Source organism: Mesoplodon mirus, assembly GCF_964341445.2.
Source record: "Mesoplodon mirus genome assembly, chromosome: 16".
In the NCBI taxonomy this organism is placed as follows: domain Eukaryota; kingdom Metazoa; phylum Chordata; class Mammalia; order Artiodactyla; family Ziphiidae; genus Mesoplodon; species Mesoplodon mirus.
In genome coordinates this window covers 10,956,278-11,100,456 of record NC_138992.1, presented here as the reverse complement: position 1 = coordinate 11,100,456, position 144,179 = coordinate 10,956,278, and the positions used below count along the sequence as shown (strand labels likewise).

Genomic DNA, 144,179 nt, shown 5'->3' with positions numbered 1-144,179 from the left:
ACAAAAATTAACTCAAAATGGACTAAAGCTGTAAACCATAAAACTCCTGAAGCCAAACAAACTCCTAAAGAAAACATGGGGAAAAACTTCCTTGACATTGGTATTGGTAATTTCTTTTTGCATTTGACACCAAAAGCAAAGGCAACAAAAGCAAAACTAAACAAGTGGAAGTACATCAAACTAAAAAGCTTCTGCATAGCAAAGAAAACCATCAATAAAATGAAAAGGCAGCCTATGGAATGGGAGAATGTATTTCCAAGCCACATATCCAGTAGAGGTTAATATCTAAAATATACAAGGTACTCATACAACTCAAAAGCAAAAAATCCCAAATAACTCAATTTTTAAAATTGGCAAAGGATCTTAATAGACATTTTTCCAAAAAAGACACACAAATGGCCAACAGGTACATGAAAAGCTGATCAAAATGGCTGATCATGAGAGAAATGCAAATCAAAACCACAATGACATATCCCCTCACATCTATAAGCTGGTCTATTATCAAAAAGAAAATAGATAAAAATGCTGATGAGGATGTAGAGAAAAGGGAACACTTGTACACAGTTGGCAGGATTGTAAACTGGTACAGCCACTATGAAAAACAGTATGGAATATCCTCAAGAAATTAAAAATAGAACTACTACATGATCCAGCAATCTCACTGCTGGGTACATATCCAAAGGAAATAAAAGCACTATCTCAAAGAGATATATACATTCCCTTGTTTATTGCAGTATTATTCACAACAGCCAAGGTGTGGAAACAACCTAAGTGCACGTCAATGGATGAATCAGTGAAGAAAATGTGTTGTATATATATATATACAATGGAATATTATTCAGCCTTAACAGAAAAGGAAGCCCTGCCATTTGCAATAACATGGATGAACCTGGAGGGCATTATGCTGAATGAAATAAGCCAGACTACAGGGGTGGGAGAAATGGAGAGGGGTTTGTAAAAGGGATCAAACTTTTATTTATAAGATGAATAAGGTCCAAAGACCTAATGTATAACATGGCGACTATAGTTAATTACATTTTACTGTATAACTGAAATTTGCTAAGAAAGTAGAACTTAAGTGTTCTCACACACATACACAAAAGGTAAATATGGGCTGTTAGGGATATGTTAATTAACTTGATGGAGGAATCGTTTCACAATGTATACATATATCAATGCTGTGTACTCTAAATAAATTACAATTTTATCTGTCAATTATATTTCAATAAAGCTGAAGGAAAGAGTACAAACAAATCTTGCTGGCCTGGGGAATACCCATTCTGTGGCTACATCCCATAATTGTCCAAATATCGTAGAGGAGAGAAAGTTCCACATTCATCTTTCATGATATTAGCTCCAGACCTTCTACCTAGGTGTGGTTTTAGGAGGGTCGGGGTGCACTGGAGCCAGCTCGTATTGGGAACTTTGCTAGTCAGAGATTTTGCTAGCTAATTGTTAAATACAGCTATCCTTGAAATCAGCCATAATGGGAGTATTCACATGACAAAGATCAACAAACACTACAAAGCAGGGTTACTTTTGCTTTCTGAGAGCGGGTTCATACCACCTGAGTGGAAAATTGATTAGAAGCTGCATTTTCATAGAAAACCTACTGTTCTCCCTTTGAGTATATGCTTTTCTGGGCAACATGTGAAGAGTAGTAGTGAAGAACATGAAGAATTCCCAAAGCTATCCCTTGATTTCACGACTTCACTTGGTTGACCAGCTGAACCACTGCAACTCCACTGGGGATTGAATACCGTTTTTCCCACTAAAGGAGATGCAAAGGGGATCCAAAGGGTAGACTCCTCAAATCTTCTTTAAGTACATATGGTTAAGTTGTAACACACAGGGTATTATATTACTGATGAAAATGTTCTAGGATCAATTGATCCAAGTCTGTAAAATTATAAAAATGGTGCTATATCAACCAAAATTTGTTTTCCATTATGAATGAAGTTATGTTCTGCATTATGAATTGTGGTCCTGCACAGTGTTCAGTCCTGGAGAAGATGAAAGATGGTGTTACATGTCTTCCCAACTCCCACAGCTCCTCTCTTAATCAGATAAACCTTTCTAGCAATTATAAAAAGCTATTCAGTTATAGCAAGAGTTTGTGAAACTCTTCAATGCTCCCAAATCTGCCTTACATCTTGAGCATCACCCAGCCCTCCTGGATCCTCTCATGTTGCTACAACCCCCTTTCATGCTTAGCCACATTTCCAGAGTACTTTACAATCATTTTGTTCCGTATTTTTTGGCTCATCCCCAGGCAGAGAGAAAAGAGAAGCCAGCTGCAGAATGTGGCTTACTTAGAGGAATCCCTGCAGGAAAAATTGCCTTTGACTTTGAGGAAGCAAAGGATCCATAGCAAGTTTTGTTATATGAATTTACGTATGACTGTTCATTGAGATTTAGGCATTAGACTTGCCAAGTTGAAGTCAGTTAGTCTTGGGTTTAGACCTGAGTGGACTCTGCCATATCTCACCCTTGAGATCTTGACTAAGCTATTCAACCTTTCCCCTCCTCAATGTCCTCACCTGGAATATGGAGATGAGAATAAATGCAGCATAGGCTTGTGAGTGTTGGCTAAACTAAGTGGTGTATGTACAGTGCCTGGCATAAAATAAGAGCTTGATAAGTGCTTTTTGGTTTATTTCTTAATGCCATAAATCCTTAGCTCAAGGGAAATTTATGCCACATACAGTGTGCTCTGTAGATTACAGTACAGGATGCTATGGTTATTTATAAAACAAGCATCACAATGTCTGTGTGACAGTGAAGGTCAACAATACAGTTACATAAACACTAATAACAACAGACACTAACATAGACTTAACAGCAGTTACCAATTTCCAGGAGCTATTCTAAGAGCTTTACCTATGCTAAATCATTTAATCAACAAAAGAACTCCATGAAGTAGGAACTATCTTTACCATTTCCAATGTACAGATCAAAGGAACTGAGGCAAAGTTTAACTTACCCAAGGTCACCCACCCAGAAAGCTGCGGAGCTGAGATTTAAATTCAGGGAGTTTAGAATCTTTGCCCCAAACCACTAAAGTATCTCGCCCTTTACAATAAAGAAAACATTTTTATGTACATTTTCTCACTGGCTTCACGTAACCCTGGGAAATGAGCCACTTCAGAAATTCCCTGGCATTCTTGCCTCTGGGCTCTAGCTTGATTTGCTCTCCCTGAATCTTAGTCTCAGCTCTGCCCAGGGTTTACAGCATTCAGTTGTGCTGCCTTGAAGCTAGAGACTGAACTTCCTGGTTGATTGGCTTTCTAGAACTGTATAACACGTGGTCATCCCTGGAACAGCCTCTGCTGGCTTCCACGTGGTTGACAGCCTGGGTTTTAAGGCTCTTTTGGTAGCAAGTGAAACAAAAAACAACAAACAGCTGCATAAATGAGCTTAAGCAGAAAAACTAGGAAAGGTGCAATCTATGAAAAGGAGATAGGGATATTCCATGGAACCCAAAGAAAGGAAATACAGTCAGAAAAGATTAAAACCTAGAAAGTGAGATCTGTCAGAAAAATCAAGTCCAACATCCCTCAGTCCCTCCATCTATGACATCATGCTCCAGCCCATGTTTTGTTTACATTTCCTTTATTCTTTTCTTTCTACAAACTGGCTTCCTCTCCTTTTCTGGGTGTCTGACAAAAGATGGTCATCCTATACCTCCAAAGTTCACATGCTTCTTCATATGTGACTAGTGGAATCTAACATCTCTGAATTCCAATTTTAAATCCTGAGTTGGGAGAATATGTTTGACCTCTGGAGGGAACATGTGCCCACTCTTGGTTCTGTACCCACATGGAAGGGCAGTGCTGGGAAAATAGGGTCACAGAGTAAAATTCTGGTGGTCAAAGCCCACACTTGTTGGAAGATGGCATTTGTTAGAAAATAATGTATGGTTTATTGGCTGGGCAGAGACCCAGGAAAACATATACTATATAAGGGTCTGCCTGACTCAAATCTTCCTTCACTAAGGAATTAGTGACATTCCTCAGCTCTGTCCTCCTCTCTGCCATTAAGGTCCCAATGACTATGCTATTCACTGGGATTCTTGCAAATAGTTTTTTTTTTTTAATCATAGTAATGAAGAATCCTCTTCAACATAAAATTCTCTATCAGAACACAGCTCAATATGGGCAGTGTAACCTAACATACGCTGTAATAAATGGAGAACATTCTTAAAACTGTGAACTATGTTTTTCAAGATGTCAGGATGAAAGTTTAAAATGTTCTCCTATTTTAAAATTCAGATTTTTCAAGTGCACATTTACTTATCACATGGAATCTTTGCCACTCTTAGAAAGAAAAAAAGTCTGCAGATTCTAGCTTCAAATCAGAACATTTTTTTATACTCAGCAAACATTCTCTGCTTGCAGAAATATTACTGAGAGCAAGAGATAACTCTTTCTGCTGCTCAAAGCTGACTCTTTGCCAGGTGATTTTTAAAAGCCATTAGTTATATTCCAAAAGTACATATTTAAACATAATTTTTTTCCTTAAACAATATCAGGATTACTTTTTTAAACCCTGAAGAACAGAGGGCTTGAAAAATAATTTAAAGCTGAGTGTAAAACGTGGGTTTCTACTCTGCTCTTCTTTCTGGTAGTGGGTTGGTGGGCTTAACATATGCAGGTATTAGACATCCCAGCTCTTCCCTTCCTTACTCTGAGACCTTGAGCAAGTGATTTCATCTCTCAGGGCCTCATTTTCCCCATTTTTAAATAAGGATAACTATGCCTAAGGACAAGGTAATGTGTAAGATTCTTACCAGAGTCTCCGCATTTACAGCATAGGTTCAGTAAATGTTTGTTCTCTATTTATCCAACCATTTCTCTTCCTGTCACTGAGCCCATTTTATTTTATGCTGGTCCATTTCATGAGAGGAGTTAATACCTTACTAACCTGAGATTTACATGACATTTTACTAATTGGCTCTTGACCCAGACATCTGCCATGTGCCAAGTAACACAAGAGAAAAGAAGGTACAAATAAATTCTTCATATCTATCTTGACCTATACATATTTCTGATAAGAAATTGCTCCTATTATTTGTCTGAGGCCAAACACAAGGTAGTACATTATAGTAAGAAAGAGAGCTTAGATGATATGAGAGAACCTGTGTCAAGCTACCAATCTTCCTCTACCTCAAATTCTACCTCTACTGCCCCAAACACCATTAAGCTACCATCTCATAACTCTATGTCTATGTGGTCCCCAGATCAAAAATCATTGATGTGTGTTATGGCTGTGTTCACTTAAATTTCTTTGACTACTAGTGAGTCTTCTCAAGTTTTCTTCGTTCATTTGCTAGTTTTATTTTCTTTTTGTAATTACTAGTTCATGTCTCATCTATTATTATACTGTTCATTGATAACCTTCCTTTCATTAATTTGTAAGAGACCTTCATTTTTTAATATCTTTATTGGAGTATAATTGCTTTACAATGTTATGTTAGTTTCTGCTGTACAACAAAGTGAATCAGCTATATCTATACATATATCCGCAAATCCCCTCCCTCTTGAGCCTCCCTCCCACCCTCCCTATCACACTCCTCTAGGTCGTCACAAAGCATAGAGCTGATCTCCCTGTGCTATGCAGCAGCTTCCCACTAGCCATCCATTTTACATTTGGTAGTGTACATATGTCACTGCTACTCTCTCACTTCGTCCCAGCTTCCCCTTCCCACACCCCCGCCCCGTGTCCTCAAGTCCATTCTCTACGTCTGCATCTTTATTCCTGCCCTGCCACTAGGTTCATCAGTACCGTTTTTTTAGATTCCATATACGTGCGTTAGCATACGGTATTTGTTTTTCTCCTTCTGACTTACTTCACTCTCTATGACAGATTCTAGGTCCATCCACCTCACTACAAATAACTCAATTTCATTTCTTTTTATGGATGAGTAATATTCCATTGTATATATGTGCCACGTCTTCTTTATCCATTCATCTGTCGATGGACATTTAGGTTGCTTCCATGTCCTGGTTATTGTAAATAGTGCTGCAATGAACACTGCAGTACATGTATCTTTTTGAATTGTGGTTTTCTCAGGATATATGCCCAGTAGTGGGATTGCTGGGTCATACGGTAGTTCTATTTTTAGTTTTTTAATGAACCTCCATACCATTCTCCATAGTGGCTACAATAGACATTTCTCCAAAGAAGATATACAGATTGCCAACAAACACATGAAAAGATGTTCAACATCACTAATCTTTAGAGAAATGCAAATCAAAACCACAGTGAGGTATCACCTCACACCGGTCAGAATGGCCATCATCAAAAAATCTAGAAACAATAAATGCTGGAGAGGGTGTGGAGAAAAGGGAACCCTCCTGCATGGTTGGTGGGAATGTAAATTGAGACCTTCATTTATGATGCTGTCTACCAAATATGTCACAGTGTTCCCAGTTAATCATTTGATTCATTTATGTTCCTTATTATAAACATAGTGTTTAGAATTATAGATATTCAAAACCAGATATCTGGTTTCAAATTTTATGTGTTTTTAAAATTTTCTATTCATTTCATTTTTAGAAAACTGTTATAGTTAAACAACTATCACAGATTACTGTAGGGTAGCTTAGGGCAGAAGAATTTATTGAATGAAATACAAGTAAACAAATTTGGGTTAATGAGCAAAATTCAACCCAAATGATGCCCAGAAGCAGAGAATCTGTCCCAAAGTATAAATTTAGACTTAATGATGAACAGGACTCAGTATTCAAAATTCTGAATCTGAGGCCATTTAACACTCTGCCCTTTGCAATATGCTGCCCATGGTCTTTCAAATGAACAGAATCCAGATGTAGAGGGGTAGGGACCCTTTTACAAGGATTGGAACAAATGGTGAAGGCTTAATCAGAGCAGGAATAGATGCCAGAAGAAATAGATTCATGGCCCTGAGCTGCTAGCCTAGGACACTTTTAATTGCCCTGTCTAGAGAATGGACTAGGTTTGCTTTCAAGTCTCTTCCTGATAAACAGTGTGCCCAAGGTAATGCTGCAGTAATGCAGCCAACGAAAATCCCTGTAGCCCCGTCAGAATCCACTAATCATTGGGAGGAAAGGACCTCACATGTCCTGAGCACCTGTTATGTGACAGGCATCTTATCTTCCTTATCATATAATTTTCACAGTAACACTTTGTGATGCGACTCCTTATTCCCATTTCACAAACTAGGAAAACAAGGCTCAGAGAGATTAACTGTTGTACTTAATGTTAAACAGCTAATAACTGGTGGGGGGAAAATGGGACTCAGGTCTGATTATCAAATATATTTTTCTATTTATTGTATCATAGAACTTCTTGTGTCCAAAGGCTCCCCAAAAAAGCCAAATTATTTTTAGTCAAAATATACCTCTCATTGTCTGGTGATGAATATCATCTCTCTAGAAACCATGGCTTTCTTTCACTTGGAATATCTGCACGTATTTGCAGCCAGAACACCCATCCATCTCTGAGATTGCTGTGGAAAGTCCCAGGACTGCCTAAAATAGGCTACAGTTCTTTGAGCTGAGCTAAAAATAAGAGTCAATCTCCTTGAGTGACTTGATCTCCCACTGTAACTGTTATTTCATTAGTGGAAAACACTGTATTGCCCTTTCCCTGACCTCCTTTGCAAAGGAGGAAATGTTTCTCTACACCAAGACTCCCAAGTCTAAAACAGAACTAATGAGTTCATATGGTCCAGACCCCTGCCTCGAGGCAACATGGTATATCCTCTTCAGGAGAGGGACACAGTCAAAGAAATAAATGTGATTTAATTATAGGAATAGAGATGAATATATACAATAGCATAATAACAAAAATAACAATAGTGAACATTAACTGCATGCCTACTGTGTACCAGACCACAACTCAATATCAAGCCTGAAAAAATTTTGTGCTTTCAGCCAAACTTAGGTAGGTTGTATTATCTTCCTTATATTAAATAAGAAGAAACAGAAGTGTGTAAGGATTAACTGAGTTCCCCAATATCTCGCAGCTAGCATAAATAAAGCTAGGATTTGGCCCCAGATCTGTTTGATTTCAGTTCCATTGCTATTGTATGGAATTGGCAATGGATGAGGAGAAGGATGGAGAACAAAAAGGGAAAAGTTGGTTTCAAAGCAAAGTATTGAATTCAGTTGATTGATTTGGGGTTGCCAGAGTATTTGGAGACGTCTAAGGACTGAGAAACCAGCAGTAAATGGTTGTGGGGAAACACAAGGAAGAATGACATGATCCAAGCGGGTATGCAGAGTGAGAAGAGTGGAGTACTGGGATGGAATCCTAGAGAAAAACTGAGATCTAGAGGTGAGATATAATGTAGACAATACTTTAAAAAAAAAAAAGAGGGAAAAGAGGGAAACATCCAGAGCATAACAACAACAATAGTCAATATTCACTGAGCACATACTAGGTATAAGCATTCTTAATGCTTCAACTGAGTAATGTAGTTCTCACAACCACTTAGGAAACAGGTACTATTATAATTTTCCTTTTGCAAATGAGGACATTGGAACATAGTTATGTAACTTAGCCAAGGTCCTACAACTAGAGAGTAATAGAGCTAAGATTTGTACCCAATCTAGTACGAGAGCACATGTTCCTTTTTTTCCCTAAAATCTTTTTTTTTGGGGGGGAGGAAGAATAACCTATAGAGAAAAAGTTCACAAATCACAAGCATAAAATACAATAAATTTTCACAAATTGACACATTTATATAACCACCATTTGGTCAAAAAGTAGGTTACTGCCAGCAATCCAGAAGCCCCTTTCTCACCTACTTTGAATCACTATTCACTCTCCTCCCAGCTATGTAAAAATCATATGATTTCTAACACCATATATCAGTTTTGAAATTTATATAAATTGAACTATATAGCTTATATCTTCTAGCCTTTTGTATTCAGCCGTGTTTTGTGAGATTTATCCACTTATTGCTTTAGCCATTATGAGTACATTCCATCTCTGTGCAGTTCAATTTTATGAACATAGCAAAATGCATTTATCTACCCTACTGATGGACACTTGCACTGTTCCCATTTTGGATATAACACAAATAGTTCAGTCACAAACATATTTCCCTTCTTTTGGTCCATATGTGCACACATATCTGTTGCATATATAACTAGGGGTAGGATTGCTAGATGACATGAGATATATGAATAGATTCAAATTTACCAGATAATACCAAACAGGTTTTTTAAAAGTGTAACTAAGTTATACATATATATTTGCAAATAATATATCTGATAAATTATGTTTATCCATAATATATAGAAAACTCCTACCACTCAAAAATAATTAGACAAACATCGCAAATTTTTTAAAAGGTAAAATATATGAATAGGTACTTCACTAAAGATGTCATACAAATGGACGTGAGCACATGGAAAGATACTAAACATCATTCTTCAATAAGAAATACAAATTAAAACCACAATAAAAATACTTCTGCATATCCACAGAAGAATGGCTATAATCAAAACACTGACAATACTAAGTGTTGACAGGAAGTGGAGAAATTGAAGCTCTCATACATTCCTGGTAAGAATGTAACATGGGACAGCCTCTTTGGAAAACAAATTGGCAGTTTCTTAAAAAGCTAACTTTAAAATTCACTTAATTGTATACTTGAAAAGGGTAAATTTTAGGATATATGAATTAAAGCTCCACTTAGCTGTTTAAAAATTACTAAATGATCCAGCAATTCCTTCTACTCTTAGGTAACTACCCAACAGAAGTTAAAAGCCTATGTCCTCCCAAAGACTTGTACCCAAATGTGCATAGCAGTATTATCCATAATAGCCCCAAAATGAAAGAATCTAAATGTCCATCAACTTGTGAATGAATAAACAAAATGTGGTAAAATCATACAGTGGAATATTATTCAGCAATAAAAGTAACAAACTACTGTTGTATTCTACAACACAGATGTACGTCAAAAACATTATGCTAAACGAAAGAACCTAGACTTACACAAAAAAACTATGTATTGTGTGATTCCATTTATATGAGATGCTCATAAAATGCAATTCTGTAGAGACAGAAAGCAGATGACTTGGGGCTGGAGTGGAGATTGCCTACCACCACCAAAGCATCAGGGAAATGGAAATATTCTAAAACTGGATTGTGGTCATGGCTGTACTACTCAATAAATTTGCAAAACAGCATTGAATTATACATTTACAATGGGTAATTTCATTAGTTGTAAATTATACCTCAATAAAACAAAACACAATAAGTCAAAAAGTTATCTTCCACAATGACTTCAGGACCCACAAACCCAAATGGTATTAGTTGTTCCCCACAAACATGTCAAAAGCAGTACTTTTCCCATCAGGATTCCTATGCTTTCTTTATTAGCCTCTTCTCCCAATTAGAATGTGAGTGTGTTAAAGTCACAAATTTGTCTTACCATGTGTTTTAATGTATGTTTATGCATGTGTCTCCTCTTACTATAAGTACTCTGAGGAGAGTATGAGTATTCTAAACATCTACCACAGTACCTGGAAGAATGTACCTGTTCAATAAATGTTTACTGAAGAATAAGTGAACTGAATTTATAATACAGAAGAAAACCAGAAATTTGGTATATCTGTATGACTTGTAATTAATAATACCTTTGCATCAAATCTTATGATTTGATTTTATAGAGTTCTCTGAGATACAAGAAAATTATATATGCATACACATATGCATGCACACACATGCACACACACACATATGCATGGGTTTGTCTTTTGGTTTTTTTTTTACATGTGAGGAAGAACAGGTATGTCTAAGAAAAAAGTTTATAAAGCTAGGAGTAAAGCTCAGAACTGAAACTCCCATTAAGTATTCTCCCACACTGAAGAAAATTAAATCATACTATTCAGGCTAAAAAGAGGTACATTCCTTGGAAAAAAAAAATTGGAGGAACTTTGAATAATCACCAAGTGCTTTTATTTGGCACTTTGTCAATACAGCCTACCATATATCATACTTAAATGTTACTTCAAAAAGAAACGTGTGACTCCTCTTGCTGTAAACTCACATGTCTTATGGAAACTAAGATATTCAGTCTTTCCTAACTCATGTCTCCCACTCCACCATCAAAACTTATATTCGGACACAGATGCAAATACACATACAAATTCACACATATTCAACAGGAGTTCTTAGATACGTTAGTCACATGTTCATACACAGACATGTTCACACATGAATGCTATCTTAACCACACACACATCAATATTCATTCAGGTATATGAACACACATTGCACAACTCCAGAGGATGTTACTCACATCACAGACCATGCAAATGGTGTCTCCTATAGTTGTGCAGTATTCAACCTATACAGTTGAACATGGCAACCTTGTTCACTCACCCATTCAAAAATTCACAAATCTATGTTTTTTTTCTCTCTAAAGTCGCCTTTCACCAAGGATAGCAAATCAAAATGGAAAGAAAAATAAAAAGCAAGGGGAATTTTAAGAAGTGAGACAGTGACATAGACAAGTGAAATTAGAGAATAATATCAATAATATGAATTGCCCACAGCTTGCTGACCAAGACCATCATCAGATGGAGATAAATGAATATATTTTACACCTTCCAAATGCACAGCCAAACAGGCTGCAGCCAGAAACTATGACTGTTTTTCCCTCAAAAAATATAAAAATCAGATGAAGACAAAGGCTGATCAGAACATGGGTACTCAATCAAAGCCAGTTTTATAGTTGTCTAGTTTTAGCTATTGTCTGAAACTGCAAATTTTCCTATTCTTACTTCTAATCAAATATGAAAAACTGTAGAAAACCATTACATTTCAAATTACAGATTCTTTAAGTTAGTATTTACTTACAGGTTATGAAGGTCATAAATCGTAACCCGTATTTGAAGCTTGACCTCTAAAAAGACTCTATGATGGTTATGTCAGAGGATCCCAGAATCAGACTGCCTGTACTGAATCTCATCACCATTATTTCCTAGTCATGTGATGCTGGGCAAGTATGTTAATAACGTTCACTCTACTTGCCTCATCTATAACATGAAAAGTATAATATTATATATTTCATGGAGTTTGATGAGAATTAAATGAGTTAACATGTATAAAAGTCTTAGAAAGTTCCTGGCAGATAGTTAAGTGCTCACTAGATGTTATCTGCATTAATTAAAACATCCGTGACTAGCAATTTCAGGTTTACTGCTTGAGCTGAATTTCTCAGCCACACACATACCTGAATTTAAAGCCCACCTTTGTCACTTGGGAGCTGGGGAAATCTTGTACAAATAAAATCTCTGAGCCTAGGTTTCCTCATTTGTAAATGTGTCTAGTGGTGGAGGACTATGGTGGTGATAATGAAGGCTATAGCGCAAAGTAAATGTTCAAATGTCAACTCCCTGCTTCACCAGGCCATACTGAGAGCATTGCTGTTTCTGAAATTTCACTTCGCAAAAGGCCTCGGCACCTGTTACCCCAGGCACTCCTCACTAACAGCCATTCACGTCATCATTGGGTCAGGAGTGTGTTTCACGACACCAATGTTCTCTTGGTCCCCATGCCCCCAGATTTCTTCCCCCAGACCATTCATGCAATTCCCCAGATGCAAAACCTAAAAATAATGTGTCTTCTCTCCAGGGAGATGCAAGCGTTGCAAGAGGTAACATTTGTGAAAATTGTTTTACAGTCTCCACATACTTTAAATATAGATACTTTTAAAAAATAATTTCAAGTCCATCCCAGAAACTCGATTAGTGATTTACACAAATGATTTCATGGGATACTCATAGTAAGCCTGTGACACAGGTGTGTTATCCCCATTTTAGAAAAAAGTGAACTGAGTCTGAGAGAGATTAACTAGCTCAAGTTCATGCAACTGGTAAGAGGCAGAACTTGACTTTGAATCCCAAATGTTCTAAGCCCAAAATTTTTTCTGTAGTCTGCTGCTAATTGATGGGTGTCAAAAAGTAGTAACTGGTATAATACCTCCAAAATATGTGGTAAAAGAATGAATATAAGTGAGTAAATAATTTAATGAAAGAAGTACACTGAGCAAAAGCTCAGGAAGCTGATAATACTATGGTGGCATAGAGGTTTGATAATCTTACATCCCACAATTTCTAGGAAAGACCAGAAGTTCAATAATTTGTTGAGATGTATCAATCTAAGAACAGTTCTGGTCAATAAACATATATGAAGAGCCTACCACATACCAGGTACCATTTTAGGTAGTAGAGCTATCATAAGGCTCTGAGGATTTCAGAGACTAGTTTGTCAAATCATATGTTTGGATTTAATTTGCATAGAGAAAATATAGACATTAAGCCTATAATGTAAAGGCAAAATCTATCTCTTAAGAGAGGCATTATAGAATGATGCCTAATAAGAATGCGACAAGGTCCCATTCTGGAGCTATTTTTGCAGATATTGTTTTTGTATAATCCTTTGGAGAGGCAGATGGGTCATACTGTAGAGATCACTAGGGTATCTACAAGGCCACTATTCATCAACAGTGTTACCTTCCATACTGGTACCAAAAAGGGACTCTTGGAGAGGAGATACTGGGAAAGATTTTCTGATTTTGACCTTAGTATCTCCAAAACAGGGCTGTTCATTTTTCAAAGTAATGTTGTTACTTGAAACAGTTTCTAAAATGGATCCAAGATTCTCTTTCCTGCTACTGACCTTGGAGACAGGTAGTGTTCCAAAAATATGTTAAATAAGAGAAGCTTCCTGAACTTCAGGGTATGACATTTGGGGCACTATGGGGATTTCATAGTAGAAAGACTTAGATATTTGGGGGCGGGGGGGGTCAATTTTACAGCTGGTTACCATTTGTAAAATAAACACATAGAATGAGAGAAACCAGAACTGAAAAGATGTGTTGTAGGGAGGAGAGAAAAAATGTTAAGCTTAAGTTTTTTTGGTCAGAGGGCTCATCACAGAGAATTAGAAGTGGTTAAGCGAAATTCATTCCAACGATTTTCATCACCTTTTATAGATGAGGAACTGGAACCCAGGGGGATGATGAGATTTTCCCAGTCAGCTTAGAAATCCAACACAAGAAGGCTGTTCTCCCAGCTTCTCTTCCAGTAAGCTACCCCATCACTTAGCTGCCTTCAGATGTCCCTCTCTTTAGCCATTTCTGTCTCCATTCTCACCCAAAGCCAGAGAGGGAGATCATATGTGTGTAGAGGGAAGAGAAGGTATGGGGAAGGGTTCCTAGCTAGAGTTATAGCGCTTGTGAGAAAGTGAACAAGGTTCAATATTTTCTATGTTTCTGTTTGCTTGCTTATAGACCTAGTGTACACTCCTTGTGGGAAAAATTGTAAAACTCATCAAAACAGAAGGAAAAAATTAATCACTCAAGATTCTGCTATTGAGATACTGCTACACTTTATCACATTTCCTTCCAGTCTTTCATTGCACCTTTCATAGTTTGTTTAATATTGAATATACAATTTTGTTTCCTATGCTTTTTGCTTAACATTGTATCAAACAATTTCCCACATCATCAAAAATTTTCCCGTGCATAAATTTTAGTGGCAACATAATATTTCATTATAAATAGATAGCATAGTTTGCCTGTCCAATAATTCTCGACTTTAAGGTATTTCCAGTTATTAATTTGTGTCCCAAAATGGTAATGAACATCTTGATGCCTAAATCTCAGAATGCATTTCCAAATGTTTCCTGATGGCTGATTCCTGGAAGTAAGATTCTTATGTCAAACAGTAGGTATGAACATTCTTAAAGTTCTTAGTAACTTTTTAAGAAGGGTTTTTAGTTTCCTCCAAAGCACTTAACGCAATTCATAATTTTACATCCATGCCTTTACATTTGTATTGTCTCTTTTCTCCAATATCCTGTATGATTCCCATTGGAGAAATATTCCTATTACATTCACCAATACATCCACAGTTTGAACACTTAACAGACACTCAATAAGTGTGTGTTGAGTAAATGAATGAATGGACAGGATTAGTGATAAACTATTGTTTTGGGGTTTTTGGTTTTGTTTTGTTGAGCTGCACTGTGCGGCTTGTGGGATCTTAGCTCCCCGCCCAGGGATTGAACCCATGCCCTCGGCAGTGAAAGCACAGAGTCCTAACCCCTGGACCACCAGGAAATCCCAAACTATGGGGCTTTTAATAAATGTTTATCGAAAACATGAGTTGGTTTATGGATAAGTGAATGAATGACCTATTCCAAGAAATAAGTGTTGATAGACTGGTATTGATATTTTATTCTACTCAGAGCCTGGTACACTAGCTCTCCAGCAATTAATCCCATAATCTATGCTAAGTAGTATTTCCAAGATATAAGTACATACATTGGTGATGTTGACAGAAATCTCTCAGTGATTCATTCTACCAGGTGTGTTAGAATTACAGAGTTATTGAATATTGAAGGTGATAATAACTCTTCTCCCCAAGTTGTCCATGGTTCATTGGAGAAGATAGGCTTGTCTACAAACTGCGCTAAACTGTGAAGCAGTGAGCTGAGGTAGCACAGGGTCATAAGGGAACACTGTGGAGGGACCCCTAAACCCATTGTTATGATCAGGGGAGGCCAAGGCCTGAGCTGATTCCTGAGGAAAGAGTAGGAGTTACTCTGTTGAGGTGCCTGGGTGGTGGCACCAGGCAGGCAGAGGTAAGAGTGTAGATACCTAGGAGGAACAGAGGCTGGAGCAGCCACAGCCTCCTGGGTCCATTCAAAAGGAAACCCCAGGGCTTCCCTGGTGGTGCGGTGGTTGAGAGTCCGCCTGCCGATGCAGGGGATGCAGGTTCGTGCCCCAGTCTGGGAAGATCCCACATGCCGCGGAGCGGCTGGGCCTGCGAGCCACGGCCACTGAGCCTGCAAGTCCAGAGCCTGTGCTCCGCAATGGGAGAGGCCACAACACTGAGAGGCCCACGTACTGCAAAAAAAAAAAAAGGAAAGCCCAGCCTCTTGCCTTCTTCTTCCCCTTTGCTGTTTCTCGTTTCTGACCAACTTGTACCTTCTCCTTTTTATTCTGAAAAAGTTACTACTTCCTCTTGTCCTCACTGTTCTTATTTTTTGTCCTCTTTGTTTCTTTTTTTTTTTTTTTAATTTTTGGCTGCGTTGGGTCTTCGTTGCTACGCGCAGGCTTTCTCTAGCTGCGGTGAGCAGGGGCTACTCTTCGTTGTGGTGTGTGGACTTCTCATCGTGGTGGCTTCTCTTGTTGAGGAGCACGGGCTCTAGGCGTGCAGGCTTCAGTAGTTGTGGCACGCAGGCTCAGTAGTTGTGGCACGCGGGCTCAGTAGTTGTGGCTCATGGGCTCTAGAGCACAGGCTCAGTAGTTATGGCACACGGGCTTAGCTGCTCCGTGGCATGTGGGATCTTCCCAGACCAGGGCTCAAACCCATGTCCCCTGCATTGGCAGGTGGATTCTTAACCACTACACCACCAGGGAAGCCCTTCATTGTTTCTTGATATCTCTGCTCTCCCCAGGTAGCCTGGGAAAGGGCACAGAGCAATGACAGGCAGCTCTTGTCTACACACTAAGAAATGTTCCTGAATTTCTAAAGAGACAAGTAAGACGTGGAGCAGAGACTAGGAAAGGCAGTAGAGATAGTCCATAACCACAGGTCTGCCATGCCTTTGACCCATGGACATTCCTGAAGTCTGTTGGGGCCAAAAGAACCATGGGCACAGAAATGCCATCAGCTTTTTCTAGCTTGTCCCTCAAACTGAAACAAATCCTGCTGCTTACACAGTCCTGTAACAAGTCTTAGTTCTATTTTTCCGAAGGCAGCATTACCATCAGGCTTTAAATTGTGACTCTGGTCTTTGCTTGCCAAAGAAACCAAAGTGAAGGAAAAGTCAAGCCATGCACTAGCCACTCACAGTATGTGTTTTCTAAGAGCAGTGATTGTCACTCTCTCCACCATGCATTCAGCTTTCAGTGAGAACCTCTAAAGTGCCTGATACCATACTAGTGCTGTGGCCATGAGCTGACATAGTAATGAGGGAAACTGCCTGATGTTACAACACACCAAGGCTCTGAATCAAGTTTCTCCTCACTCAGAGGAAGATAAGGTAATTATTAAATGACTAGCTTAACAGGTGCTTCTATATTTATTTATTTTCTTACCTAATTTTTTATAATAACCACAATGTAAAGTAGGTATTGTAGTCCCATATCTGGTGCTCAGAGGAATAAGGACATTTTTCCTATGTCACAAGCTAGTAAGTGACCCAGGTCTGTCTGCCCCCAAAGCTGTTGTTCTCTGTGCTATAGTTCTGAGCTGCTCTCAATGTGATCCTTGAACCCTGTCCATACAACTTTGGAAAAGTTGCTTAATCTCTCCATACCTCAGTTTCCATTTCTGAAAAATGGGGATAAGAACATCACCTACCTCACTGAGCTGTTGAGATAATTGGATGAGTTAATGTGTAACAGTGCCTCGCATGTAGTAAGAACCTTAAACGAGTTAGCTTTCACTGCTAAGGAAGATAGAGCGCTACAAATACAACTGTACAAAGGCAAGGAACTACCTGACATACTCAGGTAAGAAGAAGTCACTTGACGTGACTGGATCCCTATGTCGAGAGGTGACAAAAGAGCATGAAAAGAAAAGTGGATTTGGGCCAGACCGCATAGAGCCTTCAACTAGTTGGTGCCCGCAGGCTATTAAATAATCAATCAAGCAATGGAAGAGATTGTATTCACCTTCAATTGCCCAGAATTGTTCAGAATTCTGTAGAAAAATGATAGAATTATTAGACACCATTCTCATATTAATATAGAGGACAAGCTGGCCAAACTGTCTGATGTAAGCAGCCAACCTAGGAATGAGTGTATAATTCAAGAACTGACTTACACAAATGAAACAAAGACAAATCCTAGAATGTCATCACAATACTGGTTACAAAACTCAATAGTGAAACACCTGAGCCAATCTTTCTCAAGTCCTGGAACCACAGAATATCAAGGACAAAAGGAACATTAGGAGAGGAACACCAAATCCCATTTTTCACTTTATAGAGGATAGAATTAAAATGCAGAGAGAAGCTTGCCTGAGGTCTCAAAAATTCTAATGGCCCAGCTGGGATCAGAATGCAGATGTCTTAATCACTGTAAGGTAAAGCTTATGAATAGAGAAAAGAATTAAATGAAGCCGAAGTCTTTATGGAGCAACATTCTGTGTTGGATTCCCTATGCTAGATGTGATGTCATCATTATTACTTAAATATTTTAGCAAAACATTTAACACTTCAAAGGACCACAAAAATAATAAATTTATCTATATACGTGAATATGTAAATACTATATTTATTGAATGATGAAAATGTTCACCCCCTCCCCCTACACGTTAGGACCACTATGTTCGAAATGTGTGCCAATAATGTTATAGCTACCGAGATTTAGCGTGGATAGTGCAAATGTATGCCTACCCCCAGGCAAAGACCCCAAAGTCTTTGTAATGTGTTTTGTGGTATTCTAAAAGAAGCCTTCAACTAAGAATCATAACCTAGGATCTGAAATGACAAGAGAAGGAAAGAAGTCACTCTGCCTAGGGTGGCGTAGGAAGGGGAGGAGAGAAGCTAGCTCTGCCACTAATCAGCTGTAGGACTCCGAGGAATACACGTTTCCTCACTGCTCAGATGTAGTAGCTATATAGCAGAGTGCTCGCGAACATAAGATCTACATAGGGCTGAAGAGAGAAAGAGGAGGGAAGGAAGAAAGGAAGGAAGGAGGGAAGAAAGAAAGAAAGGAAAGGAGGAAGTAAAGGTAACAAGTAAGGGATAGAGAGGTGTTGAAAATATACTTCCACCAAATGAGACTTCCTCCTTCTAACTGGAAAGATTCAAAAGAATAAAAAGGGGAAAACGTACAAAAAGTAAAAATAAATAGGGCTTCCAGCTTTAACAAAGACAAAACAAACCTAACAACTCACATAGTACACTCAGTTAAATTTGAATTTCAGATAAACAACATCCAGTTTTTTTAGTATCTGTCTCCTGCAATATTTGGGACGTATGTTTACGAAAATAAAATTTTATTGCTTATCTGAAATTCAAATCTAATGAGGGTCCTGTACCTTTCATGGCAATCTAGTTGTGCAGTTGGACTGCCTGTTTCAAACACGGTTCTGAGGCTTACTGGCTGTGTGTCATTCGACAGATTCTTAAAATCTCAGTGCTTCCTTTTAACAACAAATATGTAGAGGAAATATTAACAGCATCTACTTCAAAAGATTATTATAAGTGCAAAATGGGAAAATATTTACGAAGTGTTTAGGGCAGTGCCTGAGTCATGATACGCACTCAACAAATTGTTGCTGTGATGGATGCTGTTGTTGTAATAACTGGGGGAAACTAGATGATTTCTGAGAGGTGTTAAACCTTGTTTCTCCCAATAGTATCTCTGAGAAGCATTACGTTTGAGTATCAAAGGCATAACTTCTATAAATAACATCTGAGTGTGACAATATAGGGCAGGAACAGTTTAGTATGTGACTGGCAAGTTGGCCTTTTCTTTTCACTTAAGAATACCTGCAAATAAAATGGTGAAACACACAAGAAATAGCACTTTCCAATGAAAAGGTCTCACAATGCAATGTTGGGTGAGTTTCAAGCAGTTCAAGAAAAGATTTGCTAAATGGCACCTTGGCCTCTTTCTCATGGCTGTATACCAAAGAAGTCAAAGCAAGCCCAGTATTTCAGAGTAAAGTAATTAGGTTGGTCTCGCTCCCAGAGGACTAACTCAGCTCCCAATAGATTATGGCAGCCACCTTTCATTTCCACAAACAGACGCCATCATCACACTGATTTCAATTAGAGAAATGAAGCTCTATTGACTTATGCTAGACACAAGGAGACGTAGCAGACAGATAACAAACTGGATTACAGCATTAATCTTATGGTCATGGCATCAGAAAGATTTTTAACTGCATTACCTCTCTCCCACAGGAATAACAGAGAAGATTTTTTTACCCTCCTACTGCAAGAAGTTTAATCTTTATACAAGGTGATGGGTTGATACATAAATTGAGACTGAAGTCAAGCCTCCCTCACTTCCTGAGAGGTATTATGTTTCTAGCTGGATTTGGGCTGGAGTTGTGTCTACCAGAGACCACACCTCCAAATACTGGTCCTGACCAAATCTCCAGGTGAAAAGGAAACCTCAGGTAAATTGCCTGGATATCCACCTAAAAAATACCAATGAGACAGACAGGTTGACAAAATTATACAGACAAGATAGAAACAACCTCATGCTAACAGTTAATAGCCCACGACATTAACAAATGGGGTACAGGAATATTTAGAATGTCTAATCTTCTCATGCCTCTTTTCCTTTCTTGTTTAAAATCTCCCTGTTGAGCAGTGTGATTCGCCCTTCCCATCAGGCCCTGTTTGAGTTGAATTACCAGACATGGCCCACCTTTCCCTGAATAATGCATAAATCCATAGGTTCCTCCATTTAAGATTTTCCTAAGGCATCATGGCCCAAACCCCAAATACCAGGTTGCATCTCAATGTCTGCCCAGGCCTAGGATAATACCATCTAGACTCCAACCTCCTAGTTACCATGGGAAGAAGAAATCGTGAAAGAATATAAAAGGCTATCGAAAATCTTAATATCAAGTGAATTTTTAAAAGCTCTAACCCCATCGAAGCGCAAAATCAACAGAATGAAAAGGTAACTTATGGAATGGAAGAAAATATTTGCAAATCATATATGTGATAAGCAGAGCAGTTATTATCTAGAATACATAAGGAAATCCTACAACTTTACAACCAAAGACAAATAACCTGATTTTAAAATGCACAAAGGACTTGAATAGACATTTCTCCAAAGGAGATACACAAATGGCCAACAGTAATCACTAATTATTAGGAAAATGCAAATCAAAACCACAATGAGATATAATTTCACACTCAATATGATGGCTACTATCAAAAAACAGAAAATAACAAATGTAGGCAAAATGTGGAGAAATTGGAATTCTTGTGCACTGTTGGTGGGAATGTAAAATTATAAAATCACTCTTTAAAACAGTATGGTGGTTCCTCAAAAATTTAAACACTGAATTATCATATGATCTAGCAATTCCACTTCTAGGTCTATCCCCAAATAATTGAAAGAAGGGTCTCAAAGAGATATTTGCACACCCATGTTCATAGCAGCATTATTCACAATAGCCAAAAAGGTGAAAGCAAACAAAGGGTCCATCAATGGATGAATAAACAAAATGTTGTATATACATATAACGGAACATAATTTAGCCTTAAAAAGATGGAAATTTTGACATATGCTTTAACATGTATGAAACTTAAGGACATTATACTAAGTGAAATAAGCCAGTCACACACACACACAAAAAAATACTACTTGATTCCACTTATATGAGGTACCCACAGTTCTCAAATTCATAGAGACAAAAAAGTAGAATGGTTGTTACCAGGGGAGTGGGGAATGGGGAGTTGTTTAATGGATACAGAGTTTCAGTTTTGCAAGCTGAAAAGAGTTCTCAGGCTTGGATACTTAAAAATGGTTAAGATGGTAACATTTATGTTATGTGTATTTTACCACAGTTAAGCATGTTTTAGAAAGGCTCTAACTCATGCACCCTCTGCAGGGGCGATACCACCACCATGGGTACAAAAACTGGTCTTAAGGAAGAGAAGCGAAAAAAGATTCTCACCTTTTTATGTGTAAAGCGTAGATAAACATAATGTTCATAGACAAATACACAGTATATCTGTGGTTTTAAAATCCTATGGGGATGATTAGAAGTAAAAAGTGTCTAACAAGGCTCCTTTGGGGGCCAATAATGAAAAAATATTGAGAAACTCTCCACTAAGCTATCATCCATGTTCCAGTTTCCAGCTCCAAAATATTTACAAGAGGTCTCTGCCCACTTCAGACACTTGGCCATGACCAAAGTCAGAATCCTCTTCTACCACCAATATTTATTGAGCAGGAAATGTGTCAACAGTTATGTGTCAGACCCTGGATTGTGCTGAGAGGAAAAATAACATTAAACAATACAAAAGCGGTCATGTCAAGTCCTACAAAATCAAACCTTCAATGGCCCCTAAACACAGTACACAACTGTAAAACCCAAGCACAAGTCCATAAATCACCTACCCCAATCTAATTAGACTAATTTCTCCCCAGTCATATTCTATCTTTGTACCTCCTATTACCCGTGTTTACAAATCCCTACCTTCCCATGACTTATTCCTTAACAAATGAATGCGACTGAAACTTTTACAAGCCAGCTCAAATATTATCTTCTCGGAAAGCAAAGTTAGTCACTCCTTCCTCTGTGGTCCCAAGCCACTGTATAGACACATCCACTGGGTGTTGTGCATTTTTTTAATCACTATGTTAATTAAATGCTCACCTGTCTCATAAACAGGGCTCTTTTAAGGCAGAGAGTGTGCGTTATGTTGCCTATTTGAAGCACTGAGCATAATATACAGATTGCTGATGGATAAATTAATCAATGAGTGAAAGTATAAGAAGAGGGGGTTATTACTTTTTGATTTAGAGGACATCAGATTTTATGGAGGAGGGAGCATTTGGATTTGAGTGTAAAACTGTCTTAACTTCCAAAATATGCCATTAAAAATGATTCTAAAATCCCCTCTGGGTCATCAAACTAATACTTAAGGTAAAAAAATTCAGAAATTACAGACATATTCAGTGAAGCAGGGAAGAAAATCAACTCTTCTCTCTACCCAGAAGCAACTATCATTAATATTTTAGACATGTTTTCTTTTAGCCTTTTACTATGCATTTTTCTCTTTATAATTGATACTATAATTTTATAATCTACTTTCCTTACTTAATGCTATATCATAAGAATTTTCATTATCACTAACAAGCATTATAAATATAATTACTAATGATTGCATTCTATTCCTTCACATAAATATATATCATGATTTACATACTCATTTTCATAGTACTGGATTTTTAGGTGGTTTCCAGTTTCTTGCTCTCATAAATAATGCACATATTTGTTCATAAATATTTATTACCATTTCTGATTATTTCCTTGGGATGCATTCCTAGAAATAGAAATAGTGGGTAAAATGGTGTTAGAATGTGAAGGCTTTTGAGAAATAATGCCCAAGTATTTCATAGAAAGTTGGTAGCAATTTATGCTCCCACCAGCAATGTGAGAGGTTTATGTTTGATAGCATCTTGGCAAGCACTCGATAATACCAGCATTATTATTAAATTATCTTTATCTTCTCCTTCCTTTTTCACTGAAACAAATCTGTCATTAGGTCCAGCTGTTTCTTATTGTAAAATGCTGTTACATTTCTCCCCTTCAATTTTCAAGTTGCTGTCCTAAACCAGATTCTCAATTAATTTACACATATGAATATGCCAAAATCTCTCACTCAAGTGTATCCCCCTCATATCAATGCTCTTACTATATAACTTCAGAGTTAACGTCAACCTATTCTAAGTCCCTTTGCCTAGATAGTCAGTATCGCATAAGCTCAAGTTCAATTGTGCTTTGAATGACCCAAATGAATTACGTTTGTTTTCTCAGGGCAAGAACAACTCACACAACGATTGTTTCAACCAACATCTGATGAGCACGTATTATGTGCCAGACACTATACTAAGACCAGAGCTACAAAGAGAAGAGGCACAGTCGAAGCATCTGAAGATCAAGTGGAGTAGAAGAAGAGTCAGTAAATAGACAATAATAATACAGACCGATAGAGGCTTTGGGAGGAAGAATCAGTGGCAGAAGGAGGGGAAACTATTATCATCTAGGGAGGCCCGGAAAGACTTTATGGAGAAAGCAACATCTAGGCACAAAACCTATGGTTGCAGGTAAGAATTTATTGAGGCAAAGCCATTTGTTATGGACTTCATACTTGTGCCCACCCCCCAATTCTTATCTTGAAATCCTAGACCTCAATGTGATAGAATTAGGAGGCAGGGCCTTTGAGAGGTCATAAGGTCATGAGGATGGAACTCTTATGAATGGGATTAGTGTCCAGAGGTAGGAGAGCTGGCTTCTTAGTTCTCTCTCTCTGCCATGTGAGGACACAGCAAGAAAGTTGCCTTCTACAGACCAGGAAGAGGGCCCTCACCAAGAACCCAATCATGCTGTCACCTGAACATGCATATTCCAGCCTCCAGACTATGAGAAATAAATGATTGTTAATAAAGCCACTCAGTTTATGGTATTCTGTTACAGCAGTCAGAACTACTAAGATACCATTCCAGACAGAAGCACAAGCAGGTGTAAAGACACAGAGGTAAGAGAGGGGGAATGTGAAAAGACAAGCCATAGAGTGACAAAAAGCATTTGCACAACATCTACTTTATAAATGACTTGTAGACAAAGGACATTAGGTAAAAAGTAAGGAAAAACTGTATAAGATATGGACTTTAGTTAAATAATAATGGGTCAGTATTGGCTTCTTAATTGTAACAAATGTACCATAGTAATGGAAGATGTAATTAAAGACACAAATGTGAAAAGTATACTTTTAAAATTTTGTAAGAAAACACAGGATAATTCCTATATGAAATTGGGAGAGGAAAGGATTTCCTGAACAAGACATTTAAAATACAAGTCATAAAAGAAAACATTGATAAAATTACTACATCAAAATTTTAAAATTTTGAACGAGAAATCACCATAAACAAATGTTAACACAAGCTAAACACTGAGTGATAATATTTGAAACCTATAAAACAAAGGATTAGGTTTCAAAATATTTAAAGAATGCCCTTAAACCCACTAGAAATGAACAAAAATGTTCATTTTTTCAATAAATTAGGATAAAGTGCTTGTTTAATAAATAAGAGATTATAAAGTCCCTAGTATTATTCCCCTCAGGAAAGTGATATTCAAATTTGATCCTTATTTTTAACAAAAATAATTCTGTTACAAACTTTATTCTACAATTTTTTCTATAATTCTGTTTTTCTTTTAAATAAAATTATAATTTGGTTTTTGTAAAAGAAAGACAAGAACAAACAAATCAACAGAAAAATATCAAGGAATGTTGTAATGGTTTAATTTTATGTCTTAACTTGGCTAGATGATAGTTCCCAGTTAAATGCCAGTCTAACTGCTGTTGTGAAGGCATTTTTTAGATGTGATTAATGTTTAAATCAGTAAACCTTGAGTAAAGCAGATGACCCTCCATGGTGTGGGTGGGCCTCATCCAATCAACTGAAGGTTTAACAGCAAAGACTGAGTTTTATCAAGGAAGAAAGAATTCTGCCTCCAGATTGCTACATAGAAATTCTCCCTCAGTTTCTAACCTTTGAATTTAAGACTGCAATATCATTTCGTACCTGACTCTCCAGCCTGCCAGCTTGCCGTATGGATTTCAGATTTGTCAGTCCCTACAATCACACGAGCCAATTCCTTAAAATATCTATCTCGATCCATCAATCGATAGAATATATGTATATTCCTACATTATATATATTTATAATGTTATGATATACATATATTATAATATATATTTATATATGTATGGGTATACATATATATTTCTATAAAGATAAACAATGTGGTCAGGCTAGAAATGTATATGTTGATAATTCAGGCATTCCACACTTAGGGATATAATCTAGAGAAATTCTCAGACGGCAACTAAAGGAGATACACAGAAAATTGTTCACTGTAGCACCGTTTGTACCAACACAAAGAAAAAAGGAGAGAAAAAAAGACAACCTAAAAGTCCATCAACAAAGGAACATATACACTGTGGCTTTTCAGATAGAACACAATAGCTATTACAAAGGGAACCATGGATCTGTATGTAACAGCAGAAACAATAAAAGATAAAAGAAAAATACAAGTGGTGTATACAGTTTGATGTCATATGTGTATATTTTTAATACATAGAATATCAAATGCCATGTGTAAATACCTGCATGTATACTAAATAGTTTTAAAAGCATAAATTGGAAGAATGAACAACTGCGTGGCTTCTCTCCTCTGATGAAGGAAGGAAGGAAGGGAAAGGAAACAAAGAGAACCTGAAAGGAATTTCAACTACATTTATATTCTTCTTTGTCAAAGTCTGAAGCATGTATAAAAATGTTAAGATTTGTTGAGGACTTCCGGGTAAGATGGCGGAAGAGTAAGACGCGGAGATCACCTTCCTCCCCACGGATACACCAGAAATACAGCTACACGTGGAACAACTCCGACAGAACACCTACTGAACGCTGGCAGAAGACCCCAGACCTCCCAAAAGGCAAGAAACCCCCCACATACCTGGGTAGGGCAAAGCGGAGAGATCCCCACACAGAGGATCAGTGCCGAGCGGCACTCACCAGCCCGAGAGGCTTGTCTGCTCGCCCGCCGGGGCGCGCAGCGCTGGAAGCTGAGGCTCGGGCTTCGGTCAGAGCGCAGGGAGAGGACCGGGGCTGGCGGCGAGAACTCAGCCTGAAGGGGGCTAATGTGCCACAGCTAGCCAGGAGGGAGTCCGGGAAAACTCTGGAGCTGCCGAAGAGGCAAGAGACTTTTTCTTCCCTCTTGGTTTCCTGATGCGCGAGGAGAGGGGATTAAGAGCGCTGCTTAAAGGGGCTCCACAGACGGGCGCGAGTCGCGACTGAAAGCGCGGAGCCCAGAGACGGGCGTGGGACGCTGGGGCTGCTGCTGCCACCGCCAAGAAGCCTGTGTGCGAGCGCAGGTCACTGCCCACACCGCCCTTCCGGGAGCCTGTGCAGCCTGCCACTGCCGGGGTCCCGGGATCCAGGGGCGGCTTCCCTGGGAGAACGCACGGCGCACCTCGGGTTGGTGCAACGTCACGCCGACCTTTGCCGCTGCGGGCTCGCCCCGCACTCCGTGCCCCTCCCTCCCGCCCGGCCTGAGTGAGCCAGAGTCCCCGAAGAGGCTGCTCCTTTAACCCTGTCCTGCCTGAGCAAAGAACAGACGCCCTCCGGCGACCTACACGCAGAGGCGGGGCCAAATCCAAAGCTGAGACCCAGGAGCTGTGAGAACAAAGAAGAGAAAGGGAAACCTCTCCCAGCAGCCTCAGAAGCAGCGGATTAAAGCTCCACAATCAACTTGATGTACCCTGCATCTGTGGAATACATGAATAGACAACACATCATCCCAAATTGAGGAGCCCGGAGTCAGTGCTGTGCCTCTGAGGTGGGAGAGCCAAATTCAGGACACTGGTCCACAAGAGACCTCCCAGCTCCACATAATATCAAACGGCAAAAATCTTCCAGAGATCTCCATCTCAACACCAGCACCCAGCTTCACTCAACGACCAGCAAGCTACAGTGCTGGACACCCTAAGCCAAACAACTAGCAAGACAGGAACACAACGCCACCCATTAGCAGAGAGGTGGCCTAAACTCATAAAAAGTCTGCAGACACCCCAAAACACACCACCAGACGTGGACCTGCCCACCAGAAAGACAAGATCCAGCCTCATCCACCAGAACACAGGCACTAGTCCCCTCCACCAGGAAGCCTACACAACCCACTAAACCAACCTTAGCCACTGGGGACAGACACCAAAAACAACGGGAACTACGAACCTGCAGCCGGCAAAAAGGAGACCCCAAACACAGTAACATAAGCAAAATGAGAAGACAGAAAAACACACAGCAGGAGAAGGAGCAAGATAAAAACCCACCAGATCTAACAAATGAAGAGGTAATAGGCAGTCTACCTGAAAAAGAATTCAGAATAATGATGGTAAAGATGATCCAAGATTCTATTTCCAAGATCCAAAATCTTGGAAATAGAATAGACAAAATGCAAGAAACAGTTAACAAGGACCTAGAAGAACTAAAGATGAATCAGGCATCGATTAAAAACACAATACATGAAATAAAAAATACTCTAGATGGGATCAATAGCAGAATAACTGAGGCAGAAGAACGGATAAGTGAGGTGGAAGATAAAATAGTGGAAATAACTGCTGCAGAGCAAAATAAAGAAAAAAGAATGAAAAGAACAGAGGACAGTCTCAGAGACCTCTGGGACAACATTAAATGCACCAACATTCGAATGATAGGGGTTCCAGAAGAAGAAGAGAAAAAGAAAGGGACTGAGAAAATATTTGAAGAGATTATAGTTGAAAACTTCCCTAATATGGGAAAGGAAATAGTTAATCAAGTCCAGGAGGCACAGAGAGTCCCATACAGAATAAATCCAAGGAGAAATACGCCAAGACACATATTAATCAAACTGTCAAAAATTAAACACAAAGAAATCATATTAAAAGCAGCAAGGCAAAAACAACAAATAACACACAAGGGAATCCCCATCAGGATAACAGCTGATCTCTCAGCAGAAACTCTACAAGCCAGAAGGGAGTGGCAGGACATAATTAAAGTGATGAAGGAGAAAAACCTGCAACCAAGATTACTCTACCCAGCAAGGATCTCATTCAGATTTGATGGAGAAATTAAAACGTTTACAGACAAGCAAAAGCTGAGAGAGTTCAGCACCACCAAACCAGCTTTACAACAAATGCTAAAGGAACTTCTTTAGGCAAGAAACACAACAGAAGGAAAAGACCTACAATAACGAACCCAAAACAATTAAGAAAATGGGAACAGGAACATACATATCAATAATTACCTTAAATGTAAATGGACTAAATGCTCCCACCAAAAGACACAGATTGGCTGAATGGATACAAAAACAAGACCCATATATATGCTGTCTACAAGAGACCCACTTCAGACCTAGAGACACATACAGACTGAAAATCAGGGGATGGAAAAAGATATTCCATGCAAATGGAAACCAAAAGAAAGCTGGAGTAGCAATTCTCATATCAGACAAAATAGACTTTAAAGTAAAGACTACTAGAAGAGACAAAGAAGGACACTACATAATGATCAAGGGATCGAGCCAAGAAGAAGATATAACAATTGTAAATATTGATGCACCAAACATAGGAGCACCTCAATACATAAGGCAAATACTAACAGCCATAAAAGGAGAAATCGACAGTAACACACTCATAGTAGGGGACTTTAACACCCCACTTTCACCAATGGACAGATCATCCAAAATGAAAATAAATAAGGAAACACAAGCTTTAAATGATACATTAAACAAGATGGACTTAATTGATATTTATAGGACATTCCATCCAAAAACTACAGAATACACATTTTTCTCAAGTGCTCATGGAACATTCTCCAGGATAGATCATTATCTTGGGTCACAAATCAAGCCTTGGTAAATTTAAGAAAATTGAAATTGTATCAAGTATCTTTTCCGACCACAATGCTATGAGACTAGATATCAATTACAGGAAAAGATCTGTAAAAAAATACAAACACATGGAGGCTAAACAATACACTACTCAATAACGAAGTGATCACTGAAGAAATCAAAGAGGAAATTAAAAAATACCTAGAAACAAATGACAATGGAGACACGACGACCCAAAACCTATGGGATGCAGCAAAAGCAGTTCTAAGGGGGAACTTTATAGCAATACAATCCCACCTTAAGAAACAGGAAACATCTCGAATAAACAACCTAACCTTGCACCTAAAGCAATTAGAGAAAGAAGAACAAAAACATCCCAAAGTTAGCAGAAGGAAAGAAATCATAAAAATCAGATCAGAAATAAATGAAAAAGAAATGAAGGAAACGATAGCAAAGATCAATAAAACTAAAAGCTGGTTCGTTGAGAAGATAAACAAAATTGATAAACCATTAGCCAGACTCATCAAGAAAAAAAGGGAGAAGACTCACATCAATAGAATTAGAAATGAAAAAGGAGAAGTAACAACTGACACTGCAGAAATACAAAAGATCATGAGAGATTACTATAAGCAACTCTATGCCAATAAAATGGACAACCTGGAAGAAATGGACAAATTCTGAGAAATGCACAACCTGCCAAGACTGAATCAGGAAGAAATAGAAAATATGAACAGACCAATCACAAGCACTGAAATTGAAACTGTGATAAAAAATCTTCCAACAAACAAAAGCCCAGGACCAGATGGCTTCACAGGCGAATTCTATCAAGTATTTAGAGAAGAGCTAACACCTATCCTTCTGAAACTCTTCCAAAATATAGCAGAGGGAGGAACACTCCCAAACTCATTCTACGAGGCCACCATCACCTTGATACCAAAACCAGACAAGGATGTCACAAAGAAAGAAAACTACAGGCCAATATCACTGATGAACATAGATGCAAAAATCCTCAACAAAATACTAGCAAACAGAATCCAACAGCACATTCAAAGGATCATACACCATGATCAAGTGGGGTTTATTCCAGGAATGCAAGGATTCTTCAATATACGCAAATCAATCAACGTGATACACCATATTAACAAATTGAAGGAGAAAAACCATATGATCATCTCAATAGATGCAGAGAAAGCTTTCGACAAAATTCAACACCCATTTATGATAAAAACCCTGCAGAAAGTAGGCATAGAGGGAACTTTCCTCAACATAATAAAGGCCATATATGACAAACCCACAGCCAGCATCGTCCTCAATGGTGAAAAACTGAAACCATTTCCACTAAGATCAGGAACAAGACAAGGTTGCCCACTCTCACCACTCTTATTCAACCTAGTTTTGGAAGTTTTAGCCACAGCAATCAGAGAAGAAAAGGAAATAAAAGGAATCCAAATCGGAAAAGAAGAAGTAAAGCTGTCACTGTTTGCAGATGACATGATACTATACATAGAGAATCCTAAAGATGCTACCAGAAAACTACTAGAGTTAATCAATGAATTTGGTCAAGTTGCAGGATACAAAATTAATGCACAGAAATCTCTGGCATTCCTATATACTGATGATGAAAAATCTGAAAGTGAAATCAAGGAAACACTCCCATTTACCATTGCAACAAAAAGAATAAAATATCTAGGAATAAACCTACCTAAGGAGACAAAAGACCTGTATGCAGAAAATTATAAGACACTGATGAAAGAAATTAAAGATGATACAAATAGATGGAGAGATGTACCATGTTCTTGGATTGGAAGAATCAACATTGTGAAAATGACTCTACTACCCAAAGCAATCTACAGATTCAATGCAATCCCTATCAAACTACCACTGGCAGTTTTCACAGAACTAGAACAAAAAATTTCACAATTTGTATGGAAACACAAAAGACCCCGAATAGCCAAAGCAATCTTGAGAACGAAAAATGGAACTGGAGGAATCAGGCTCCCTGACTTCAGACTATACTACAAAGCTACAGTAATCAAGACAGTATGGTACTGGCACAAAAACAGAAAGATAGATCAATGGAACAGGATAGAAAGCCCAGAGATAAACCCACGGACATATGGTCACCTTATCTTTGATAAAGGAGGCAGGAATGTACAGTGGAGAAAGGACAGTCTCTTCAATAAGTGGTGCTGGGAAAACTGGATAGGGACATGTAAAAGTCTGAGATTAGATCACTCCCTAACACCATACACAAAAATAAGCTCAAAATGGATTAAAGACCTAAATGTAAGGCCAGACACTATCAAACTCTTAGAGGAAAACATAGGCAGAACACTCTATGACATAAATCACAGCAAGATCCTTTTGGACCCACCTCCTAGAGAAATGGAAATAAAGACAAAAATAAACACATGGGACCTAATGAAACTTAAAAGCTTTTGCACAGCAAAGGAAACCATAAACAAGACCAAAAGAGAACCCTCAGAATGGGAGAAAATATTTGCAAATGAAGCAACTGACAAAGGATTAATCTCCAAAATTTATAAGCAGCTCATGCAGCTCAATAACAAAAAAACAAACAACCCAATCCAAAAATGGGCAGAAGACCTAAATAGACATTTCTCCACAGAAGATATACAGACTGCCAACAAACACATGAAAGGATGCTCAACATCTTTACTCATTAGAGAAATGCAAATCAAAACTACAATGAGATATCATCTCACACCAGTCAGAATGGCCATCATCAAAAAATCTAGAAACAATAAATGCTGGAGAGGGTGTGGAAAAAAGGGAACACTCTTGCACTGCTGGTGGGAATGTGAATTGGTACAGCCACTATGGAGAACGGTATGGAGGTTCCTTAAAAAACTACAAATAGAACTACCATATGACCCAGCAATCCCACTACTGGGCATATACCCTGAGAAAACCATAATTCAAAAAGAGACATGTACCAAAATGTTCATAGCAGCCCTATTTACAATAGCCCGGAGATGGAAACAACCTAACTGTCCATCATCGGATGAATGGATAAAGAAGATGTGGCACATATATACAATGGAATATTACTCAGCCATAAAAAGAAATGAAATTGAGCTATTTGTAATGAGGTGGATAGACCTAGAGTCTGTCATACAGAGTGAAGTAGGTCAGAAAGAGAAAGACAAATACTGTATGCTAACACATATATATGGAATTTAAGAAAAAAAATGTCATGAAGAACATAGGGGTAAGACAGGAATAAAGACACAGACCTACTAGAGAATGGACTTGAGGATATGGGGAGGGGGAAGGGTAAGCTGTGACAAAGTGAAAGAGCGGCATGGACATATATACACTACCAAACGTAAGGTAGATAGCTAGTGGGAAGCAGCCGCATAGCACAGGGAGATCAGCTCGGTGCTTTGTGACCGCCTGGAGGGGTGGGATAGGGAGGGTGGGAGGGAGACGCAAAAGGGAGGGGATATGGAAACATGTGTATATGTATAACTGATTAAATTTGTTATAAGGCAAAAAATTAAAAAAAAATGTTAAGATTTGTTAATAATGGGATGAGAAGTACACAAATGTTTGTCATAGACACTATAATTTTCTGTATATTCAAATCTTTTATAATTAAAAAAGTAATTTTAGTACTCCAGTGAGAGAGGAAGGTGGCATGGGGGTAGTGCAACATTAATCAAAAAGTGGACAGGAATGGCCAGCCAATCAGCCATACTGACCTTAACACAGAAGGCAAGAGAGAGGGAGCAGTGAAACTGTGTGTGCTGGATTTCTGGTTCAGGTGGGTATGCAGGAGGAAGTACCATTCACTGAGAGAGGATTTGAGGAGGTGAAGTGAGCTTGAAGTGATGAGAATCTTCTGTGGTACTGGTCATAATGTGAGGTACGTTACAGACACTCACTAAGACTTGCTCTTTCAAAAACCACCCACATCCTCCTTCTTTCTAGGTATTTGGGAATATTTGGTCTATGTACTCATCACAGGCCAAGTCAACTAGGTAAATAAGAACAGGGGAAGCATTCTCACATAATCTAACACAGATATATAGACAAAAGATTCCAAGTGAATCTTATTCTGAACTTTAACAACACCCTGGAGAACATAGCTATTACATTTCAAGTGGCAGAATATGACTCCCCTTTTTAAAAAATCAATAGATTCTCTGGAGGAAAGCAGTAAATGACTTCCTTTTCAGAATTTTATCAGTAGCTTTCCCGTTATACAGGCACAGTCTACAAAACCATAGCCGAAGATAATATGGCTAAAAAGAAAGTCAACGGTAATACAGAACAACAGCTTTTCTCATACTTGACACGTTTGAGACATTTGCCATCTGTTGTTAGAACTCCCTTCAAATCGAACCCAGCTGCCATAGAGCCTTGGTGACCAAAATGACCTCTCCCTTGGGCCTCACCTTGTTTCTCTTTATCCACTGCTACGTGCCAACCAGAAATAATTAACACGACATTTATCATAACAGGTTGTAATTATTTGTTTTCATGCCCTTTTTTAAACTTTTTATTTTATATTGGAGTAAGTTGATTAACAGTGTTGTGTCGGTTTCAGGTGTACAGCAGAGTGATTCAGTTATACATGTACATATGTCAATTCTTTTTCAAATCCTTCTCCCATTTAGGTGGTCACATAATATTGAGCAGAGTTCCCTGTGCTATACAGTTGGCCCTTGTTGGTTATCCATTTTTGTTTTATTTTTATTTATTTGTTTGCTTATTTATTTATTTATTTTTTGCCATGTTGGGTCTTCGTTGCTGCATGTGGTCTTTCTCTAGTTGCGGCGAGCAGGGCTATTCTTCGTTGCAGTGCACAGGCTTCTCGTTGCGGTGGCTTCTCTTGTTGCAGAGCACGGACTCTAGGCACATGGACTTCAGTAGTTGTAGCACATGGGCTTCAGTAGTGGCAGCGCATGGGCTCAGTAGTTGTGGCACACGGGTTCAGTAGTTGCGGCTTGTGGGCTCTAGAGTGTGGGCTCAGGAGTTGTGGTGCGTTGGCTCAGTAGTTGTGACACATGGGCTTAGTTGTTCTGCGGCATGTGGGATTTTCCTGGACCAGGGATCGAACCCGTGTCCCCTGCTTTGGCAGGCAGATTCTTAACCACTGGACCACCAGGGAAGTCCAGTTATCCATTTTTAATGAATCATTAGACTACTTGGGAACAAGAAGCAATGTTGGATTAAGGGGCTGACCAACCAGGCAGCTACTTGGGATCTGTAAACTATAAGGAATTTTAAAACAAAGCTGGAACAAATCAGAAATATGGAACCCAATGGATTATATTTGTTCACTCAATTCTTATATAACAAGCAAAAGGGAAACTGGCCCACTGCCTTAGAGGGAGATGACATACCTGAGCAGAAATACCTGAGACTGATGCCTCAGCAGCCTCAGTCTCTGTCTCTTGCACAGTTTATTGCAGACATGAGTAAATTGCAGTGCGCAGCTCTGGCCTCACCACTAACCCCATGACCAGCCAAGTGAGCACTATGTGGTGTCAGCAAAATCAATACAATCCCCAAACCAAGCAATGTACAACTTCATTCTATTGACTAAGACTCAGGTCTTCAGAGTATCTACAATGTAAACTCTTTAAATATGACAACCAAGAAGTCGCCTGGCCCAGAAAATTACAATCCCAAAAACATTTCACATAAGTAAAAATATTTTACATCCAGACATTTAACAAGTCTCTTATATTAACATAAAATGTTATAAAAGTTTTGTCTATAGAAAGTAAGTTTCTCCCCACCCTACTAAGTAAACATTTAAAAAAATTAAAACATGTCTTTTGAAGGGGCTTCAAGTTATTGCCTACATGAGTCCTTTCCACTTCTCAGTCTAGCCATATGTGAGACCACGTGTGTAGTCTAACCTTCACTCCTAACACTGAGCACAGTGTCTGATACCTAGAAGGTATCCAAGAGGGATTTGATGAATTAATTAATTAAACAATCAATATTCAGTATCTGTTCGCCCTTCACTGTTAGAATATCAACTAGGAGGACTTCCCTGGTGGTCCAGTGGCTAAGACTCTGCGCTCCCACTGCAGGGGGCCCAGGTTCAATCCCTGGTCCGGGAACTAGATCCCACATGCTGCAACTAAGAGTTTGCATGCCAAAACTAAAAAAAAAAAAAAAGGATCTCACATCCCACGACAAAGACCTGGCGCAGACAAATAAATAAATAAATGATTTTTTTAAAAAAAGAATATCCACCAGTTCCTGTTATAGCCCATATTATTGTAGCACAACTTTGATTGCTAAAATCTTCTAAAAATTAAATACCTATTGGTCTTCTTGACTCTCCCAATCATGGACATATTCCGGTCTATTTTATGGACAGATATCATTACAAAACATGGAAGTCAATCATGAGTCCTAACTCAGGAAACACAGAGACCCTACTTGATAACATTTGAATTGTGAGCACACTAGCTGACCTTCCTTATTGCCTTGACCTTGACGTTTGCACACATATATTTGGTGGCAAGGGGGAGGAAAATATGCAGGTGTTTTCTGGTTAGACCTACTATTTGATAAAGAGTTTCTTAGAAAGTAGTGGAAGGAGAACACAAAATCAACACTCCTCTTATTCCATATACAGTAGGGAAGATAAAGAACACTAACGCTGATGGAACACCTATTATATGCCAGCTGCTGTATCCCCATCATCTCGCTGAATTCTGAACTACTCTTGAGCCACATACTATTGACTCCATTTTAAAGGGGAGCCACTAGGACTCAGAGAAACTGAGAATTTTATTAAAGTCAGACAAAGAGAGAGCAGGGTGCCCAGCATCTGTATCCAGGTCTGCCTGGAACCTCGCCCACCTATGATGTCTGCTGGATTCAATATAATTGGTATCAATGTGTATTATTCAACCTGACACCCAATTCATTTACCCACACTACACCCTGAGAAGGCAGGAAAGAGGTATGTTTTAAATTATTTCCGTAATGAGATTCGAAAGTCAGAGGAATTAGAGAGAAGACCATCAACAGATTTCAGGGAGATTGTCAAATACTACATATCTGTGCCAGGTTATAGAGGCTAGTAGTGGCTTTCAATCCTAACATGTCTATAAAAAAGACACACAGTGCCAACTACTATTTATTATTAAATCTATTACTTAAAGGGGCTTGCTGTAGCACTGATTCTCAGGAAAAGAGATCACCAACGGGATGACATTTCTTTTAAGTCTTTCATGATTTACATATGCCTCCCTAAGGAGCCTGCCTCTTGACAGCCTTTGAGAATCACTGAAAGGGAAGTAAGAAGGTTGTTTTGTCATTTTGTTTTATTGTTGATGTCATTGTTGTTGTCTCCCTGAGAAGAAAGATCAACCGGGTTACATCATATCACAGAAATCAAATGAATGATCTACTTTTAAACTCATTCCACTCACTGTATTTCCTATACATGATGCTATATCTAATACTATTACACCCTGTCCTACTCAGAGTGAGGGCCATTGGTGAGCAGCACCAGCACCAGCTGGATCTTGTTAGAAATGCAGACTCCCAGACCCCCCTCCCTTCCTATTGGCTCAGAGCTTGCGTTTTAACCAGATCCACAGGGGATTCTTAAACATTTCAGCTTTTGAGAAGCCCTCAAAAGGGCTTGTAGTGTGTAGTGGTCCACACTACACCTAAATACTCCCCCATCTCTCCTCATTAGTCTCAAGGGAGCATCCCTTGTATGTATTCCCACAGCAATTCACAAGCTCCTCATCACACATGTAGGGCACTGTGTTGAAACTGTATGATTAAAGATCTCTCTTTCTTGCCTGGATGTAAGCTCTATCAAGACAAAATCAGTGCCTTCCATGCTCACCACTATGATTGCTGGCACCTAACAATGCCTGGCACAGAAAGTTTTCAGTAAATATTTAGGAATCCCACAGGAGTGTGAGCTTCTCAAGGTCAAGCACCACATTATAAGTATTTGTGCACCTTTAAAACCTACAACGTTCTGGCATATAATAAATGCTCAATTTGTGTTGATCTCCTGAATATGTGCCTGATGCATCCCAGAAAATGGAATGGACTGAAAGTGCCTGCTGTGTTAAATGTCACATTTGTCGAGCCTTCTCTGATGTCTTCCTGTCCTGATTAAGTGCCAATTTCCCTGTGTCTTTACATCTTGTTGCTTATTAATAATAACAGCAATAAACACTTGAATAGTTCTTCTCAGTCTGTAAAGTAACTTTATCTTCACAATTTCATTAATTCTTAGATTGACACAATGAAATAGTGTTCTTGATACTTAAGCTGTGAAGTTCCACTAACACCTTGATAGTTGAAGAGTCAGATTCAAAAAGTGTGTGTGATTTTCCCAATGTCACAAAGCTGTTCAGAGACAGGGTTGGGATGTGTCTTAGATCTTCTGGTCCGGTGCTCTCTCCCACTCTGCTACCCTGATTATTGTAATCAGATGGCATCTGATCTTTTAGGAAAGTTACTCAGATATTTGCTGAGACATGGTTTTAGTTTATGTCTTTGTTATAACTATTTCATCCAGCTATGCATACTGTCATTATTTAAAAGAAATGCATCTGTTTGGTTTGCAGTAAGTGCCTTCTTCAGCTATGCATTCATTTATTTATTCAACCATTCATTTATCCAACAACTTTTCATTGACTTATTTGGACTGTGCCAGCCCAAGAGTGATCATTCAATATTTGGGTTTTGTTTTTTGTTTGGCTGGTTTTAATTATTTGTTTGTTTTGGCTGCACCGGGTCTTCATTGCAGCATGCGGGATCTTTAGCTGCGGCGGTGCAGACTTCTTAGTTGCGGCATGCAAACTCCTAGTTGCAGCAGGCATGTGGGATCTAGTTCCCCGACCAGGGATCGAACACAGGCCTCCTGCATTGGGAGCATGGAGTCTTACCCACTGGACCACCAGGGAAGTCCCTCAATATTTGTTTAATTGAACTGATTAGCTTCCTTTGATCAATACTGATGATTTGGGTTTCTGAGATCCACTGATAAAATAACCACGCTGCTAAATGAAAATTATAAAGTCATCGAACATTAGAGCTGGCAGATGCCTTTAGAGATTACCTCCTCTAACCCGCACTTCTGGCAGATGAAGAGGCTGAGCATCAGAGAGGAAGAGTGACATGCCTGACTTCACATTACAAAATGTTTTATGTAGCTTTTCCTGTAGGGACCTGAATTATCTGTCTGATATGCTTGCATTGATCACAAGCCAGGTTGTTGACAGATCCCCACTTAACTTGGGCATAGAATCAAATAATTTAAAAATACCCCAAAGCCCCCATATAATAGTTAAATGCCTTCTAAAGCTTGCAGCTGACAATGTACTCATATTGCTGATCCTAAGAGAAATTTGGAATAACTGGGATGGACTGCCACATATAAATATTCATGATACAAACTCATCAAGCCTTGAACAAGAACATATGTGAATAATTAACAAGGTGGTGATTTGTAGTATCATGGTAATAGATAACCTGGCGCCTAATAAGAGGCTAACTGAAGCTGTTTCTCCTTTTACAAGGCAACAAGAAATTCAAGACAGTAAATTGTAGAGTTTGTTATCACTTTAGTGATATAGTTTTGGAAGTTGAATCCTCAAGAAACAGTTTTTCTTCTAAAGTAGTTACTCATTATTGCTAGAGCTGTATTTAACATAATACATTCTAAGCTTTTAGAGAAAGTGACACAAAGGCATAATTATGCAGTGTATTCACTAATTTCTGTGATTAATATTGTTCTTTTCCTTCTTTTCCACAGTATATCTAAGAAAAAGTAACACTGACTCTTTTTGCTGTTTGATTCAGTTTTAGAACTCTTTTTGCCGTTTGATTCAGGGTTACTTTCAGCTTGCCTCTGTGATTTCACCTGACATCTTCATTTTAATCTCCCATCTGTAGGCTGTGATCTGTGTCTTCACCAAGAGGTAGCAAGCAAGGAGAAGCAGCAAAGGGAAGAGAAAGACTTAGTATTTCTCACCCAGCTGCTTTTCCTTAAGAACAAAAATTCCCTCCATCTTTTTCACCTTACAAAGAAGAAAATCTGAGAAACAGTTTCATGTGCATCCTAGAAAGGTATGGTCCAGTATCTATCTCTATCTCTCCATCTCCCTCCGCTCTTCTCAGAAAAAAAAAAGAAAGAAAGAAAGAAAAGAAAAGGCTACTTTTTTCTCTTACAAGAAAATGATGACTTTGGAAAGACTTTTGAAACCATCAACTTTTAAAGCTATCAACTTTTAAAGCTAAATACATGTCTACCCTATGACTCTGCAATTCCATTCCTTGGGATAGAGAAATGAATATATTTGTCTACCAAATGAGAAGGACAAGAATTTCATAGCAGTTTTATTCATAATTGCTGAAACCTAGCACAACACAAATGTCTATCTAGAGTGGATAAACTGCAGAGTATTAATAAAGTGGAATACTATGCAACAATAAAAGAGAACATCTGCTACCAGCAATATCACAGTTGAATCTCACAGACATAGCAATGCATGAGTGAAAGAAGCTAGCCACAAATGAGTAAACACCATATGATTTAATTATATGAAATTCACGAACAGGAGAAACTAAAATGTGATGATAAAAGTCAGACTATTGGTTACCTGATCTTGGGGTGAGAGAGGAACAGTGTAGGTATGAACCTAGAAAGCAGGATGAGGGATCCCTCTGGAGTGTTGAAAATATTATATATATAGTATATATATACATGTATCTATATTTACATATAGATGTAAAAATCCTTGATTTGTACACTTAAGATTTGTGTATATATCTACACCTCAATAAACATTCTGTTTCAATGATAATTGGCCCTTTCCTCCCAACAGCGGGAAATTTCTGGAATTATGTATACAGTAGTGTTTCTAGTCTACTGCTGTTTCCCTTAGCAACCACCCACTTTGGATTATCCACATTTTTTTCATAGGGGAGTTCCTCTTAGGAAAGCATGTATCCTGACCACAACAAAATATTTTGAAATAAAAATTTAAACACAACAAAAACATTTTAACAAAGAATCATTTTCATTATACATGCAAATTCAGGGCAGATGTGTTCAGAGGAATAACCCAAGTCCACCCACCACTAGAAGAAAAGTAAAACTGAATAAGGATTTCTGAAATATTGCAATGATTTCTCCCCCTGGCTTCTAGTCAAGACTGGCAACAGGAATACAGAAATGCCATGAGAAAATGCTCTCTGGGTACACATGACTAGAATTCTCAGACGGTGCTGGGTGACTGCGGAAATTTGACTCAGCTTTGAAGTCTAGGAGTACCACTTGTGGGGAAAAGATGAAGCCCAATTGGGGGTGACCCACTCTATCCTTTCTTATACACATGTCTTATCTCATTTAACACCTTTACTATCAGCAGCATTACAAAGTAAGGCTTATAGACAGTAAGCAACTTCTCCCCTAAAGGCAAACAGCTTTTTGGTTGGGGCCAATTGGAGTCCTCACTGTCTAACGCCCAGCTTCTGTGGCATGCCTCTTCTAATCTGACTGGTTGGTTTTCTTCATGTTGCTTCTAGACTAAAATATTTGGGAAGAGGCTTATAGATTACTTAAATTAGTCATGGCAGGCTTTTCCCAAATAAAGCATGTGTAATCTTCTCTTTTTTTTTAGTCTATCTTGATGAAAAAAATTGAGACCTTATCCTGTCATAAATCAGATGGAACTAAAAGTGATCCATTATATTTCACACAACGTTTTATCATTTCTCTTGCTGCCCTAATTTGTCCCTCCTGAAAATTTTGGAGGTCAGTTAATGGTCATGATCCCTGGCTTCAACCGTACTTACTGCCCTCAGGTACCTGTTCAAGGTACATCCTGTTAACCAGGCAGTTCACACCTGGTTTCAACCAACAGCCTGTCCCTGTTAACTGGCTCTGTGCTCTTGACATCAGAACTTAATAGAACCACATTCTGGAAACCAGCTTCCACCTCCCAATGCCCACTCCCCTTCAGACTCTACTCTCCAGCCAAACTTGCCATTTTTTCACATATAGCCTCCCAATGTGTTCTACAGGTATTGGAATTTAGGGGAAATATGTTGTGTGTTGAAAGTCTTAGAGGGAAACAATGCCTGAAAGAACTAGCAAATTGGGCTCCCCTGGTGGCGCAGTGGTTGAGAGTCCGCCTGCCGATGCAGGGGACACGGGTTCGTGCCCCAGTCCGGGAAGATCCCACATGCCGCGGAGCGGCTGGGCCCGTGAGCCATGGCTGCTGAGCCTGCGCGTCCGGAGCCTGTGCTTCGCAACGGGAGAGACCACAACAATGAGAGGCCCACATACCGCAAAAAAAAAAAAAAAAAAAAAAAGAACTAGCAAATTGCTAGCCTTGCCAGGTTTTCCTTGACTCTCCATCAGTCTTTCTCAAGAAAGCTATGGTGCACTGGTTACCCAGACAGACCTGGGACAGTCTAATCAGGTTCTGTTGTCTCACGGTCTGTTTGCAATTGGAGATGCTTCTTCAGAGCATCATAAGTTCCTGAGGTTGCAAAAGACTGCACATCACGGGCACTCAAAGGGTATTTGCTGCCTTTATCTGTCCAAATAAGAATCATGGAACTCTTTATAAGTCTGAGTATGTTAACCAAAGCCATAGTTTACAGATGTAGGGTAGCTGTAGATAATTTGGATGCATTTTGATATTAACAAAACTCTTTTTACTAAATAGCATAAGTAGAAACTGAAGGTTCTAGTTATTAAAATGGGAAGGGCTGGGCCATATAATAGGAACTACTGCCCACTTAGAAATGTTGAAGAAAAGCTTGTGACCTTCTCTCCCCCTCTCACACATGCCTCTGTCCAGGGAAGATTAATGGCCAGGTGAACAAGTAGCTCAGCCTCTTCTCCCTGTGGCTGCTGGCTTGTGATAAGGTCACTGGAGCAGGGATTCTTTGCTCTGCGCCAGGTGGACGAAGTCAGTTCAGGAGGAAACACTGGAAGCCCATTTTGGTCTTGGGCCCGAGGCATACATCCCAACGTACATTTGCCAACCATAAAGTTTATGAGAAAAAGTATTATGTGTGTGTATGTATATTGGACATATATTCCAGATATCCAACAAGTTCAGATAATGCTAGAGAACAAAGAATAAATACTCCTACCACTTGGCTTAAGAGCTAAACACTATCTATACAATTTCAATTCTTTGTATATCCTTTCTTGTTCCCTTTCTTCTTCCACGTTTCCTATTGCAGAGAGAACCACCACTGAACATTGGGTTTATCATTTCCCTGAGTGTTTTTATATTTATACTACTTATGTGCTCCTTAACAATATCAAATTTTGTTCTGCTTATTTGTATACTTTATATATGAATAGTATCAATATTAACATGTTCATATAAAAAGTTTCTCTTTTTTTTTTACCTGAGTAAAATATTTTACTCAATATTATGTTGTCAGGGTTTACTCATGTTAATAGATGTATTGCTAGGGCTTCCCTGGTGGTGCAGTGGTTGAGAATCTGCCTGCTAATGCAGGGGACATGAGTTCGAGCCCTGGTCTGAGAAGATCCCACATGCCGCGGAGCAACTAGGCCCGTGAGCCACAACTACTGAGCCTGCGCGTCTGGAGCCTGTGCTCCGCAACAAGAGAGGCCGCGATAGTGAAAGGCCCGCACACTGCGATGAAGAGTGGCCCCCGCTTGCCACAACTAGAGAAAGCCCTCGCACAGAAACGAAGACCCAACACAGCCTAAAATAAATAAATAAATAAATAAACAAATAAATAAATAAAAAGCCAAGCATTTGAAGCCCTTTAAAAAATATATAGATGTATTGCTAGCACATTCATCCTAACTGTAGTATTCCCAAGGATTAGTATACCATATATATATATATATATATATATGGTGATGGATATGTAGGTAGTTTCCCATATTTCATTATTATAGATGCACTACTATGAATATTCTGTGATATGTTTCCTTATAAACATATGTGAGAGCTTCCCTAGGGTATGTATCTCAGAGGAGAATTACTGCATCCTAAGGTAAGTGCATTTTTACTGTTACTAGATATTGCTAAAGCTGATATTTGGATCTCTGATTCTTAGTTATGGCAGATCCCATAGGAGAGGGGAGATGATTAATGATTCCTCCTCTCTCTACCTAAGGTAATCGTTCTTTGTCCTCTTTCAGCCTCATAAATACGTAATCATTTTCTGAGACTCTGCTAAGTTCCTCTCTTCTGTGAAAGCTTCCCTGAACCGCACAGGTAGAGTGGTCACTCCCTCATTTGAGCTTTCATGGATGGCACTTCCATATGAGACTTGTCAATTACCAAACCCTGTCTATACATCTACAAAAATTACACAAAGACTATAATCTCTAGAAGAAAAACCAATGAACAGACTCTGAAAAACCACACTGTAGGGACATTATGTACTTTAACTGATTCCTAACCCGCCAAAACACCAACAATTAGAAAGGTTACCCAATAGTAGCATGCTTGCCATTCCCCTTGATCCATCATAGCCTCTCTTATTCAGAACACTTGGGTTCTTTACAGAAGTTGGAAGTGAAACCAATTTTATTAACTCTAACACCTATCAACACACAGATAACACAGTCCAGACCCACATTCCCCTTGCCATCTGCTTGACCAGAGAAGGTACACATGTAAAGCTATTATAATGAGAAAAATCCTTGTGTAGAATTACAAAACTGTGGGGCTTTGAAAGCTAAAAGGGCTTAGAGGTGATATCAGCAAAATAACCCTTTGATAAGTAAGAAATTGTCTTTTGAGGTGATGCTTCACCTGAGATAACACAGCCAATTAGTAGCAAAGTCGGAGTTCATGGAAACTCATTCTCTTTAATTCAGCAAATATTTATAGAACACTCAACCATACCACATCTCTATATATATGTTAATTAGGCCAACCTGAGGAATTCAATTTAATTAAAACCATTTTCTTGCAATCTCCTGATATGGAATCTCATTGGAAAGATCAGCCATTTAAATACAGGAATCTTACTGAAAGGGACTTCCCTTCCTCCCGCATAGACTGGCCTATTAGAGCTGCCCCACCTTAGTGGATTAAGGGGCGAGGTCTTATTTTTGAATGAAGACTTAAGTATTAATTTGTAGATTATCATGTCAATTATTCATTGAATATTTCTGACTCATCTGTTTTTGATATAGAAAATGATTGATTTTCTATTATCCAAAAATGTCCAAAAAATGATGCAATCTGCCAAAATTTTCAACCACTGGCCTGTGTAACTGCCCCCAATAATTAAATAATAAAGAGTTGAATACAAAATTGAAGCTGTGCTTTGATTACAGTCCAGGAGTCCTGGTTGTTAAACACACCATTTACAAATTTTACTAAGTGACAGGCAGTTTAAAGGATCTCATTTAATTCTTATCATGGCCGCACAAGTTGGATAGTAATACACTCACTTTTCAGAAATGGTTCAGAGAAGTCACTAACCTAACTACATACATTATACCGTGAGTAACTAAAAGAACCCTCCTACTCTCACCCCACCCCCCAAAAAAACAAGAGCGTCTGTGTGGCTCCAAAGGTCATTCTCCTACTGCTGTATCATGGTGTCAGATAATACAGATGAATGGCAGGATGAAATAACAAAATAAGTAGCACAATTTTTAATAGGTGTAACCTGAAAGGTAGGTCTAATATTAGTGTCAAATCCAACAGAAAAGCCATATCCCCTCCAAAAAAGTCTTGGGAAGAACTGTAAGTGCTGACTAACATCCCTTTAAAAGACACCAAAGAGAAATTACATTCATAACACACATAAAATTTATTAAAATCTTTCATTTTTCTTCTAATATCTCATATAGTCAGATGTCCTCAATATTTCATCTCTACTCTCAAAAACATCCAAAACTCTCTTTCCAAACTCAAGGAGTTTACTGACTTTTCTCTCTAAGTTCCCTTGTTAGCCTACCAGATCTATGGTTCCTGCCAGGGGGAAGTTCTTTACTCCTCATAATGATAATAAGGCAAACATTTCTCCCTTCTTGCATCTGTCTACCCTGACCCTCATCACTACAATCAACATGCTGAGAAGTAGAAGAGATGACAGGAGAGGGAAAAAGGCCATAACTATTATATTCAATATATTACTGCGTTTTATTGCCCACATATAGGTTCACAGAATGGGAATCTCTATTTTACTTAAGTAACAGAAGGACTTCAAACAAGAATAGTAATTACATCAGGTCTCAGAACAAGGGATTAGTTTAATATTATAGATACTAACATTTATAATATTAGCACATCAACATTGTCTACTCATATTCAAGATGCTAAAGAGTTAAAAAGCCAAATTCAAGTGTTCCCAATTATGAGACTTTTTCTCCTACCTTTCAAAGGTATTTCCTGAGGGGAGCAGCCATCCCTAAGTGTAAGTGCTAGGAAACCTATAATCAGTTTCTCTCTCTAATTGAGCACTTTCTTTCCTTAGATTTTGGAAGAAGCATGAAAATGATTTACTGATTTAGGAACTGGGTGGAGCAGACCACAAAAGGACAAAATCAAAAACATCTGGAATGAACTAGTTGAGAGAGAGAGACTGAGAGAGAGAGAAGTAGGGCTTTCAGATGAAACAAAGTACAGATGATTTGGCCAAATTTAAGCCAAGCCAAACACTCACATTAAACATTGCACTTGGGTCCGGTTCAATAGCAGGAGCCGGCAAGAGGGAGCGTCAGCCAGCATTGCATCAGACACACATTGTGCAGAGAGGAAATGAGTTTAGTCAAGCCAGCTGTGACTTCAAAGGGGCTGCTCTCCTGGAGAACAGTGGGAAAGGGTTCCCTCTTCAGTGAAGACTGCAAAGTTCAGCCAAAACCAGCCCAAAGGGAATGGACTTGAGGAGGAGGAAAATTAAATTCAATGTACACAAAAGAATATTTTCCTTCCATGAAGGAGCTTGAGAGAAGAGGAAGAAACATGACAAGGAAGAGAGGTGACAAAAAAAGATTCTGACGCTCATCTGAGGACGGGAGTCCTAATGTGCATAACTGTGAAATGGGGTAGTCTGTGTATGGATAGCTGCTTTTCAGTTCAGGCACCTCGATGCATGAATCATGTTTCCAAATATGTGGGAGGAGAGGCCATTGGATTCCTCCCCCAGCCGACCGACTCCCATAGATAGTTTCTTTCCCTCTTTGTATTTCTAGAAAACCACACATTTCTTTCCAATTATTTACTCAACACGAGTTTATTGAGAGACAAACAGTGGGTTAGATCCTGGAAATACAAAGACAAACAAGACAGTCCTGTTTTAAGAGTTCACAGTCTGAAGGAGAACTAGACACGTCAATAGAGGATCATGGTTTTGAGCAATAAGTCTTACATTAGAGCAGTGATTCCCAAAGTGTGATCACCTGACCAACATCAGCATCACCTGGGAACCTGTTAGAAATGCAAATTTGCGGGCCCAACCCAAAGATACTGAATCAGAAAGCTGAGGTTGGTTTAACAAGCTCTCCAGGTGATTCAGATACATGCTAAAGTATCAACTACCTTGATAGTGAAAAGCAAAAGGGACTTCGGAGCAGAGATGCATATAGCTGAGCCATTCCTGAGATGCTCTGTCATCTGTAAGTCACTTCTCGGTCCCTTCCAGGCTAGATTCTAAGTAGATTGCTCACTGGTAATTCAAAAGAATGATACCCATGTGTATGTCTTATCTGTCTAAGTAAACTGTAAGAACTTTAAGGGCAGGGGCTGATTCTTCTTTTATGTGCTCTTTCCTTTCTCTTCCTATTTTCAGAGTTCAGTCCAATACTTAGGAGATCCAGGCATTGAAATTTACTTTAAGTAGTTAACTCAGAACTTAGAGGGGTGCAAGTGTTATACACTCACAAGGAGAAATTGTCAAATGTATACTTACAAATTCTTATAAGTTTCGTTGGTGGGAGGAGAACATAAATGTTACCTTTCCCAAGCACTCATTTGATGCCTGAGTCCTCTCTGTGATTTCCTTGCCAGGGGTTTGTTCTTCTTATGCTTGAGTACCTCCACTGGTCTCACTACCTCAGGGTGCAGTTTCCTTCCTTCCAGACAGCTCTGTTAGAAAGCTCTGGCTTCTTCTGGGCTGAATCTATCATCATTTAAATTCCATTTGTTAGTTATAGTCCTATCCCTTGGGAATCCACAGCAAAGATACTTACATATTAATGTGACATTTTTCAAGTATTTGAAGATAGTAATTATGTAGCATATGACATAGGTTAAACTCACAGACTCTGGAAGCAGACTGCCTGCATTCAAATTCTTGTTCTGTCACTTATGAGCTCTGTGACCTTGAGAGAGTTATTTACTATCTTTGCAGCTTTGTGTGTGTGTGTGTCTATATGTGCGTGTGTGTGTATATATATATATATAATGGTGTTACATAAAAGGACTTTTGTAAGGAGTGCATGAATTAATATATGTAAATGTTCTTAGAACACAGTAAAGTGCTTTAAAAGTTTTAGCTATTATTAATCATCATCATTATCATAGAGAGCTTGTCAGATACCTGACATAGGCCATCTTTCTAATTCTATAGTCATTCACTAGGTGAGCCTATTCACTCCTTTGGGCTCAATCACCGTCTACATATTTTCTGAAAAATCTCTTCCTGCTGCTCTGAGCACACAGCTAAATGTAAGTGGCTAGTTGTGGCCACAAGGATTGTTCTGGCCACTATAATCTGGATAGAAATGACGAGCACTACTTCCAGACCTGGCCTCTAAAGCCATCCTGAGAAATCCTCCACTCTCTTCCTATTAGCTCATCAGCTAGTTAAAGGCACAGGAACAAGCCAAGGACTCCAAGAAGGTCCCTGGGCAGTGGTGGAGCCACACGCTGGAAGAAGCCTTAGATCCCTGAGTTAACAAAGAGTAGAACTGCCTATGAGAACCAACAGACCACCATCCACTTTGGGCTTTGTGTGAACAAAAATAAACATTTATTGTGCTAAACTTGAGATTTTATAGCCTATCATGACTACTACAGTGACTCCCTAATTTATCTCTTGCTCAGACTTTGCTTCTGAGCTTCAGAACTGTTCATTTGGTTTTCTATTCAGCCTTTCTACAAGGGCCCTCAAATAGGGTAATAAGTAAACTCAAGGCTTCTGAGATCAGATCATTTGTGTTGAAATACCAGTACTACCATGTACCAGCTATAGGACCATGAGTGAATTATATAAACTATTCATAACTGCATATACTTCAGAGCTGCCAAAAAATTAAATGAGTAGATGTATGTGAAACACTCAGAATGGTCACTGGTCCATAGTAAGTGCGCAATAAATGCCAGGTAGTATAGTATTTATGACCATCTCACCCTAGGTTTTCATATGGATAACAGGTAGTTTCCCCACCATCCAACAGCTGTTAAAACCAGAAACTTGCAGCCTAATCCTGAATCTTTTCCTTTTTCATCGTCCCACATGGAACAAATCACCAATAGCTGATAAATTATACTCCCTAAATATTTTTCAAATCCATCCACTTGTCTCTATCCTCTTTTGCTCTTCCCTCCTCATCCCAGTCAAGGCCATCACATATGTGGCTGTATTATAATTGCATCCTTACTAGTCTTTTCAAATCCATTCTTCTACCCTTCAAATGCATTCTTCACATAGAATTGTAATGTTCTTTTTAAGCTCAAATCTGATATGGTCACTCCAACATTTAAAGTGTATTAATACCCTTCATACCCTCAGCCTTTGGTACATCCAAATTCTTGATCCATCACTTAAGCCTCTCATCACAACCCACCACAATGACTTCATCTCTAGATTTTAGCCATGCTGGGCTTCCGTTGTCTTCATAAAGGTGTCATAGACTGTCTCATCATGCTGGCTACTTCTGTTTAGACTGATCTTTCTCCCCACCCCAAGTTTACCTCATTAATTCTGATCATCCTTTATATTTCAGCTCAAATGCTACACTCCTCAGAAAGCCTTCTTAGCAATCTCTGCCCACACTAATTAAAGACATGCCCACATAGCGCACACTATACTTCATTAAACTCAGTGCACTTGCCATTATTTGTACAAACATGTCTTCCCAGCTAGTCAGAAAGCTTCATGAGAGCAGGGACTGCATATGTATGGTTCTCTGTCTAGTATAGTGGCTTGTATGCAAGAGGGGCTCATTAAATTTTTTTAAGTGTGAGAATGAGTCTGTTTAGGTGGCTTTGTGTGTATGTATCCATGTGAATTTTTATTTACTTGGGTCTGGAAAGAAAGCCCTACAATCAATCTATGTGCCTAATTGAATTCAACAAACAAGTTCAGAAAACTCAGCATCTGACCTCTTTTGGGTTCAAAATCTAGTTGATTTGACTATAAAATAAAAACCTTCTTTTGTAAAGTAAAAACTATATTGGAGTGTCATGCATTCATAGTAGAATGATTCTAAGCCTCCATGGGTGGGTGATGAGTTATCTGGGATGGGTCAAAGAGTAGCATGTTTCTGGCAACAATATTATGAGTGCTCTCATATTCTAAACATCAAACAATTCCTCCATCCACAGTTCACAGAGGCTATGTGATGCCCAACCAGATCAAGAAATACAGGGGAGAAGACTGAAAGCAAACTGGAGTTCAGAATTAAACCAGGTTGCTTTTCTATCAAGAAAAAGTTTATGTCCATGCTGGTCCAAAATGTGATGAAGTACATGATTGGAGGACTCATAGACAGATGCCCGATGAATAGTACCATCTAGAGAAAATACACTGTAAAGTAGACTCAGCATAGTCACTGAGTTTTATCAATGAGCTTTCAGAGTCTAGCTCTGTACCTACTAACTCTGTTTTCGGTGTGAGTATGGAATTTCTCTTGGTAACATTTTTCTCGTCTGTAAAATGGAAATGATGCGCCCCAAGTCATCGGCCTGTTTATGACAATGCTAGCTATCTCTAAGGCTCAGGGAAATTTAGAATTTTTCCTGCAGTAACATACTAATAACTGATAAAAGCTAGTTTTCTGTCTACAACTCTTGCCATTAATTCTTAAAGGAACGTCTTCTCCCTTACAAAAATCATAAAAATAAGTGGATATTGCCAAGAAAGAAACAAGTTAAGCTAAGGCTAAGTTCTACTGAGCACTCATAAGCACCTTGGTTATATCGGGTGATGTGTGTCCAATTTCAACCAACAGAAGATGCTCTCTGTTTTAGAGAGGTTTATGTTCACATTTTCCAGAAAAGTTGAAAAAGAAAAAGCCAAAATAAGTGGCCCAAATTCAACAGTGTGAGTACTTTCTTCTGCCCTCAGTCAAAGAGGAAAAATATTTGATATAAGCCTTTGGCTCTGGCAATAACTTTGCATTAGTCTCTGAATCGTGTGGGTTTTCTTTAGCTGCTTTGGAGTCACGACCAATAGTTCTGTCGCCTTCCCTGGTTCTAATAAAACTCTGTGCTGGGTTTTGGATGACGTTCATTCCAAGAGGACCCCTTGTCAGTCCTCTAGTGGCCTTTGTTGTCCACAGCCGCTTGCAATGAATTTGGGGGCAAAGGTCTCTGGTTACACCCACCACTGAAATCAGATTCAGCTACACCACACGAGGAACATATTATAGGGTGGAATCCAGCATTCGTCCCCACAGGATGAAGGCAATAGCTTTGCAGCTATTCCTCAACTCTACTTCTGATGATTCTATAACCCATTGCCTCTTACAGTGGAAACAGCCAGGATTTCTTAGCAACTCTGACCTGAACAGAAAATAAAATAACATGCAGCAAAGGAGTCAAACTGAGTCTTGGGAATGTTTTCTCCAAGAGGTCAAATAAGTTTAAATACAAAGACTTATAAACCCCTCCAAGTATTTTTCCCTCCTTAATAGTTTCAACCAGTGCCTTATTATTATTCACCCCGTGTTTGAATAATGGAACACTTAGATCACTGTATTCATCAAGGGAAGGAAATGCTATATTTTCTGAAAAGCACTTTGAATAAAGCTTTCTCCCTCTGTGAGGCCACACTTCACTGAGTTTTCCTAATTGCTAAATGCATGGCTCTGGCTTGAAATTCAAGAATTTGAAGAATTGTCGAACACGCACTGCACCAGTGAAATCAGACCACATCACATTCCAGGGCCTTCATTATCTAAGCAAACTATTCCAATCCCACTATCACTAATAGTAGCAAGATTTTATATCTGTATATATAAATATCAGATTATTGCAAATAGTGTTAAGATTATATATACATAAAATACATATGAATTATATATATAGGAAATCATATATATGAATATATAGAGAGAACTAGGAGATAGAAGGCCCAGGTTCTGGTCCTCAGGTGTTGCTACCCAATAGTAGATTGAGTTTGGAAAAGTTCTGAGCCTCAATTTCCTCATATACTAAATGAGTTGATGAGTTTGTCTTGCTCACAAGTCAAGGTTATTTTTTAGCCTTTTTTTTTTTTTTTTTTTTTTTTTTTTGCGGTACGCGGGCCTCTCACTGTTGTGGCCTCTCCCGTTGCGGAGCACAGGCTCCAGATGCGCAGGCTCAGCGGCCATGGCTCATGGGCCCAGCCGCTCCGCGGCATGTGGGATCTTCCCGGACCGGGGCATGAACCCGTGTCCCCTGCATCGGCAGGCGGACTCTCAACCACTGCGCCACCAGGGAAGCCCTATTTTTTAGCCTTAATGAAAAAAATAATGAGGGTGCTGGGGCTCGGTGATGCAGGATATGTCCAATGACTTCTGGGGGAAAGGGATTTTCTTAGGTCGCGTGCACTATCAATCCCAGTATCAAAATAATTCAGAGGATTTATTCACTGTTAAATCCTCAGAATCTGTAATATCTTCTACGGGAGCTGTAGCAGAGCTAACTGGAGAGCTGAAAGCCCTGCTCTGAGCAGGACACTGCCTCCTCCTGTTTGCTGTCTAGCATCATTCTCAAGAAGTTAATTCAAGTGGGACAATCAGCCCATTGTTTAAAAGAAGCCCAAATTTCTTGAAAATCTAATTTTCAGGTCCATTCCCCTGGGTGAGCAGTAGTATTCACTTAATTCAACGCTTTATGAAAAAAGAATTAGAACTCAACTTCACTTGTTCCAGCTGCCTTACATGGTTATACATGCAGTAATTCTGAGTGTAAAATGTAAATTACTTGAAACAACCCAAATATCCCCCAAATCAGTGGGGAAGCACATGCATTGAATGGATCATTATGCAGCTGTGAAATAGATATGTAAACTGTTTTGAGTATGAAGAAGTGCTCATGTTATAACTTTAAATAACAATGCAAGATTCGAAATCCTGGAACCCGCATTACAGGTATCCCCAACTGTTCAGAAATCAGCTTTACACCACTTCACTTTTACTAAAGACCTACTTTAGTACCTGTTTCCACTAACCACAAGAAATTAGAAAAGGATTTTCACTTTTATGAAAAAAGGTGAAATGCAAAAATAGTGTTCAGTACTTGCTTTACAGCGAGGCTTTATAGAGGCAGTGGGCACCTTGAACAGTATATCCATCAACATAAGCAAGTTTGGTTGATCATGATGGACTCCACAGTGTACAAACAGCAAGTAGCTTTCTTCTTTCTTTCAGTTGTCCCTTTAAATCTGTACAACAGACTTATAGAGATAGGCCTTTAACTTTTCCAGGCCACCTCTGAATTTTACACACACACACACACACACACACACACACACACAAAATACCCTCTAGTGACCTTCAGGTGTGAAAATAGTCTCATTTCAATAATTAAATTACCCATCAGTATACACCACCACCCACTAATACAATTTAAGATCTCACTCCTATGCCAACTTGGGGTCCTGCTTCCTGCCTCAGGGCCTTCAATAAGGCACAGATACCCAGTCAGCTTCTTTTCTCTCCTTTCTTTTCCTCTCCTTTTCTCCCTCACAGGCTATCTCAGGCTGCCCCAGAGATGAGACAGGCTTGGACATCATCCGATCATTGTGCCCTCTGTGGTGGCAGATTCCCACCTCTCCTTGAAGAGCTTCCCTAAGTTCATCAGAAATTCCACAGGAGCCCATCACCTACAGCTCCAATTACCTGGCCTGTCTCTCACCACACCTTTTCCCTCCAAGTTCCAGCCCCTGATTTGGTGGTCCACCTCTCTGCTGAGTCACTTAGCCACTTCCAACAGTCCTCTCATGGGGAGACACTTCCAAAACAGCCCAACCTATTACATGTAGGGTTACTGATTTATTTGAGCATCTGAGTGGTTATGCCATGGTCTAAAAGCTGCCTGTATCATACACTATCACTGACACAGACTCTGGGCAAAGTTCTGTGCCATATGCTAAGAGGATGTCAAAATGTCCCAGACACCAGATCTTGTCCTCCAGATATTAACAGTCTTCTAGGGGAAAATGATGTGTTCACAACTAACTGCAAAGACTGCAGGATGAAACACCTGCCCCGCCCTGGTTTCCCAAAGCAAGCTTGACACCTAACTCTTACTTCCTTCCATGATGTTCCTAAACCTTTCTTTGACTGTCCCTATCTCTCCAACAAGATTGTGAACCCATAGCATGCAGGGTCTATGCTTGGTTCATCTTTTCCCCTTCAGTTCCAGCCATGGCTTATAATTGGAATACATTTGTGTTTGTTTATTAATAATGTGTTTATTAGGTAACTGAAATAAATATCAATTTTTTGAAGCAGTGTGAGGATCAGATAATTGTTTGTAGTAATAAGGTATTAGTGTAAAAACTATGAAATTTGCTCTTCGTTGACTTGTTTTTAACTCAACTCCACTATGGCCTCTAGTTTCAGAGTGATTAATGCCTTCCTTACTTATGGGATGCTAATAAATTTCAAGTAATATAGATATCTTGGAGCATTTGGTGAGCTGTGCAAGTGTTCTGCAAGTATTACTCATTATTTGAGCAATGGGCATAATAACACTAAGAAGACCTGAATTCAGAACTGAACTCTCTGACACTTTTTAGCTGAGTGCCTTCATAAGACCCTCTCTGAAGCTCATCTGGCTCATCTGGATAATGGGTACACTAAAGATTACCTCGTTGCCCCATTATGTAAATTACTGTAAGCAAAGCACCTAGAGTAGAGAAGAGATTTAATAAATGTTTGTAAAAAATCACATTTGACTTTATGAATAGTACTAGCTCTATGGGGGAGTTGTAAGGCTTGTTCCATTGTAACAAGTACAAAAACAGCTATGACTTTATTGAAAAAGTTCCCTGTGAGTAAATTTATTCTATGCCGCAAAGCAAAATAATTGGGTTGCCTTTCTGGGAGATGACAAGCCCCTTTTCCTGGAATGGCATATGTTCAAGGTGATGACTGTTAAGATGGGTATGGAATGCACATTAGACTATATGGCTTTGAGAATCCCTTCCACTTGAGACCTTATGAGTTTGAATATTCAGAAATTCATGATTCATTCACCCAACAAATAAAAAATTTCTGTCCTAGGTCCCGCTCACAAAAATCCCTACCCACGGAGAACTTATGTATATTGGAGGGAGATAGACAATAAACACATAAATGAATCAACATTTAATATGCCAGATGATGATACCTGCTAATATAAGATCTAACATTTTTCGCTGGAGCTGAGTTTTAAACTTAACTTAGAGCAGTACTCAATTTCAAACCCCAGTGGCAGGAAGGCAAAGAGTTTCAAATTCATGGGCCTCTGAGTCCCAGATGTTTCCTTTTCCTATAACATTTAATATCATCTGATGCAGATGGATCCCTGGTCAGCTGAGGGAACTAATTAATAGTTGATAAGTTTCATCAGGGAGAAGACGATTTCTATCACAGGGGTTCAGTATCCTTCATCAAAGTGTCCAGGTGATACTATGAATTTTTCCCCCTCTGGTTAATCAGGAAGACTAAATCCAGAAGGAGGGTTAAACAAGGTCAGAGAGACGGAAAAACAGCCACAATTTGCATTCTAGAGCACATGATGGAATCTATTTATACATACCTCCAGGGACACAAGAGAAAAAGACTCCGGAATGCACAGATAAGATTTTCAAAGATCCTAAAAAGCTAACTGAACCATTCAATCCACTAAGAGAAGATTAGTAATAAGAACCTGCTACTAGACAATATTAGGTTATTTCTTTTTATCAGAAAACCTCAGTACAATTTAGAATGGCAATTTGACACATTTTGCTTTATATCAAAGACTGGATTAAACTATGCTTAAACAGAGACACAGAGTATTTCTAGGCTTAACCTCTCATATAAATAATTCCTAAAATGACCTTGCATCTATTATTTAACATATTTGTTCATGCACAGACAAACCTAAGAGCTAAGCAAAATGAGTCTTAGGAATTCAGGTGGAGGTGGGAGAAGAATGTAGATTTTTGATGTCACAGGTTTTCATATATGTTTAACCCCTCCCAGCTGGGAGCCCTCTTAAACTTTAACAGGCATATAAGAGAGGGAAGTATAGGTTGCAATGTACCACCCATTTGCTCATTTCTTCACACACAAACATGCCAGGCACTGGCAAGGGGTCTGAGGCTCACAGGTCCAGGACAGAGAGGAAGACAGGTTCCAGCAATAGCTATAATAAAAGCTGGCTTGCGGAGAGCACCCTTAGAAAGTTATGGAGTGTTATGGGAGTTCATGGGAGGAATATATCACATTAATTTTCCTGTCAAAGATCCCAGTGGGCTTAGTGGTAGCTGTACTCAGCTCAGCTGGCATGGGGGAAGGGAGGAAGAGTGGAATCACTGTGGTCCATTGTTCCAGACAATGCACCCAAAACTTCACAAAGCATGGTCCTCATCAGACACTGAGGGCAAATGCCTCTGCTTGTAAGGATGTGCCCACAGGGCCAGACTCCAGCCCAGAGACCCATCCTATAGTGCCAGACTTTTAGTACCAAGAAACCAAGTGAGCTGGTCATCCTACCTGAGAAGGCTGTGATATCGGGCAAGGCCGTTCTCCACACCTGAGCAGACCCTGACAGCTGGAGTGTGTCTGCTGAAGCCCCTCTTCACCTGGATATCAGCTCCTTCCTAGAATGAGCATCTGGAGCGATGCTTCTCCATGGTTACCACTCTTACCTTTGCTGTAGGCACTCCACCATTTTGTAGATAAGGAAACTAGGCTGGATGAATGCCAGTGACTTGCATGAGAATTGGAACTCTGTAAAATCAAAAGAATTGGGCCTGTGTACACGACTCATGTAGATAATTCTTGTTCTCCCCTTTCAGTGTCTCTATTAAAGTTGGCTCTGAAACGACTAGAAGGGACAAGGGGCTTGTCTCAGGGGATAGCGTCAAGGGTACATGGGGGGAGTCAGGAATATTTTTCTTTGGTCAGTTTAAGAAAGAGGGATCCTGGAGAAGAGAATAGGGGCCAAAGCTTTAATTAGGGAAGGGGAGTGGTCACAGCCTTTGGGGTCTACAGCGGGAAAGGGGCTGATGCCTGGACCTGGCCTGGGAGGACTGGTAGCCCTGAGGGCAGGTTTGATGCAAGGATTTGTACTCCCAAAGGTAGCTTTCTTTCCCCTTTTGTTAGGCCCCATTTTATAAGCCAGCAGTGAGATGTGCTGAATTCTACAGAATTGTTCACAAGAAGCTTTCCCCCTTTCCTAGAGGGAGAAAGGAGGCACTGTTAATGGCAAGGAAAGGAAGTGGCTGAAGTGAATTCCACAATTCCTTGGCCTTTTAAACCTGGAGATTACTAGTTAAAATAATTTGATGCACAGACACTGACCACCATTTTAATGAGGCCTGCTAACTGGCACAGAAAATTAATAATAATAAATTAATTCCAGAGAATTCCATTTTATGTACTCAATTATTAATGGTATTACGGTGTTATTAATGGTGTCAATTATTAATGGCATGAATAATTAAGAGATCACATCCATGCTATGATGTACAAGGGTTCCAATGTTGAGCAAATTGCCCAGAATAAATAAAGAAACATACCAGGGTTCAGACCTATAACATTCAGCCTTCAAACATGTTTCTTGGAAAAACTTGGTACATCTGTCATCAGGCTAATTCTATTGATGAGATCTCTGTTACCAGGACTCCTGCCCAAGTTTTATGTTATGGTAGTAACAAGAAAAAGGTTAGAGGATGGAGTGGGGGTGGGTGCATGTTTCTTTGGAAGTCCTGACCTTTCAGGGAGGACCCTGGCTGAAACTGGTGTCCATGGGAAATCAGGTGTGAGATCAGAGAGGGCTGTGTGAACTTAGTGAATCCAGAAGAGCTGATCAAGTTACCCCAAGGCTGACTAGTTAGTGTTGAGCTTAATTTTAAAGATGGCAGAAAACCATAATTCAAAGAGTTATGTACCACAATGTTCATTGCATCACTATTTACAATAGCCAGGACATGGAAGCAACCTAAGTGTCCATTGACAGATGAATGGATAAAGAAGATGTGGCACATATATACAATGGAATATTACTCAGCCATAAAAAGAAATGAAAATGAGTTATTTGTAGTGAGGTGGATAGACCTAGAGACTGTCATACAGAGTGAAGTAAGTCAGAAAGAAAAACAAATACCATATGTTAACACATATATATGGAATCCAAAAAAAAAAGGTTCTGACAAACCTAGGGGCAGGACAGGAATAAAGAAGCAGATGTAGAGAATGGACTTGAGGACACAGGGAGGGGGAAGGGTTAGCTGGGATGAAGTGAGAGAGTGGCATGCACATATACACACTACCAACTGTAAAACAGATAGCTAGTGGGAAGCAGCCGCACAGCACAGGGAGATCAGCTTGGTGCTTTGGGACCACCTAGAGGGGTGGGATAGGGAGGGTAGGAGGGAGGGAGACGCAAGAGGGAGGAGATATGGGGATATATGTATATGTATAGCTGCTTCACTTTGTTATAAAGCAGAAACTAACACACCATTGTAAAGCAGTTATACTCCAATAAAGATGTTAAAAAAAATAATAATCATAAATAAAACAAAGACAGCGGAAACCCCAAACAGCTACTGCCCCAAACAGTGCAACCAGATTGGGGTTAGGGTAAGTAAAAATGAGGGAGGGACTTCAGGAAAGTATATTTTCAAGGGGGATGGGTCAATTTATCAACGATGTGAATGAGTATCCTGCATTATCTCTCTGAGCCTCAGTTTTCTCATTTGTATGATGGGGATAATATTTATTCTGAAGGCTATTTGACAAAATGAATGTATGGTTCAGAATAAGGTCTCAACAAATAACCTCTATCAGTGATGTTGTTTTAGTTATTATTATTGTAAGTATCTGATAATCCAACTCGCCCATTTTAAAGGTAAAGAAATTAAAGCCTGAGGAATAGATATGATTTGTCACTAAGTTTGTGTGTGGGATGTCTTCATTGCCCTTCCAGATTGCTATCTTCTCCATCCTCCTCTGCTTTCCAGGAGCCAATCTCCATGCATGACATTGTCAAGGCTCCCATGCCTACATGAGCTCCCCAATAGGGAGACCCAGCAGAAGGTGGGAAGAGAGAGGAGAATGGGGTCAGGGCATTTCTTTTCTTGGCTTCTTCCCTGAGAGGACCCTCTCAGCTGCTGTGTATCTCTACAGAAGGTATAGGTGCTCCAAAGTGGCTAACTCTACGCGACTTTATCTTTCCGGAATCCTGAAACTGCTCCCACCTCTGGACCCTTCCAGTTGACAGATGGTAACATGTTTGCTGCTACCAGCTCTGAATTACTGCACTGTCCCTTTGTGAAAAATGTTTATCAAATTATCCTACTTTGAGTGTTCTGCCAGATAAACGGTAAGTGACAGAAATGATACTGGAGTCCAAGACTGCTGGTTCTTGGTGTAGAATCTGTCCTTCATACTCACTTAACTTTCATTCATATGCTCATTAAATTATTGCCTACTAAGAGAAAGGCCCCGTGCTGGGCACAGGCAATATAATAATCAGTAACACATGGGTGTTATTCCAAAACACCACTTGATAGCACTCCAGTGCAGGAGTTAGCAAATTGTTTCTGTATAAAGAGCCAAACAACAAATATTTTAGACACTGGGCCCTATGTATTTGTTGCAACTACTCAAGTCTTCCATTGTAGGACACAAGCAGCTACAGACGATATGTCCACCGGTGAGTAAGGCTATGTACCAATAAAACTTGCTTCACGTCCACTGAAATTTGTACTCCGTATAATTTTCATGTGCCACAATATATCTTTCTTTTGATTTTTTCCTCCAAATATATAAAAACACAAAAACTATCTTTAGCTCGTGGGCCATACAAAACCAGGCAGCAGGCCAGATTTGGCCCTCAGGCCATAGTTTGCTGACCTCTGTGCTTAAATATGAACTTGGTACTAAAGGAGCAGTTAAGGAGGCCAAGAGTTGGGAGGAGGATGCTGAGACAGGATTCACAGAGGAAGTGACCTTTGCACAGAGAATTAATGGATGATAGAGTTGGTTTGGCAGGGAAAAGGGAATGTACCTTTAAGGCACAAGTAATGAGCAAAAGCAAAGGATCTTAGAAGCGCAAGATGTGTTCAGGGATTGGAGTCTGCGATAGGGCCAGAGAAAAGAGGCATTGGGTGGTGGGGAGGGGAGACCCTGGGGTCTGGGGGTGGGGAAAGGGGCAGGATGCTCTGAGTCACATCCTGGAGGACCCGAGTGCCCTGCTGAGAGACTGGACTTCAGAGTCAGAAAAGCCAAGTGGTGGGCTTCTGGGCAACAGCATTAGACAGACCTGAGTGCAAAACCCAGCTCCACTCCTCTCCAGCTGAGTGATCACAGACAAATTGCTTAACCTGTCTGAGCCTCATTTCTTAGATGCAAAGCTGTCCTCATAAGAGCTCCAGCTTCATGACTGGAGTAGTGAGGATTAAACGGGGTAATGCACACAGACTGTTCTCAGCAGTGCTGGCTCACAGTAAGGGCTCAATAAAGGTTTGCTATTATTAGCATTATTATAATTAGGCTCATTGACTAGCCTGGCTCTGGCTATGTTTTCTCTAGTCCAAATTCAGAGCATTCCTTGCCGTTGCTGATGCAGATGGCAGCTGGACAGTTGGCAGCCCTGAGGTGAACATAAGGTTTTCCTTTTAGCACTGTGATAGCATCAGCCCTAATGAGTCTGCAGTGGCAGAAATCCATTTCTCTGAACTTGAACCTCATAGACCTTGGTTCATTGAATGTGTAGCCAAAGCCGCAGTTCCCCAGTCCAGACAATACCCTTCTTAGAGTGTTCAGGCACACAGAGCACCTATTATTACTTACCTATGAGTTTTCTTTCCTGTTTAGGCTGCAAAGACAATGTTTGGATAGTTCTCCTCTTTGACAATTCCTTCTTGAGTCTCCTGGCTAGCAGCCTTCAGTGAATTTCCATGGTGCTCCATCAACCTGAAGGAGGAGAAGAAAGGCAAAAACAGATGGGCATTATTCAGTGAGCTCACTTAAAATAAACAAGTTCTGTATATCCTAAGGATGCCTAAAGTGATACATTTTGTGATTAATTCAGTGGGTCCTTAAAAGACTTCAGATCTGATTTAAATACATAGAAACCATAACATTTCAATTGAGACACTTAAGAAAACTAAGAAGTGATGAGGAAGAGGACTGATTAGTTATTTTTTAAAAACAAAATAATTTTGGTATTTAATTACAATTCAGGCACTCCATCATTAAACAGACTTTCAGGATACATTTCAAAGTAATAATTTTAACTCCACTTTTAAAAAAAAACTCAGAATTCTGTTGTAAACGTAATAACAATTACTCAGTAAGTCTAAACCCATAGGTTGTATTTTAACATTAATTATGTAGTTTCTCCAAAATTTCTTTTGTTGGCTTATTGTAAATCTACATAAAGTCAGGAGAAACCAAATAAAGAGGGTGGGAGGTCTCACTTGAGGATGTGAAAGGGTTGAGGTGAAAATGGCAGAATGAGAGTTTAATTGAACAGTCATAGGGCGTTGAGCCATCACCCTTCACCCTACCCTAGGGTAGGAGGCATGTATTTGTCCCTCAGCCCAAGTGCAGTGGGAGAAGGATAGACAGATAAATAGAATGGTGGGTAGACAGATATTTCAAATGAGCATCAGCACTAGCAATAGTGATCGTTGACTACATAAGAGAAAAGATAGGAGCCAGAAAAAATTGAAATGACATATTCAAAGTACTGAATAAAATAATGACCACCCTAGACTTCTATACTCAGTGAAAATATCCTTCAAAAATAAAAGTGAAGGGCTTCCCTGGTGGCGCAGTGGTTGAGAGTCCGCCTGCTGATACAGGGGACACGGGTTTGTGCCCCGGTCTGGGAAGATCCCACATGCCGCAGAGTGGCTGGGCCCGTGAGCCATGGCCGCTGGGCCTGCGCGTCCGGAGCCTGTGCTCCACAATGGGAGAGGCCACAGCGGTGAGAGGTCCACTTACCGCAATCAATCAATCAATCAATAATGTAAAGATATTTTAAAAGACAAAATATGAAAGAATGTACCATGTTCAGTCCTACACTAAAGGAATTAATAAAGGGAGACCTTCAGCCAGAAGAAAAATGATAGGAGCTTGGAGAAACTGGCAGGAATGAGAAGCAATAGGAACTTGGGGAACCTGGCAGGAATGAGAAGCAACTGAAATAGTAAACAGGTGGGCAAATCTAAATGAATACTGAGTATATAAATAAAAATAATACTGTTTCATAGGATATGAAATAGAGAGAGAATATACGTAGAATTAAAATACATGACAATAATAGCTCAATAATGTGGGACAGGGTAAATGGAGTTGAATTCTCTAGGATAATGACAGAAAACAGTGAAACGACATATAGTTAATAAAGTAATAAAAGAAAATTAGATAACAAATGATTACTCCAAGTGAAGGCAAAAAAATGCAAAAAGTAGACAGAAATAGAGATATGGTACGTATAAATAAAAATATACTAGTAGTTATTTTAAAAGTAAATGGATTAAATAGTTCAATTAAAAGAGCAATGATTAATAGCATAAATTAAAAATAAATTGACTATATACTTCTTAAGAGAGACATACCTTAAATACAAAGATATAGAATGTTTGAAAGTAAAAGGTTGGAAATATTTATACAATGCAAACATTAATAAAAGAAGTTTGATATATACTAATATTTGACAGTTATTTTAAAGCAAGAAACATTATTACAGATTAAAAGGTGCAATTTTTTAATAATAAAAGGATCAACCTATGAGAAAATGTACCAAATCTAAATTTACATCTAATAACATAGCTCTAAAGTACATAAAGCAAGTACTAATAGGACTAAAAAGAGAAATAAACAAAGTCACAGTCATTTGGCAGAAATTCATGCATCCCTCACTCAAGTTCTGATCAAATAAGCAGATACAAAATTAGCAAGGATGTAGGATATTTGACTAACATGAAAAACAAACACAACCTGACACACAGAGAACAATGCACACATTAACTGCAGAAAAGAATGACCAACAGGAGGATCAGAAGAATGAATACAAAACAAAGTTTCATGACTGATGAGGTGAATTAGAGGATGTGCTTTAACCTTTTGTCAGAATAAGGCTTCCAACTACTCCTTCCACCACCACTGCTTTCATCATATTAAACTTTTCTCCCTGTAGAAACCGGACAATTTTAGGCCTGTTCCAACAAGGAGGAAGAAAAGAAAGCTAAAGCTGTGTATAAACTTCACACCCAGATCTGGCACTTGTTTTGTCAGTTCAGTAGCTCAAAAAGGCAAAAATGTTCCTGTCCTAATTCATTTCTCTCCTGGGAGTGGAGGTTTCTTCCTGGAAACATGCTAATAGGAAATTGGACTTTCCCCTAACAGTATCTCAGGAAGATACTATGATTCAGAGAATGACATAAAAATGTTAGATATAATTCCATTTTAGCACTGATCACATTTTTACTTTAACGAAATGTCTATATTCCTCACACTTCATCTCCAGAACCAGATCTTACTAAGACGTGTATCCCAATGGTTCACATAGTGCTTGGCACGTCATAGATATTCTAAAAGAATTTGTTGAATAAATAAAAATTGGGAAAAGGTGAGAAAAGGCCCCTGGCAGAGACTAAAAACAATCTGTGAGTAATAAACAGTACTTTCCAGAGTAGCCCTTCGTAAGACATGACATTGTAAATGTGGTCCGCAGGAAACTTGGAAATCACCCGAATTCAACCAGAGTAACTGTGTACATCCTCAGATCTCAGATGTGACCCAGAACAGTTGTTAGTTCATCTATTGAATTACAACTGGACATTCTGAGGGAAGATATGTTAATAGATCCACGTGGTTTGCATGGTGATGGAAATTGGGTCAAGGTCAGTGGCACAGTACAAGGAAGAAGCAGCAGCTCTGATTAGCCAGTCTCAGGCTTTGATGTCCTGGAAATGGGGACGCCTGCATTTAGAGTGCCAGGAATTCCCACTTAATCTCCCACAACAATCCTTTAAAATCATCACCTCTTTGAAATGAGATAAAACACTGAGGTCCAGAGAGAATAAGAAAATTGCTCTAATTACTGCTAGAACTGAGAATCAGATCCTGATCTTTCTATCCCCCCAAACCTGGGCTCTTTCAACTGTTCTCTACGGGTTCCAAAAACAGCTTTTAAAAGATGCTGCGGGTCTACTGCCTTTGTTCAATAAGCTACTGATACTGACTTCACTTTCCTTGGCAACTTCCCCACTGGGGAAAAATGTGATGACAAACAAGAACTCCTTAGTCCTCATTATAGCTATATTCTCTATATTTCATTCATAAAATGGAGTCTGGACTAATAATCAGTACCTGATGATACTGGTTACTCACCAAGATTGGAATTGCTTCTTGAAGGACTGACTGGAAAGACAGGGCACCCAAAGGCCCAAACCTGGCTCCTCGATGTGCAATTTTGCCAGCATGAACAGCACATCCAGAATGCCTCTCTCTCCTTGATGTCTTCTTTTAAATCATTAATTAAACAACTTACCTACTACTTTCATAAGAAATAAAAAGGTCAACCCAATCTATTTCCTTTATTTATGTGTTGGAACTCTCTGTTATGGATTTTGAAACTTTTTAATATGTGCTGCCAGTATTTTCTTCATCTTTCATTTGCACCTTAAAATGTGTAATTTTTTTTTTTACCATAGAGAAGTATTTCTCTTTTACTCGTATCTCTCTCTCGTCCCCACTCTCTCTCTGTCTTGCCCCATTTTTCTTCTGCTTCATTCTTTCTCACATTCATCTCTTTATTGTCCCGCCCTTTTTGACCCTTATCATTTGATCATGGTGAATTTTTTATTGAAGTATAGCTGATGTACAGTATTATGTAAGTTACAGGTGTACAATATACTGATTCATAAATTTTAAAGGTTATACTCCATTTATAGTTATTATAAAATATTGGCCATATTCACCATGGTGTACAATATATACCTGTAGCTTATTTTATACATAATTTGTACCTCTTAGTCCTCTACCCCTATATCACCCCTTCTCTCTTCTTTGGCCAATTTTCTTTTCACACAAAAGGGATAACCAGATGCAATGCCCAAAACTCTACCCATTAGGAGTATTTTTCCTTGCTACTGCCTTTCAAGGTCATTAACGCAATGCTAGCTCAACAAACCCTCAGTCAACCTAGTGGGGAGCTCTGGACTAAGTACTGCCTGTCAGAGCATCCCACATTGGCCCCAAATGACTGAGTCTTTACACCCCCATCTCACTTAGGCACAAGATATAGGTTTCCAAGGAAGGGTGAGACCCCAAGTTAGGTAGTTCTGGGTAGCTGAGGTCGACACTGAAGATCTAACGGATCCGATGGCTGAAGGCTGTCACACACACAGTGCCTCGAAAATAGTACATATATACATGTATTTGCGAGAAACAGAAAATCTGACCTTAGTGACATTGTTTTTTTAATTTTAATTGAAGTATAGTTGACTTATAGTATTATATTTGTTTCAGGTTTCCAATATAGCAATTTGATATTTTTATAGATTATGCACACCATACAACATTATTACTGTTATTGACTATATTGCCTAGGTTGAACATTACATACCTGTGATTTATAACTGGTAGTTAGTAACTCTTAATCCTTTTCACCTATTCCACCCATCCCTCACCCCACATCCTTTCTGATAACCACTAGTTTATTCTCTGTATCTGTGAATCTGTATCTGTTTTGTTATATGTTTGTTTGCTTTGTTTTTTTAGATTCTATACACAAATGAAAACATACAGTGTTTGTGAGACAGGTAGACAGATAGATAGATAGATAGAGAGCTTCTTTATCCATTCACCTGTCCCTGGACACTTAGGTTGTTTCTATTTCTTGGCTGTAATAAATAATGCTGCTATGAACATTGAAGGTAATATATCCTTTCAGATTGATGTTTTCATTTTCTTTGGATAAACACTAAGGAGTGGAATGTGGAATTGCTGGATCATATGTTAGTTCTATTTTAATTTTATGAGGAACCTCCATGCTGTTTTCCACAGTGACTGTACCAGTTTACATTCCTACCAACAGGTATATAAGAAGAGTAACTTACGTGGGTTCAATAGATCAGTAAAGTCTGTGGTTTGCTTGCCATTACCCTCATGGTCACAAGGTAGCAACTGTCATGTTCACAGTCAAGGCCAGAATGAGAAAGGACATTGCCGTGTGTCTGTCCCTTTTTATCAGAAATCAAAACCTCTTTGAGAATTCTGCAGGAAAACTTCATTTTCTTAGGTCTCTTTGGACAAAACTAAGGTATACTAAGGCTTCAAAGAATGCTGAAAGTATGAGAATGAGATTATCATGATTGACCTATACCAAAAAAATTTATTGCTTGGGTGTGGACATAATGCTTCCACTCAAAAAAAAAAAAAAAAAAAAAAAAAACTCCATGAGAGTGCTGTTAAGCAAGAAGGGAAGAGTAGTTGAACACTAGGTGGAATATTAAAAATAACTGTCGGGCCTCCCTGGTGGCGCAGTGGTTGAGAGTCCGCCTGCCGATGCAGGGGATACGGGTTCGTGCCCCGGTCTGGGAGGATCCCATATGCCGCGGAGCGGCTGGGCCCGTGAGCCATGGCCGCTGAGCCTGCGCATCCGGAGCCTGTGCTCCGCAACGGGAGAGGCCACAACAGTGAGAGGCCCGCGTACGGAAAAAAAAACAAAAACAAAAACAAAAAAAACTGTCACAACGAATAAATAGTTATCTAATGGAGAATGATTTTCTGCTACACAAATAATTCCTGCAATGGGAAGAAGTTTGACAAAATAATTTCTGAGGTCATTTCAATACCAGTCCATGAACTAAAGGGAACATTAAAGACTGTCTATAATTAATAAAAAGAAATCTTGTAACTACAGCAAACCATCAAGAGAGCCAGCAAAAGAGAGGAAAATTCTTTAGCATCATAGCCAGACTCATTCTGTATCCCCAAAGGAATCTTCAGGCAGCCACTGACTTTCAGAACGGAGCTGCTGAGGCAATGGTGAGCCAAAGAGGAATAATGAGGGCTTTGTCCTCATCCTGGACCAGGGAAATACTGATCAGCTGTAGCCTCCATGAAAAGCCTTACTCTTACCACCTTTAACGACTCGCCCCTGCCTTCCTCCCCACCCTCGACGGAGTCCCCTGCTCAAAACCTGACGTAAATTGTTTCCTTACCATGGCAAGCTGCCTAAGATTTCTGGGAAGTATGTTTGAACAGGAGTCATGCCAGGACTGGAATCAGCAGTGCTTCTGTGTAGCCTGCAATATAAGCTGTAATTAAGGATACTGAGATCCCTGATGCTGTAGGCCAAGTAAGTGTGTTGTCTGTGTGTGTGTGTGTGTATTTTTTTTCTGTTTGCTTCTTCACTTGGAATACGAAAACCAAAGGCCATTAGAGACTGTATTAGTTTGATGGAGTGTGGCATCCATCCCAAGGCTGTTTTCTTTTTCCTCTCCATTCATTCATTCACTCATTCTTTCAATTAAAGAATTTTTTCTCGGATAAAGAGTAGCTAACAGGGTAGATAAGGATCTAGAGCTTATGGTGAAAGGCAGACTTTAAACCAATATTTTAAATTGTTTCTTGATGACGTCTACCCTTTTACCTCCTTCTGTTTTTCCTATTCTTTATTGTTTCAGGGTTGAAGTAAAGTATTGCCTGCTGAGATGGTACAGTTGAAGGAGCATGAGCTATGGAATAAAAAGACTTTGATTAGAATTCCAGCTAAACCACGCACGACCTGTTGGACCTTCAGCAATTTACTTAATGCACATGAAGCTGTTTTTCTTCATCTGAACAGGTGGCCAGTGGTCTATTCACACACTAATATTCTAATTTCCATTCTTCTTCATTTCCTCACTTATACTTTCTTAAATAACCTACCTCCAAATTTGTTGTTAACTTTTCCGTGGAGTCATCTCTCTTCCTGGCATACAGAGATACTCATTGTGTCCTAATAACTCCAGTTCTTTATTTGTTTGACTTAGTAAAATGTTATTGAGGAATAACATCATAAATGGATAGCTTAATGGATTTTCACAAACTGACAGCCCTGTGTAACCAACATTTATATCATGAAACTGAACATCTTCCACATCCCAAAATCCCCTGCATCCTCTTCCACAACCCAAAGCTAACTACTATCCTTATTTCTAATATCAATAAGACTATTGTAGGGACTCTTTTGCTTAGGGCTTCCTTCATTAAACTCCATGTTTATAAGATAAATTAATGTTGTTAGCTTCAGTGTTACTCTTCATTGTCACTGCTGTATACTATTTCATTATGTGAGTATATCACAATTGTTTATTCATCTCTCTGTGGATGAATATTTAGATTACTTCAGTTCTGGACACTGACAAAGAGTGCTGCTATAAACATTCTTGCACATGATTTTTTGTCAACAGAGGTACATTTTTCTTTTGGATACCTAGGACTAGAATTACTGGGTCACAGAGTATGAAAATATCCAACTTTATCCAAGTCAATATGGCCACTTTTCCAAAGTGGCTGCAACAATGTATACTCCCACCAACAGGGTATAGAGTTCCTGTTACTCAATACATTCACTAGCTATTCTTGCTATTAATTATTACCATTGTTCCCTATCAGTTGGCTCCTATTAACTAATGTACCTATCGTTCAACATGTTTTGATATGTTCCATCTTTTACATTTGAACCATTCTGGTTAATGTACAGTGATATTGCTTTGTGATTGTAATTTTCATTTCCCTGATGACTAATAAAGGTGAACAGCCTTTCATAAGTTTATTCGTCACTTGGATATACTCTTTTAATGAAATTCCTGTTCAAGTTTTTTGCCCATGTTTTACTGTTGAATTGTTGACTTGTAAAGTTCTTTATATATTTTGTAGAGTCCTTTGGTTAGCATATGTGGTGCAAATATCTTCTCTTGCTCTGCAGCTTGCCTTTGGTTTGAGTCTTATTCATTTCTGAATATTGCTCTGGAAACAAATGAAGTGGAATCATGCCTCCAAAGTTTCTTACCTGTGAGAATTCAGGTGAGTTAATAAGCTCTCTGAACCTCAGTTTCCTATCTATAAAATGGGAATAATGACCCTCACCCAACCTATATCATATTGTTGTTAGGAGGAACAAATTAGATACTACATAGGCAGCAGCTTGAGAATTCATAGAGTATCCAGGTCAAAAATTGTAACTATGGTTTATAACTATTATAGATAACTTATATAACTATAAGTGTAATATATGCTGGGTAGAAAAACTGGTTAGGAATAAATCACCTATGAGTGTGATATCTTTAGTTCATATCTGTGAGATAAAGAACTTTTAGTTACACATCCTACACACAAAAAAAGGAAGTCTTGTAAGACTGAAATAATGTTCCCAGATGTGAGCCTCTGCACTCATACAGGTATTTTCAGAACTTGATGTTGACATCCCTTATTTCTCATTTCCTCTCAGTTCCCTTACTTTTCTAGTGAATATATCCAATGAGGCAAAGATGTCTTCCCCAACAAGGTGGTGCCACTTCTCAAAAACCCGAGCCTCAGGGTCATGTACCACAATGTTAATTGCAGCTCTATTTACAAGAGCCAGGACATGGAAGCAACCTAAGTGTCCATCGACAGATGAATGGATAAAGAAGATGTGGCATATATATACAATGGAATATTACTCAGCCATAAAAAGAAATGAAATTGAGTTATTTGTAGTGAGGTGGATGGACCTAGAATCTGTCATACAGAGTGAGGTAAGTCAGAAAGAGAAAAACAAATACTGCATGCTAACACACATATATGGAATCTAAAAAACAAACCAAAAAAATGGTCATGAAGAACCTAGGGGCAAGACGGGAATAAAGATGCAGACCTACTAGAGAATGGACTTGAGGACACGGGGAGAGGGAAGGGTAAGTTGTGACAAAGTGAGAGAGTGGCATGGACATATATACACTACCAAACGTAAAATAGCTAGCTCGTGGGAAGTAGCTGCATAGCACAGGGAGATCAGCTCGGTGCTTTGTGACCACCTAGAGGGGTGGGATAGGGAGGGTGGGAGGCAGAGAGATGCAAGAGGGAAGAGATATGGGGATATATGTATATGTATAACTGATTCACTTTGTTATAAAGCAGAAACTGTCACACCTTTGTAAAGCAATTATACTCCAATAAAGATGTTAAAAAAAAAAGTGGGGAAAAAACCTAAGCCTCTAACAAGATGCATTTCCCATCCATTTTATTTCCTTTAACCAAACAGCAGTTGACTTTTGTTGAGAACTTAATGATATAAGGGCTGTGAGAGATATAATAATGTGGAATGCTAGAAGGTCAAACGGTGACACGCTGAAATCATCTCATCCTACCTCCTAATTTTACACCTTGGGAAACAGAGGTTTAGATTGATAAGGTTACTGACCTAAGGATGTACATGAAGTGAGTGAAGGACAAAAGTGTAGAATTTTGCTTTACTAGGTTGTGGAAGACCACAAGTGTCTGTTTTGTTCATTGTTGTAGCATATGGCACACCAAGCACAACGCCTTTCAAACAGGCTTCCTGCCACTTCTCAAACACACCAAGCTCATTCCTATCCACAAAGAGAACTAACTAAATGGAAAAGGCTCAGCACTTAAAAATTTATAGAATAACATAAACAAGTGATTGATTGTTTAGGGGTACACACAACTAGGAAAACTTGTACAAATTATTAATTGTAGGATACTTCCGATGTTCCTCAGAGAATCCTTCCGATACTATCCACACCTTAAGACAGAGACAGTCTGTGTTCTCATAGCAATATGTTCTTAATTCTACTATAGCAGTGTGTATTGCATTACCTGATATTATAGATAGCTATTCATGTGTTTAAATCCACTAGACTATGCCTAATACAGACCTTGATACCTAGCACGTGATCCATAGATAGTTGTTACATGAGTCACTCAATCAACCAACAAATAGCCAACAGTTGATTTCTCTACTACTTTAGCATCTCAACCTATATTCCCAGGCCTGAAATTAGGGATACTAAAAATTGTAGCTCTACTAAGTATGTTGTGTCTGGGTGAGGAATGCACACAGATGTACACACACATTTCTGTATTTTTTTCTATTTCTATTGTTAGAGTATGAGAAAAACAGAGACTATAAGGGACTGTTAGTTTGATGAAGTATAACAACCCTTCTAAGTCTGTTTTCTGTTTCTTTTCTTTACACTCATTCATTCATTTATCCATCCATTCATTTACTCACTCTTCCAATTAAAGAACTAAGTAAGATTGGCTAGCAAGAACAATTTTGTCCCTAGCAGAGATTTGCCAATGTCCAGAGACATTTTTGGTTTTTAAAACTTGGGCAAATTGCTACTGGCATCTAGTGGGTGGAGGCCAGAGATGTTGCTAAGCAACCTACAAGACAGCCCCACAGCAAAGATGTATATAGCCCAAAATGTCAGTAGTGCCAGGGTGAGAAACCTGCTATATATCTATTGAAACCAAAATGGTGCCCATTAGCCTGTGTAATCCAGGAGACTGTTACTAATTTAAGAGAAAGCATTGGTCTCATCCAAGGGTAAGACATATGCACTTATGCAGCTTTCCTCCTCTAAACTTTGCAATAAATAAACCAATCAGCACTGTTTATCTGTAGAGAGTCACAATGGCCATTCAAATCTAACATTTGAAATTTGAATCATTTAAATCATTCAACGATTACTTACTGCATGTCTCATAGTTGCCCAGCACAGTGCTATATGCCAAAAGAGAAACAATTCACATTGAATTACTGCTTCCCATTTCTCAAAGCATCTTTACTATGTGACATCACAACTTCTCTTTTTTTTTTTTTTTTTTTTTTTGTGGTACACAGGCCTCTCACTTTTGTGGCCTCTCCCATTGCGGAGCACAGGCTCCGGACGCGCAGCCTCAGCGGCCATGGCTCACGGGCCCAGCCGCTCCGCGGCATATGGGATCTTCCCAGTCCAGGGCACGAACCCGTGTCCCCTGCATCGGCAGGCGGACTCTCAACCACTGCGCCACCAGGGAAGCCCACAACTTCCCTTTAAGGTAAGGAGAATGAGAATTTTGGGCCCAATCTGATAAGTAAAGAAACTAAGGCACAGAGACACACATAGAGTCTCTATCTTCCAAAATTAAAGAGTTCTCTCACTAATATAAAAGTGAAGTCATGGCCTGTATAAAATTGACAACAAGATATATGATGAAACCCATTAAAATGGCATGGGTATTTTTTTGTAGTTGCCCATCTGGAATCAAGAAGGAGGTAGAAGATAGCAGGACTAGCTCCTTGTTCTTGCCCATTCAGGCTGCTATAACAAAATATCATGGACTGAGTAGCTTATCAACAACGGAAATTTTTCCCCATAATTCTGGAGGGGAGAACATCCAAGATCAATGTGCCAGAAGATTCTGGCAGATCTCATGTCTGGTGAGGGCCCCTGCTTCCTCGTTCACAGATAGCTTTCTTTTTGCTATGCCCTCACATGGCAGAAGAGGTTGGGAGCTCTCTGAGGTCTCTTTCATAAGGGTACGAATCCATTCACAGAGGCCCCACCCTCATGACCTAATCTACCCTGATACCGTCACATTGGGAGTTAGGACCTCAACGTATGAATTTGTGGGAGACCCAAGCATTCAGTCCATCACACTCCTCCTCAAGCACTTCTTTAATAAGACCACCCATCAAAATCAGAACCAAGCTCAGCTAAACTGATAGCCCCTAAAAAGTTCTCCCTGTCTGCGCAGGTTCAATGGTCCCATTAAGATAAGTACACTGCAGAGCTAAATTCGTTTCTGTGCAAGCAATCTTACAAAATTGTATCATTTAAAATAAATACAAAATACATTATTAATAATGCATCTTTTAGTAAACAGCATCCCTATTCCTCATTCTGAGCCTTTAGGAGAAAAAAAATCACACACTATTTTTCTGAGCTTACTGAAGAAACTAAGGCAGGTAGAGGTTAGATGATTTGCCCAAGGCCACAGAGTTACAAAGTTTCACGACTGCATGACTAAGTCTTTTGCCACTTTTGTCTTAGAACCCTCTCCTCTTTTTAAATCATCATCACCATTTCTCCACCCTCCACCTTAATTTTCTCCAGAGGGGAACAAAAAAGCACAAAACTCAGAAAAGTATGATACCTCTAGGGATTTTTCATGACTCACTAAAATAACTGGACACATCTTCTGGGAAACTGAGTCAGAGTAAAGAATGTGGGAAGGTCTTCCCCTTCCTCTGAACTGACTGGGCGGTTCTCTGATCGACATTCTCAGATTCCCACAAGGAGAATAAAGCTCCTTGTGTCTCAACTATGGAACTCTGAGCTGGGAGGCATCTTTATCTTTTCCAAGAAAATGTAATCACCAAAACCAAAAAGTGGTCTTTACCGACAGGCACGACTGAGTCAAGACAATGTCCCCTGCAAAGGAGCCCCACAGATTCCAGGTCTGGCTGTGGTCAAGTAGACCAGACACATTGCATTCTGGTCATTACTAGGGTAGACAGCCTTTAATTTCACTTCAAACCATTTTTATCAGCCTCAACTAAAATTTGATATATGAGACACATATAATTTCACAATAAATTTGTGTTTTATATTGAGTTGTTCCTAATAACATATATTTCCTAGTGTGGTTTTGAGAACACAGAATACTAACAAGTAGAACCATGCCCGTTGGTCCCAGGACCATCTCTGATACAGGAGCACCATTAAACCCTCAGAGTTTGGAAGACAGTGTATAATCAGTAATACTATTATGCTTCTCGATTAAGGTGAATTTATTAATTTATATAATATCAATAATACCAAGAATAATTGAGAGGGTTTTATGAAACTATAGCAGTATTAGAGAAAAGAATCAGACACAATTTCACTCTTATGAAATAACTGACTATTCAGAGCTATTAAATTTATCAATTTAAGTACTTCATCTGTACAGGTCCTGTGATACAGACAAGAGATAGAAAGAAGAATTTAAGAAGCAATCCCTATCCTCAAAGAGAGACAGATATGTCCCTAAATAATTACAGACCTTGTAATGCCATAGCGGTTGCCTGCACTATGTGCTATGTTAGAACAAATGTGGGAGTGACCAATTCTTCATGGGGGGCAAAAATTGTGAAAACAAATCCAGCAAACGTTTGAGGCTGCTTGTATGGTCAGTAAAATCAATCAGCCTCAGTCCTGTAAGATGGTCTTCCAAACCCCGACTCAATGACCAGTGGTTGATTCAGTGACCACATAGACACACAGACATTTAACTGCCAGCCCATTCTGGCTCAAGTTTGGTTTCACTGGGTAAGTTTCCTTCAGGGCTATTGCATTCAGTTTTCTTCTTCCATTTCATAAACTGAGGTCAGGAAGTAAGTCCAGAATGTGACTAAGTCAACTCTTAAGACCTACAAATTTTTCACAAGGAGGAAAAATCATTGTTTGTATATAGGGCCAGATTTCAGGGTTCAGGGAGACAAGAGTCCCAATGGAGACAATGACAGAAACTTTACTACTCAGACTGCTTCTTCCAGCTCAGCTGAGCAAGGGATTTCTGACATTTATTCTTTTAACTCTAGATGGGCATCATTTCATCCAACTCATCAAAAATAATATAATATGACATGGCCTTATATAGTGAACCTTTGGTCTCTGGTCTCTCGGGACCAGTCAGTTAAGCTTTCCCAATATTCCATGATCCATCAATAAATTAGTACCAGGTCTTACATTAGGCACTGGGGATTCAATAATAAATGAGCCATGATCCTTGTCTTCAAATGTTGTACAGTTTAGGGAAGAGAAAAGTGCCAAACTAAGCAATTAAAAGTCTGATTCCAGGGGACTGATGTGAGCTGAGGAGGGTGACAAATTGCAGGTGCTGGGGAGGTGGGCGGTGGAGGGAATACTTCCTAGAAGAAGCATCTAAGTCCTGAAATGAAACGCAGGGGATATACAGGCGAAGAAGGGTGAAGGAAGGGGGCATTCCAGGAAAGGAAGTAGTAAAAACAAAGGCCTGTGGAGGACCAAAAAAAGGGGTGCAGTCAGGACCTTAAGGGAGTTCAGAATAGATGGAACATAGCAGGGAAGACGGAAGACTGAGAACAGAGAGGCTAAATCTAGTTATATGGTGGCTACGTTACACAGCTCAGATTTATTTTGAAGGCAGCAAAAACTTTGAAGGTTTTTAATAGGGTAAAAATAATAATAATAATAAAACAAAAGCTACTGCTTGGAAAATGGGTTAGAGGGAGTGAAGACTGAAGTTAGAAATCAACTAGAAAGCTCTTTTGGTGGTCCAGAAAGGAAATGATAAGAGTTTTGAATTTTTTAAAAAATGGCAGTGTATTAGAGAAACATTAGTACATTAAAGAATCTCTCAGTACTTGGAAAGAAGAATTGCTAGTTAATTGAAGGTTGATGCGTAAGGAAAGGGAGGAATCAAGGCTGATATTTAAGTTGGAAGCTTGGAAATTGGGTAGATAATGGTCCTATTTATTGAGGACAGTAAAATTCATTTTTAATGATTTTTGTTTTTCATATTTTCAGTACCCATATCAAATAAATGATAATTTTCAGTTTTCTGGAACCAGAGCTCTGGAACTAAGTTATCTTTTTGCCTGACATGAAGTCATCTAATTTAATACTGGTTCCTTAAATAGGTACAAGGGAGGAAGTCAGACACAAAAGGTCACATTGTGTGATTCCATTTATATATGAAATATTCAGAATAGGTAAGTCCATAAAAAAACAGAAAGCGGAATGTTGGTTGCCAGGAGCTGGGGGGAGGGGAAGATGGGGAGGAACTGCTTGATGGCTTTAGAGTTTTATTTGGAAGTGATGAAAACATTTTGCAACTAGGTAGAGATGGTGGTTGCACAACAGTGTGAATGTACTAAATAGCAATGAATTGTTCACTTTACAATGGTTAATTTTATGTTAAATGAATTTCATCTCAATAACTTTTTATAAAATGTACAGGGGAGAAATAATCACACCAAGGACAGAGGTCCCACTTCACCTTGGTTCAGATTCTCATTTAAACTTGGGGGATATTTGATTCCTGGTCTTTCTCAACCATTTCAGGAGATCCTCTCTTCCTTTACACAAACGTGATGTTGGGCCCTGATAAAATCAATGTTACAATCAGAGAAATAGGTGAACTTTCATAATAAAGTAAATAGCATGATCCTTTTGAACCTTTAGCGGAAATTCTTCAACATTTTGATGATCCTGTGGGGGGAGGGATAGCCATGGATGTGTTGATGTTCCTGTCTGTCTGGAAGTTTTATCTTCTTTCTCTTACAGTCAGTGTTTCCCCTGACTTGCAGGCCATTTAGCGAGCACTAAAGCAGTTGTGGGACCACCACATGGCTTCCCCTCCCAGAGTAACCTGTCATAGTGGCTCTCCAAGGACACGCTGCATTTACAGGGTATCCATTTCAAAGATTGGCTAATTGCTCCACAGGCTGCAAAAAAGTGCACCCTCAAATCATAAAAGGGAAACACTCTGGCTTTTCCCAGGCCACAAAGCATGACCAAGTTGATTAGGACTCATAATTCACACTCCTGATACCTGAGCTTGATCCTCAGAGAAACAGCTGCCTTATAAAAGCCCAGACAGAGCACGTATATCAGGCGGTTCAGGCTGCCCTAGCCACAGCTCTGCATCCACAATAAATGGCTTCTGCCATGTCTGGACCGGGGCTGCGCTGGAAATGAGACAGTAAGAGTGGAAAATCGTCCTCATTTGTTGAGTTCACCTACCCTTAACGGCAAATCAAACCCCAGCCAATGCAGCTCACAGAATCCAAAGAGCTAAAGATGGAGATGCTTCAGTGGATGAGTGATCCTCTCCCGGGAGCTAGTCCTGGACCTTCCCCCACAGTACATGCATCAATGTCCAGATCTCCAACATGCGGAGTGATGAGGTAATAGGTGTTCTGTGGTGACATACCCCACTAGGGCTGATTGGGTCTCACCAATTAGAGTTCTGGTGCCTCAAAAAGGAACACTTGTAAGTGGAATGCAATGGAAAGCCAGCATCACGGTAAAAGTTACACAAAGAAAGGTTTTATGGCCGTTCGTGTCAAGATGAGAGATGCAGTGTGCAGGAAAGTGTTTTATAGCATAGAGGAAAGCCACATTCTATGGGTGAGTGCTGTTCTGGAGAAGATAAAGCCCATCTTGGATTCTACATGTGATGACAGGTCTTTGTCTTGCTGACAAGGGACTCTAAAGTGATGCTGCATATCATAGGGTTAGATAGACACACAAGATTTGGGATTGCCTAGAAGTGGCTTTGAACCATGGCTCCACTACTTCATTCATTCATTGACTCGTTCAATCATCCAACAGTTACTTCTAGGTGACTATTTTGTGCTTGAGTATAAAGCAGTGGATGCAATATGGTCCTCTTCTCAAGCTTATCACCCAGGGGTCATGGAACAAGAAAGCTAGCATCACAATAAAGCTGAGACGTGCTCTGATGAGAGGTGACAGGTGGGACTACAAAAGGGAGAAAACTGACACAGAGGGACAGGCCACAATTCCTAGAGGGAGTAACATCTAAACTAAGGCCTGAAGGCCAAGTAAGTTAGCAAATTGAAATACTGTGTGCCTGTGTGGAAAGGTAACATGAGATTAGAAAGAGTTGATTAAAAGACCCAGAATATAGAGAGTATTTGGGGGATCAGAGAAAAATGAAATGGACCTGGAGAGAGAGTCCTTATAGGAAGAAGGCAAAGGAAAGAGATTTAAATTTTTTGCATAGAAAAGTGACAGAGGAACAGGAATTTTAGGAAAATGTTACTAATAAGGTAACTTTGAAGCAACGACTTAATCCCTCTGAGCCTCAGTTTTTAACAAGGATAATATTACCTAACTTGCTGTGCAAATTAAACAAGACAATTCATATAAGATGCCTAGTGCGTGAAACTTAGTAACTAATTACTCAGCAGTAACCACAAGGAAATATTCATTAGCAAATTTGATGTAACTTTCAACCTTCCCTTCCTGTACAAGTTCAAACATTTTATGAAACATTCTCTGTAAATTCAGGTACAAATTAGTTAATTCAATATTTCAACTTTGGGGGAAGTCTGAGAAGTTCATTTGTTCAATCGGTGATTCAACATACATTTAACTTCCTGAGCAACTTTCCTGTGCTGGTCACCGAGCTTGCCACTGGGGATGCTGTGATGAAAATACTGATTGGATGGTGATTCAGTTAGAAGAAGAAATGGTTGCTTACATCAAATATCCAGCAAATTACTGTGGTTCAGTGTGGTTTGGTGTTTATGCCAGAGACTACCAGTTGCCCCGAAGTACCTATTCCCTCATTTTCTTTATGAAAAGAATTCTCATTTTAGGTGCTGATAATGTTCTGTTTAATTATTTGGATGTTGCTTACAGAAATATATTTAGTTTGAGAAAATTTATCAGGGTATATGTTTATGATATATTTATCATAAAAATATATATAAATATGAAATACATATTATATATATAAAATCATCAACGAAAATTAAACTTTAAAAATCTTCATTTATCTGGGCCTATTTTTGTCCAGCTTAAAAATATGTTATCTAGGACTCCTGTGCAGCTAGGGAGTGATATGACTGAGTTCTGGCCAATGAAGTATAAACACATACGTGGAGAGGTATTGCCAATAAGTCTCTTAAAGGGATATGGACATGTTCCTCCCCTCTTCAACCCTAGATCTGGGAACACAGATGATGTATAGGCTATCTTTGATCATGAGAACAAGAGCCACATCCTAGGGATATTTGAGAGGTTAGCTAGAAGAAGCTTTGACTCTGCCTGACAACTTTTCACAACTGCTAAACTAGCCCTTCCCTCTAGATTTAGTTTACCTGAGAAAGAGGGGTGGGGGGGAAATGGTCTTGTTTAAAACATTCTTATTTTGGATGTTTTTTGTTAATTCAGCTGAAGTTCATTTTAACTCATACAAAGTTCAAGGTGGAATTCTGTTCAGTCCTTGCCTCCACACAAAGAACACACAAGTGACTATATATATTATATATATACCTTATATACACACACCCAAATGATTTTATATATATATATATATATATATATATATATATATATATATATATACACATATAAACAAACAAGCAGTTACCTAAAAGAGCAGCAGAAAGAGGAGAACCCTCTGAGTCTTAAATTAAAGGTCTGGCTTCACTTCTTACTGTCTAATTGCAACTCTACGTTCTCGTACGTAATACCGAGATTTAAACGTCTACTATGTTTTCTTCATCGTTAAAGTTCTTTCCTGGCAGCAGCTCAGTCTAAATCTGGTTAACTTGAAAAGGGAATGTATTGGAATGTTGTCAAAGATGTCACAAAGTAAATTGATAGGCTAGTGCCCAGGCTGAGAAATAAGGCAAAAACCAGAATGAAAAATCAGAATAAGATCAAAGTAACAAGAGCATCCTACCATCTCAGCAGAGTGCCACACCCAGAATGAAGGATTTGGGCCATTTTTTCCCCTGCTGTGAGTCACTTGACACACATACAAAGTAGTGGGGGAAAGAGTCTAATCAACTAAGTGTAGATTACAAACCCATCGGCTTCTTTGAAGCAGTGAGTGAAAGTCTGGAGGGAAAGGTATGCACCGCCTCCAGGGGCCTCTAGTCCTCTATTAGGAGGGCAGTGGACATTGATTTATTGTCCCACTGAGATTGTACAAAGTGGGGGCCACCTAGGTCCCTCAAATTAATGGATGCTGGACAGTCATAAATCAACAAATGTCCACTCTTACCACCTCATGAGGTTGTTGAGAGTGGAATAAATTACAGACAAAAACTCTGAAAACTGAAACCCGCTATACAAATACTCATTATTACTACTGTTATTAATGTCAGGATTTATGAAAAAATAAAGTACTTTAAAATCATGGTCATTTCAAATTTTGAAGATTTCCTTCCTTTACTACAGAAATTATTCCATTAGTATCAGGCACTAAATTAATGTCTCTCAAATTAATAGCAGGGAATGTGTGTAGATAACATTGACATTAACTGGTAAGTAAAAAAACAAGTGCCCTTTTTACATAGGTTTGGAAGGTCACATTTCGTTTTAGGTGGGTTTTGAAGAACAGTGTGGAGGATGGGGAAATGTAAATTTCTAGACAAAAGCCATCACCTAGAATGCAATTCTTAGCAGTGGTCCTTGAGTGCATGAATGGCTTTAGAGGCTTATAAAACCCTGAAATTGCATGTAAATATTTTGTTTGTTGCAAACAGAAGTGTATATATTTATATTTCTCGTGGATATAGCCAATACTTTTTTATCAGCTGTTGAAAGGAACATGACCCTAAAAACACTAAGAATCATTATTTTTAATATGTGTTATCATGGTCTATGGAATCATAAATATCTGAATTCAAATTCTGGGTACCCACCCTAGGTTCAAAACTGTGTCAATCAATGAAGGAACTCATAAACCATTCCCCAGTCTTCAGGAACTTAGGGTCTCACACAAGAGATAAAAGAGTAGGTATACCAACTAAAATATCATAGCCTGTAAACAACAGAAAATCAAACTGAGCTTAGCCTACATAACATGGAAATAATTCATAAAGCTCTCAGGAATAGAAATCCAGAGATAAGGTAGGTTTCAGAGTTGGTGTAACACAATGGCTTTGATTGCATTTCTCAACAATTCTCTTGGCTTGGAATCCCCCGTGTGCTGGCTTCAGGCTAATATCTGCTGCGGTTACAGAGTGGCTGCAGATATCTCAAATGGAGTAAGCAAAAATAATATCCATACAAGCAGGTATCATTCGTGGTTCACCTTTTTTTTTTCGCCTTCAGAGTACTCTGCAGAATTGAGTATTCAATTAATATCTCTTAGATAGCAAAGTGATTGGATAAGAGCATGAGACATTTAAATAATAATACATGGCAGGCATGATTAAATGAGCATTTTAGACACGACAAACAATAGATCAAAGAAGGAAATTATACATTCAAAAAGCTACTAAAATTCAAAAAGTTTCTAAAGAATATCATGCTTCAGATAAATAGAGGGAGACAGAAATAGTATTTCAGGCATGCGGTTCCTGCTTTGTTTAAAGCAAATGAACTCAAAAATGAAAAAAAGAGGGCCTCCCTGGTGGTGCAGTGGTTGAGAGTCCGCCTGCCGATGCAGGGGATACGGGTTCGTGCCCCGGTCTGGGAGGATCCCATATGCCGCGGAGCGGCTGGGCCCGTGAGCCATGGCCGCTGAGCCTGCGCGTCCGGAGCCTGTGCTCCGCAACGGGAGAGGCCACAGCAGTGAGAGGCCCGCATACCGCAAAAAGAAAAAAAAAAAAAAAAAAAAAAATGAAAAAAAGATACTAGATTTCCAAGGAACTTTCCATCCATTCCAACTGGTTTCATATTTTAAGTTGCAATATTATGAAGTTATTAGGACACTGGAAGTTTCCGTGGAACCTTGTTTCCTACAGAATCTCAAATTATCTCATGCAATAATGATCATGTAAAGTAGTTAGATTAATATATACGATGAGAAGATTGAGGCTCACCTCTTTTACACAATAAAAATTCATTATTTATTTTATTCTCCACTACTATTTTTATAGCTCATTTACATATTCACTGATAACTTTCCATATGTCAAGCCCTGTGCTAGGTACTTTCAAATGATTTTTATTATCTTTCACAATAAGGTTCGTATTATTATTCTGACTTTTACAATGTAGGGAAATTGGAAACCCAGTGAGGGTAGGTGACTTGGCTAAAATAACCAACTAGTAAGTGTCCGAGCTGGAATTACAATATAGGTCTATATTAGTTCATTTTAAGTGTTTATATTCTGTTTAAAAGGCCAAACTACTTTTAAAAATACCAAAAGTAACAATTTAAAGAGGAGCAAATTATACAGGGATTAGAAATGACTTCAGGCTAATTATGCAGGTAGATTCACTTGATATTCCTAGCATCCTTCTTGTAGTCATATTCTGGATAATATGCAAACACAAAAGGAATGTAATTACTTTCTTGGAACGCTACTGATACTTTAAATGTTTCCCTCTTAATTGAAACAATATGAGAAACAAGGAAACGCTGATTATGGTACAAGGAGGAACTCCAGTCCAATCTTGGATTTTGAACAAATTATGTAATTTATTTGAGCCACTGTTTTCATATCTGTGAAACAGGTTTTAATCACCACTATAGAGGATTATTGTAGAATAAAATAAGATGGGATTAAAGTACCTTTTATGGACATGTAGATGCCTAAGAGTTATTCTCTCTCCTGCCTTTACTCAACTAGGTTTATCTCTCAAATATTTCAAATTATAGAGAAGGCAGAAAAATGGAAACAAGATATTGAAAGTGGACTTTGTGTCAAGGTCATGACTATTATTTCATCTTACTGAATATCCAGGTTACCAACTTAGATATTGTCTCAATGTGGTATTCTGGAAATGATAGCATTACAATATTGTAGAGGTGGGGTTCATTGATAAAACACCTAAACTGAGGCTTGTCTCTTGGCCTGTGTTTTGTGCTTCCAACTTTCTAATTGTATTGTGCTGGACTCATTTTGTTTCAAATAAGAGAAAACCCAAATCTTATAAGATACAGGAAACTGTATTTTACTTACATAGTTAAAAGTCCTGAAAGAAGGTAGATTCGGGGTTGGTTTGATTGAGAGATTCAACAATATCAGCAAGGACTTGTTTGTGTTGTATGTTTATCTATGTGTCTGTATATGCATGTGCATATGCATTGTTCTCCTCTCATCTCTGTGGGTCCAGCTTCATCCAATGGCAGGTCAGCCCCATGATGAAGTTGGAGAAGTACCAAGGTACAGTGGGAATGTTGTAAGAAAAGTTGTCTACCCCTCTCCCCCTGCCTAAAGGAGATTTAGAGAAGGGAGCCATGTAAATCAAGAAAGAGAAAGAATAAAGACACTTTATTATATTAAATCATTGGAAATGCCCTGGTAGAAAGTCAATACTGCAATTGCATGTCCTCCATCCTGATGCCTGTCCACCTCAAATAACTCTTCATTCTCTTCATCTCTCCATTTATAGGATCCATGACACATTGCCCATCCTATTTAACATAAACTCCAATGAACTAATACTCCAAGCCCAAAGCCAGAGAGGAGAAGGGAAAGCAGGAGAGAGATCAAATGGGTAAAAGGGACCACACAACCAAGTTGGTGGGAGGTGGAGATGAGGGAGTCCAAAGAAAAAATGTTTCTCTTTTGACAGAGAAGGGTGGCATTATGGGTTGAATTGTGTCCCCCACCCCAAAAAATATTTCATATGTTAAAGTCCTAATCCCCAGCACTTCAGAATGTAACCTTACTTGGTAATAGGGTTATGACAGATGTAATTAGTTAAGATGAGGACATACTGAAGTAGGATGGGCCTCTACCCCAAAAAGACTAGTGTCCTTACCAAAGGGGAAATCTGAACGTACACACGCATCTTGGGAGAAGAACATCACATGAAGATTCGAGTTATGCTTCCACAAACCAAGGAACTACCAAAAGCCAGGAGACAGGCCTGTGCATACCATTCCCTAGAACCTTCAGAGGGAGTCTGGCCCTGCCAACACCTGATCTTGGACTTCTGGCCTCCAGAACTGTGAGATAAGAAATTTCTGTTGTTTAAGTCCTTAGTCTGTGTAACGTTTTTACAGCAGCCCTAGAAAACTAATACAGGCACATACTAGAAGAAAAGTAGTAATGCCAGGTAAGGATTTGGGACGGAAGCTGAAGCGACTAGAGGGGCCAATCCCAAGTCCCTATGACCGGTGACTTGAGATGGATTGAAACATACAACTCAAACCAAAGGTGGATAAATATTTATTTTTACATTCTTCTGGAGTCAGTGTCTGATAGAAAGTAAAATGTACTGGCTAATCGACTTTACCACTTCTCCTTTCTCCTGTTATGTGTTGATGTTTAGTAGTCACTATAACTTCGGTTCCAAAAATTTGGGGTTCTAGCACTCTGTGCCTCCTTCTTTGGAGACCAAACAACTCAAGTGTAAGTTCTAAATTGGTCACCTCCAGGAGAAAAGCCAGTCCCGTTTAGGCATATAATAAACTATGAGTTAGGGAAAGGATATGATTTTCTTATATGTTTTTCCTACTCTCACCAGCCCTTCCAAAGGTACTCTCATCTCACAATCTACAAAGTGCTTTCACGTACAAAGACTCATCTGTTTCTCCCAACAACATAAAGAAGTAAAAGGAAAGCTGTTCCCATTACACAGACGGGGAAACTAAGGCCCAGGGAGATGACATGACTATCCAAAGAGAACTGACACAGCTAGTTGAAACAGGTCTAGTATCCTCTTACTAAACCATTAATACTAAAATGTTTTATCATCGTGAAAGAAATATTCCAGCACACATAGCTAAATATTCCACTCTGCCCATTCTTTTTAAGAGGACATTTGATTCATGCTTATATGTTCCAAGGATCCCAACCAGATTTGGAGTGTGGTCTAGACTTAAGATCTTGATTCTTGCCATGGCCTTTGAGCTTCCTGACCCTCCTATTAACTTACCAAGCTTGAGTCATAATTCTGGATGGTCTTCCACGAGATCTTTGACTCAGGAGAGCCTCATAAAGGCTCTTCTGGGAAATTAGACAGTAATGTCAGAGTTTTACACAATTGAGGTATCTTTACAGAATCCCAGATCAATACCACCAAAATGTTACTTCCCCACTGCCTCCTGACTAAAGGCCCTAGAATTAAAAGATATATTTTTTATTGAGGTGTGGTAGTTTTCATATCTCTATTTCTCTTTGACAAACAGGGTCAGGAAACCAGCCCAGAATGTGGGGTTATAGTTTGTTTTCTTAGACTCATAAAATGTTAGTGCTAGAAGTAATCTGAGACATAGTCTGGGTCAATATTATCTTGCTAAGAACACAGCCCTTAGAAAGAACCAATTTGGCCAGTGCCATCTAAGGAATTGATAGCAGGGCTAATATTAAGATCTAGGGTTCCTAATTCCTAATTCAATGTTCTTTCCAATATGCTAGCCTGTATCCATTGACCCAATCATTTCCAATATACAATTATTGACCTTCTGCTCCCATTTTATAGATCAAAGCAGTAAGCAATGAGAAATGGAATACTGCCTGCCATATCAGTAAACAAAAGATGTCACAGTCATCAGTGGTGGCAGCCACCTGCCTACTTCAGCCACTGCTGACTGGTAAGCTGGTGAACCCTGAGGGAACTCAGGAAGGAAACAGAATACCTGCCACCTAGCAGCCACCAGACTGCAGCCATTCCCTAGGTGAGCCCTGAAGAAATTCAGGATGTGAAAACACAGGATACTGGTGCCAGATAGCTAAGGTGCATATCAAAGGAATGATTTCAGTGAGCCCAGACTCTTGCACCTTCTCATACACAGAAGAGCACTACATTTCTTAACTAGAGATACCTGATTTTCTCTAATTAACAGTCATCTTTTGATGTTCAGACTACCTGTCCTTTGTTGCAAAACTCCTGTATATCCTGGCTCCCTCCTTAACCTCCTCTGAGTTCTCGCAGGGTTACTTGAGATGCTGCCTCCTGGGCTTGAAGTCCTAAAAATATCCACCGAGTAAAACATAACTCTCAACTTTTAGGTTGTGAATAATTTTTCAGTTGACACCAACGCGAGGTGTGATATGTCAAGCATGGTGAAAACTTCACACTGACCCCAGGTCCCACACCCTGTTGTCTGCAGTGTTGCCTACTTCTTCAGCATTCATTATTAAACTATTGATCTTTTTAGCTGACAAACTTTTATTTATAAACTATTACACTGTGAGCTTTTTATTGCCAATGACTGGTCACCTCAGACAATATGAAGGTCAGAGTACTGTAGGGGAAGGAGATATCTACAGAATTAAGAAAATACAACTTGGCAGAAACACTCATGTAAGAGGTAAGATTTGGAAGGTAAAGGAAGGAGTGACTCAGTTTTCTAGGGGGGTACGTCATGGGGATAAGGAGAAAGCTTCATGATGGACATGACATTGTGATGTTGGGCCCTGAAGCTTGAGAATGAGTTTATTAGATGTATAAGGTAAAGGGTGTTCCAGACAGAGAGAGGAGCAAAATCCAAGTATAACAGTGTGTGATCACCTGGCACAGAGGGCATAGGGCTCACAGAAGGGAGTTGGGGAGAGATATGGCTAAAAAGCAGGAATGGAGTGAGGCAGTCAGGGGCCTTGAAGGCCATGATGAAGCATAAGGAGGTTGGGCTTTGCACTGAAGATGCTAGGAAGTCAGTTGAAACAGGGTAGCAACAGGTTATGTGGGTGTTTTGGAAAGGTCCCTGTGACAGGACTGAAGAAGATAGCTCAGAGGTAGCAAGAGTAGCGACAAGAAGACCATTTCAAAGAATTTAATACTCCTGACATAGACAATGAAAGTCTCAACGATGAAAGCGGGCTTGAAGGAAAATTAGACTTAAGGACATATCAGAGGTAGGACTCAATGATACATTGGATATTGGTTATGAGAGAACAGCAACAGCTGAAGGTGATGGAGATTCTAATTTAGGTGGCTGCCACGTGGTCATGAAACTGTATCTCCTAGAACAAATGCTTAACTATTGAGATTCACTGGGTCTTTTAAGAATCTGTCAGAAACTTAAGCCTCTACTCAGAAAGTCACAGATGGACATATACAATTGTTTATACAATTTCAGGTGCTTTACGAGCTCCCCGAAGCCTACAAATGAATGGAACTCCAGATTATGGACCCCTGTTTTATAAAAGGCATTTAAATGCAAAAGCACCGGTAAGGTTTGGATTGTCAATTACTAATGTCCTAGAATTTATCTGTCAGCCTCTGACAACGCTAGTTGGATATCTGTACTCTGATGTAGCAACTGGGGATACGGTTGAAAGCACTTGCCATGTGGTGGCCATAGGGCAGGAAGTGTGATCACAGAGTGGAAATAAAGCACAGAGAGGGGATCAGAGAGATGATCATCACCACCCCCTAGATTTTTCTGAGTCAGTGCCGAGTCACGGTCCTGAATGAATCAAGTATATCCCATGTTTTTACCATCCTTCCAGACCTGAGACTCTATTTAGTACTCACAATAACCCTGTGACATTAGCATGGAAAGACTAGTAGACCCATGTCAGAAGATGAAACGATCAAAGCTCAGAGATCTGGAGTGACTTTCTTTCCCAAGGTCACATAAGGTTAGCGGCAGTGACGGGACCTCATCTGTTTCCTTCCTTCTCAAGGCTGTTTCCTTTGAAGACATGTTGTCTGAGACATCAAGATGAAAGATGTCTAGATACTGATACAGTTTTTTCCATTTCAAACTGGTGATGCTGTTCAGAGTGGTGGTACCCAGGACACAGCTGAGGTCACAGCAGTGGGGAGGCCCTGGGTTGGAGCCATTAAGGACGCTGTCTTCAGCTTTAGACAGACTTGGGTTCAAATGCCAGTGCTGCCGCTGATATCTCTGTGAGATTGCCCAGGCTCTGTAACCTCACTGGCTTTCAGCTTATTGTCTTTAAAGCAAAGATAGCAATATGCCTCTCCAAATTTACCAGGCTCAAGTGAGCCTGAGAAGTGAAAATGACCTCTCTAAGTGCCAGCTCCTCTTCTGAAGGCTTCAGCAGGCACAGCAATTGCCCTAAAATCATAAATCCTATCTGCAGGCTCCTGACACCAATCCCCTTCTCTCAGATCATTCACTGGGGGCAACCAGCCTGCCAGAACGGTCCACTGGCTGCCCTGCTGCAACACATAACTCTCTTGTCTACATCACCAGAACAGTATGTGCCGAGAACATCTGAGACCTGAATACTTGAAGGGCGAGTCTTTACAGACTTAATGAGGATCTATTTTCAAACACACATACTGAAAAATAAAGGACAGTGAGACTGTGAATGTAGAACATTCCTGATGAAGAGAGTTGTTACCAGGTCTGTGTCATGAAACGCTGCACCTGTGTTTACTGTCTTTATAATATTCACATATTTAGATAATCACTTGCAACATTTGAAGGCCGACCTTCTCTAAGAAAACAAAACATGATGTATTGTGTCTTAGTCCAAGAAACAACTAGATGCAAAAATGCTGAGAGTTATTTTTTCAGTTAAGTAGTTAATCGTAACAAATATGAGTAAACCTTGCCACGATAAAAAGGCATGCTTTTCCATACAATTTGTTGCAGAGAGAAAATGAGAAAACCCCCAAACTATAGTTTTTAATGCATGATGTCCATCCACTTGCTAACTCTGCGACTGGAAGAAAAGCTCTCTGAGATTCTGGTTCCTTATTTCTCCACTGGGGATATAATGCAGGCTCATTATCCTCACACCTCCTTAAGAAGAAGACTATAAACATTATTATTCCCTTTCTGAACTTCCTTCTTCCATTCCGTTGTTTCTCATTAAAGTGCTGAAGATTCAGTGTGCCGAGGACATACACTGTGGTTGCCTTGCAGGGCAGCGCTTACCATTCTGGATTCTGCTGTTCTTCTTTGTTAACATTAAGCAATGGGCTATGCATGAGATCCATCCCCTGAGATGGGATGTATGGTGGCAAACATGGGATTTGAAATCAGCTAGGGTCTGATTGGAACCCTGGCTCAACAAACTCAACTTTATGTGGACTTACTTTCCTTATCTGTAAAATAATATGAATAATAATCTCTTCCTCAGTGTTGATTTTTAGGAGCTTTGTTGAGATATAATTTACACACCATACATTAAATTCATTTAAAGTGTAAAATTAAATGATTTCTTAGTATATTCACAAGGTTGTGCAGCCATCACTACAAACTAATTTTATAACATTTTGTCACCCCATCAAGAAACACTATGATCATCAGTAGTCATTCCCCATTACCCCTCCTCTCAGCCCTAGTGAGACAAGCTGGGACTTGGGACCCTTTGCTGCACTGCTGCAGTGCTGGCACCTGGACACACCTCTCCTCCAGCAACAAAATACAAAGAAACTATATGGGACCAAAAATAACACAATTGGGGCAAATTATGAACAAAAAAGATACAAAAAGACCAAAAACTCCAACTGCCACTTCTGAAGAGCCAGGAGCAAAAACCAGTGTCAGAAGCAAAAGTAGGGTACTGAGCATGCCCCCTGCATTCAATACCACAAAGGGGTGAGCAAAACACCTAAGCCACCCCCTCTGGCCCAACCCTTGGACATAGCCCTACCCTCACCTCACATAAGGAACAAGTTCGCCCCACCTCAGGGAGCGAGGAGGGGAACTTGTTACTTCTTTTCATTCCCTCCTGGGGTAGCAAGGGCCCCAATAAAACCTTACCTGAATTTTTGTCTGGCCTCTAGTCGATTTCTATTGATTGGGGAAGGCCAAGAACCCTGATCCCTATCACTAGGAAACAACTAATCTACTTTCTGTCTTTATAGACTTGTTTATTCTTGCTATTTCACATAAATGAAAACATGCAATATGTGGTCCTTTGTGAGTGGCTTCTTTCATTTGACATAAAGTGCTGAGGAACAGCTATCTTCTTCTTTGAGAACTGAGATACAGAAAAAGATGATCAGCAAAAGGAGGAGAAGCATGTTATGTGTTAAATCACTGCAATTCTGAGGTCATTACTGCAGTTCATATTTTCTCACTGATACAGATAGAAGGAAAATGTACCATCAAGTAAATTGAGGATATTTATACCTTATAACCCAACAACTCCATTTCTAAATATATATTCAAGGGAAAACCTTATGTATTTGCAAAGGGAATAGGCATGAGATAAAAAAGAAAACACTCAATGTTCATCAATGGAAGCATGAATACATAAATTGTGATACAAATGGATCACTATGCAGCAGATAAAATCAATGAAATGGAGGAATATCTTCACCATAGATAACTATCAAAAATATTGAGTGAAACAAATTATAGAAAGATACACCTAAAATTTAAATTTATTTTAAAATATGAGGAACAAGTATAGCACAATGTTAAACTTGATAAAAATCAAGTAATGGGCCCATGGTGCCATGTGAAATATTTCACACCTTAAAAAATAAACAAGATATTTTTTTTAGATTCCACAAATAGGTGATATCATACAGTATTTGTCTTTCTCTGTCTTATTTCACTAAGCATAATCTTCTCTAGATCCATCCACACTGCTACAAATGGCAGAATTTCATTCTTTTTTATGGCTAATATTCCATTGTATGTATATGTCTATATATATACATATATATTCTCATATATGTGTATATATATAAGAATACACATATATTCTTATATATATATACATATATATTCTTATATACATGTATATATATATAAGAATATATATATATTCTTTATCAATTCATCTGTTGATGGCCATGGGTTGCTTCCATATCTTCACTATTGTTAAATAAACATTGGGGTACATATATCTTTTCAAATCAGTGGTTTCATTTTTTCCATATATATACCCAGGAGTGGAATTGCTGAATCATATAGTGGTTCTGTTTTTAGTTTTCTGAGGAAACCCCATACTGTTTTCCATAGTGGCTGCACCAATTTACATTCCCATCAACATTGTACCAAGGTTTCCTTTTCTCCACTTCCTCGCCAACATTTGTTATTTGTAGACTTTATGATGATAGCCATTCTGATAGGTGTGAGGTGATATCTCATTGTAGTTTTGATTTGCATTTCTCTGATGATTAGCACTGTTGACCATCTTTTCATATGCCTGCTAGCCATCTGTGTGTCTTCTTTGGAAAAATATCTACTAAAGTTTTCTGCCCATTTTTTGATTGGGTTGATTTTTTTTTCCAATATTGAGTTGCATGAGCTGTTTATATTTTTTCAATATTAACCCCTTGTTGGTTATATCATTTGCAAATATTTTCTCCCATTTCATGGGTTGCCTTTTTGTTTTGTCCAGTTTCCTTTGCTGTGCAACATCTTTTGAGTTTAGTTAGATCCGATTTGTTTATTTTTGCTTTTATTTCTTTTGCCTTAGGAGACAGATCAAAAAAAATTGCTACTATTTATGTCAAAGAGTGTTCCACCTATGTTCTCTTCTAGGAGTTTTATGTAAGACATAAAACTTACATTTAGGTCTTTATTCATTTTGAGTTTATTTTTGTATATGATGTGAAAAAATGTTCTAAGTTGTTTCACCTGTAGCTGTCCAGTTTTCCCAGCACCACTTATTAAAGAGACTGTCTTTTCTCTATTGTATACTCTTGCCTACTTTGTCATGGCTTAATTGAACAAAGATGCATGGTTTTACATCTGGACTCTCTATTCTGTTCCATTGATCTATATGTCTGTTTTTGTGCCAGTACCATGTTGTTTTGACTATTATAGCTTTGTAGTATAGTGTGAAGTCTGGGAGGATGATACTGCCAGCTTTGTTCTTTTTTCTCAAGATTGTTTTGGAAATTTGGGGTCTCTCATGGTTCCATACAGCTTTCCTTCCTCAACAGAATTGCATTCATACCTCTGTCATAAGTTTATTGACTATTCATGTAAAAGTCTATCCTTATGTCACCAGCACCATAGTCTCAGAATTATTGTAGCTTTATAGTGAATCTTGAAATCAGGTAGTGTAAGTCCTCCAACTTTATTCTTTTCCAAAGTTTTCTTGGCAATTTTAAGTCCTTTAAAGTTCTCTGTACATTTTAGAATCATCTTGTCAATTTCTACAAGAATGTGTGATGGGATTTTTACTATAAGGCATTTAATCTAGACAAATTTTGAGATAAATGATTGGTTATATATGTTTCACACCCTTGATCTCATCTCTCTTTTATTGGAAACCATCTGTGCCCAAGGAAAAACATGTTTTGCATCACTCTTTGTACCCTAAGTTTACTTGGGAAGTTCCTACATATGGGACAGTCTTTAGATGTAGAATCTGACTTAGTAATCCCATTTCAAGGGTGGAATATCAAAGTTACTTGCTCATGTACCTAAGTCAATAGATCTATCAATAATAAAGCTGACAGTTCATTTTCTATATCTTAACTCTTGTGTCCACCTCTCAATTGACTCCAAAATCAAATGGAAAATAGTTATTAATTAATGACCTCTTCAATTATACACATCTTGCAGAGCCAATACAGCAACCAGAACTACAATTCCTTTTAATAATGCTAGCTTTGTTTAAATTCAGATTTAGATTATGTGGGCTAACAGAATAGAAGCAATATTAAAATTTGCACTTGATATTTTGATCAGTCACATTCATAAGGATATATCTTATAAGAGAAGCAGAGGATATTGAGGGACTAACAATTATTGAGCTTCACATATAATCGTCATTGCAGATTTTTGATGTATTATTATTACCATTAAATAGAATGGAGAAACATCATTTGAGAGGCTGAGTAACCAGAGGCTTGAATTTACACTTAATTAGAGCAATAAGAAAAGACATAACTTTTCATGTAAAGTGCTTATAATCTTCAAATGTTTTCACATAGAATATTTTTATATAATCCTAGGAATCATATTAAAAAGAAGTCAGGCAGTTATTCTCAGTTAACAGAAGGCAGAACTGAGGCTCAGAAAGCTTAAGTGACTTGCTGCTGGTCATGCACTAACCACCAAAAGATGGTAATGGGTCTTGTTACTCAGAGAGAGGCAACCTACTACTATATCATACTCCTAATTCACAAGAGTGGGCTATTTCTAGTCACTATTACTATTGACATAAGGTCCCTGAGCACCTACCTTATTTTTAGACAGTAACATAAGCCTGGAAAGGATAGATATGAGTGTTTCCTTCACAGTTTAAAGGAAAGAATGACCCCAGCATTGATCTACTGCAATCAACATAATGGATGTTTTAGCACTGGATAGATGGAAATCTCTACCAACTCTTCTGGCTGTTTTGGTGCTTGTAACTAGTAGAAAATACTTGGGGTAACTGTCTCATTCCAATTACTGTAAAGCAACTGGCTGTATTCTAACTTTTTCTCTAGCTCATCGTTTGTGTGATATTTTTTCCTCACCATGGATTCCATATGAAAAGACTAGAATAAATGTGGTTCTAATTATAAATAAAAGATGTCAACTTATGATAAAAGAATGAACAGCTTGATCTACTCTGATTGGTTTTCTTGTCAACTAATCCTTAGTTATCTAGTCTGAGCCCTTTTATTTTTTTTTAAACATCTTTATTGGAGTATAATTGCTTTACAATGGTGTGTTAGTTTCTGCTTTATAACAAAGTGAATCAGTTATATATATATATTATATATATATATAATCATATATATATATGTCCCCATCTCTTCCCTCTTGCGTCTCCCTCCCTTCCACCCTCCCTATCCCATCCCTCTAGGTGGTCACAAAGCACCGAGCTGATCTCCCTGTGCTATGTGGCTGTTTCCCACTAGCTATCTATTTTACATTTGGTAGTGTATATATGTCCATGCCACTCTCTCACCTTTAAATAGCCCCAGTCACTCAAAAATACTACTACTAACCCAGGTAAAATGTAATGAGAGCATAAATGAAGACAGTGTCAGAAGTAGTGGAGAGAAGTGCCACAGTACCTAATACATACCAGGTGTTCAATGAATAACTGCAGTGAATAAATGTCCATATTCAATGAATATTTAGGTAATTGAACTTGTAGGACATTTTGGGAAGTGAGGTGAGGAAAAAGGTGAATCAAAGATGACTTTCTACTTTGGAAATCACTGAGAGGAAATTCAGAAATATGAGAAGATTCTAAGGAAGAGATGATAAGTTTACTTTTAAAAATTAATCAGTTTGAAAGGTGTATGGAAGCTCCATATGTAGACTGAGTAGATAACTGGAAGATGAATCAGTCTAGAGCATGAGAAAGCTCTCTGGGTGGGATATTTATGTTCCACTATCTTCTGTTTGCATATGGAAAGTAAAAGCCAAGGGAGTGGAAAAGAGTCACTTATTCATTCATAGAATGTGTAATGAGGTGGTGGGCTACATGCTGGGAAAAAAAAACTCAAATTCAAAATTCTTAAGGAACATCAACATGTAATGGATATAAATAGAGAAAATTAAGTTTTAAACATTGATAACCTTAGTTTTCCTAAGTCTGAACTTCTTTCTGTTGTTGAAAGATTTGGACATATTTATTAGATGGACTCAAAATATCTCATAACTTTGTGCCTTCTCCATCACTTTTTAGATCACCTGAGCCCTTCTAGCATTATAGAGCGCTATTCACATCCTTACCCTATTATCCAGTTACCTGAACTATATAAGTTAGGATTTAGATTGCTTTAAGAGACACTACTAGTTACTCTCCTGATATCTATTACTCCTAGCAGAAACCTGATTTTGTTGCGGTTTTCAACATTCTTCACTATGTCAGTCTCAGTCCTAAGGGTGATGCCTGATTAATCTAAGTCAATGTTAACATCTAGAGACTCTTTTGATTGTTAAAACTGGGGAGAGGGGGTGCTACTGGCATCTAGTGGGCCAGGGATGCTTTTGAATATACTATAATACATAAAATAGCCCATAAAAACAAGGAATTATTCAGTTTAAAATGTCAATATACAAATACATTATAGCTTCCTTTAAAGAAAGGAATCAAACTATAATTTGAATCAAACTAGAAGGAATATTTACAATGTAAAAGTTCAACTGTGGAATGCAGAGCAGTGGCAGCACAGTAAGCAGAATCTAAGATGGCCACCAATGACCTCCCCTTTCCAGTATTTATACCCTTGTATAATTCCTTCCCCTTGGGTTTGGGCCAGGCTTATTGACTCACCGCTAATGAACAGAGGATGGCAAAAATGATGCAATGTCACTTTTGAGATTAGATTATAAAAAGACTGTTACTTCCATGTTGGGAACTCTCTATCCCTCTCTTAGATAACTTGTCTTGGTGAAAGCCCAGGTGCCATGATGTGAGGGAGCTTTGAGGAGAGGACCACATGCCAAGGGAATGAGGTCTGCCAGCATGGGAGTGAGCTTAGAAGCAGATCTCTCCCCAGTCAGGCTTTCACATGAGACCACAGCTTTGGTCAACAACTTCACTGCAACTTAACTTAGACTGAGCCAGAGATGCCCAAGTAAACCATGCCCAGATTTCTGATCCACAAGACTTTGAAATGATAAATGTTTGCTGTTTTAAGTCACTACAAATTGGGGTAATTTGTTATGAAGCAGTAGATAACTTACACAGTAGATAGTTTATTCTTAACTTATATACTTATAACTTATAGTGTAGATAACTTATACATTTATAACTCTCAGCACTTTCCACCTAAATCAACTGTTATATGCCTTTTGCTGCTACCAATTTCACTACTGTCTGTGGCTGGGACTGTGAATTTATAGAAAAGTCCCAAGGTCATGCTTCATTTTAGTCTCTACACACCATCCTGCAGAGGCCCCAAGTGCTGTATTATTTTGTATATAATTAATCAGAAGCAAGGTATAATAGAAAGAAAGTAACCATTGGATTCAGACTTATCTCAGTGCAAATCCAATCTCTCTCTACTTACTACTGTGACTGTGGACAAATCAAATAATCCCTAAGAATTTGGCTTTCATCATTTGCACAGTGCTGATCAGTGCCATAACAAGAAAAGTACAAGAAGCAACTAGACCCATGGACCAGGAGTTCCTAGCTAGGAAACTTCAGAGAAGGCATTCCAGAAAGGATGTCATATAAACAAATTCAAGAAGGATGAGTAGAGGTTACCGAGCAAAAATGGAAAGAAACAGTGTTCTAAACACAGGCAATAGCTTATACAAAAGTCTGGTACCTTTGACAGACTGAGGGAACACATGGTTTGAGAGGAGAGCAGCAAGTGATGAGTCTGTGGAGCTTGACAGGATTCGGGTCATGAATCTGATTACAGAAGAATCTTAGACTTCTTCATAAGGGCAACTGGGAGTCATTGAGAATTTTAAGCAAGGATAGTGAAATAATTAGATTTGCACTTTGGAAATATCACTCTGTCTGGTAAATGCAGAGTTCTGAAAACATTTTTGCAAAGTGTTGGATAGTAAATATTTTGCATTTTGCAATCCATACAGTCTCTATCACAGCTATTTAATCCTCTGTTGTAGTGCAAAATCAGCCATAGACAATACATAATGGATGGGCATGGCTGTACTTAAATAAAACTTTATTTACAAAAACAGAGAGCAGGCAGTATTTGGTCCATAGGCTGTAATTTGCTGATCCCTGGTATAAAGTATACAGGAGGAAGTCAGGCATAGAGATTGGAAAATATTTGAAGTACATTTAATTAATTTGTCAATTCACTCAGTTAGCACATCTCCAAGGAATGCCTTCTATGTGCTGGGAACTCTTCTAGATACTCAGGATACAGTGATGACAAGACATAGTTCCTCTTCTGGTGGATATTATAATACAGTGAATCAGAACACTGTATAATTGAGAATAGCCATAATAATAAGCTTTCTAAGCTGAAAATCATGAAATCCATATAAATCACCATCATTGTGATGATTCAATTTCATATTCAGTATGATTATTTTATTATAAGGCATTTTTTAAACATAATGTCAAGCACATATTTACTGACTGATTGAATAGAAAGACTTAAATTGTTGAAAGTTCCAGGAAAACAAATCTAGTGTAGAATTTAAGACACATGCCAAGAACTCTGCTAGGTATTGTCTATAACTGACCTCATCTGACACAGTAGCTTTTCAAGGTGGTTATTATTGGTTCCATTTTACAGATGTGAAAATGTGGCCTAAAGACATTTCATCTCTTCCTAGGTCTTAGGGAGTTGAGATTTAGACTCTAAAGATGGTTGTCTTGCCCTTCCTCCATACTGCCTGTTTGGGGAATAGCACGGGCAAAGCAGCAGGGAGTTGGAAGCTGGAATTTTATAGCAGGGAACTAAGCAAAGAGGTTAAGATGAGTCCTTCAGAGTCCCACAGAGGACTCAGGATAGGCCTGGGAACTGAAATGAAGCATCCCAATTGTCACTTCCTGCTTCTAATCACTTTCCCAAGAGAGCTGTCCCAGCTGTTCCCGAGTAGAAGGAAGGCTGAATCTTTTAAAATCCAAGCCCTTGTTATAAATTTAGACTTCAGGGGAGGAAAAGAAGCAGAAGAAAAAGAAAACTGTTGGCTTAAGAGAGTAAAGTTTCCCATTCATCAGATCAAGGGCAGTGGACAGAGGAAAAGAAAGTAAATTTGGTCACTTTGACTGCTGGCCCCAAGGCAATGGAGCCCTAGTTTGCCCTGAAAGCTCACCCACCCAACTTTGAGGGAATGCGGTCATGCCCAGAATTACGTAGCAATACAAGGAAGGCTTCTGTTTCTCCCTAATGAGTTGATTATATCCTGTCAGAAGAATCATAAGGCCATCAAATGTCAAGTCAATTTTCTCAAACATATTATTTTCATAGCAGCTGGGTCTAACTCTTGAAACAGAACATCCTATTGTTGCATCTTACTGAGAATATTAAAGTGAAACTCAATTTAAAAAGAAAGAAAAAATCTTACAGGACACATGATCCTGATTCATGCAAGTTTACAATTCAGCATTTAGAGGCCAATTTTATTAAGGTGATTTGGTCACTTAGTTCACAATTAACTGATCATGACAGAGGAAATAAATGTGGAATGTGTTATTTGCCCACAAGGGCGACTTTCTCAGAAGGCAGGTGGGATGTCTCTTCAGCTACTGACTACATATGATGGGTTTGGAGGATATGTTTAGAAGTTCTGAGATGCTGAGTTCTGATCCTTATGTTTCCAATACATGCTCCTGAATGAATCTGGTTTATCACAGTCTCAAAAGACACAGGTACAATACTTAGATAGAATACTGGACTTTAGAGTCAGGCAGCTAGAGACTCAGCTACTTACATGCTGAATGGTCTTAAGTGAATTTATGAAATGGGCATAGTAATAACTAGGTAACAGCTGTCGAAGGAATTAAATAACATAAGATACATAGCACATTGGTACAGAATAAATATTCAATGAATAGTAGCAATAAAAATGATGATAACAGTGATAATAATGATGAATGAAAAAAGATGAAGAATTTGGGAAAACATGTGTCCAGGGTCAATCAGGGAGAGTGAGGAAGCCATGAAACATGGAGCTGAACCTAAAACACAGCCTCTAATTTACGTCAACTGATGTTTGCATTGGACAAGTTTCTCATTGTATAACATCAAGAGTGATATCAGGAAACCAAATTTCCCTTCAAAATTAGGACATGTCTCCCTCCACTCAAACCTAATTCTCAGCACCAAATTTTGTTGTAGTTTTTCTATTTGGTTTTCACGTGTTTTCATTTTTTGTACAATTTGTTGATGTGGCAGGCAGAATTCTGAAATGGCCCACAAGACTCCTGGACCCTGGTGTCCTCATACTTCTTCTTTATTCAATCAAACACTAACACAGGTACTGCTGTGAAAGGGTTTTGCAGAGGTAATAAAGATCCCATATCAATTGACCTTAAGACAAAGAGAAAACAAACTTATGGTTGCCAAGGGGGAAAAGTGGGGGGGGGGTATAAATTGGGAGATTGGGATTGACATATACACACTACTATATATAAAATAGATAACTAATAAGGACCTACTGTGGAGCACAAGGAACTCTACTCAATACTCTGTAATGACCTATATGGGAAAAGAATCTAAAAAAGAGTGAACACACGTATGTGTATAACTGATTCACTTTGCTGTACAGCAGAAACTAACACAACATTGTAAATCAACTATACTGAAATAAAAATTAAAAAAAAAAAGAGTATGAGGGTGGACCTGACCTCAACACATGAGCCCTTTAAAAGCAGAGAGTTTTCTCCAGCTGGTAGTAGAAAAGCCAGCGATTCAAAGCATGCAAATAACTTGACACACCATTACTGGCTTGAAGATAGAAGGAGCTACAGAGCAAAGAATGCGAATGGCTTCTCCAAGCTGAGAGCTGACAGCCATCAAGGAAATAAGAACATGAGTTCTACAATCATAAAGAACTGAATTCTGCCAACAACAAGAATAAGATTGGAAGAGGGATTTTTTTTTTCCTAGAGCCTGAAGATGAAAATTCAATCTAGCTGACATCTTAATTTCAAACTTGCAGTACCCTGGGCAGAGAACCCAGTCATGTCATGCTGGACTTCTGACCTACAGAACTGTGAGCTAATTAATGGGTACTGCGTTAAGCTGCTGATTTTGTGGTAATTTGTCACATAGCAATAGAAAACTGAATACCTCAAAAGCCAGAAGTTGCTCTAAGTCCTCTGGCCTCTGAGCGAGACTTGTTTATCCATCCAAGCTTAGATAAGGAAAGATTGACAATAATAACTCTAATTGCTCAAGTTAAACATATATGCACATGCACACACACACTCTCTCTCTCCCTACCCCCAGGCTTTATCTCAAAATATCAAATAATTGAGGCAAAGTACTTTGCTGAAGTAATTCAGCAAATACCCCCAATTTCCTTTTTCCAATCAGCATGCCATATCTTCAGTAAGTATTTATTGAACATTTAATGTATGCTGGGCTCTAGGACAGACTGCAGGATGTAATCTTTGTAACAAAAACACAGTTCTGGGCTTCCCTGGTGGCACAGTGGTTGAGAGTCCGCCTGCTGATGCAGGGGACACGGGTTTGTGCCCCGGTCCGGGAAGATCCCACATGCCGCGGAGCGGCTGGGCCCGTGAGCCATGGCCCCTGAGCCTGTGCATCCAGAGCCTGTGCTCCGCAACGGGAGAGGCCACAACAGTGAGAGGCCCACGTACTGCAAAAAAAAAAAAAAAAAAAAAACCCACAGTTCTTCAACAAGGTCATTGAATAGTAGGGTAAGCCCTGAGATAAGGGAAATCCCAGTCCTAGAAATCAGGAAAAGGCTTCTAAGAGCAAGTAGTTTTTAAGCTGAAACCTGAAAAATTACTCACTCAAATGGATGTAAAGAGAAGCAAATGTTTCCAGGAAGCAAGAATACCTGTGCAGACTACATAGTGATGGAGGCCAGAATCCTCTGGAAAAAACAAACAGCATTCATCTTGATGGAAGCATGCCTGAGGCAGCAGGGGAGGGGGCATGGGGTGGGGCAGCTCAGGGGAGGTAGTGAGAAGAGGAACTGAAGAGATAAGCAGAAACCACTGGTAGAGTGAAATCCTCCTAACAAATTTGGAATTCTTCCTGAAGTTATGGGAAATCCCTGAGGATTGACAAGCAGAAAAGCAACACTATCAGCCTTGCTTAAACCAAAGATCACCATGCTAGAGTTTATAGAACGGCTTGAAAGGGGCCACTCAACACTGGAGACACTAGGCCACCGCAATAATTCAAGTGAAGCTGACAAAGGATGGTGGTCTGAACTAAGGCAGTGCCAGGTGGATGGCAAGAACAGAGATTTGCAAATTATTAATTTTAGATTTTTCACGACTTGGTTAGATGTAGGAAGCGAGGGAAAATGGAGTCAAGGGCAACTTTCAGATATCTGGCTTGGTAAATGGGTTGGGTAGAAATGCCAATCAATGAGCAGAGTACCCTGGAGAAGGAGATCATTTGCTTGCGGGTGGTGTGGGGAGGAGGTGGAAGGTGATGGGTTTGGTTTGGGATATGTTGGGTTTTAGGTATTCATGGGAAAATGAAATAGATATACAGAGGAGAGAGCTGTTTTATTTGGTAGAACCAGGTGTGACTCTACAACCTGGTTTTTATGGATCATAAATGCCAAAACATGGATGCCTTATCAGCATCACAAATTTCTTAACATTTGTTTCTTATTTCTTCCTTCAGTTAACTGAAGTTGGTTGTACTTCTAAGAAAGCGCAATTGATAAAAACTGAAATATCATTTGTGTTGCCACCGCGATTAGAGCTCTCCTTTCCCTTAAGGTGGATGAATGGACATTTTAAGTAAGGTGAAAAAGGAAGCATTCAAAAATCAAAAAGTCCCAGAGAGAGCTGATCAATGTGTAGGACACAGTTTCCTTTTTTTAAACCTAATTTTTTCATAATATTAAGAACACCTGTTACTTATATTGTGAAATTTAAATGGGGGAGATTAAAGGTAAGTGGGAGAATCAAGTCCACTCTAGAAAATAAATGATCTCATGAGAGAAGTGCTCATTTATGTCAGCCCTCTTGAATCTTATAAAAATAAAAGCAACACGGTACCATGGCTTTAGTAAAATAATGACCAGTAGGGAACATCTTCCATTAGAAAGTCTCTAACTAGGTTTTATTTTATGTATTTATTTACTGAACAAATATTAATACTTGAAGTAATTAGTAAACAATGACAAGTGTAGTCAGAATATCATTGGAGATAAGACCTTGAATGCTCGCTTGACACAGACCTGGGTTTGCATTTTAATTACAGTATTTACTAGATGTGTAACTTTGAACAAATTATATATTCTTTCTAAATATTGGTTTTTCTCACATCTGAAATGGGAGAATACTAGAATTCATACAGCTGACATCAGCATTCAATGAAGTAATGCATGTAAAGATCTTTGCACATATAAAGAACTTTTGAAAGTAGCATATTTGCTTAATAAACGTTGGCCACTTATCAGTTTTATCATCTTACTTGTATTAGTTCCTTATATGAAGGGTTTCTGACATGTTATTATCCTCTGGAGTTAATATTCTGTAATTCTATCGCACCAAACATATATACATGGAGATTAAACATTTGCAGTCTATACAAATAGAAAATAAAGTAGAAAAAAATAATATTAGGTAACATTTTAAATTGGTCAGGCATATATTCCAAATGGTTCTTTTATATTTATCTATACAACAATTGGGTTTTCAACAGAATTAATCTTTCTACCTCAAATCACGTTGAACCACTCTAACGTGATGAACATCCAAACAAACCGCCTTATGTATCAATATGTATGTTTCTATGTATGTAAGAGTTATTTATATGTATTTTTTCAAACTGTTAAACTTATCAACCATTTCATCTTTGAATCTCCAACACCTGACCTTAGGCTTCTGTGATGCCCAGCATGTATGTTGTCAATAAACTAATACATCTATCTGAAGCACAACAAAACATTTACTAGAGCTCTAAACTAACATACACAACTCTAAATATTTCTTAAAATTTGTATAAAATCATGACATCAAAATAGTCTTCGAGTCTTAAACAATGACAATTCCACTAGAGCTAACATTTACTGAGTGCTTTACCATAGGCCGGGCAGTTTTACAAGTATTTTACATGCATTTAATCCTCAATACCACTTTCTTAATTGAGCATTATTATTCATGCTTTCATGGTAAAACTGACATTTAAGGAAGCTAAATCTCCCACACCAGGACTTAAAAATTATTCTACCTAACTCCAAAGCCCCTGCTTTTAAATTCACTTCATTTTACTGTCTTCCTCTCCCACCCTTAAATGTGTATAATTTTTATAAATAATTCAGTATTAACTTTATAGCTTGGACACCACTTCCAGATTCACTGAGAAATTGATTGGCCCAGGTCAGATAAGAAAGAGCAAGAAGGAGAAGCAAAGATGGGGAAAACCAATGGGATTCGAGGAAAAGAGACTTGAGCTGGACCTGCAGGGTATTTTGGCAAACATTGTCGCATGTCTACCCTATGCCCAGAACACCTTCCTTCTTTGCCAAAAGGACCTAGATTTTGTTCTGAATAATGATGTACTCATTCCTGGGTGATTAACCATCATTGGTTAAAGCCAATCATTATCATCTTATGCTCTATTTTTCTTGACATCAGGGTAGCTGTGGTTCAAATTTTAGCCTGTGAAATTTAAGAAGCTTTCTGGGGCTTCCAAAAGAAGACTGTGTTTTCCTGATTTAAAAAAAAAAGGAAGTCATGGGACCCGGAGGAAGATGGCGGAAGAGTAAGACGCAGAGATCACCTTCCTCCCCACAGATACATCAGAAATTCATCTACACGTGGAACAACTCCTACAGAACACCTACTGAACGCTGACAGAAGACCTCAGACCCCCCAAAAGGCAAGAAACTCCCCACATACCTGGGTAGGGCAAAAGAAAAAAAGAATAAACAGAGACAATAGGATAGGGACGGGACCTGCACCAGTGGGAGGGAGCCATGAAGGAGGGAAGGTTTCTACACACTACAAGCCCCTTCGCGGGCGGAGACTGCAGGTGGCGGAGGGGGAAAGCTTCGGAGTAGCGGAGGAGAGCACAGCAACAGGGGTGTGGAGGGCAAAGCGGAGAGATTCCGACACAGAGGATCGGTGCCCTCAGGCACACACCAGCCCGAGAGGCTTGTCTGCTCGGCCGCTGCGGCGGGCGGGGCTGGGAGCTGAGGCTCGGCTTTCAGTCGGAGCGCAGGGAGAGGACTGGGGCTGGCGGCAGGAAGAGAGCCTGAAGGGGTTAGTGCACCACGGCTAGCCCGGAGGGAGTCCGGGGAAAGGGTCTGGAGCTGCTGAAGAGGCAAGAGACTTTTTTCCCTTTTATTTCCTGGTGCGCGAGGAGAGGGCATTAAGAGGGCTGCTTGGGGAAGCGCCGGAGACAGGCGCGAGCCGCGGGTAAGGCGCGGACCTCGGAGACGGGCGTGGGCCACCGCCGCCGCCGCCGCCGCGGGGCCTGTGTGCGAGCGCGGGTCACTGTCCGCCCCGACTTCCGGGGGGCCTGTGCACCCCGGCACCGCCGGGGTCCCGAGACCCGGGGACGGATTTCCCGGGAAAGCGCACGGAGCGCCACGGGCTGCTGCAACGTCACGCCGGCCTCTGCCGCCGCAGGCCCGCCCCACACTGCGCGCCCCTCCCTCCCCTCTGCCTGAGTGAGCCAGAGCCCCCGAATCAGCGGCTCCTTTAAACCCGTCCTGTCTGAGCGAGAAAAGGACGCCCTCCGGCGACCTACGCGCAGAGGCAGGGCCAGGTCCAAGGCTGAGGCCCGGGAGCTGTCAGAGCAGAGAAGAGACAGGGAAATCTCTCTGTGCAGCCTCGGAGGCAGCGGATTAAAGCTCCACGGTCCATTTGATGTGCCCTGCGTCTGTGGAGTGCATGAATGGACAGCGAATCATCCCAAATTGAGGAAGTGGACTTTGAGGACAAGATTTAAGACTTTCTCCCCTTTTCCTCTTTTGACAACGAATTATTCCAAATTAAGGAGGTGGACTTAGCAAGATTTCAGACTTCTCGCCCTTTTCCTCTTTTGACAACGAATTATCCCAAATTGAGGAGGTGGACTTGGAGAGCAAGATTTTTGATTTTTCCCCCTGCTCTCTTTTTGTGAATGTGTATGTGTAATCTTCTGTGTAAGATTCTCTCTGTATAGCTTTGCTTCCACCATATGTCCCAGGGTTCTATCGGTCCGTTTTTTTTTTTCAATAATTACTTTCTAATTTTAATAATGCTACTATATTTCATACTTTATTCTATTTTACTTTACCTGCTCTTTCTTTTTTTCCTCCCTTCCCTTCCTCCCTCCCTCCCGCCGCTCCTCCTTTCCTTCTTTCTTTTTCTTCCCTCCCTCCCTCCCTCCCACCCTTCTTCTTTCCACTTTCTTTTTCTTTCCTTCCTCCCTCCCTCCCTCCTGTCTTTCTTTCTTTCTTTCCTTCCTCCCTCCCTCCCTTCTTCCATTCACTCTTCCTTTTGCTTTCATTCCTCCCTCCCTCCCTCCTTTCTTTCCATCCTTCCTCCCTCCCTCCCTCCTTTCTTTCTTTCTTCCTTCCTTCCTTTCTTCCCTTCTTCCTTTCTTTCCCTCTCTCTTTCTTTCTTCTACTAATTCTTTCTTTCTACTTTTTCTCCCTGTTATTCTGAGCCGGGTGGATGAAAGGCTCTTGGTGCTGCAGCCAGGAGTCAGTGCTGTGCCTCTGAAGTGGGAGAGCCAACTTCAGGACACGGGTCCACAAGAGACCTCCCAGCTCCACATAATATCAAGCAGCTAAATTCTCCCAGAGATCTCCATCCCAACACCAGCACCCAGCTTCAGTCAACGACCAGCAAGCTACAGTGCTGGTCACCCTATGCCAAGCAACTAGCAAGGCAGGAACACAACCCCACCCATTAGCAGAGAGGCTACCTAAAAACATAATAAGGCCATAGGCACCCCAAAACACACCACCAGACGTGGACCTGTCCACCAGAAAGACAAGATCGAGCCTCAACCACCAGAACACAGGCATTAGTCCCCCCCACCAGGAAGCCTACACAACCTACTGAAACAACCTTAGCTACTGGGGTCAGACACCAAAAACAACGGGAACTACGAATCTGCAGCCTGCAAAAAGGAGACCCCAAACACAGTAACATAAGCAAAATGAGAAGACAGAAAAACACACAGCAGGTGAAGGAGCAAGATAAAAACCTACCAGACCTAACAAATGAAGAGGCAATAGGCAGTCTACCTGAAAAAGAATTCAGAATAATGATAGTAAAGCTGATCCAAGATTCTCTTTCCAAGATCCATAATCTTGGAAATAGAATAGACAAAATGCAAGAAACAGTTAACAAGGACCTAGAAGAACTAAAGATGAATCAAGCATCGATTAAAAACACAATAAATGAAATGAAAAATACTCTAGATGGGATCAATTGCAGAATAACTGAGGCAGAAGAACGGATAAGTGAGGTGGAAGATAAAATAGTGGAAATAACTGATGCAGAGCAAAATAAAGAAAAAAGAATGAAAAGAACAGAGGACAGTCTCAGAGACCTCTGGGACAACATTAAACGCACCAACATTCGAATTATAGGGGTTCCAGAAGAAGAAGAGAAAAAGAAAGGGACTGAGAAAATATTTGAAGAGATTATAGTTGAAAACTTCCCCAATATGGGAAAGGAAATAGTTAATCAAGTCCAGGAGGCACAGAGAGTCCCATACAGAATAAATCCAAGGAGAAATACACCAAGACACATATTAATCAAACTGTCAAAAATTAAACACAAAGAAATCATATTAAAAGCAGCAAGGCAAAACAAATAACACACAAGGGAATCCCCATCAGGTTAACAGCAGATCTCTGAGCAGAAACTCTACAAGCCAGAAGGGAGTGGCAGGACATAATTAAAGTGATGAAGGAGAGAAACCTACATCCAAGATTACTCTACCCAGCAAGGATCTCATTCAGATTTGATGGAGAAATTAAAACCTTTACAGACAAGCAAAAGCTGAGAGAGTTCAGCACCACCAAACCAGCTTTACAACAAATGCTAAAGGATCTTCTCTAGGCAAGAAACACAACAGAAGGAATATACCTACAATAATGAACCCAAAGCAATTAAGGAAATGGGAATAGGAACATACATATCAATAATTACCTTAAATGTAAATGGACTAAATGCTCCCACCAAAAGACACAGAGTGGCTGAATGGATACAAAAACAAGACCCATATATATGCTGTCTACAAGAGACCCACTTCAGACCTAGAGACACATACAGATTGAAAGTAAGGGGATGGAAAAAGATATTCCATGCAAATGGAAATCAAAAGAAAGCTGGAGTAGCAATTCTTATATCAGACAAAATAGACTTTAAAATAAAGACTATTACAAGAGACAAAGAAGGACACTACATAATGATCAAGGGATCGATCCAAGAAGAAGATATAACAATTGTAAATATTTATGCACCCAACATAGGAGCACCTCAATACATAAGGCAAATACTAACAGCCATAAAAGGGGAAATCGACAGTAACACAATCATAGTAGGGGACGTTAACACCCCACTTTCACCAATGGACAGATCATCCAAAATGAAAATAAATAAGGAAACACAAGCTTTAAATGATACATTAAACAAGATGGACTTAGTTGATATTTATAGGACATTCCATCCAAAAACAACAGAATACACATTTTTCTCAAGTGCTCATGGAACATTCTCCAGGATAGATCATATCTTGGGTCACAAATCAAGCCTTGGTAAATTTAAGAAAATTGAAATTGTATCAAGTATCTTTTCTGACCACAATGCTATGAGACTAGATATCAATTACAGGAAAAGATCTGTAAAAAATACAAACACATGGAGGCTAAACAATACACTACTCAATAACGAAGTGATCACTGAAGAAATCAAAGAGGAAATTAAAAAATACCTAGAAACAAATGACAATGGAGACACGACGACGCAAAACCTATGGGAAGCAGCAAAAGCAGTTCTAAGGGGGAACTTTATAGCAATACAATCCCACCTTAAGAAACAGGAAACATTTCGAGTAAACAACCTGACCCTGCACCTAAAGCAATTAGAGAAAGAAGAACAAAAAAACCCCAAAGCTAGCAGAAGGAAAGAAATCATAAAGATCAGATCAGAAATAAATGAAAAAGAAATGAAGGAAACAATAGCAAAGATCAACCAAACTAAAAGCTGGTTCTTTGAGAAGATAAACAAAGTTGACAAACCATTAGCCAGACTCATCAAGAAAAGAAGGGAGAAGACTCAAATCGATAGAATTAGAAATGAAAAAGGAGAAGTAACAACTGACACTGCAGAAATACAAAAGATCATGAGAGATGACTAAAAGCAACTCTATGCCAATAAAATGGACAACCTGGAAGAAATGGACAAATTCTTAGAAAAGCACAACCTGCCAAGACTGAATCAGGAAGAAATAGAAAATATGAATAGACCAATCGCAAGCACTGAAATTGAAACTGTGATTAAAAATCTTCCAACAAACAAAAGCCCAGGACCAGATGGCTTCACAGGCGAATTCTATCAAACATTTAGAAAAGAGTTAACACCCATCCTTCTCAAACTCTTCCAAACAATATCAGAGAAAGGAACACTCCCAAACTCATTCTACGAGGCCACCATCACCTTGATACCAAAACCAGGCAAGGATGTCACAAAGAAAGAAAACTACAGGCCAATATCACTGATGAACATAGATGCAAAAATCCTCAACAAAATACTAGCAAACAGAATCCAACAGCACATTAAAAGGATCATACACCATGATCAAGTGGGGTTTATTCCAGGAATGCAAGGATTCTTCAATATACGCAAATCAATCAATGTGATACACCATATTAACAAGTTGAAGGAGAAAAACCATATGATCATCTCATAGATGCAGAGAAAGCTTTCGACAAAATTCAACACCCATTTATGATAAAAACCCTGCAGAAAGTAGGCATAGAGGGATCTTTCCTCAACATAATAAAGGCCATATATGACAAACCCACAGCCAACATTGTCCTCAATGGTGAAAAACTGAAACCATTTCCACTAAGATCAGGAACAAGACAAGGCTGCCCACTCTCACCACTCTTATTCAACCTAGTTTTGGAATTTTTAGCCACAGCAATCAGAGAAGAAAAGGAAATAAAAGGAATCCAAATCGGAAAAGAAGAAGTAAAGCTGTCACTGTTTGCAGATGACATGATACTATACATAGAGAATCCTAAAGATGCTACCGAAAAACTACTAGAGCTAATCAATGAATTTGGTAAAGTAGCAGGATACAAAATTAATGTACAGAAATCTCTGGCATTCCTGTACACTAATGATGAAAAATCTGAAAATGAAATCAAGAAAACACTCCCATTTACCATTGCAACAAAAAGAATAAAATATCTAGGAATAAACCTACCTAAGGAGACAAAAGACCTGTATGCAGAAAATTATAAGACACTGATGAAAGAAATTAAAGATGATACAAATAGATGGAGAGATATACCATGCTCCTGGATTGGAAGAATCAATATTGTGAAAATGACTCTACTACCCAAAGCAATCTACAGATTCAATGCAATCCCTATCAAACTACCACTGGCATTTTTCACAGAACTAGAACAAAACATTTCAAAATGTGTTTGGAAAAACAAAAGACCCCGAATAGTCAAAGCAATCTTGAGAACGAAAAACGGAGCTGGAGGAATCAGGCTCCCTGACTTCAGACTATACTACAAAGCTACAGTAATTAAGACAGTGTGGTACTGGCATAAAAACAGAAAGATAGATCAGTGGATCAGGATAGAAAGCCCAGAGATAAACCCACGCACATATGGCCAACTTATCTTTGATAAAGGAGGCAGGAATGTACAGTGGAGAAAGGACAGCCTCTTCAATAAGTGGTGCTGGGAAAACTGGACAGGGACATGTAAAAGTTTGAGATTAGATCATTCCCTAACACCATACACAAAAATAAGCTCAAAATGGATTAAAGACTTAAATGTAAGGCCAGAAACTATCAAACTCTTAGAGGAAAACATAGGCAGAACACTCTATGACATAAATCACAGCAAGATCCTTTTGGACCCACCTCCTAGAGAAATGGAAATAAAAACAAAGATAAACAAATGGGACCTAATGAAACTTCAAAGCTTTTGCACAGCAAAGGAAACCATAAACAAGACCAAAAGACAACCTTCAGAATGGGAGAAAATATTTGCAAATGAAGCAACTGACAAAGGATTAATCTCCAAAATTTATAAACAGCTCATGCAGCTCAATAGCAAAAAAACAAACAACCCAATCCAAAAATGGGCAAAAGACTTAAATAGGCATTTCTCCAAAGAAGATATACAGACTGCCAACAAACACATGAAAGAATGCTCAACATCATTAATCATTAGAGAAATGCAAATCAAAACTACAATGAGATATCATCTCACACCAGTCAGAATGGCCATCATCAAGAAATCTAGAAACAATAAATGCTGGAGAGGGTGTGGAGAAAAGGGAACACTCTTGCACTGCTGGTGGGAATGTGAATTGGTACAGCCACTATGGAGAACAGTATGGAGGTTCCTTAAAAAACTAAAAATAGAACTACCATATGACCCAGCAATCCCACGACTAGGCATATACCCTGAGAAAACCATAATTCAAAAAGAGACATGTACCAAAATGTTCATTGCAGCTCTATTCACAATAGCCCGGAGCTGGGAACAACCTAAGTGTCCATCATCGGATGAATGGATAAAGAAGATGTGGCACATATATACAATGGAATATTACTCAGCCATAAAAAGAAACGAAACTGAGCTATTTGTAATGAGGTGGATAGACCTAGAGTCTGTCATACAGAGTGAAGTAAGTCAGAAAGAGAAAGACAAATACCGTATGCTAACACATATATATGGAATTTAAAAAATGTCATGAAGAACCTAGGGGTAAAACGGGAATAAAGACACAGACCTACTTGAGAATGGACTTGAGGATATGGGGAGGGGGAAGGGTAAGCTGTGACAAAGCGAAAAAGAGGCATGGACATATATACAGTACCAAACGTAAGGTAGATAGCTAGTGGGAAGCAGCCGCAGAGCACAGGGAGATCAGCTCGGTGCTTTGTGACCGCCTGGAGGGGTGGGATGGGGAGGGTGGGAGGGAGGGAGATGCATGAGGGAAGGGATGTGGGAACAGATGTATATGTATGACTGATTCACTTTGTTATAAAGCAGAAACTAATAAAAAAAATTAATTAATTAATTAATTAAAAAAAAAAAAAAAGGAAGTCATGATTGTTCCTTCCCACCATCTTAACTTGAATATGGGAATGATGTCTGGAGGTACAGTAGCCACCTGAGCCCATTAGAGAAAAGCCAAGTAAATCATAGTTGAACCTCAACATAACTGAGCCATTGAACCAGCACTACCTCTAAGTTTCTTGTTACAGGAGACACCCGCTCTTAAATTTCCTGCTACTTGGATCCAAAGACATTTCTACATGATAAAACTATATAAGCTATGGATAAACACAGAGGTAGAGGTATGAGTATTATGAGACTTCATAAGTAAACAAAAGCAAAGGATTTATGGTTATTTTACTGTTTAATGCATGTTATTATTTGTTTTTCCTGCCATATTTAAATGGCATTTCTAAGTATGGTGATACGTTCCTTGTGAGACAAAGTCAGTTCTATAAATGACCCAATAACACATCTATTCAGCTTCATATTTTCAGGCTAAAACTGCACCATAATAAGCACACAGCTACATACCTCAGAGCACTGAAGGATGGCAGAACCAACCAAAGGCTTTGTGGGAAATTCACTGGTTCTTTATGTGTATCTAATTCACTGTTCCTTGGTACCTCAGCATGTAACAAGCACAGTAAAATTTCAGTGCAATAGACCCAGCTCACAAAGTTTCCATTTCTACCAGGACTTTTCCTAATGTAAAACTGCATACCTCAGCAACACATTTGCTGTCTACAAGTGTTAAAACTGTGGTTGAAGCTGAATATTAACAGCATTTCACACTTGTGCTGTCATCTGGATTATATAACAACATGGGGGTTTTATAAGCAGCAACTGTTCATTTTTGTGGTTGGCTTTTTACTGGATGTGCCCAAAAGCCATCTGACTGTATAAGCTGGAAACAATGAGATCAAGCAGAAGGGAGCAGTGACATTCCCTGGCACTTGCAAAACCAAGTTCTGCAGGAACTTACAAAAGAGATGGCTACCAGAAAAGTCCTCACACTCCCAAACTGTGGTCAAAATAGCTCAAAGATATAAGTGTGAGTCTTCTTGTGGATTGACTCTGCCATCTGAGAGCATCTCACAGATCTTCTATCACACCATTTTGCCCTAAGAATACAGTTGGACCATAATACTGAAAGAGTAGAGAATGATATTGCCTAAAGGTAAATCATTTTTAGAAGGTACATGTCAAATAATAAAAGTGTCCATCATGTTGAATATCACTGTTGTATGTATTGATTCCTAAGAGCAAACATTTTACTTCTGCCTGACAAATGACCTATTATTTCATGGAATGATGCAATGTTTTTAGAGATCTTTTTGTAATACTAGTGCTGGGAATCAAAGTGAATGTAATTGTCCAAGACAGTGTCCAGGGACAATTTATGGAACTTAAAAGATGAAAATAATTCACCAGGGAGATGAAAAAGGATGAGCAAAGTCACAAAATACCGTACATGGATAACATCTTTAGGGAAGGTCCAGTGGAGGTAAGGAGTTAGATAGGGATGGATAAAGGGTCCTATACTCTACTGAAGATACTGTTCTAACATAAATATTAGAAGGCCCTCTTGCAAATCAGTATTTTTTAATGTACTGATGTGTCAATCAGCAAATATTCATTTGGCACTTAATGACGACATTGGACTTTGTGAAAAGAGGCGTACAGAGATACTTCCATCTCTGTTTCTGGCATGTAGATCTTCTAATACAACTGTGGAGTTGAGGCACAAACTCATGAAGAACTATATAACAATATAGGAATTGCATAGCAACCAAAGTCAGTCGAAAGATGTTCCAATGGGATGAAAAAGCAAATGCACTGATTTAATTAATAAGTGTTAATCAAGTTTTACTGGATAACATTGAACAGCATTTAGCTGTAGTGTTATAACAAAGAATAAGACACAAGTATCCTCAGGGAAGCCTTGGTTTGCCACGGAGACAGTCTTGCTGTTTTAGTAAGATCTTTGGGTTGCAAATTTTTTACATCTATTCTCTGTCTCAAAGCTTATACTCACTCATAGTTTCAAGGCTTCAGCTTACTCATAACTTCTCATCCTCTCATAATTCTGTACCTACACCCTATCCTCCATCCCAATATATCTCCAACATGATTCTACTTCATGGCCTCTCTCTATACATCATTTTCAAAACTTCAGTTGTTCCTGCTATCTCTCTTATCCCCTCCTTGTTGCCTATTTCAAATTCCAAAGAGAGGACAACTGATGGGATATGGCCACGTTTTCAGGACAGGACACATCATGGCTTGCTTATACCCTTCAGGTTAACACTCCCTGGATAAGTACCCTTCCTGGTCCCAGGGCTCTCCTATAAAATGGGCTAATAGCCCATGAGAAATCACCTAGCTCTTTTGAGAATGAAATATGATATTAAAAGCCACGTGCATAGAACTGGCACATTGTAGACACTCAAGAAATGTTATTCCACTTTTTTCTTCCCTACCCACTTATCCTAGGACACTTGTTATTTTCTTTTCCATGTGTGACTAGGAATCCTTTTGTGAACCAGAGACCAGAAATCTTGCACTGATTGTAATATGGCAGTCATTCAACATCTCCCCTGTCTGTTCTCACTAAGCTCATCTGACCCAATGGGAATGGAGAATTTCAAACTGCTTCATGGGTCACTCTGGAAAATTCCAAAATGAAGCTTTTTTGAGAAAAGGAGACATTACCTCAGAACTTCCACATGTAGCTATTATGGAGTTTCTGTTTATGTGAATGGATATTTTCACCAGATATTGGAAAAATGCTAAAGCTCAACTCCAGTGCAATAAAGGCAACTCATTTAGCCATTGACTTAGAGTATTATGAGAAATATAGTTAGTTAGACAAATGCTCCACCAGAACTGTGGCCAACACGAATTATCATTTCCAAAAAAGAAAAAAATATAAAGAAAAAACAGATTTCTGTCATTTTCCTTCTTGCCAATGTCTCTGAAAAACAGACTTGGTCTCAAAATTAATACCTTAAATTCCAAATGACAATTGAGAGATTAGGGAAGCCTAGTCTCTTTGTTGATTGGATGGATGGATAGATGAGTATTCAAGATTTTTTTAAAATTTATCTCCTGTGAATAAATCAATGGAATAGTAACTGAGAAGGCCTTTAGGATGCTTCTTGGAGGACAGACATTTGAAGAAAACAACAAAGGATGAGTAATTAGAAGTGAAGTTTGGGGAGAGGATATTTTTGATTGAAAGGATAGAGAAAGGTACAGAGAAAACTAAAATAAATGAAACTTTTTTTTTTTTTTTTTTGCTGTACGCGGGCCTCTCACTGTTGTGGCCTCTCCCGTTGCGGAGCACAGGCTCCGGACGCACAGGCTCAGCGGCCATGGCTCACGGGCCCAGCCGCTCCGCGGCATATGGGATCCTCCCAGACCGGGGCACGAACCCGTATCCCCTGCATCAGCAGGCGGACTCTCAACCACTGCGCCACTAGGGAGGCCCATAAATGAAACTTTATCTCCCATATAAAGAACAGTAAATGTGTCTCTCTCACTTTCACATGTCAATAGGAAAAAGCAAGATTTTTTTCCAAATAGAAATCAGAAAAAATTTTAAATACTTTAAAAATGTGTTTCTAATTAATAACACTTTCTTATTAATTTATGGTTCATTTCTTTTTAAAAAATATATTTACCTTGGATAAAAGTTATGAGCATACACTTGATTTTAAACTAGGAAAATTCCATAACCTAATACAAGAATTTTTGTTTTCCATATGTCCCTACTATTCTTGTCCAAATTCACATTTATACAATTATAATCATAGTGTATATACTATTTGATATTTTACATTATTTTGCAAATGTTTTATAATTATCTTTATAATTATTATATTTAATTGTTCATAACACTTTACTGAATGGAGAAATCATAACTTACTGAGTAGGCCCACTCAAGTGTTTCAATGTTTATGAAGACATAAATTTACAAAGATATATAAATTTACAAAGATAATCTCTAGGCCTTTTTATTTCAATTAGCTTCTTTCTTCAGGATAAATTCTCATGAGTGACATAACTAGATCAAAGGACATGATCTTTACTGTGCTTCTTTTTTTTAAATTTATTTATTTATTTATTTATTTTTGGCTGCATTGGGTCTTTGTTGCCGCGCGTGGGCTTTCTCAAGTTGCGGCGAGCGGGGGCTACTCTTTGTTGCGGCACGCGGGCTTCTCATTGTGGTAGCTTCTCTTGTTGCAGAGCATGGGCTCCAGGCGCGCGGGCTTCAGTAGTTGTGGCATGTGGGCTCAGTAGTTGTGGCTCACAGGCTCTAGAGCGCAGGCTCAGTAGTTGTGGTGCACCAGCTTAGTTGCTCCGTGGCATGTGGGATCTTCCCAGACCAGGGCTCGAACCCATGTCCCCTACATTGGCAGGTGGATTCTTACACTGCGCCACCAGGGAAGCCCCTTTACTGTGGTTCTTGATGCATACTGGCAATTGCAATCACAAAACAATTACCAGTCGTACACCAACCAGTATTATATCAGTGTATTAATTTCACAGAGACTTGCCAGCATTGGATGCTACCGTTTTTTTAACTGTTGAATTATTTATCAGGTACACAAATAATCAGGAGAATTTTAACTTTAATGAACTACTCCACTAGTACTAATTAAGCCCACATAGGGAGTGTGGAGATAACTTTTTGTTCTCACTCCACGCAGCAAAAGAAGTAGAGAAAGAGAAGCATGATGAGAGGGGGAACCAGGGCTCTGGACACATAAGGCCTCTGGGCCCTAGACAGGATTTTGACTTTAATTTCAGTGCTGTGCAGATCCACTGTAAGGGAAATAAGGGATTTCATTTGATCCCTGTCCTTCGGGAGCTTTTTAAAAATCTTAATGAAGAGATTAGAATCAGGGTATGTTCCCCATGTTCCAAAAACCTGTCCCTAACTCCAGCCCCACCACTGTGCAGAGACCAGAGTACCGCAACCAATGCTTGGAGATACATCTTCCCATCTTTAAGTAAGACAGGAAGAAGGGAGGGTACAAAGGGCCCCCCTGTACTGGGAGCAGTGCTGGATGCTCAACATATCTGGTCTCATTTTACCCTTAACAATAGTCCCTAAGGCCAGTCCCATTCTTACAGTGAGGAAACTGAGGTTTGATGTGCTTACTGTGGGAAGACCTTCTGTTTGTCTTCCTTACTAAGGGACAGTTTAGAAGCCAGAGCATCCTCAAGGAGCTCTTACCCTGTCTTTCATTTTTAAATCCCCAAGGTACCTTCACTATCTCCACCCTGTGGAAACTGGGGCATTCCATGCTTCAAAAGATTGGCACAGCAGGTAAACTTGTCACCACCTATTTCCTTCACCCATCTTATACATGTTTAGAACTTCTAAAGGAGGTCAGTTGTATCCCAAAAGAGTATATCCACTGATCTGGGAATAAATGAGATTAGAAGTCCAAATCTTTAATATCTTCTATGATTTTATACTAGTCCTCTCAGCTCCCTGGGTCTCAATTCCTCAAATGTGCAAGGAGGCACAGGGAGAAACCAGAAGACTCTGGGGACTATTCCTGCTTTAATGATCAATCACAAAACTTTCCCCATGGATTGCACAACCAGGAAGAAATAAGGCTGAGAGCTAGGTCTCCCCAGAAATGTGATTCTACAGCTTCAGTTTCCTGGAACAACTGAAGAATGTAGTAATAGAATCCATGGAGAGAGACTTTATGTGGGTACTATTCCAAAGCTTTCTAAGTGCAGTAATAAACAGAGCACATCTTGGTGACACAGAAATTACGAGGCAGAGACCATAATAATAACTCATGTCTGCTTCTATTCACCAGAATACACAAGAGATACTTCCACTCCCAAGACACCAGTGCAGCAAAAAAGAGTAATTCCATTAGTTGCCACCACATGTATTTTGCTTTATGCTAGTTTTTCTTTTTCTTTTTCTTTTTTTTCTTTTGCCACCCACAGAAGTGAAACCCAATCATCTGCAGAAGCTGTCCTATGTCTAGGAGTTAGTGGTGGTTAATTAACTGAATCATATGAAGCTAGGCATCATGCTTTCCATCCTGGAAAGCAAAGCTCCTCTTTCTTAGGTATCTTTGGTTTACAGTAATATATATTCAACAACTGGGAAGCCATTTTGAATATATCACATTTGCAAAAGATTTCCCAAATTCTTAAAATTTCAAGGAAACAAGGTGATCATGTTAGCCAAAGTTACTTTTTTATCTCCCCCATCTCACCAGCCCCCACCCTTAAAATAATTCTTGTTAGATTTTTACCTAACTTCTGCTGAATACACCAATAAACACGGAACTTTACTACTTGATTGTTCTATGATTCATCCCGTTCTATTTTGTGTAACAGTTGCAGTTATTGGCATGAAACATGCTGCCTTAGTCCATTTGGAGCAAGGCAAGAAGGATTTATTCTTTGTACAGCTGTTCTTTAAGGAGCCTCACACATCTTCTTAGCCTTCTTTTCCCCATGCTAAGCATAGATAATTCCTCCCCCATTCCTGGCTGGACATAAATCTCAGATCATTCCCCCATCTTGCTTATGAGTCCCAAAGTGGTACCACTTGACCAATGCACACTTTAAAATAAGCCACCTACACTTGAAACAGCACCTCTAACGTGGGCTGTGTCAGAGAAAATGACTGGAATTATTACCTCCCTTGATCTGTACCCTTCATCTCTATTAATTTTGCCTAAGCACGCTTTAATTTTTTTTTTCAGCACCTGTGGTACTCATTTGGCTTGTGTTTAGTCCTGTGGTCAATTTGTGAGCTTTGCTCTTTCTCCAAGGCATAAGCTGGGGTATACTGAGAATCAAAGTGCTCATGGTCACTCAAGTGTTTGGAAAGAATAGAGCCTTTTACAAAATCAGAAAATCATCCTAGATTGTACTTCGGACACTCCTTTCCCTTTTGCTGCTTTTGGGCCTTCTGTATCTCTTCTACCTTAACGTAGCTGACAAGCTTCTCCTCCAAGATAGTATGCTACGGTAGTTGAGAGCTTGGCCTGCCCAGGTTCATATCCAAGCTCTGACATTTGCCAGCTCTGTAGATTTCTGAAATTCAATATTTTTGTGCCTCATCCATAAAATAATAATAGTACCTCCCTCATTGTGTTCTTATGAGTATTTACTGTACCTAAACACCTAGGACAGTGCCTGGCACATATTGGGCGCTAGCTGTACTATAACCTTAGCATGGTGTTAGGGATAATCAGGACTGGGGGACAGGACACCAGGAGTGTAGTCACTACCCAGGTGCCAGCAACCAATGTCACCTTAGACTTGTCACATTCTCTTTCAGACTTTCAAGTTCTCTATCCATAAAATGGGGAAATCTAACAAGATACCTAGGGTCCTTTCCAGCCCTCCCATTTATCAAACTGTGATTGTCTGCAAGTCTTGGATCATCGGGCTCCTGCCATAGGAAGAACAAGCATCCCCAGCTTGGATGGTAGGCGGTGAAAGCTGAGATCCGACTCGTCTTGTAGATACTGCTTTTATCATTCAAACAAATAAAAATGTTAAGGCAAAACGCTTTGTAATTATGGGAGGCAAATTTGGGAAGACTTCGAAGAACAGTAGTGTCTTTTCAGAGTCCCTTTACATCACACCATGTAGGCAGGCTTCTCATCCACCAGTTGCTGTAATTGGTAACATGGTGGAAGTATTATTAAGAACAGCCTGGGCAGTCGGGGATGAGGGATTGTGTCATTTTGAGGACTGCAATAGAGAAAGGAATCAATTTTTCATGGAAATACTTGGCTTTGCATGGGCCTTTGAAAACCCACACAGTAAATGTAGTGGAAAAGGCAATGCACCACAACAGAAGGCCAGAGGTCTGGGGCCGCCTCGGCTATAAAAGCAACACAGCACTTCATTAACCTTGGCCAAATGTCTGAAACAGCCAGAGATGCAGCCTCTTTGTCAGCTCAGTGGGATAATAATGCTCTCCCTTTACTTCCTCAAGGAACTGCAAGAGAACACGAATGTGACAGCATTATGAAAGCAGGAAAGATGACATCTGTTGCAATGTGGTTAGTGACACTAGGGTTCCTGACCCTCCAAGGCCAGAACTTGTGTCCCGTAACATGTTCTATTTCTTAGTTCTTGAAGCTAGATATAAATCTTTAGCCACTCTAAAATATGAGGGTGCAATTTTTTGCCTTTCCCTGATCAATGCCCTCAAATAGCTTCCTAGACATCTAGAGCTCTTTGTGGTAAAGTTCACTGTTAGTCAGTATGTGGCTAGTCATACCTTTTATTATCTGACCATCTCATCTCCTCAGCTTTCTCTCTCACACACCCTCTTTAAATTCTAAGATCTAGTTGACCAATCTTCCAGTATCTTGAACATTCTTAAGCATTTTCTCTCACTTTATGCTGTCCCTTCTGCTCAGCTGGTTCCTAATCATCCTTCAAGCCACAGCTTTTTACCTTTTTAACCCTTTCCCCTACAAATTGGTTAGGTTTCCTAGGCTATGTGTTCACAAAGTCCCCTGTACTTCTCCACGATGATCCACACCACAGTCAATTGGAATTAATTATTTAATTTGTTGTCTATTCATCCTGGACTATTAGGAATCTTTGTAATTGCAGAGACCAGATATATCTCTTTAATTTTCAACATCCTTGGTGCTTAGCAGAATGACTCACATAAACTGGCATTCAATAAATACGAATGACTTGCATGTTAAAGATATATGACACCATTTATTGACTTTCTATAAAGCCTTTCTCCCTCCACCAAAACCATATTTGTATTCTCTTTCCTTTTTGCTTCTTTATACGTTCTCCTAATTCTTATCCTTATTTCCAGTACCCATCCTTGGCTTGAAGAACCATCGCATTTCAGTTCTTCTTATAATAGTTAAACATCACCTCCTGCAAGAAGGTTCTCTGACCTAGTTCTCAGGCAGTGAGGTACTTCCTGCACCCTGCAACTTGTTTATATGTCTACCAAAGGAATTACTATACTGCTTTATTTGCTTATCTACATGTCTGTCTCAACTAAACTCTGAGGCCTGTGAGTACAGAAATCTGTTCTTTTCACTAGTCAGAATGGCCATCATCAAAAAGTCTACAAACAATAAATGCCAGAGAGGGTGTGGAGAAAAGGGAACCCTCTTGCACTGTTGGTGGGAATGTAAATTGATACGGCTACTATGGAGAACGGTATGGAGATTCCTCATAAAACTAAAAATACAACTACTATACGACCCAGCAACCCCACTACTGGGCATATACCCTGAGAAAACCATAATTCAAAAAGAGTCATCTACCACAATGTTCACTGCAGCTCTGTTTATAATAGCCAGGACATGGAAGCAATCTAAGTGCCCATCGACAGATGAATGGAAAAGAAGATGTGGCACATATATACAATGGAATATTACTCAGCCATAAAAAGAAATGAAATTGATTTATTTGTAGTGAGGTGGATGGACCTAGAGTCTGTCATACAGAGTGAAGTTAAGTCAGAAAGAGAAAAACAAATACCATATGCTAACACATATAAATGGAATCTAAAAAAAAAAAAAGTTTCTGAAGAACCTAGGTGCAGGACAGGAATAAAGATGCAGATATAGAGAATGGACTTGAGGACACGGGGAGGGGGAAGGGTAAGCTGTGACAAAGTGACAGGGTGGCGTGGACATATATACACTACCAAACGTAAAATAGATAGCCCACTAGGAAGGAGTCACATAGCACAGGGAGATCAGCTTGGTGCTTTGTGTCCACCTAGAGGGGTGGGATAGGGAGGGTGGGAGGAAGACACAAGAGGGAAGACATATGGGAATGTATGTATATGTATAGCTGATTCACTGTTATACAGCAGAAACTAACACACCACTGTAAAGCAATTATACTCCAATATAAATGTTAAAAAAAAAAGAAAAGAAATCTGTTATTTTCATCTTTGCTTCCCTTCACCTTGCAATATCTGAAAAAAAAAGATGGTAGCCCTTAATAAATACTGAATAAGTGTTAACCAACCTCTTCTTTCTCCAGGTGAAAATGCCAAGTACCTACACAGATGGAGAGACCTTACTACACAGGACTCAGACCACTTTACCCTAATCCTTTCATTCAACAAATATTTGAGTTTGATCATTCTAGGTGATGCAGTCTCAGTGGAGAATCAAAGCCATCTGTAATCACTTTGAGATAGAGGAACTATACTTACCACTAATGATATTTTCACTTTTTGTCCCCTTGAACTTAACTATCACCCTTCTTCTAAAAGACCTCAAGAAAATAAGACTTAATTTTGCCAAAAGAGTGACTGAAATCCCACAAAGCATAGGTGTTCCTTAGTAAAAACTTCCTAGCTGAAATTAGTGACCACCATGATATTATTGAACTACTTTTTAGTGTCACTTTCTTGATTGCAATATGCCATCTGGCAAATACTGCATTTATTGGAATAAGCTCTACGGTCATCAAGAGTCAATTGGAGATTACTTAGAGGACTGAAACGAGAAGATGGAAAACTCCCAGAGCCACAAGGCTCTCCGCTTCTTCTCATGGGAAGAACTCTGTTAATGGCATTGGTCCGATCCTCCTTAGCTTAGTCATGAAGACTCATCACACCTTCTTTCTACTTTAACATTCAGTGATTAATTACCCCCAAGACTGTGAATGAATCAGAAAATAATACAACAGTGAATTGGGAAAGCCATCTCTCTCCTTATAGGAATCAAAGCAACAACATGAGGGGTCGGGTTGCACAGAAATGGATTTCAGATTAGTCAGAAAACTCGCTGAAATAGCCAAATTCAGAATACAGGTTACATTTCTGAAAAGAAAGAGAATAAGATTTTACAACCCATTCCTGTAATTCCCTTAACTAAGCTCATAATTAAGTCAGCTCATCAAAAATCAGAGTATACTGAATCACTTTGTTTCAGACACAGGAAAAGGAGGGATGGACAACATATTCTAGTCACTGGAAAGAAATAAACAGCATTTTTGTGTTTAAAATCCTGGTTCAGCCACTTACCAACTGTGTGACTTTGGCAAAGTACTTGACTTCTCTGGGTCTCAAGTTCCATATTTATAGAAGGTAGAAGGTGATAATAGCCACTTCACAGGGCTACGGTGAAGACTATACTATGTTATGAATGGAACATACTGCCAGTTAGCATTAGTTCCCTGGTCTTCTCTAAAATTAAATCCTTCTCTTATCCGTCAATAGGAGACAATCCAGGTTGAAAAATCGGTCTGCATATTTTGGAAAAACTGTGTAATATAATGTTCACTAAATGAATACTAGTTCCACCCATCCCTCACCCCAGGCCCCATGTAATTCATTGATTACTTCTCTGAACCTCGACTCCCTTGTCTATAAAATGGAGGCAACAGGAAGTACTTCAAAGGATTATTGTGAAGCTCTCATGAAGCAGTCCATATAAAGGACTTAACACTGACGGATGTGCTAAGTACTAAATAATATTGGGTGTTATCATGATAGAAAGTATTATGAATGTTTCTCATTCTTATCATTTATGCCTGCCTTCTCAAATATAAATATGAATGTTACTGGGAATATGAAGCAGTGGTTGCTTTTTGAAGGACCTTCCCAGTGCCAAAATTCAAATCCATGAATTCATGCTCATTTAAATGGTGGTTTATGGCCATAGCCTGGGCTGGTGCTTGACAGCCTGGCTCCCAGAATTCAAGGTACTGAACATTTTCACGTTGTAGCCCTCTGTTTGGGACTAGGGGTAAAGGGTAAAGGAAGCACACTTCCTAACCTCAAGGAAAGCACATTGTTGAAAGAAATATGCATGAAAACATAATCAAGGGCTTCCCTGGTGGCGGAGTGGTTGAGAGTCCGCCTGCCGATGCAGGGGACACGGGTTCGTTCCCCGGTCCGGGAAGATTCCACATGCCGTGCAGCAGCTGGGCCCGTGAGCCATGGCTGCTGAGACTGCGCGTCTGGAGCCTGTGCTCCGCAACGGGAGAGGCCACAACAGAGAGAGGCCCGTGTACCGCAAAAAAAATAAAAAAATATATAATCAAAATCTCCCCTTCCCTTCACACCACTTAGGAGAAAAAAAAAATAGATCCCCACTGAGAATTGTAAAAGTTCCTGCAATTGTAGGAAAAGGCTGATTTGTCTGTAGCCACGGTAACAGGTAACCACCAGAACTGCCTTTAAACCTGTTGAATTGATCAACAACTCCCCTCAGTGAACCTCCTTCTTCAAGCCATTCAAACAGTGACAGTCCCTGGCTCTGGAAAGACAGCTGACCAGGAACGGATTCACTCTAGGAAACGCACCTCTGAGAGTCAGTCAACAGCAGTTTTCCCCAAAGGACCTCCCTTATGCAGATGCCAGATCACTCATACCCCTAAAACCCCCCATCTCCGACTTCTACACTTCCCCAGCCCCCTGTGAGATCTGCCGCCTGCTCTGATCTCACTGCAGGGACACCGGGCCTCAGCAGCACAGCCCTCCCTCACTGGGAGTAGTATCATCAGTTTTGTCTTTTAATCTAAGATAATGAGTGACGGGGCCCTCATCCTTTGACTCTGCTATGCACTTTACATCAAGTTAATTCCAGACAGATTAAGATTAAAATGCATGTGAGTGCACTGTATGTATATGACCATAAGAGCATTAGGACAAAATATACACTTTAAAAAATATATAGTTTTGCCATAGCGATGGTCTTGTATTATTATTTTTTTCTGGAATGGCACCAAAGGCAGAAACTATAACAGTCAATACAGGTAGAATGTAAACTCTGTAAGGTAAACTGATACACACCATCATCACTACTCAAAACCACCACCGCCATCCAACAACAAAACTAACACCACCAACGGCTTCACTAGCACCGTTACCACCGTCGTAAACAGAACTGAAAAGCAAATAGCAGAAGGAAGGAGAAATATTTGCAACGTGTAAGATACCATAAAGACGAATGTCCCGAGTAGACAGAGAGCTCTTCAAAATCGGTAAGGAATACCCTGAGAAAACCATAATTCCAAAAGAGACATGTACCAAAATGTTCATTGCAGCTCTATTCACAATAGCCCGGAGCTGGAAACAACCTAAGTGTCCATCATCGGATGAATGGATAAAGAAGATGTGGCACATATATACAATGGAATATTACTCAGCCATAAAAAGAAACGAAACTGAGCTATTTGTAATGAGGTGGATAGACCTAGAGTCTGTCATACAGAGTGAAGTAAGTCAGAAAGAGAAAGACAGATACTGTGTGCTAACACATATATATGGAATTTAAGAAAAAAAATGTCATGAAGAACCTAGGGGTAAAACGGGAATAAAGACACAGACCTACTTGAGAATGGACTTGAGGATATGGGGAGGGGGAAGGGTAAGCTGTGACAAAGCGAAAAAGAGGCATGGACATATATACAGTACCAAACGTAAGGTAGATAGCTAGTGGGAAGCAGCCGCAGAGCACAGGGAGATCAGCTCGGTGCTTTGTGACCGCCTGGAGGGGTGGGATGGGGAGGGTGGGAGGGAGGGAGATGCATGAGGGAAGGGATGTGGGAACAGATGTATATGTATGACTGATTCACTTTGTTATAAAGCAGAAACTAATAAAAAAATCAGTAAGGAAAGACATAGGGGTAGATTTGAAAAGGTCAAAGGATACAAAAATAATCACAAAAGGAAGAAATGCAAATAGCAAGAAGGAAGAGAAGACTAAAGGACAACAGATTCGAAAGTTCAGTATTAACAGTAGTCACAGAAATGCATATTTTAGAAGATTGGCAATGCCTAATTTTTTATCAAAACTGTTGAAATGTATTTTCATATACAGCGGGTAGAAAGGTAAATTGGTCAAATCTTTTTGCAGGGCTGTTTGGCAATATGAATTAAACACTGTAAGAATATGTGATTTATATCCTACAATTCCACTTCTAGGAATTTACCGCAAGAAAAATAATCAGAGAGTAGCAAAGATATTTTTTTATTATTTCTTGCAATATTGTTTATAATAATGAAAAGTGGAAACTTTATTATATATCGATGAAAATTGTTTTAGTGCAGTATTATCCATGGAGGCAAAATGTAGACTACTCTGGAGTACCTATAAAATGAGGTAAATATTCATATATTGATATGGCGAAAATGTATACAATAGATTATTAAGTGAAAAGCGTCAGGTTGCAATATTCTAGGTATAACATGATCTCATTTTTTAAAAATACAATTTACATATGCATATTTTCATTCTCTCATTCAACAGCAAAAATTGTATCATCTATTTTGTGCAAGACACTATTCTAACCACTGACGCTAAAACATGGTCCCGAACTCATGGTGCCTACAGCTCGGTGAACACACTCTGAAGAGATGCACAGGGCACCAGAAGACTGAGCAATGGCTGTTTCAGGTCAAAAGAACTAGGAGGCCTAGTTCATTCGTTTTCTTCTGTCTTCTATTTTAAAAACAACTTTTAAATTTTTGAAAATTCTTTCTCTTTTCTTTTGAACACTTCCATATCAAAAATGAAGCCATTTTCTTTTTAGAGAAAGAGAGGAGGAACACTTTCTATAACATGAAGTCATTCAGGCTTATAATGTTTTAATATCTTCCATTGAAATTCCCTGCAACAACTTAACTAGGGCATTTCCATGTTCAATTTCCATTCCCCTCTCTTCCTCTCTCTCTTCTCCCTCCCTCGCCTCCTATTCTTTCACCTCCTCCCCTCTCCTCTGCCCTCCCTTCCACTCCTCTCCCTTCTGCTCCTTTCCTTTCATCATATCATCATCTTCTTCATATTGGTCATGAGTATCTTGCCTTTGAACTGCTTCCCAATAGGGTGCATTGCCCCTGGGCTCTAACAGCCACTGGTTTGAACAATGGAATCACAAGCTAGGGGTGATTTGTCATACCTCCCCCTTACCTAAGTAGCTGTCTTGGTGTCAAATTTGAGAAGAAAATTTCAAAACAGAGCAGCATTAACCAGGGAGCAAAGTGTATTTAATGTCATCTCCAAAAAGCATCATTTTTTAAAAGACAAGTTCCTTAAATGCCTGAAAGGGTACGATACCATCACTTAATTTGTACTAGATTTCTCCACTAAGGGGTTTTTTTTATGCCTCCCTGCTAATATACCTTCTTTTGCTTACACACACACATTTCAACCCTCAAACATGACCAAAGCTGAACAAAATCCCACTGACTTCAGACAGTTTTTGATTTCCTGAGAGTTTTATGATATGCCTTTGCCTACATATTTGAAGGGAATGTCGAATCAGTGTTACTCCAAGCAGGGTTCAGGACCTAGACTTATGCCAAATGCAAAGCACATCAGGGCAAATTGAGATACTGACTGGGAATGGTGGAGGGAGAAACTAACAAGGATATAATAGGGAGATGGGACAAAATGAGGGTAGACACAGCCACACATAGGAATAAGACTGCAAACAAACATTAACTGCTTAGAGAGAAGGACAAATCCTTGCTGTCCAGTTTCAAGCAAGCTTTGAGAGTCTGCTCTGGATGAAGAAGGCACTGATGATGTTAACAGGATTCTCTGGCCTCAGATTCATGTTCATTAGAACCCACTGCTTCTATCTATTCACTCCCATAAAGCACCACTTTTCTAGTGAAATTCAAGATGCAACAGATGTGAATAATGCTGAAATAAACATGCAGGTGCAGATAGTTCTTCAAAGTAGTGATTTCATTTCCTTTGGATATATACTCAGAAGTGGGATTGCTGGCTGCACTCCCATGTTCATAGCAGTATTCTTCCCAACAGCCAAGACATGGAAACAACCTAAGTGTCCATCAATAGCTGAATGGATAAAGAAAATGTAGTATATTTTATATACAATGGAATATTATCCAGACATGAGACAGAAGGACATCCTGTCATTTGCAGCAACATGAATGGACCTTGAGGGCATTATGCTAAGTGAAATAAGTCAGAGAGAGAAGGACATACAATGCATGATCTCATTTACATGTGGAATCATAAAAAAGCTGAATTTAAACAGAGGGTAGAATGGTGGTTGCTTAGGGGGTAGGTAGGAGAAATGGGGAGATGCTGGTCAAAGGGTACGAACTCTCAGTTATAAGATGAATAAGTTCTGGGGATCTGATGGTGACTATAGTTAACAATACTGAATTAAATACTTGAAAGATGCTAAGAGAGTCTATCTTAAATTTTCTCACCACACAAAAAAATGGTAATTATGTTAGGTGATGGATGTTTTACTGAGTGATCATTTCACAATATATGCACATATCAAATCATCACATTGTATACCTTAAACTTATACAATGTTGTATTTCAGTTGTATTTTAATAAAGCTGGAAAAAACAACTCTCTCCTAAAAAAAGTGCAATACATGAAAACTGGTACGGATCCCTGGTTTTGAGTTTCTCAGAATTTGGCATGATTTTAGGAAGTACAAGAATGCCAAGACCACATGAAATCACCTTGAATAACACAGTGAGAGCATTACTTCCCTTTCAAATCTCCTGACTGTCAAGAAGAAAGCATCATCTGGGTGCTAGGGTTATCTTACCTCTCTATTATTTGCTAATAAACATTTTTAACAAAGAGAGAATGTGCTCAAAGTTCACAGCCTTCTGGAAGAAGACATTTTCTAGTTAGAACATAATGGCTTTTCTTCATGTTATTTATATATACATAAATATTTTTATGTCAGACCTCCAGAGAATAATTCTAGTCTTCCTTTCATAGTATTTTTTCAAAATTAAGATTTTCCTTTAAATAAGTAATTGTGTTGGTGGACCTACTAATATGGCAAAACTCAGGAACATATTGTAAAAATGGGTGGATGCAGCAAAAAATGTAAAAAAGAAAAGGAAAACATTGTCCTGACCCTTTGCTCCCACCAATTTATACATCTGTCGCACTAGAACAACCTTCCTTGTTGAAAATTTGTCCCAGTATTTCTATTTCAACCTGACCACTGAAATGCTCTCATTTTCCCAACTTGTCTTGGTGACTGCATTCATTCTCAGAGTCTGCTCAGGCTCTGTGAGGAAGAGTCATGGGTCTCTTTCAGACCAATGCAGAGAGGAGCCAGTGATGCTCTTTGAGCTGTGGATGGGACTTGCAGCTAAGGAGTCTGCTTATTCCAGATGCTACAGGGCAAAGACAGAGCCTTGATCAGCTTAAATTACCAAGTGGCCATGTGGAGAAAAGCCCCCTGCTGAACTATGTAGATAAATATTTAGCCACTGAGATTTGGGGGGTTTTGGTTACTTTCAGATGTGTTGCAGGTTTTCTCCACCAGAAAGAGTATCTGAGACTGTGATTGGCATACAGAATATTTATTGGGAACTGCTGTCAGAATAAATACCTGTGGGGCAATAGAAAGAACCAGAATGGGGCAGTGAGAGAAGATGGGCTGTAGTACAGTCCCTATAGGGCTCAAATGGCTCCATGGGAAGCTCTGAAGCTTCACTGGCCTCTTATACTTGTCCCAGGTTGGAGACAGGGGGCTGGGACTTTATGACCCCAAACCAATTAGTCATTGAATGAAAGCTGCCCCAGGAGGGGGTTGTGATGTTAGGTGAGGTGACTCTGAGCCAAGGGAAATTCCTGCAGAGGACCTTGAGCTGAGAGCCATCAGCTAAGAACACTCCCAGCAGCAGGAAAAATAAGTTCTTCAGTCCTGAAAAGGGATCTGGGAAATGCATCATGGTATGCACTCCAGCAGTATAACTGGTCAATTCTGATTTCTATGGAGAGGTTGAGTAACTTCCCCAAGTCACAAAATTGTAAATGGCAGGACTGGGATTCCAACCCACATATGTCTGACTCCTAAATCTTAGTTATTATGTGTAACTGTCTACCTATCTAAACATAATCCTGAGCCTATCTTTTGTTTGGAGGCCAGTAAGTGGGGTCATTACCATTTACTAAGAAATTTTTTCTAAATGCTGTACTTATATACAAAATTGTGAGACAGGAGTAGGTTCCTTATCATGCAGAAGGCACCCCAGGCTTAGAGAAGACAAGTTACTTGTCCCGGTTAAACATTAACTTAATGAGACATGGACCCTGATGTGCTTTACTCTAAGATCCATATTCTATTTCTAAAGACTTCTGGCCAACCAAAACCTTACAAGGAAAACTAAATAAAAATCTTCCTCGATTTACAGTGGGGTCACATCCCGATAAACCCATCATAAGTTGAAAATATCCTAGGTCAAAGGACATTTAATGCACCTAACCTACCAGACATCATAGCTTAGCCTAGCCTACCTTAAATGTGCTCACAGCACCTGTGTTAGCCTACAATTGGGCAAAACTATAACACAAGTGTTGAATATCTCATGTAATTGATCAAATACTGTGCCAAAAGTGAAAAACAGAATGGTTGCCTGGGTACAGGATGGTTGTTAGTGTATCAGCTATTTACCCTCATGGATCATGGAGCTGACTGGGAGATGCAGCTCACTGCCACCGCCCAGCATCACTTGAGTATAAGAGAGCATATTGCTAGCCCGGTGGTGGGGGGAAGAAGGGGGCGAGGTACATCAAGTTTCAAAATCTGAAATACGGTTTCTACTGAATGGGTATCACTTTCACATCATCATCAAGTCAAAAAACCCTAAGTCAAACCACCCTAAGTTGGAAGACGTCTGTGGTCAAAAGAGTCTGGGCACGGGCAGCGTGATCTTCTCCATTACTGCTGGCTTTTGTTTAGAAAGAGCTGTTCATTCTAGAAGCTTCATAACTAAGACTTTCCCAGACCACACTTTTCTTTATGATTGTACATGTTGCCATGCCTAATTCCCTGCTGACATTCTGGAGAATAGCTTTCCTTCAGTAGTGTACCTGATAAGGGATAGAGATCAAGGTACCTGGTCCACAGTCCTGGTCCTACTATATCTGATAAACTTGTACAATTAACCTTTCTTGACCCCAAAGCTAAGGGAGCTGGACACTATATAAGGGTTCTAAATGATATTTTCTTACTCAGATTCAATTCATCGGGCATTTATAGAGCCTGTACTATGTGCCAAGTACTGGACTGGGTCATATACATTATGCTGAAGACTTTTTAAACTCGACCCCTCAGGAAATTCTCTCCATTTGAAGTAGAGTTCAGCAATGACTGAGGTTTAAGACAAGGCCATGTACTCAAAAAAAGTGAAAAAGGCATATCTGGTTCATCTGGCAACAGTCTTGGGGAAAAGCTTTAAATATGGATATCTGTAGCATTACCTAGGGAAATAGCCCATAGAATAACAGTGCTTATTAAAATATTTTAATTCATTCATACATTCATCCTCCAAGTATGCATCAGGGACTGCACAGACTACCAGAGATACAGAAATAAATAAAACAGCCTATGACCTTGAGGATTAACAGAGTGGAAGCTGCAATTTATAAGAACAGAGGGAGACACATGTAAATCATAAGATAAATAACATTTGTAATGATAATATCATAAGTACAATTTGAGTTCTTGATATATTTCAGTTACTTCATTACCTGACTAGATTATAAACGATGAGAAATAATATTATTACAGTTTCTGTTGTGTTCCATATCTTTTACTTTGGCATTTGAAAACACACAATAATTATTTGTTCAATGAGTATACGTGATCTCATTTAATCCATTTTATAGCTGACGAAACTGTACAGTAAGTGGCAGTACTATTGGTGAAACTCAGGTATTTCTGTTGTTAACAATCTTTTTTTTTAAACATCTTTATTGGAGTATAATTGCTTTACAATGTACTGTTAGTTTCTGCTGTATCATAAAGTGAATCAGCTATACGTATACACATATCCCCATATCTCCTCCCTCTTGCGTCTCCTTCCCATCCTCCCTATCCCACCATTCTAGGTAGTCACAAAGCACCGAGCTGATCTCCCTGTGCTATGCGGCTGCTTCCCATTAGCTATCTATTTTACATTTGGTAGTGTATATGTGTCCATGCCACTCTCTCACTTCATCCCAGCTTACCCTTCCCCCACCCCATGTCCTCAAGTCCATTCTCTAGTAGGTCTCCATCTTTATTCCCGTCTTGCCCCTAGGTTCTTCATGACCATTTTTTTGGTTTGTTTTTTAGATTCCATATATATGTGTTAGCATATGGCATTTGTTTTTCTCTTTCTGACTTACTTCACTCTATATGACAGACTCTAGGTCCATCCACCTCACTACAAATAATTCAATTTCATTTCTTTTTATGGCTGAGTAATATTCCATTGTGTATATGTACCATATCTTCTTTATCCATTCATCTGTAGATGGACACTTAGGTTCCTTCCATGTCCTGGTTATTGTAAATAGTGCTGCAATGAACATTGCGGGGCACGTGTCTTTTTGAATTACGGTTTTCTCTAGGTATGCCCAGTAGTGGGATTGCTGAGTCATATGGTAATCCTATTTTTAGTTTTTTAAGGAACCTCCATACTGTTCTCCATAGTGGCTGTATCAATTTACATTCCTACCAACAGTGCAAGAGGGTTCCCTTTTCTCCACACCCTCTCCAGCATTTATTGTTTGTAGACTTTTTGATGGCGGCCATACTGACCAGTGTGAGATGATACCTCATTGTACTTTTGATTTGCATTTCTCTAATGATTAGTGATGTTAAGCATCCTTTCATGTGTTTGTTGGCAATCTGTATATCTTCTTTGGAGAAATGTCTGTTTAGGTCTTCCGCCCATTTTGGGATTGGGTTGTTTTCTTTGATATTGAGCTGCATAAGCTGCTTGTTTATTTTGGAGATTAATCCTTTGTCAGTTGCTCCATGTGTGAATATTTTCTCCCATTCTAAGGGTTATCTTCTCGTCTTGTTTTATGTTTTCCTTTGCTGTGCAAAAGCTTTGAAGTTTCATTAGGTCCCATTTGTTTATTTTTGTTTTTATTTACATTTCTCTAGGAGGTGGGTAAAAAGGATCTTGCTGTGATTTATGTCATAGAGTGTTCTGCCTATGTTTTCCTCTAAGAGTTTGATAGTTTCTGGCCTTACATTTAGGTCTTTAATCCACTTTGAGTTTATTTTTGTGTATGGTGTTAGGGGGTGTTCTAATTTCATTCTTTTACATGTAGCTGTCCAGTTTTCCCAGCACCACTTATTGAAGAGGCTGTCTTTTCTCCATTATATATTCTTGCATCCTTTATCAAAGATAAGGTGACCATATGTGCATGGGTTTATCTCTGGGCTTTCTATCCTGTTCCACTGATCTCTATTTCTGTTTTTGTGCCAGTACCATACACCTTGATTCTCATAGCTTTGTAGTATAGTCTGAAGTCTGGGAGCCTGATTCCTCCAGGTCCGTATTTCTTTCTCAAGTTTGCTTTGGCTATTCGGGGTCTTTTGTGTTTCCGTAAAATTTTTCTGTGAAATTTTTTGTTCTAGCTCTGTGAAAAATGCCATTGGTAGTTTGATTGGGATTGCATTGAATCTGTAGATTGCTTTGGTCATTTTCACAATGTTGATTCTTCCAACCCAAGAACATGGTATATCTATCTGTTTGTATCATCTTTATTTTCTTTCATCAGTGTCTTATAGTTTTCTGCATACAGGTCTTTTGTCTCCTTAGGCAGGTTTATTCCTAGGTACTTTATTCTTTTTGTTGCAGTGGTAAATGGGAGTGTTTCCTTAATTTCTCTTTCAGATTTTTCATCATTAGTGTATAGGAATGCAAGAGATTTCTGTGCATTAATTTTGCATCCTGCAGCTTTACCAAATTCATTGATTAGCTCTAGTAGTTTTCTGGTAGCATCTTTAGGATTCTCTATGTATAGTATCATGTCATCTGCAAACACTGACAGCTTTGCTTCTTCTTTTCCAATTTGGATTCCTTTTATTTCTTTTTCTTCTCTGATTTCTGTGGCTAAAAATTCCAAAATTATGTTGAATAATAGTGGTGAGAGTGGCAACCTTTTCTTGTTCCTGATCTTAGTGGAAATGGTTTCAGTTTTTCACCATTGAGAACAATGTTGGCTGTGGGTTTGTCATATATGGCCTTTATTATGTTGAGGTAAGTTCCCTCTATGCCTACTTTCTAGAGGGTTTTTATCATAAATGGGTGTTGAATTTTGTCAAAAGCTTTTTCTGCATCTATTGAGATGATCATATGGTTTTTATCCTTCAGTTTGTTAGTATGGTGTATCACATTAATTGATTTGTGTATATTGAAGAATCCTTGCATTCCTGGGATAAACCCCACTTGATCATGGTGTATGATCCTTTTAATGTGCTGTTAGATTCTGTTTGCTAGTATTCTGTTGAGGCTATTTGCATCTATGTTCACCAGTGATAGTGGCCTGTAGTTTTCTTTCCTTGTGACATCTTTGTCTGGTTTTGGGATCAGGGTGATGGTGGCCTTGTAGAATGACTTTGGGAGTGTTCCTCCCTTGCTATATTTTGGAAGAGTTTGAGAAGGATAGATGTTAGCTCTTCTCTAAATGTTTGATAGAATTTGCCTGTGAAGTCATCTGGTCTTGAGTTTTTGTTTGTTGGAAGATTTTTAATCACAGTTTCAATTTCAGTGCTTGTGATTGGTCTGTTTATATTTTCTATTTCTTCTTGGTTCAGTCTCAGATGTTGTGCTTTTCTAAGAATTTGTCTATTTCTTCCAGGTTGTCCATTTTATTGGTATATAGTTGCTTGTAGTCATCTCTCATGATCCTTTTTATTTCTGCAGTGTCAGTTGTTACTTCTACTTTTTCATTTCTAATTCTATTGATTTGAGTCTTCTCCCTTTTTTTCTTGATGATTCTGGCTAGTAGTTTATCAGTTTTGTTTATCTTCTCAAAGAACCAGCTTTTAGTTTTATTGATCTTTGCTATCGTTTCCTTCATTTCTTTCTCATTTATTTCTGATCTGATCTTTATGATTTATTTCCTTCTGCTAACTTTGGGTTTTTTTGGTTCTTCTTTCTCTAATTGCTTTAGCTGTAAAATTACATTGTTTATTTGAGATGTTTCTTGTTTCTTAAGGTAGGATTGTATTACTATAAACTTCCCTCTTAGAACTGCTTTCACTGCATCCCATAGGTTTTGGGTCATCGTGTTTTCAGAGTCATTTTTTTCTAAGTATTTTTTTTATTTCCTCTTTGATTTCTTCAGTGATCTCTTGGTTATTTAGTAGTGTATTGTTTAGCCTCCATGTGTTTGTATTTTTTTTTTTTACAGATTTTTTCCTGTAATTGATATCTAGTCTCATAGCTTTGTGGTCACAAAAGATACTTGATACAATTTCAATTTTCTTAAATTTACCAAGGCTTGATTTGTGACCCAAGATATGATCTATTCTGGAGAAAGTTCCATGAGCCCTTGAGAAGAAAGTATATTCTGTTGTTTTTGGATGGAAATGTCCTATAAGTATCAATGAAGTCCATCTTGTTTAACGTGTCATTTAAAGCCTGTGTTTCCTTATTTATTTTCATTTTGGTTGATCTGTCCATTGGTGAAAGTGGGGTGTTACAGTCCCCTACTATGACTGTGTTACTGTCAATTTCCCCTTTTATGGCTGTTGGCATTTGTCTTATGTATTGAGGTGCTCCTTTTTTGGGTGCTTAAATATTTACAATTGTTATATCTTCTTCTTGGATTGATCCCTTATTCATTATGTAGTGTCCTTCCTTGTCTCTTGTAATAGTCTTTAAAGTCTATTTTGTCTGATATGAGGATTGCTACTCCAGCTTTCTTTTGATTTCCATTTGCATGGAACATCTTTTTCCAACCCCTCACTTTCAGTCTGTATGTGTCCCTAGGTCTGAAGTGGGTCTCTTGTAGACAGCATATATACAGGTCTTGTTTTTGTATCCATTCAGCCAGTCTTTGTCTTTTGGAGTATTTAATCCATTTACATTTAAGGTAATTATTGATGTGTATTTTCCTATTACCATTTTCTTAATTGTTTTGGGTTTGTTTTTGTAGGTCTTTTCCTTCTCTTGTGTTTCTAGAGAAGTTCCTTTAGCATTCATTGTAAAGCTGGTTTGGTGGTGCTGAATTCTCTTAGCTTTTGCATGTCTGCAAAGACTTTAATTGCTCCATCGAATCTGAATGAGATCCTTGCTAGGTAGAGTCATCTTGGATGTAGGTTTTTCCCTTTCATCACTTTAAATATGTCCTGCCACTCCCTTCTGGCTTGCAGAGTTTCTGCTGAAAGATTAGCTATTAACCTTATGGGGATTCCCTTGTATGTTATTTGTTGCTTTTCCCTTTAATATTTTTTCTTTGTATTTACTTTTTGATAGTGTGATTAATATGTGTCTTGGCATGTTTCCCCTTGGATTTATCCTGTATGGGACTCTTCATTCTTCCTGGACTTGATTGACTGTTTCCTTTCCCACGTTAGGGAGGTTTTCAACCATAATCTCTTCAAATATTTTCTCAGTCCCTTTCTTTTTCTCTTCTTCTTCTGGGACCCCTATAATTCGAATGTTGGTGCATTTAATGTTGTCCCAGAGGTCTCTTCAACTGTCCTCAATTTCTTTCATTCTTTTTTCTTTATTCTGCTCTGTGGTAGTTATTTCCACTATTTTATCTTCCAGGTCACTTACCCGTTCTTCTGCCTCAGTTATTCTGCTATTGATTCCTTCTAGAGAATTTTTAATTTCATTTATTGTGTTGTTCATCATTGTTTGTTTGCCTTTATTTCTTCTAGGTCCTTTTTTAACAAACTTCTAACTTCTCTTTACTAATTTCCTATCAATATATACAAGGTGTACCAAGTGAGGAAAATTCATAAACATCTGACTGTATTTCCACTGGACCATGAATTATATGACGTCAAGAGGTATGTCTGTCTTGTTTATCAGAATATTCTGTAGTGTGCCAAGTGTACATACACACACACACAGAGTCTTTCCATTTTGCAGTTTGAACCCGACATGCGTCTCCTTCCAAGAATATATTTTATCTCTATTAGTATTGGTCTGCTCCATTAGTTTGCTCAGGCTACCTTAAAAATAACCATAGACTGGGTGACAAGCAACTGAAATCTATTTTCTCAAAGTTCTGGATACTGCAAGTCCAAGATCAAGGTGTCAGGAGCGTTAATGGCTGGTGAGAGCTCTCTCCCTAGTTTGCAGATGGCCACCTTCTTCTTACCATGCCCCCACAAAGGCTTTCCTTTATCCAGGCTCATGGAGAGAGCAAACTCTCGTCTTCTTATATGGCCACTATTTCTGTCTAATTAGGACCCCACCCTTATGACATCATTTAGCCTTAATTACTCTCTAAAAACCCTATCTTCAAATACAATCACGTTAAGAGTTTGGGCTTCAACATATAAATTTGGGGAGACACATTCAGTTCATAGCATCTCTTATTCTTGATCTCTTTGCAGGACTTTCTTAGACCAAACCCCACCAGATATCAGAGGCAAAGAACCCCATTCACATAGCCCATACAGAAGAATGTTTAGGCTCAGAGCAGGTGAAAAGGGTGGAGACTATATCTGGAGAAGCCAGAAGACTTCCACTGCAGTAGGTTGAAAGGATAAGTAAGTGAAAAATGTGAATTAATAGAATAAATAACATTGTAAAATGTTATGGAGAGTCGGGAGGTATAAGAGCACATTCGGGGCAGAGGAGTTATGAGCAATAAAGTTGACGTCACCAGGGACTAGATGTGGGAAGATTTTGTATGCTATGCAAAGGATTTTGGACTTTGTTTATCCAAAAGGCATGAGAGAAAACACAGAAAAAGAGGACAGAATTAAGGAAAAATGATGAGTTCTATTTTGGACATAATTAAGATTAAGAGCCCTGTGGAGTATTCAAGTGCAAACACCCAGTTTGGAGTTCAAGAGAGAGAGGAAAGATGGATAGGATATTTGGAACTCATCATTGTACAGTGTGGGCTTGGAAAAGATTTCCCAAAGATAGTGTACAGAATGAAATTTGAATTTAATACCTAAAACTTATATTGTAATTATATAATTTTGGAGCAAATAGAGTTGGTAAAATATGAAGATTAATATATGGAGATAGCTAAAAAGATCTGCACTTTTCACAATTAGTTGGAAGAATTAAAGCAAAGTTTAAGGGAGATGATTTGACATAACTTGAATTACTCTTTTTTATCCAAGTAATATATATTAGAAGACATATTATGAGTCAGGTACTATGCCAAATGCTATAAATACAAACTTTTGGACTATTCTCAATGATATTACAGCTTAGCCGCAGAAATAACAAAACAGGCAGAAAACTCTAATATTGAGCTAGTGATAACAAAATGTTTGGGGAAGAAACTTTCCTTAAATTCACTTGCTGATGGAGGAAGTAGGCATGAGCAAAGGACAAAAAACTTAAAATTGACCCATCTTGAAAGAAAAGTAGTATCAGTTCAATTGACAACTGTCCACAGGCTTGACCTCATTACAGGAACTAAAGGAGAACACCATTATAAAGCCCTGGTGTGGCATGAAACTTTGACTTGTGACAGAGGCAGAAATAGAAAGCCCTTGACCATTAGCTGATGCTGTCATTTTAGCCCCTAACTGAATCATTTGGTTTTAATAATGCTATCAACCCTTGTAAAAAAGAAATACATCAACTTTCTCACCCAACCATGATGGATAACTGGGACCAGACTTACCCTCCTACCCTAAATAACAAACAAACAAACAAAAACCGGAAAATATGTGAAGCGAGTATCTTCCAACATTTTACACTGGACTGTGATCCCTATGAGGAGGGAAACAAAATATATGAGCCCTACAATTGCCCTAAATTTCTACTTGGATGTACTTTCCAGACTGCAGTGTAAGGAAGGATACCCAAAGAGAGTATGGCATTCTCACTGAATTGAAGAGACTGATATTGGAGTTCAAAGAGGGTAGCATGGCTGAAATTAGTAAAACAGGTAACTAGAGAGGTGGAAAAGAATTTTTTAAGCATCAGACATGTCTGTAAAGGCTCTTTCAAGTCTATTACTAAGCACAAAAGCATGTGTGTGTGTCCAGTAAGGTTCCAAGAAGCCAGACAAAGAATGACTAGGGAACTGTAAGCTGAATAATGTCACACAAGGATAGGATATGCTCAGGTTCTAACCAGTCATAATGGAGAGTTCTCCAGGAAAACCAGGAGCATTAGGAAATATTACAGAAGGATCTATTTAGTAGCACTGAATAAAGGGCATTTTATAATGAAACTTAAAAACAAGGTATAAAAGGATCAAGTTGATCCCCAAGTAACTTACCCACCTGGCAGAACATAATTAAACACTCTTTAAAAGAAGACAACAAAAAATTCAGTGCTCAAGACCACAAAAAATATGATATTCAGTATCCAAAAATTGTCAGACATGCCAAGAAGCAGGAAAAAGGACCCATATTTTAAAAAAAATCAGTAGAGACAGACCCAGAAAAGACAGATGATAGAATTAACAACAAAGAACCTTAAGTAACCACTTAAATACACTCAATATGCACAAGGATTTGAAAAATATAAACACAATGAAGAAAAAATGGAAGATATAAAAGCAAAAAGTGAAACTTTGGAAAATGAAAAAGGTAACATTTGGAAAGCAAATTTCACTGAATGAGATGGCAAATTAGACACTGAAGAACAAAATGTCAGTTAAATTGATGATACAGCCACATACTATTCATAATGTAATACAGAGAAAAAAATTATTGAAAAAAAAAAATCAACAGGGCTTCAGCTATTTGTGGGAGAATATAAAACACCATAGCATAATATACAAGAGCATGAGGGTACGGAACAGATAAAGCACTTGAGAAAAAAATGGCTGAACTTTTTTCAAATTTGTTTAAAAATCTAAAACCAGATTTAAGAAGGTCTGCAATGGGACTTCCCTGGTGTTGCAGTGGTTAAGAATCTGCCTGCCAATGCAGGGGACATGCGTTCAAGCCCTGGTCCGGGAAGATCCCACATGCCGTGGAGCAACTAAGCCCATGCACCACAACTACTGAGCATGCACTGTAGAGCCCACGAGCCATGACTACTGAAGCCTGTGTGCTCTAGGGCCCACGTGCTGCAACTACTGAGCCCACGTCCTGCAACTACTGAAGCCCGCACACCTAGAGCCCGTGCTCCGCAACAAGAAAAGCCACTGCAATGAGAAGCTTCTGCACCGCAATGAAGAGTAGCCCCCACTCAACACAACTAGAGAAAGCCTGCATGCAGCAATGAAGACCCAACACAGCCATAAATAATACATACATACATACATACATAAATAAAAAGGAGGTCTGCAATTGCCAAGACAGACAATAAAAGGAAAATGATACCATGACAAACCATAACCAAATTGTAAAAACCAGTAATATAATCTCAAAATCTTCTATAGAAAAAAAAGTTATTATTTACAGAGGAACAGAGATAAGAAAAAGAGATGAGAATGGTTAACGCCATGTAAACCACAGAAAATGGCTTACAGCCTTTCAAGTGCTGAAAGAAAAACACAGGCAACCAGTAGTTCTATAACCAGAAAAAACGCTTTTGAAAACTTAGGTAGAAATAAAGACATTTTTAGAGAAACAAAGCCTGCAAGAGTTTATTGCTAACAGATGTGGCCTACAAAAAATAAAAATTAAAGGAATTAAAGGAAGAATGGAAATGATACCAAAAGGAAAGCTGAATCAACACATCAGAATGTAGAGTGCTAAATGTGGTAAATATATGGGTAAATATAAATGACAATTTTCTAAATTTTTTAAGTTTATTGTGGTAAGAATAGTTAACATGAAATCTACCATCTCAACAAAATTTTTTAAAAGAATATACACTTTCACCATGATGTTCTTAGCCATAAAAGAAGTCTCAAATTTTAAACAACTGAAATAAAGCTGAGCATGCTCTCTGACCATAACAGAATTAAAATTGAAATTACCAGCAGGTTGAAAGATAACTCCAAATTCCCTACATGTTTATGAAATCAACAGTGCATTACTAAATAAACCATGGATTGAAGAGGCAATAAGATGGGAAATTATAAGATATTTTAAACTGGATGAAAATTAAAACGTATCAATTTTTGAGATGTGGCTAAAGCAGGAAAAGAAAGCACTAAAGTCAATTATCTAAATTCACACATTGAAAAGCTGGATATAGAAGAGCAAATTAAACCCAAAGTATGCGAAAAGGAAGGAAATAAATAGTGTGCAATATGCGTAGTGACAGAAAGGAGATCAGTAGTTGCTTGGGCTGGAAGTTGAGGGTCATTGATCACAAAGGGACAGCAGAGAGCAGTTTAGGCTGTGAGAATTTTTCCCTGTTTTGATTACATGAAGGTATAGAATTATCAGAAGTCATTGAACTTTACACTTGAACTGAGTGTTTTATTGTATGTAAATTCTGCCCCATTAAATTTGATTTAAAATTTTTTAACAAGTGCATTCAACATTTAATGACGATCCAGTGTCAAGCATGGAAGATGGAAATATAAATTAATGAAGATGGCGATTCTGATTATCTGGCAGCTACCATAGGCCAGATAAACACCTATTTTCCAAACGCTGACCTAAGCCAGTTTGGATAGAATATATAACACATTTGTCACACACACACAAACTGAGTGGTAGGTATAATCACCCCCACTTTCCAAACAAAGAAACTAAGACTCAAAAGTTTAATTAACCGACCCACAGTCATACAGATATTAAGGAAAGGAGCAGAGATTGAAATCCGAGTCCACGTGAGTTGACCACCCAGGAACAGAGTGTTGGGGGCCAGATACATCATTGCCCACCATGGTTTGTGTGTTAACACAAGCAAGATTTCGTCCCTAAAATGTGTTTCCATTTGGTGAATTTAGCACTCATCTCTTGTTTTGACTTACTTTCATTTGATTCATTCCAGTGACTACATTCAGGTGTGTGCTTTTTTGTAAGGCTTTGCATGTTTAGTTTTTCATACACCACCTCCCCTCTTTCATTTTTACCACTCACCTTTGATACTCAGTTATCGGAGTATTTTGTGCCCTCTACCTGGCCTCTCGGAGCATGCGCAAGGGAGAGCGTTCCATACAGTGGAGCCTCCTTTTCTTCTCCATCGAGGTTCAGCCTTTCCCAACGCGGCAGGTAGAATGCTGCAGGCAACCGGCCAGGCTGCACACACCATCTGTTTAAGGGATGGAAAGAGATGCAGTGCTCCGAAACATGCCCGCAGCCTTTATGCATTTTACAACATATGTGCCAGCAAAGTGTCCCGCTGGCTGCATTATTCCAGAGCCTGGGTGTCCAGGGCAAAGTGAGACAATGCTGCAGCAAGGAGGGTGTGTACGTCCGTGTGTGTCGGCCTAGTAGCAGCTGCAATAATGATTTCCCATCTGAAATAAAGGTCTGCCTTAAGTTGATAATGAGTCATAAGAGACATGCTTATGCTTGCTGCTGTTTACCCCCCTCTTCCTTCAGAAAGAATGGATTTCACACCTGCAAGACCATCTTTCCCAAATGCAAAGGTTTGGAAACCTGCTCACCCACTTTAAAGGCTGTATATGGATTTGAGAGCTGGCTCTATTGCCACTCAGAGGTTGAGAGATGGTGGGTAATTCACTCATCTCTTCTCGGCTTCATTTTCTTTAGTGGCAAGTGGAGGAAAAGACAACAGCATCACAGGCAGGGGACGAAAATCCAATGAGATAATGCATTCAAAAACCTTTTTACATAAGCTATAAAAGACTGGAACATAATATGTAATTATTGCTCTTGTTAAATATCTCACTGTTCAGACCCTTCCCCTTACTAAATACCCTTGCTTTCTATTCAAGGGAAAAGCTCTTGCAGATCACATCATAAAAACCATAAAAATGTGCTAGAAGGAACTCAGAATCCAAAACTTAGTATTTTCACATGGGAAACTGAAGTCCAAGAAAGGGAAATGTTTTGCCCATAATTCTGAACTTAGTTACTCTCACCTGGTCTGAGATTTGACATTTGTTTGGATTCTAGGGCCTTGTGTGATCAATTAATAATATTATTGTCAAGACACGTCTATACAATAGTTCCCAATTCTGTGTTTCCTACGCCATTGTTTAGAATTTTCCACAAGGCACACTTCTTTCCAGACAAAACATCTTGTACACACAGAGCATAATATCAATATTTTGCAGGTTTAAGATCATCCAAATTCCAGCACTAAAAACCGAATCATGAAATGTCAGGGTTGGAAGTAACTTAGTCATTTTATCTGTACTTTATGTTTCTTTGTTTGCTGGATACCCAGAACTCTGGAATTTCTGGTCCATACTTTCTAAGATCCATTCCAAGAGGTACCCAAGTGATGGCTGTTTGTGGGACTGGACTGGGGTCCACATCTTTCGAGCAAAGCCTCTTACTGATGGTGGGTCAAGAAGTAATGTGGTTCCCAGGAGCCAACTCTTCCCAGGCCACCACCTTCCAGCACAAAAATCCAAGGCTCTGAGAGTTCTAAATCCAAACCTGGCCTTCCACACTGTTATGACATTATATTTGTCAAGCCAGGAGGATAGATTTGAAAGTTTATTAGCTTGATTTGTAACCCTTAAATATTTAGACACATGGCATGTGGGTCGCTATTTGTACTCTTGTCCTGGGCCCTGCAAATGTTCGGGGCAGGCATGCTGAAAGCTGTACTTGAAGATTGTTTGCTTGAAATGAATAGCTATGTTTTCCAAACCATAACCCCATAAAACTAGTCTAAGAGATGCTAAAAGTTGCTCCATTAAAACAAAAAGACTGGTGATAAGTAAATGAATAGAGATCACACTGCTGCCTATGATATACTTAGCTCTCTCTTGCTGGCTATAATTACCACTATTATTACCATTTTAGTAGTAGGGACTGTAGCACTGCCATTATTTGCCAACCTTCCTAGTATATATTACTGCTTTAAATTATTGTTTGTCTTTGGGTTTGTTATCCGTCACTCCACTAAAATATAAGTTCTATGAGAGGGTGAGCCTTATGTGGCTTAATCTCGTTTCCTCAATGACTAGAACAGTATTTAACACACAGTAAGCATTAGATGAACACTTTTTAAAATTCCATCAGATAGCTGATTTTAGAATACACTCACGGTAAGAGACCTCAAAGATTGATACACACCAGATTGTTTTTACCCATGACTGGGCAGGGTAGAGTTGCAGCCCCAATCATGCACTACATCATTGCCTACCCTCCTTCCTCAGGCACAGCCATGAGGAAAAAACTAATGCAATTTTAAAAAAAAATCAATAAAACAGGGTCATTTTCTAAGTTGATGTCTTGCAGGCTACCTGCAGGATGTCAGTCAGGATTCCAAGGAGAAAGTAGACAATGCTCAAATAAGATTGGGAAGTGCTGTATCATCTTGTTGTCCTTCAGTGGGAGGTCTGACTGATATCCCCATTTCAAAGAGCAGCAAGCAGAGACTCAGAGAGGTTCATTAATCGACTCCAAGTCACACAGCCAGTAAGAGATGAAATGGGCTTTGAATCAGGAGACTTCAACTCCTCCTGAGCCTGAAATTTTACCGCTAAACTTTCCAAGTATAATACGAATTGGATAGTGTCTCTTTCGTTAACGGAGCAGATCAGTAGTTCAAGATGTTTCCCAAAGAACAGCAAAACTTCATGACTTCTACTCGTTCCACCACTTAAACCTTGAGAAACCTTGGCTTAGTAGTGAAAGCCTGGTATTAGCGGAAAACTTACCTCATCCATACCACCAAATCACTTCCAGCTGTCCTCAAACCAATGCTTTTATCAGGCAGTAACCATGACCTTCTGATATCTTTCAGGAAACACCTATGTCAAGATATATCTCTGTGTCCCTAACAGTGTGGCTCGTACATAGCAAGGGCTCAATTCACATCGAATAAAGGAATTAAAAAATAGATTTGGGCTTCCCTGGTGGCGCAGTGGTTGAGAATCTGCCTGCCAATTCAGGGGAAACGGGTTCGAGCCCCGGTCTGGGAGGATCCCACATGCCGCGGAGCAACTGGGCCCGTGAGCCACGGCTACTGAGCCTGCGGGTCTGCAGTCTGTGCCCCGCAACGAGAGGCCGCGACAGTGAGAGGCCCACGTACCGTGATAAAGGGTGGCCCCCACTCGCCGCAACTAAAGAAAGCCCTCCCACAGAAACGAAGACGCAACACACCCAAAAGTTAATTATTTTTTTTAAATGGATTAATGAATTACTAAAGAAAAGCACTGGGGGGTTTCCTTGGTGGCGTAATTAATGAATTACTAAAAAAAAGCACTAGGGGGTTTCCTTGGTGGCGCAGTGGTGGAGAGTCCGCCTGCCGATGCAGGGGACGCGGGTTTGTGCCCCGGTCACACATGCCGCGGAGCGGCTGAGCCCGTGAGTCATGGCCGCTGAACCTGCGCGTCCGGAGCCTGTGCTCCGCAACGGGAGAGGCTGCAACAGTGAGAGGCCCGCGTACCGCAAAAAAAAAAAAAAAAAAAAAAAAGAAAGAAAGAAAGAAAAGCACTGGGGAATTCCCTGGCAGTTCAGTGGCTAGGACTCGGTGCTTTCACTGCTGTGGCCCAGGTTCAATCCGTGGTTGGGGAACTAAGATCCCGCAAGCCGCATGGCGGACCGAAAGAAAAAAAGAAAGAAAAAGGAAAAGCACTGGAGCTAGGTTTTAACCTTACCTCTACAACTTACTACTGGTACACTTTTAAACTTCTTAACCACTTGTAGCTTCCATTCTTCCGACAGAGATAATGTTACTGAACCAGGCTCCTTTGCCCGAACCACAGCAAGCCAAATGCTGAGACGCCGAGGTTTGCAGCAGAGAGGGGTTTTATTCGCGAGGCAGCCAATCAAGAGACTAGGAGAACTAGTCTCAGATCCACTTACCTGAAGGCAAGCGGCTTGGGGTATTTATAGGATAAGGAATCATGAAGCAGGACGGTCCAAGGCGTGGGGGGCACGGGGAAATGCAGCTGGGAAAAGGTGCGGTAATTGTTGTTCTCTAACTAAGCTACCGGCCTCTGCACCTTTAAGGAATGGAGGCCCTTAGCACGACCTGAGGCCCTCTGACATCAAAAGGTCTGCAGCTGATACTTGCGCATGCCCAGTCTTAACCAGCTCAGATTGAACTAGACACAGCTGACTCCAAGTTCCTGGAAAACTGGGGCAAACATCTTATTGTTTAGGCTACGAGCTGCTTGAAAGGCATGTAAGTCTTTTGTAGACGACCTTGATGAGTGAAGGCAGGTGAAATGGATTTGGCTAATTACCCCAGTTTCAGTAATATCTATTCTATTTTCTTTGCAGGCCGTTTGTAAAGAACAAATGAAATAATAATAGCAAACACATGTATGTGGCATTTCCATGTAGCAGGCATGCTCTCAATACTTCATATGCATGATCTTATTT

General features: G+C 39.2%; 1 long non-coding RNA gene across 1 annotated transcript; it reads right to left on the bottom strand.

Moving 5' to 3' along the window:
• Positions 1-56,200: 56,200 nt before the first annotated feature.
• Positions 56,201-139,977, bottom strand: LOC309792068. Its single transcript, XR_014291602.1, has 3 exons — positions 139,785-139,977; positions 60,352-60,474; positions 56,201-56,283 (listed from the first exon to the last, which is right to left on the bottom strand). It is a non-coding gene; the product is annotated as an uncharacterized lncRNA (long non-coding RNA).
• Positions 139,978-144,179: the final 4,202 nt, after the last annotated feature.